The following is a 144,179-nucleotide window of genomic DNA, read 5'->3' on the forward strand; positions in this document are numbered from 1 at the left end:
CTAAGGAGGGGCCCTACCCCCTCCGCGCGCTAGGAGAAAAATGTGGCGGAAATGACGTGGTAGGTTCTCATTTTTTTGCTGCTTTTTTATTTTTTTTTTGCTGTATGGCCACGCCTTTTGGGCCACAATGGCGGCGTTGTTTGAGCGCTCACACGTGTTGCTCTGGTAGGTTTCGTGCCGTGGCAAAGGCGCTGTGTGGGCGGGTTTGCGTTAGTCACCGTGTCTTGTTGCGCTGTGTTACCTGCACCGTGCTCTGCCGGATGTTGCGCGAGCGCGAGCGCTCCGCGCGCGAAACCACGCGCAGCGCGGCGTGGTTTAGCGAAAGATGTAAACAAGAGAGGAGGGTGGCACAAAAGGCGGAGCATCGCCATGAGCAACGCCAACTTCCGGCTTCACTTTTGTTTCACAAAGAGTGACGTCAGGGCCTCTCCTTAGTTTCCTTCCTCCGTGGTTTGAGCAGCTGCTTGAGAAGCCTCTCTACTGCTCTCTACCCTCACATAGCCCTGGTTCTCAGATGGCGCATCGATCGGTAGATTTGTCGGGTGGGTGGGGAGGTGTTCAGAGCTTTTCGAATTGATAATGATAAATCTTAGCCCTGGACAAAGGAGTCACTGTCAACGATGAATACTACTACTGAAGTCAAAGTCTGCCTCCTTGGAGTAAGAGAACTGTATGACATGTGAAGTCAACTGCTTATGTCTGAAGCGGAACTGCGCGCCGAGTCAGCTGTTAGCGCGTAACCTGTTGCTATATGCCATGTGATAGTAATGATTTGTGCTGCAGGCCCGTACACTGCAGATGTAGCGCTCCTTCATCATGTCTGTATATTACTATGTTATGTCGCATTTAGATTGAGAACCTGCTGAAAGCTAACCGGGCAGGTCTATTTGCTTGCAGGACTCCGGTGTTGGGAAATCTAGCATCCTGCAGCGGTTTGTATACAATACGTTTAATTCCAGCGCGGAGAGCACTATAGGGTGGGTATACATTTATAACGTGAGTGGTCCTTATTTGCTTGGTGTCCGGTGCTCAAATACCACTATCTCTGAAGTGGCTCTTAGCACACGCTTCTATTAGCTGCTGAAAACTGGCTGTACATGTAGCGCGTCTATTTTGTGATTTCCTAAGGTTAGCATTTTGAGCATAACTTCATATCTTGTATTTGAGGAAACATCTACCCTGCAACATCACGCTCGGTTTGAGCAATGAGTGGGGGAAAAGAAAGGAATACCAAATTTTTTCTTTACATTTCGTGACTGTGGGCAAACAGAACTTGTGTACCCAATAAGTAAGGTGGTTGAAAAGTAAACTTATTTGCTAGTGAGTAACATGCCATATACGTTGTTATAACAGCACTGCAAAAACTGTGCAAGCATTCAAAAGGATACTTACGCCCCTGTCACGCAGGCAGTATCATGCACCTTTGTTGTTGAAGTCTGTGTGTGTCGAGCTTTTCCAGCATGACAGAAGTACGAGATATGACTGAGCACAGCAGATTCGAATGCAAGGATGCTTCAGAATTGCATGTAACAGGGCTCAGTCAGCGCCGAGTTTGAGCGTGCTCATGTGTTCCCGTGTGACATGAGCTGAGCGCTTAACGCGGAAACAATTTGTGCCTTGATAGAGATCGATATCTTGTGTTATAAATTTTCGCTGTGAGTCAGCCTTGAACTGACCCATGTGCGGTGCTGTTTGTGCATATGATGACAAACCTTTTTGCTCGTCAGTGTGCACTTGTGACTAAGTAGAGCTGTTCTTCAGCCATTTTATATATATATATGTGTGTAAATGCACTGTCGAGGGAAAATGGAAACAGTGGAATGCATGCCCGAAGCATAACTGAAGGTATAGTGGGTGCTGTCTGCTTGTCCTCCTTGTCGACATGGGTACACAAATGGTTTTCATGCTGAGTGTGGGGCTGCTTGTCTATTGTGATAATGTCGCCTATGCTATGTTGTTCGATGCTTGTTTTCCCACCTAATTCCCACTGCAGCACCATTCCCATCTTGTCAGTACCATTATAGTGGCTTGCACCGTTGTCGCTCGTGCAGCATGATATTGGTGGCACGTACTCAGTTTCCTGACCTACATTGCTTTGCTGCAACTGTCAAAGAGCTTCCAGAGTGTAATAATTGTGTGACTAAAGGCAGAAATTTATTGCACTACATGAGTGACAATGGTGCTAGCCACCATAACCATACTGGCAAGGTGAGAATGGCACTGCAGTGGGTCAGGTGAGGGAACAAAATCGTACAATACAGTACAGGCAGTGCTGGGCAGTATCGAAAATACATGTAGCTTAGATACTCTTTGGGTATCTTGTATCTGTGTCATGATAGGTCTGGCAAGACTTGTATCAGTATCTGTACTTTCTATATTTAAAAGAATGTATCATGTATCTCAAGATACAAGATACTGGCTATCACAACATAAATATAAACGTTGGCTGAACTCCACTTCTCAAGCTGATACTGCTGTCACTAAGACACCTGTTTAAAACTAAATTCAGCAGTATTACTTTATCTTTTGGCCAGCGCTGTTGCTGCTGTACACCTGTCCTGCAAGCCGATATTGCATTAATGGCGATACGTTTACAAACAAGGTAAAAGTCCACAGCAGTATTGGTGCCATTGTGCAGAGGCTTATTGACATTCTTGTAATTAGATGGCGACCTGCCATAGCTGGTGGGCAAGCAGAGCAGCGACTCCCATCAATTACAAAACTGACAAGCAAAAAGTGCTCACAGCGCAGAATGTAAAGAGCTTTCATGTTGAGCAGCAGAATGAAAATATTACAGTGTAAGCAAGAAAGACAAAAATAATGAGATACTAACAGACATCTTATTCAAATGCAACAAGGTTGGTTTCCAAGCAAACATTATTGTGCATACACATTTGCTGCAACATTATATAGATGTACAATAAAAAATTAGCAAATGTATTGAAGTATATTAAGATACAAATGGAAAGTATCATATCAGATACAACAATTGCGGTAGTATCTTGTATCTGTATTTAAAATACTTGTTGCCTGAGTATCTTATATCATATCGTGATACAGTTGCAAAGTATGTTTGCCCAGCCCCGACAGTACAGTACAGTACAGGCAGCATTATCGCAGTAGGGCAAGCAGCCCCGCACTCACTGTAAAAACCATATGCAACCCGCCGTGGTTGCTTAGTGGCTATGGTGTTGGGCAGCTAAGCACGAGTTCGCGGGATCTAATCCTGGCTACGATGGCCGCATCTCAATAGGGGCGAAATGCGAAAACACCTGTGTACGTAGATTTTGGTGCACATTAAAGATCCCCAAGTGGTCCAACTTTCAGGAGTCCCCCACTACGGCGTGCCTCATAGTCAGATAGTGGTTTTGGCACATAAAACCCCATAATTTAATTTAATTTTTTAAAAACCATGTGCATGCACGTGTGGGCAAAGAGAATTAGCTGATGGCGTGCACTGTACCATCAGTTATGCTTCGAGCATGCTGTTTACATTTAATTTGCCCATGATAGTACATCTGGGTCTTGTATATGTATGAATAATAAGCTGTATGTGTGTGGTAATTGGATACAAATGTTGCAGCATGCTCTCAAATCTTTCGAGTAATGAAGTGTTTCATTTGTGGGCTGCAGAAAGGGCATACTTGTGTTTAATTTCATGGTCTGGTTTTATTTTAGGGCATCATTTATGATGAAAAACCTGGTGTTGCATGACCGTACATTCAAATTTAATATTTGGGACACTGCTGGCCAAGAAAGGGTATGCAGTGTGTTTTATCTATTTCCTCTATTTATGACACTGTTCTTTCGATCTGCATAGTTAAGTTGGTTCTTGTTTCCTTATTATGCATTTCTTGGGCGTGTTAGGTATTGGGACTAAATTCTTGTACTGGGAGCCTCAGGGCTAGTAGCAGGGGTGGCATCAGGGTTTTTCTATTGGAGTTGCAGAGCATGATTCTCCGTTTTTGCTGAAGGCGCAGGGACACTCCATTACTTGGCACTTAATGCTGCTAGGAAGGGAGAAAATCATGGAGCTTTGGCCGCCGCCTCCCTTCGCCCCCTTTAGAGCTGCCTCTGGCTAGTAGACATGAAAGGTTGCTTCAAATAAGGGACACAAAAGGTTAGGAATACAATATTAAATTGTGTGGACAGCATTGTGTGCAGAATAATTTGCTTGTAAATTAATGTGTGGTAAAGCAGGTGGCACTCTACTGCGCAAACGTTACGTATATGTCCCAGAATGGGGCACAACATTTACAAGCTCAAGCTCTGTTCGTGCACCAGCTTCAATAATTGCATATTTGGCAGCTTCAGTTGTTTGTATTTTGTGTAAAACACGAGATATTTTGGGGGGGGGGGCACCTTAAACAAAACTTCATCAGGTGTCAATATTTATTCACAGCAGGGCTAGGAACATCGGGTGCTTGCTAGAAGCTGCCATCTGACATTTCATCAAATAAAAAACCCGGATAATAGAACTACTATGTGTTATCATGTTCATGAAGGGATGCACAGAGAACAGTTTCTGTTATAGCAGCCACAAAAGGTAGCATTTGTAATACGATCCTATCCAAGAAACAAGCATTTGTGATAGTGTTTGGGTAGCATCTATGACACTGGGTGTTACTCTACGTACATGTTGAATGTTTGCTTGGCAAGCTTTAAATGACAACTTTTGAGAGTAAATACATTTTGCAGAAGGATTGTGTGCAAAACACCGGGGATTTCAAAAAAAAAAATTTTTTTTTCATATAACTTGCCTTGTATGAACACTAACTGCATTTCTTATCAATAAATCCCTCTTAGCACTCAACCATGGGATTTTCATTTCTTCATACAATATTTGAAGAGTGATCTTCCCAGCACTTCGGTTTGTAAAGAACTTTGATGTGAATAAAAGTTGTGTTTTTATTAAACTTTCCAGCTATTTTTATATTTATTGTTCAGCTAACAAAACATTTAAAGAGAACATAAAAGTATTGTTTGTCCATAAAATATACATGTTGGTTTGCAGTATCGAGCTTTGGCTCCAATGTACTACCGAGGTGCTGGGGCTGCTGTCATTGTTTATGACATCACGTCTATGGTAACTATCTCACACTGTCTCAGATATATTGCCTCGCTGTCTTGTTGTTATAGAGATTTCTGGCTGCCACCTGCTTGTGCAGATTCCATCAGTCTTGTGTAGAGCACTCGAGCAGTTTACTGTAGCATAAAGAAACCCCTGAACATTGCTGCTACCTTTGAAAGACATGTTCTTGTGCCTCTGTGAAACCCTACAGACACAAGCGTGAATGAAGCATCTGCTGCCACATCTAGCTTTTAATGTTGCGCAGGGGACCATGCAAATAGTCTGGGCAGTATAATGGCACACACTGTATAGCAATCTGTTCTTGTGTTACTATTATTGTATACGACATACTTGATTGCTGAAATAGGCAAATAGCAGCTATTGCAAATCCCACCAAATGTTTCGGAAAAAGTGCATATGAGCTTATCAACTCATGCCGACTCACTCTCTCTCTATTATTTGCGTTTTAGTGCATATTTTGCATGTGAATATGGTGTTGCTGATATTTGCACATTTCAGGAGAGTTTCAATGCAGTGCAGAGTTGGGTGCGAGAGTTACAGCTTCATGGGGACCCAAACATTGCCCTGGGTATAGCAGGCAATAAGTGCGACTTGGAGGATCATCGAGAAGTGAGTTTGGCAAGTGAGTTATTACCTTTTTATTTCATTGTTATTGCTCATTTGTGTGAGTTTTCATAGCAACTAGTTTGTGTGATGATATAGCTACCTTGCAGTCATTCAACAATTTGGAGGGTTGAATGACCCCGAAGCACAATGTTTTAGCACAAGCTTTCCTTATCATCAGCTGTTTTGTGTTATGGAAAACATGAAATGTTTCTAAAAGAACGCGTTCGGGCAATTTTCACTCCTTCCAGGAACACCGCACAGGTGAAAATAACCGTCCTAGTGACATTTAAGATAAGATCCCTGGCTGCCACATTCTGATGCTACAGTCCCATGAGAAACTTGTTTTGCTGTATTGTTTAATCAATTTTCCAATTCATATTGGCAGCACTTGGTTTCCACTGATTTTTGCGAGTGCAAGCTTAAAGGCCAGCATTACAGTAACAGTGATAATAAAATAAATAAGGTTGTACTGCTATAATTCTGTATTGCTACTGTTAGTACTTTACAACAACCACAAGTGTTGAAACATCTAGACGACCTCCAAGCTGGTACAGAGCAACTATGGATGTCGTGCAAGGTAGGCAATATTGTCACGTGGCCTATAATGGATGTACAGATAAGTTGACAGCTGGAAGGGCCCATAACTCCCTCTGTCAAAAAAATCTGGCTACACTAACCAGCAAGGATGATTTCCTCTTGATACAGAAAGGAGCATAAAATTGTTTTGATAATGCCATTTATCATCTAGTGTCTTTGTTAGTAATTCATTTGCCTACCCCTGCAATGATTTGTGGAAAGTTCCTTAAGCTGCTGAAATCATGCTAGATAAGTACGAACATGATGTGCTTACTGTCATATAATGGGTTGCTCAAGTAAAGCAAGATGTTGTTCATGTATGAAGAAGTGCCAAATAAACCATGCCCATTGCAGACATTGCATACTTGAGATTATGATGCTCAATTCAAGGGATAGGGACTACACCTGTCTATGTGTGTCACCACAGCATCATGACAACTGTTTGTACAGATTCTTGGTTGTGTAGTGCTGCACGACAATACGCATTCATTGTAACTTAAGAAAGGGGGTACCAGCAAAACACAAAGGATGCGCACACAAGGAAAAGGTGTGAGACATCGACGGACGCTGTCATATTCAACTTCATCATGCACCAACTGGCCCAAGAGCTTGCGCTAATGCATTCATTGTATCGGTTCCCATTGTCGCAGGATGAAAGTAATTGTGTAATGGTATTTTGCCAACGCCGCAAGAAGCCTCCATTGTCTCCCGCTGGGCACCTTCAGCCTATAGATATCCCCAGTGAACCATTTTACTGCGTCGGCCTGGACCTCCTTGGCCCATTTCCAACTTCATCCTTGGGCAACAAGTGGGTGGCTCTTGCGACGGACTACCGTATTTATATGCATAATGATCGCACTCGTGTAATGATCACACCCCTGAATTTTGTCATAAAAATTTGTTTTTTTAAATTTCCCGTGTAATGATCGCACCCTAAACTTGCTGTAGCGATATGTTGTGTGCCAAGTCTAGCTAATGACCGCGCTTACCATCTGTCGAATGCTACGCGAACGACTCTTCAAGACAAACCAAGCGGTCTGCACGCACCAAACATTCTTAAGTAGATGCCTCACTTCATTAATTTCATCACTTTCCGCACTTCCATGACAAAAAGAGGTAGTACAAACAAGCTTGCCTTTATTGTGTGTAGGCTTTATAATGGTTGTGGTCAACAACAACAAAGAAAGCGCCTTTCGATTCTTCTCATCTGCACTCGTGGGCACGTAACAAATCGCGAGCGGCAGCGATAGTAGCCACATTTACACTGATACGTTAGGAGTGTACCCTATACATACGCCAACGCTTGTAACACAGCTAAGATATTTGCCCACCCTTAACAGAAACATGCCGTATTAGGATAGTAGTGAAGACAGTGAAGACAGATGCCGCAGTTTTCGCAACATGCCGGCCATGTGTTTCTATGCCACTGGCAGCTAAGCATGCCCATTTGTTTTTGTTTCCTCAAAGTGAACATGGCTACATGATTGCCACAAACTTGCCGATATTAACAATATTATTCATTACTGATACGGAAAAAAACTGTTTAAATGCCTGTAATGTACTCACAAGAAAAACAAGTCGTGTTCGGCGCGTTCGCCTTGCTCCGCTGGCCGCCATTTTTGTTTTGGTGTCCCGCATCAACGCAGGACACCTGCATCCCGCAGCAAACGTGGGATGAAAAAAATAGTTTTTTTCTTTTCGCAGAAAATTTAACCCGTGTAATGATTGCACCCCTGAATTTGCATCAATTTTTCTGACAGAAAAGTGCGATCATTATGCGAGTAAATACAGTATACCACGCATTATGCCATAATGCAGGCCCTCCCTATGAGCTGCGCAACTGATTCGGCTGATTTTCTTCTTCATGAAGTGATCCTACATCATGGTGCCCCACGTCAGCTACTCACTGATAGAGGCAGCTGTTTTCTTTCTAAGGTTGTCGACGACCTTTTTCGCTCTTGCTCCACGTTCCTCAAGTTCATGGCGGCTTACCACCCACAAACGAACGGACTTACCGAGCGTCTCAACCGTACACTCACGGACATGCTCTCGACGTACGTGTCCAATGATCATCGGGATTGGGACTGCACCTTACCCTTCGTGATGTTTGTGTACAATTCGTCACGTCACAATATCACTGGTTATTCTCCGTTCTATCTACTATATGGCCGGGACCCACTCCTGCCTCTTAACTCGCTGCTCCCTTCCGATGCCATCACTACCACGTTCTGTGATCACGACGCCATTTTTCGCGTGGTCACAGCACGTTGCATTGCCCTTGACCGTCTTCTGGCGTCTCAGACTAGCCAAAAACACTCTTACGACAGTCGTCATCGGGATGTCATTTCAGCCCTGGGTCACTTGTCCTGCTTTGGTTGCCCTCCCGTCACGTCGGCCTTTGCGAAAAACTGCTGCTGTGATACGTCGGGCCATACCGAGTTCTTCGTGAAGTCACCAGCTTCAAATATGAGATATCACCTGTGACTTCGACGTCTTCTACCCAACCAAGAACTGATATTGTGCATGTTTCGCGACTAAAGCCCTGTAACTCCCACGCTGATTTGACACCCTAGGAAGCATCGAGACGATGCTTCTGCTGCCGTAGGTTAATGTCACGCACGAATTTGTGCCGCTGTGGAGAAAAGGACGGTGTGACGTGAAGAGGAGGTTGAAGTGTCTCGACATTCGGTAGAGTGTGATACCCTGACTACTGAGCTACAACCTCGTAACTGTATAGTATATTGTAAATACATATATGTATTTTCTCCCCCCGTAACAATATTATACCACTTGAAAAGCATAGAAATGTTGCCATTTCACTGCGTTAGCTATGTTTGGGGTGTTCATTGACGTAAAGGCCAAGCATGATGCAATAGATGATGTACTGCAATATTGCATCATGCTTCATGACTGATTTTTAATGTTTTATAGCTCACCCCAGATTATATCCTATCTCATAATCCTTTGATGGCTGATGGTTGGCAATAGCTGAAGTGAAGAACAGCATCAATTATCATGCCATGGTAGATTTCTTGACTGAGGAGGGAGCAGCACTAGAATATATTCATGAGTGCACAAGGAATGCCTTCAAGTACTGCGCACCTTCATATGCAACTGTGAAAACTTGGCCAGGTTTGTTTAGGCACGCCAGGAAGACATCCTAAGCTGAGTCGCCGGCTGATCACCCAGTTAGTAACCACTAAAGAAATGAGGCAGAAATCGGAATTTTAATAAATGCAAAAGTTTTACATAGTTCGTGTTCTCCATTTATCACTTTCAGGGATACTTTTATTCTTACCTGACATGGCATCTGACGTGGCACCTGACTGGAGTGATGTGTTCTACACAGTGGCTTTGCAAGTCAGTTGTCACCTAAAAGTGATTGATCAGGAATACAGCACCAGACTGCTGTAGAGATGAGCACCAGTACTAGGTCTGATGAAGCTATCCTGCATGCACTTACGTTCACATCAAGTCAAAGGTCTGCTTGCACTGTGTGCTGATATGACGACTGGTCAAGGTGCGTCTTCACCGGAGGAATTGGGAGATGGCGATGAAGGCTGGCGTCATCATGGCGAAAATAAGAAGAAAATGTATTTACATGACATGTACTGGGTAGTGACTTTGTCAGTCTCGAGCGATACTGCTTAAAGGGACCCTCACCAGGTCTGGCCTTTTTGAGCTGTCAAGCGTAGAGCATACAATGCGCACTAACGATTGTGTTTGCAAAAAATTACATCGCTGTGCACCGCAGAAAGATAGAAAATTTCAAACCGAATGCCGTTTTTTCTTCTCCTTGTGGCCATCGCGCTCTAAGCTGGAGGATGACGTACTCCCGTCCCTGAGCCTACGTACTCGAGTCCGCAGTGCGACGTCGCTCGTGGTGACACGCAACTTCGAGAATTATTCAAGACATCTGTTATCTGTGCAATCTGTTGCTTGAATTGACGAATTGAAGTTCAGAGAAATAATAAAACACACAAACAGAATGTCTGCGTGTTTCTTGTTTTACTTCACACCGAAGCAAGAGAGATGTACTCCTGCTTCGTCTGCTTGTTCCCACGGTCGTGCGGTCATGTGCATAGGTAGCAAAACTATGCCATTTTCTATCGTGCTCCAGCGCGTGATCATGCTCTGCGATCCGCTTGTTCTGCCTCAGTATTCGTGTAGCACTGAATTATACTGCTAGTCATGTTTCCTTGTGCACAGCGTGGAAAATCGTGCGCTGCGTGAACGAGACAACAGCTGGCGCGCGGTGCCATCAGCGAAAGTGTGTAGTGCCAGAAAAAAACAAAGAAGCGAGGAGAAGAAAAGATGAAGGCATATGTGTCATGTGATCCTCAAGGTCTGGTATGGGACAATGCAGGGAAGGAATTTCGCTTGCGAAGGTTGCTAGGCGGGCTGAGTGGAGAGAGCGTCTTGCTTGGCAGTGGAGCCCACCTGCTGAAATCATGGGTGCGCAGCACTGAAAGATTTTTATCTCTGCTATTAATGAGCCGATTTGAAAAATTTTTCTGGCAGAACGCTCCTTGAGGACATGTAAAAACTTTCAGCGTATAATCAAAGTTTGCTATGGGGGTCAGGTGAGGGGCCCTTTAAAGGGACAGACAGCTGCTCAGAACATCAAAATAACCATGCTGATAGAATGATTCCCTATCGTGGTGGCTAAAACGAGCCATGTGTTTCTCATTAAACATAGATTTATATATTTAATTCATCACTAAGAGTAGCGGAAAATGATCTTTGGGGCCCCAGGCGGCACAAGCATGAACCTGCATAAGAGGTCTACCATGTGATCTACTAGTGTATGTGGTTTGTGGTATTTTTATTAGTATTTAAATGCAGTATACTTTTTATTATAAGTTTTTCCTGACCTACAATGTATAGGTAAGCCTTCGTTTGTAGTGAGCAGAAAAGTGGCGCTGCCTTTACCTTCGTTATCAATAAGTTGGCTTGGCTCATCTATCGACAGAATGATGACGACTGGGGCCAGCCAGCCATGATGTAGGCATGTCTGCAGTATTTGCAGAGGAGGGGCAGGGGAGCCCTAGCCCAAGTCCTTGCAGTATTTGCATTGTGGCCACTGCAGTGGATGAACTGGGCAAGTTCACTTGGGGTAACAGAGCATCGTATCTACCTAGAGATACGGTAGAAGACTGTTGATATGTTTTTAAAAGAGCCAAAAAGAAAAAAAAAATGACAGGCAGGAAAGCGTAACAGTGAGGAAGGCCCCAAATTGCCAGAGCAACTTCAGTAACAGATCCAAGTGGCTGCTAGTAGAGTTATTAGACGCTTCAGTGTGCTCCTACTGTGACCGGGGATGGTACGTACATGTGTGCATAATCAAGAGACACATGCAATGTTGCATGACAACGGCCCCTTCCCACTCTTGATATGCTTCATCATACCCGTAGTTGCTTTTGTGCCATAACACCCTATATAAACTTCGTTGCAATGTCTTGTGTAAGCTCAATGGCATGACACAGTTTTATTGCAGTGAAGCTTACTAAAGAGCACTTCAGTGCATACAGTAAGGCCCTTGCTGGCACCAATATAAATGTAGTCCTGTGCGTAGTGGATTTGGCCCACTGTGCGAGGATCCCTATATGTTTTAGCCGATGCCACTTTGGGTGGTTCGTTAACTTACCTGTGCACGTTTTCTTCCGATATGCTTGTCTGGCTTGTGCATCTTTGATTGCTTATTTCAAACTAAGGTTGCTTGTTGCAGTGTATTCATCGCTTGTTACAACACATTTATCATCTTTGTAGCAACGTGTGAGAGCAAATTTCTTTTCAAAATGCTAACTTTATGTGGCCGTCGCATTTAAATGCAACGTAAGATGTGGGAACATTTCAGAATGACAACAAATCAAATAGGAACATAGTATATGGGAGTCAGGGGGATTTAGGTTGGTACTGTGGAAACATGACGTAGCAGCCAGCAAAACACAACAGCAAGGGCCATATCAACGGGGTTCCATTCTATTTTTCTATATTCATTGGTGCTCTGTAGCCATATGATGTAATGAATTAAGTGTCATTCTATTGGTGTTTGTATGCCATATGCATATCTTCATTAGATGAAATCAAACACATTTTTTTCACATTAACGCAAATTAGGGGGGAAAAAGCACAATGAATGGCTTGAGAAATTCTCAACCTTCTTACAAGAGCTTTGACAACATGACAGAGCAGAAAGACATGAAAATTGTAAATATAGTATAATAGAAGCAGAATTATGAAAACATCTATGTACAGTTTAATTATAACTTCAACATCATATGTATCCCAAATCTGAGGTCTCAAACATCCACGAGAGGAAACAGAAGCACTGAAGTGTCATGAAAAGTAATATGTAGTGTTTAGTGGCTCAAGGGCCAGATATGGCACTCAAGCCACTAAAGCACTGTTGCAAGACATTAGAAAACAACTGCATCAGCTGAATCTGACCTACCTGCCTGAGTGATGTCCAGAACAGATCTGTCAGAATCGTTCAACGAATCGGGTAGGATATTTTCCAATAATTGGAGGTCATACATTAATGGCACGTTGGTACCTTGCAAAGCTCTCCTTTGTGTTGTATAGACTGATTTGTTACGCTTTAAAATTGCCATGTCATTTAACCAGAAGTTTTCATTTTATATTCAAAATATACTCCTTGGCTTATGTGTACCAGTAGATTTATTTGAAGAAATTAGGCACAAGGAGGGTTCAACAGACTGTTAGAAATCATTCATAAAATTATTTTTTCTAGCCTTCAGTTGTTTGAGAGCAGGATTGTTTGCATTCTGGTTCCACAGAACCAAGTGGCAATAATTTAAATAGTGGAAAAAGATTTGTAAATTTAAATGTTTGGCAGACTCAATTTAGGAAGAGGATGGTGCAATCTGTGGTGGATCGAGCCTTGCAAAGGCATGCCAGCAGTTGCTTCGCCTGAATGTCTCCTTTTACCATGCAGGGATAAACGTGCATATGAACATGTAGTTCATCGCAGCATGCAGTTCACTCCATATCCTGTGGGGCTATCAACTGCATTGCTCAATAGGTAGTTGATGTCTGCATGATGCGAAGCATTCATGATTTGTAGAGAACGGTTGTATGGATAATGGGTAGCTGTTGTGTAATGAACGTTTATGTAGAGATTATGTGCTGTGGTGTTTATATTTATAATAAGACAATGTTTCTGATCACAAGATAGAAGATAGAAAGCAAACTAAAACCCGTTGCCCCAGCGGTACATACCTTTAGACTACACTATCACTGGGATCAGATTACGAAAAACGGCGTGATGAGCTGCGTTATCACCTGAATCGGCCTATGAAAAATCGCGATATGAGCTGCACTATCTCAAGGATTAGCCTACCAAAACAGTGTATACCTGGCCTGGCTGTTTGCACAGGAGTGGCTGCACTTGGAGAAAAATGCTTCACATTAAAACTTGCCCGACTCTGGAAGTCCATAATGTTTCTATTCAACATGCCCACTATATGGCTAAAGTTTTGAAATACAACATTCATGTGGTCATCCCGTGTTAGTTTTTCAAAAAAATAAACTCCCCAATCTTTAAAAGATTTGACACTCATTTTTTGTAGAGATTAAGATAACTGCATGATCACGAATGATTCGCCTATTCTTTGCTCTAAAAATTACTGCCTTGGTTCTTGGGGTATTTATTTCAACTTTTGTGTCCATGGCTCGAAAGATTGTGTAACTTTGTTTACGTTTGTGATAGTCTCGGTATTGGTGGAGAAGCTACAAATATACTGATATCGGTGTAAACCACAAGCTTAGTCTGAAGAAGTTTGAGCTTTATTATTTAAATACGGTTTGAAGAGCAAGGGACGCTGAAGGCTTCCTTGAGAAACACTTGAAATTATTTTCATGTGACATTTTCACCTCTTATTGAAATGCACTGATACTTCTGGAAAAGATAGCTCATCAAAAATGTGAGTGCCTGTTCGTGTATACCATAATTTGGTTTCTGGAAAATAATATGATGGATGTAATTGAATGATTGAGGTGATAAAAGTTTCAAGTTTGATTTGAAATAAAAGCTAAAAGAAGTATGCTGAATTAAAACAAATAGATTTAGGTGCACGTTAAAGAACCCCAGGTAGTCGAAATTTCTGGAGTCCCTCACTACGGCGTGCCTCATAATTAGAAAGTGGTTTTGGCACGTAAAACCCCATAATTTAATTTCATTAAAAGAGAAAAAATAAACGCTAACCCTTGTCCATAATTTGACGTATTGTTGAGATGAAAAATCTTATTTCTCTTGAACAGTAGTTGCACCATGCTTTATCATGTTCTGGGATCGTCAAGTCTGGCTTACACTATCTTGCTGTAAAAACACGTCATGATCAATTTTGAATTCAAAAATTTAATGTTAGTGAAATCACTGATGTAGCTTCCTGTTTACTGCACTTTTAGGAAACATGAAACCAATTGTAAACATCACTTTGTGAGTGCGAGGATAAAAATATTCCATTGATTTTTAAAAAAATGAAGAAAACTAAGAAATGCAGCCATGGTGTGTACAAGTTTTATTGTACTTGTGGACATCCCCTTGCTTGCCCTCGTATACTTCTTTTCAATTACTGATTTTGTCAAGTACCAGCAAGCTCAAATTTCTTAATTTTATTTTCTTAGTTTCAGGCTACATGACGCTTTTGTAGAAGAAATTATAAAACAATGCAAGATGTATTTGGCCAAGGTTGTCCCCCGTTTCTTTTACACAATAACACTTATTTGTATGGTGGGACAAATATCACCCGAAAGTGTGTGTGCTACCTACAGTAAGAGCAAACAAATAACTCTGCATCAAGAAATTGTGCGACTAGCTTGTATTCCTTGTTCTTGACACGGATGCTCAGCTGGCTAATGTGCAGAAGCCCGAGCTTAGTCCTTCGTGATGTGTGGCAAAGTGGAAGTAATCAAGATTAATTTTGTTGTAGCACATGACTACACAACTTTGCTTTGCCCTCTGTTTTTGTTTTTTTTTCACTGTTATACAGTACTAGAGGTTCCAAACATTGCCGAAAACCTGTGGATGAGTGACCGGTGGTGTGCATTGAGCATACATTCACGGTGAAGCGGTCCACATTGGTGGGTTGCTTCGCTGCATATTGGTCGATTTTCTGGTACTGAAACCTTCTGATTGCAGTAAATTGATGATACGGTACTCTGCTAGATCATCACTTTTTATGTGAAAAGGGGAGAATATTCTGGTTGCAAGTAAAATAAGCACATCAGGCAAACTTGGCACTCGGCCACACATCCTCTGTTTTCACACTTCCTTTGTGCTTTATGGCTATATTCGTCTTGTATAATGCCCAGCCATTTATTATTACCAATCCATCTCATACTTAATGCCATGATGCTTTCCATGATGTCAAAATGCTGGACGGCAACGAAACTGAAATTTCCGTGGATGACGGAGTATGCGACCGAGCACACGAGGGGCACTGGACACAGGCCAACACAGTGCAGAGATAACAGCACAAGGCCCAATGCTGCAGTTCATTGGGAGAGGGTGTTCAAGCTACAGTTACACTTTGATATAACGAAGTCAGTAAAATTGGCAATTTTCTTTGTTATATCCAAATTTCTCTATTGAAATTCGACATTTTATGCAAACAAGTACAGTTGCCGATCGATTTTTCTTACACAGAAAGGGGTCGCAGAATTTTCCGAATTATCGGGCAATCGAAAAAAGCAAATCTGAATGAGAAAACAATTCTTTTTAATGAATTTGGGAGTAGGCGGCGAATAATAGTTTTATGCTGTAAGAGTTGGGGTCTGGCATGTCAAATGGGGTAGCTGGCCCATGCCGTCGTCCGACTGATCCACACTGAGGGCATTGTTGAAGGGTGGAGTGTGTTCTCATTGAGTACGAGGAGTACTGGGTTTTACAATACCTACATGTAAAGTGGAGAATATTACATCTCATCAGTCTAGCATGACTCTAGTGAAGCACTCCAAGGAGCCAAAAAAGTTCCCCCTCTGTCCTTCTAGATCCCTACGCCAGGGAGAACTGCCACCCCTCTTTGTCCATTCGGAGTGTCCAAAGTCGAAGGACCTGTGTTGAGGGCGAGGGTTCACACAATCACTCCCGCAGCTTTTTTCACCGAACACACAAAAAGGAGGGGAGCTTCGTAGACCGGGATTGCCATGCTCAACTCAAGCTGGCTCGTCTTGGTTCCTCATATGACCCTGCAGTTAGCTGGAGCGTCCATCATATGACCGTAGTGGTTACCAGAGTCCGTGGTGGAAAACCTTGGAACACTTTTTTTCCGAGGTTTTCTTGCTCCAATTGGTCCTTGAAGGCGACAGTGAACCAACAAACAGTTCTTGGTCCACCAAAGGTGTCTCGCCTTCCGGGCGCCGCAGGTCTGTCCGAGGGTGATGCATTGTTAGCTTCACGAAGCCATTCGTCGCAGTGGGGCAGGAGAGGCTAGGTCACTAACCCCGCTGGCCAATCTTAACAATGCTGTGTACGTCGACGGTATCTTCGACATTGGTGGTATGAATTAAGCGAAGCTAGCCATACCGGCCCCGCAACTGATAGCATCGCTCGCACTGGGACGATGCTATCAGGAAAAGTGCCGGCAGTGGGGAGTGAATGCTTCATCTGCCTCTCACTCCAACGGGTCGCCAAAACTTGAGATTACGCAACCTCCAATACTAAACGCATGGGAAGACAGCTTACATAGTGCCATGCCATTTCGGCTCGCCCACTTTTTGTACACGTGGCAGATTACCTCTAATGTTAGATTACCTCTAATATTAGATTACCTCTAAAGCAGGGTGAGCGGCTGCGTATGCGCTCAGCCATGCACAGCCACAGCGAGGCAAGTGCCATCTTACCCCCCACTTTGCCCCCCCCCCGCCCCCTCACACGCGCTTGATCGCATTACTGCGAGCTCGCTGCCCTTTCCCTTTGCTTGCGCGGGAAGGCATCACATGTGTAGCCACCATTTTTCTTGTCTCACCCTTGCACACTTTCACTCGTCCCTGAAGCACACAGTGCGTGGGCGCAATACGATTTTATCGCACTTAGACTTTATACAGAACATGATGTGGCTTGGCTCCACTTCGATGGTTGCTCTTGTCTTGTGGTGCGGGATTTAAGAGATGCGTTTGTAAACAGCCGCTTGTAATTCAATCATTTGACCATCTGTGTCCGCGGAAGTTTCCATTTATTGTCTCAGCATTCCTTTGTGATGGCAGTGAAATTTCATTATATTGAAATCGCATACAAACACACTTCACTATATTGAGGCTCTAAATGTACGGTGTTCTATGAACAAGAGGTTATGAAAAAGTAAATACTTTGTTATATCGAGAATTTCATCATATTGAAGTTTGTTAGCCTGCCCGCCTGCCTAACTGTATTAGGGCACTGCACTCACGGAACAAAGTTGTCACAGGTACACATGCTGTACATCACGTGCACTGATGGCTAGCAATTGATTTGAGGAGTTTTCCACACTGAGCCAGGTTCCAACAGCCCGCCACGTGGTGACTTTGCCGATTCTCATGGTGAATAGTGCATTTGAATATTTTGTACTTTGTAGTGCAAATTGCAGTCTCGCTTTAAAAACTCGAGCAGGGCAGGTTAAACCTGTGTAAAGTAGCCTCCGTGTAGCAAGGAAGTGCTCAGCGCAGCAGTGGAGTCTCCCAGCCAACGTCACACACAAGAGGCTTCCACTCAAACTTCTTGGGGTTAAAGGGAAGCTGAAAGGTTTTCCAGAAAAAATGAGTGAACATCTGTACATAATGGTTTTCAACCCTCCGAATTCGAATATCGTATCGAAATTGAGCGAAAGAAAGCGCAAATATATTTTATTTCGATGAAAAGTGCAGCAGCGAACACGCCCAGCTTGCGCGTCTCGTTTCCGCCTGTGATTGGTCGGTGCGCCTCGTGACGTCAACTCTAGTAACTGACCGCTGCCGCTACACATGAAGTGCCGTGCCAGGTAGTTTGGTGCTGTTTTTCTGAGACGGTAATGGAAAATTTAGAGAGACTGCGTTTTTCTGAGGAGTTCGGCGTTACTCCCTACATGTACGAGCCGATTGCGAAGAGCCGGCCTCTCGAAGAAGCAAACGATGCTGGTGCGAGCAGTGCTTTCGACGCGAACGAAAGCAAAGTCTTGGGATCTCCTCGTGTTGGAAATGCTCTTTGGTGAGTATGTCTTTTGCAAAGCGATCTAGTGATCTCGCCGATCTTTCGCGAATCTAGTGAGCTCGTTTCCGGTCAAACAACTGTAGTGTTGTGTTCCTGCATGCCTCCTCGTGGAACGTAAGCGGGGATGCGATCGTCGGCATTTGTGCGCTGTCCAAAGCTGTCGGCAATCTACAAAGACTGTTTAAACGCATGAAAAGCTTCCCGGTTCATGCAGTACGTGTAGTGGTATTCATCTGTTGACTACCACTCACGTTGATTACCACTCGCGTTGACTACCACGCACGTTGACTACCACTCTACATACACGCAGACGCACCAACAAAGGAATGCAGGGTCGATCGAAGCAGATTACGATGGCACGCACGCAGAAACAAGCGCGGTCAGGCACGGTCGCGGACGCTGCGAAGGAACGAAACACTAGAGTTGACGTCACAACACTGCGGTTTCCGGTCTCCGCTCTGCTCGCTCACTCGACGGGGGCCGGAGCTACAGCGCAATTTCAACCGACGATTACGTCGCTCCTAATTGAAAAAAAACCCCCAAATTTTACCTACATGGTTTATAAGGTTCCCGCAACCGTATATGAGCGTCTTATTGAATTCGAAAGACTCTTCAGCTTCTCTTTTATAGCAAGCAAGAGATCAAGACTTGGAAACACAAAAATTGTTTGCCCATAAAATTTAAATAGCTCTTTGCAGCAAATATCATGGCCATAAATAGTTGGGATTAGAATGGTGTTCTACTGATTGATTACCTACTACCCAAAACTTACAACAGTGGGTGCCTGTAATGCATTATTTGTGTAGAGCAATGAGAAAAAATGCAGAAAAACATTTTGCTCCTGCATAACAGTGCTCTGGCCCAAACATAGAAAAACATTCTGTACATAAACGTGAGTTTGAAGCAGGGCTGCCAACATGAAAAGTCAGAATTTCCCTCTCCGATGCATGAAATTTCTCTATTCCTGTCGAAATTTCCCTCGTTTGTCCAAATAATTACATAATGCTAAATATTTGTTGTTTTCTTCATCAAGTCCATTTTTACGATGAGAAATATTATTACATAGCCTTTACACCTCACATACATTTAACAAAAATTTGTGCTGCAGGCTAAAACCGTGGCCAAAGCAAATTGGCAAGGTGAAGTGTTACCAGGAGAGATCTAAACTGACAAATGAAATCCCATCTTTGGCTTATATGTAATGTGCCTCATCAGAACATGTACTGCTTTAATAACTTCTTTTTTGCTAATTTTTGCTGAAAAATATTGTTTGAGTGCTCTAGTGTTACGAGATAATCGCAGAACAAACCGCCAAACAGCTGGAGATGATAGCCCAAACATAGCCAAAGCCGCTGATATTCGAAGTTATCTCGGAAAAAAAATATATATTAGTTACCTTTAAAATTCCAGCTATATACGGAACCCAATGTTTCCCTCAAACTAGCAAGATTTTCCTTATTCCCACTTGGACATGAAAATTACCTTAATCTGAGGAAGTTTCTATCGAGTTCGCAGCCCCGGTTTGAAGTTTCAAAATTCCCTATCTATTCACTACCCGCCGTGGTTGTTCAGTGGCTATGGTGTTAGGCTGCTGAGCACGAGGTCGCGGGATCGAATCCTGGCCACGGCGGCCACATTTCAATGGGGGCGAAATGCGAAAACACCCGTGTACTTAGATTTAGGTGCACGTTAAAGAACCCCAGGTGGTCAAAATTCCCGGAGTCCTCCACTACGGCGTGCCTCATAATCACAAAGTGGTTTTGGCACGTAAAACCCCATAATTTAATTTTATCTATTCATTGTGCCTCATTCCAAGTGTCATCTGTTTGTTTTGATATTTGAAGAAGCGCTCTTGAGGATTGCAATTTCATGATTATGATGAACTCGTAGCGGCTGTTTAATACTGTTCACAAAAGTGCAACGAAAGTTTGGGAAAGTAATATTTAAGTAAAGTTTATTCATGGGTTGGGCTGGGTTAAAAAATGTTCTTATTTTGTTTAATTAAGGCACCAAATCAGGCTAGTTTGATAGGATTCTTTGAACAAACAAAACTCAGCGCTAAGACAAAAGACAATGATAGGAGTGCGCAATACAAGTGCTGTCTCACAGCCAAAATTTTATTCAGATTTACCTGGAATGCGCACACATACAGAAGAAAGCGTAAAAAAGCAAGACATACTGCAATGCAGCAAGAAGTCAGGTAATCGTGTTGTGGTACAGTAGACTTCCATTACAATTCAACTCTGGTTAATTCGGCTTTTCGGTTAACTTGATCTCGACTGAAGGTCCCGGCCAGCGCCCATCCATTTCTGTGTGAGCAAACTTTCATTATTTCAATTCTGAAATTGGCCTTTGCCTGATAATTCGAACCTGACCAGTCAGCATGCACATGCTTGACTCCTACTATATAGCTCCATTAGCAACCCCTTTTAATGGCCGGCGAAGCCTAGAGGCGATGAATACATTGAACATGCATCATCTCTCTTCAGAGGCGCCTATTTTCAGCAAGCCTATGAAGATTTTCAAGTAATAGGTGTAGCTCACAATGTCCGATTACCATTTGCCCGATTCTAACCTGTGCCATTTTTTTTACCACGACAATTGGGGCAGAAATTGCCTGCATGGCGCAATCGGATATGAAACCAAACAGTGTTCATAGCGTTTGTATGCTTTACTGCATAGCACGGCTGTATTAGCCCCGAGAACGAACTACAGGAGCGCTGCGAGCACCGCTTGTGTGATGTCAGGGCAAGTAGTCGCGCTTGTTGTCTGCTGCAATTCGGGGGGTGTCCGGGTGCCTTCTGCAGTGTTTTCGTTTGTACGCTCTCGTTCCTTCTGCTTGTATGCTTATGGCGGTCGTCTCAAATATATCTTTACAATGTCTTCGTTCGGGAAAATTTATTCAAAGAGCTTATTTCTTAGACGACAATTCAGTTCTAAAAGGCAACGCTACAGTGCCAGCTGAAGGAGCGCAGACCAGCCCAGTGCGGCTTTTTCATGTGCGGATCGACAACCGCAAAAACATAGCATATAAGAATCCAGTTATGGATACCATACCAGCAGCGGTGCAACAAATATATCACAAAAGCTGGCTATATATGACTTCTACAACATTTACCTTGATTTTAACCAGCTACAACAGGTTTGCTCACGACGAGTAGTTCATGGTATAACATCGAATTTTTGCATTTCTTCACAGAAACGCTCGGCAGTAACACTGGGACTTAGATAACACTGCAGTTTACATTATACCAGCCCCACTTGGCTTCTGCAACTACTTCTCAAAATTAGGTGGTTCTTCACGTGTTTAATGGCGGTAATTTTAAATAAAGCTAATTGAGGCTTACAGCTGTTTGCAGAATACGAAAAGGAATATACCAATATATACACCTTTTACTGTGCTACACATTCAACTTACTTGAGCAATTTACTGAAGTTTGTTGCTTGAGGAATATACATGACGAATCTGCTTGGCAATCTGACACAGGCCGCTTGGCCCAAATTTTTTAGTGAAATATGAATATTGGACTGCATGGCTGCAGCCAGAAAGAAGCCGAACCGCCATTCATTAGTAGTATGGGACACATTGAAGATATAATTCCCCGGTGGAGGGTCAAAAATCAAGTGAAATATGTAAGGCTTGTTGTGTCTTCCTTACGAAGGTTTGTGAGGTTCTCTTTTATGTACTGGCGAAGCGAATAGTTCTCCGGTTGTAGAGTTAAACAACGCTGGATCGAGACATGTTGAAGCAGAAGGTACTTGAATTTCCCTTTTCTAGGCAGCCTAAGCTGTGCGGCAGTACTCTAGTATAGTTTAGGCATTGCACCTGGCACTGTAAAAAACTGCTTAATGTTTTCAATTCGAGCTTGTACGGCACACAATGCATGCCTCGCCATAAGTACAGTCGGTTGCTAACGTTGTTTGAGGGTACGCCATATTGTTGATAAAGGCTACTGAGGGCCACCATGAAACATTTCATCCCTTGCTATTGTTTCGCTCTTGACCTTCACCACGAAACTTGTCTTTCAGGTGATTGCTACTATGGTATTTGTGAATAACTATGTAAATAATCTACATAACACGCCATTGGGTTAGCAGCCATGAGCGATTTGTTTTATGGGGGCTTGTTTCAGGGAGCGGTGAAAGTAGTAGCAAACTTTTTCATATGAAATGCGTGCCTAACTCTTTCTTTTACGCATTAATAAAGTGCCCATATTTGACTAGAACAACTCACCAGAGTAATAATAATCATGATGAGAGCTTCGCAGGGCAGTCTCTAACACGGACAACACGTTGACACCAAATACCAAGATTTTCCTTCCATGTAGAATGTCTCTCATAGCTAAGTACTAAGGGAATGTTACGTATTTAGCGAAGCATCGTACACAACTTCGCGTATTGAATTTGCAGACATTCTTTTTTTTACGCAAAATTTATGGACAGACACGGTGCACATATGCATTGCAAAACTAGTAGAGCCATTCAACGTTACATAGCTTGCGATATCCAAGCCGCAAACTTTCTTTGACTCACGCGCTTTTGAACAAGGAACAGTGGTTCAGGCATGGCAGCAGAAAGAAACCGACATACCCCTCAATAACTGTGGCTCGAGCCACCCATACCTCAAGCATACATGAAGGCAACGAGCGCGTGCGGCCGCCGAGCGAGCCGGAGCGAGCGTCATCCTGGCCGTGACATCACTTGCGAGAGGGCGCCACTCCACATTCTTGCCGCTAATTGCGGTGTAGTTTTCCTTTTGTATGTGTATGTATTCTGGGTAGGTATGAATAAAATTTTAGTTGTGAGATGGCACTTGTTACATGCACTCTTATCTTTGTTCTTCACGTTAGCACTGAGTTATTGTTTTGTTGGCAGAGTTCTTGTGCGTGTATCAAGCTTAGAATTACTTTAACTTTTGTAAACAATATCTATGCAAAAGGGTCAACTTTATGTGCATCCTGCTTGATGTACTGAATAATTATCTTATTTATCAATTCAGAATGAAGCTGTCTATATTTTACACAGCAGACATTATTAAGAAAAATGTACCATGATTTCCATTTGATTTTATTTGCCAACACGTAAAATTCAGTTATACACTTTGAAATGGTATTTGATCGAATTTGACAATTTTTTTTACATCATTATTGTATATTGGGACCTTAAGAAAAAAGCACGCTTTATGGCCAACTATGTATGCTATTTGAGGTGCTAGGGTGGTACCATAGGTGGGCCTGGGTGTTGTAATATCAGCAGTGTTTTGCAGTTTGGGCACTACTAAGTTAGATGTCATTATATATGAGGCAGAATAAATGGAACACATGAGTGCATATTGGTAAGAATGTGTGGCAACTGTCTGCACTGGTTGATCTGTGTGTTGCAGGCAGTCTGTGCTGGCATTGCAGCTTGAAATAATTTTCATCTGTTTTGTGACATGTATTGTGTCTGCTCTTTTTTGTGCATGTGCCCCCTTCAGCTGGAGAGTCATATGCCCACCAGCATGGTGCAGTTTTTGTTGAGACTAGTGCTCTTAAGGCCACTAATATCCAGGAACTTTTCATGGGAATTGGTGAGTAAAAAACATATTGTGTAAAAGTGAGCACAGACAGACTATTCCAGCCACAAAATATCGCCATACAGTCGAACCCGCTTATAACAGCCCCTGTTATACTTTTCTTTCTGAGCATGCACAATTTCTCAATAACCAATTCCTGGAAGAAAATTTTAAATTATTTTCCAGTTTGGTTAGAATGAACTGAACTGTAACACAGCTGTGCCACTGCCATTTGGCATGTAATGTGGGATACACATCAGAAGCTTCGCTAGCATGTATGCCTGGAAGTTGACGGGAGATGATGATCAATGCATAAGAGAGTGTTTGTGATGATCTTTGGAACTGTTTCAAATTTTAAGTTCCCTGCCTTATTACCTTGCACGCTGTACCATATGCACTGAGCACCAAGTGCCTCCTTAAAGGGCCCCTGAAACGGTTTGGACAAATTTTGTAGACGCGTAGGGTACAGCTTAAGTAGAACATTCGCACCACAATTTAAGTGAAGTGTTATGTATTAATGGACCTACAACCGATTACAAGTTACGCTCTTCCCTAGCCATGCTTTTCCTCCTCAACTCATTCATCGAGCAATCGGGGCTAAGCTCCGCCTTCACTGGTTCTGCGTCACGATGCGACGTCACATCGTCCGCTTCCGGTTGTTTTGGAGCCCGCCCTCACCCGTGCGAAACGTCTCCGCTAGCAGCTTGGCCATTAACCCCAAGCGAGAGCTATCGAAGCAGCGTGTGTTGCGAGCATTCTGTCGTAGCGCCAAACGGGCCTGGTATTCTGGTATTCACACACTAGCAGAACGTTTCGACGGAACGGTGAAGGCATAAACTCAAGCTGATGAAGTAACTTTAGCGTAGACGTACGTGAGCTGCCTGATCGGTCTCCACGGTCCAGCCACCCGTTGGCGCAGCGCTTAACCTACCAAAGAAGGAGCTAATATTGCTCTAACCAAATGTAAAACATTTTAAACATTACCAAAAACATGTTAACGATTACACTCCTGCAAAAAATTTACACCAGCAGCAAAGAATACATTTTGTTACTGCTACTGTGAGTGGTTGAGCTCTATGCCACCAGGTGGCTGCACCGTGCAGACCATTCGTATTTGCGCTTCTGTTCATCCCCTGAAACGACAGGCAATGGGACACGGCCAGGCCCTGTGCCCTTGCGCTTGCATTTACCCTAATACCGCACTCATGAAATGCTATTGCGTTAGTAATCTTCCGGTGTAAAGTGGCGGCTGCAATCACGCAAATCCTGGTGCCCATCGGATAGCAGCTGTCAAATGCGCTGCAACCAGTCCGCTCGTCTACTGGCTTGCAGAAGGACACGATATCGCAGCTTGACATATTGCCATTCGCTACGTTTGCAGTCCACAAGGCAACAAATTTGAATCATAGCGCTCGCGAAAAGACAGACCAACACTGTCTGCAGAGGTCTCGTCAAAGACGGAGCACATTGTAACATAAGCAGACAACACTTGCTGTGTGCCGGAAGTGCTTAAGTGTACTGAAATATTGTTCTTGTGCATTCTCTTTATGTTACTTTCTTTTTATAGAAACATATTAACATCCCAACTATTACGAACATCATTTGTTTACCATAAAGTTGCAAAAAATATTGTCCACGTGTCCTGGTCAGCCAATCGGATAGCTCGCCCCACTGACGTCATATGGGCGATTTCCGTCATATGGGTAGGGGCTGCTTAAAATTCCGCCGAGCAGTGTGCTGCGATCGGAAGGGATGTGCATATTTAAACCTTATAATAAATTACATGCTTTACGCGGAGCACTTAGATGTGTCAATTAATGATCAGAAGGACCTACTCTAATGACTCAGTACATTTGTAGAAAACCGTTTCAGGGTCCCTTTAAAGACTGTATGGCCATGTGCACAAGTTTAACATAATCTTCATTTTTTATTTCTTAATGGTTCTCGAAAAGCTTTAAGCACTTGCTTTATTTTTAATTTTTAATTATTTTTTTCCAGCTTGGTTTTTGAAGTGAGTGTCAGTTTATTGTAGCTACTCGCACTGATTGTGCCCGCCTTCATTTGCACCAGACTTAATGTGACAGAGGTAGTCAATGCAGTAGAAATCCAAAACAGAAGCATCAGCTTAGTGGACCAAACTTGTGATAGAGGTTACGTATAAGCTAAAGTGATAGCGTGCAGTACAACTGCGTGTTCTCCTTGCTAGGTTGCATTCCGTAAATGTGCAGTTAGCCTCACAAACCTGATGTATCATGAAGCCAACACTACTAAAGATCATAGTTAGCAATTTCTGGTAATGAATGTGATTTGTTGCATTCAAAAATTAATAGTCAATCTATCATCTTGTTGACTACGTTTTGAGTTTAAGACAAGTCAGCCTGTGGCAAGGTTCTCTTATAGTGATCACTTTTTGCCACATGAGGGAGCTCTAAGGAGGTTGAGCTGTGCAGTACAGTAGAACCTTCTTACTGTGAAACCACAAGTTGTGAATACACAGGTGTAATGAAGAGAAGCCGCTGCCCTAAGTAATCTTGTACAGACATCCATGTATTTTACTGCTGTAAGGAAGCCTATTTACTACATTTGTATGTTATTAAGACCATTGCAGGTTGCTTCCAAAAAGCAACAGACTTCTGTATTGATGTTTCTGCATCTGACCGCAAGAATGATTGTGCAGTCCATAGTGATATGCAAGGTCACAAATTACTATCAAGCTTCATGCATTTAGAGGACTCTTACATTCTTAAAATTTTGTGCAATATTATAAACGCCAACTACTGGTGTACTCATCAGACAATACTCAACTGAGTCTTTCACGCCTGTGCTGCCATCAAAAATCTGCTGGATGGTGATGACGAGGTTACCAAGGAAAAGTGAGGGGTAGTCAGATTACCCCAGCTCTTCACATAATCTGAGGTGTGAGCAATGAATGCAAAAAAGATGGGACAATTTCATCAGCCTGCTTGTGTAGCTTGAAGTATGTCTAAAAGGAATTGTAGAAATGGTGTTTAAAAAGACACTAAAGGCAAATATTAAGTCAAGCTAAAGTGATAGATTAGTGCTCGAGAATCTCTAAGGCATCAATATTATCGCGAACAGAGCCTTGATAATAGAGAAATTGAGGTAAATGAAGGACATAACTAGAGACTCCCCAGGGACATTTAAGTACTTGCCCGATGACGAAAGCACTCCTTAGTTAAATTCTGTCACTAGTACTCAACTGCTTGTTGCAAAAAACATCATTGTATTGTATTATAAGATGAAATGAAATGGTACTTGTCTGGTTCTATTTTATATTTAGAAAAAAGAACTCATTGAAATTACCCTTGGCATCGATGCAGGTGGTAGAAAGGTTTCGTTTTCGCTCGATTCCGTGCCGCCCACGCTTCAGTGTTTCAGTAATTCAGTGCATAGTGCTGCACTGGTTCTGCTGGCTCATGAAACTTGCACGAACTGCAAGTAGCAGAGAATTCAACTTCCATGTGATGTCGCGGGATGCCCGAATGGTTTATGCCACTTGACCAAAAAGCAGCTGCAGCTGTGAGTCAACCGCTCTGTCTTGGCACAGTATCGCCGTCTCTCGGGGGCGGTTTTACTTACCGACGGCTGCAAAGGGTGGTGATTCCATATGCAACGTCACCACTCGCTCAATTGGGTGGCGGGATATTTGAATTTCAAAAAAGGTATTCGGACCCTTCAGATTCAATTTTCTCGTAAACTAAGTCTCTTCTTGGCACGAAGCAAGCGTTGCGAGGTTTCTGGAATGGCATTTAAACAGTTCATGCCAACTTAGTATTTGCCTTTAGTGTCCCTTTAAAGGAAGGTAAATTGAGCTAGTTGGTAATGCTTCATTCTAAATCACAGCGTAAACTAAACAACCCCACAGAGAGGGCACATGAAAAAGGCATAATGCTTGTGGTGTTAGTTTTTTTGTGCGCCTTTGCTGTTTGGTTATTTGGTTTTCATTGTGATCAACAATGAATGAGAGAAATAGAATAAACCGACATTATTGCAGCATTTCAGGTAGAGTGATAAGTGCTTATTGGCCAAGTGCAAATTTACACTGCATTAAATGAGGATCAACTGTATCTGTCCAAACAATATTTCTTCCTGTATAAATGACTAAATTTGTGACTGCTATTATAGCGAGAATACTTAGGCAGTGACAGTTTTTTATGGCACTGATGAGACTTCATTATAAGGAGGTTCTACTGTATCCCCTAGATACAAGCACACCATGTTCATATGTTTTTATTTGATGCATCTTTACCATCTCATCTGCTAAAAAAGTACCCGTTTTATACAGGTAGTTGGGATGACAGGACCTGTTATTTTATGTATATGTGATAGCTTAGATATATGTTTGTGTTCCGAGAAGTTTTTCTATACATATATCATACATCATTTACTTAAAAATGAGTGTTACCGCTGTAAAAATAAGGGACATGGTCAATTATTTTAGCAAATCAACATGTAACTATATATTCATCTCCCCCTCTCCCTTTTCTTTCTGCTCTATATTTAATTCCTTTAGTCTTGTTTATGTAGTAATGTGTCATACTACTGCTCACAAGTGTGATGGTAATAAGTCCACCTAGCCGTACAACTGTGGTCAGAGTTCTACAGCTATTTCAAATCATTCTATTTGGAAAGAAGGAAACAATAATTTTAATGAGAACTGATGATGTAAGCCTGAAGACGGTACATAGCATGCTATCCCAGATGAGGAGTAGGAAAAGTTTCAGCTGGGGCTTATTGCTGGGATCCCCTAGTAGACTGCTTGCAGTTCTACCCAATGAATAAACTAGTAGGCCATTAAATGGCTGCATAAGGTTAAAATTGTTGATTCCTTGAAGTAGACACAATGTTTTAGTCTGTAGGGCTTTGGAGAAAGCACATTTAAAAAAAAAATCATTGTAGTTCATGAAAATGTTGAATTGGCTCAGAGCTGGAACCTGAAACCTTTGTTTGACTGGGGAAATTAGGGACACAAATGAACTCTCGTACATCTGTGGTGCTGTGCTGAAATAGTTGTTACTTGTAGTCACTTCTTTGGTGACCTGGGAGGAAGGGGAGGGGGGGGGGGGTTATTCTGTAAGAGTTGACCTAGTGAAATGTCCATTTTGGCCTCCATTGATTGGCTGGAGCTGTACGAGTGAGAAGGAGGCTGGCTGTGTGCATCGGTATCCTTCTCGCTCATACCCAAGACCAGCCAATTGGCTCTTCAGCAGCAGCAGAAATGGACAGTCTACTAAGTGGACACTTACGGAATACCCCCCCCCCCCCCCCCCAGTGCTGTCCCTACATTAAAATCAGCACTGTCACGCACACACACGTGCATGTGCACACACACATAGGCACACAAACACACATATGCACATGCATACAACTAAACACACACACGCACAAAAAAACGGCTTTTATATTTTAATGGAAACTGATTTTCAAAATATAAAATTTAACCAGTGTGGTGATCCCTCGCCATTTGTTCTTTCGTCACGCTGGAAACTAGGTGGTTGAGTCGCCTTCATAGTCCATTTACCAATTAACTAACATTGATTAATTAACTTTTGAATTACTGATTTTAATGCCAACATTGCAGTGGTAGCATTGGAGGAGGACACTGCAGGGGGCAAAAGCAATTTATGTGGTAACACCATCCATTGTTAAGATAGTTGGCGACAAAAACTCACCTTTTCTTGCCTTGATTGTAAAACAAGGTGCACGAAGTGTGCTGGAAGAACTTCCCACATGATGCTTCCTGCCTCATTTGGATTCTTTACATCAACAGGTTGACCATCTGTGTGTACCTCTTACCTTATCTCACCTAGCCCATGTCTTGGTGATCTACCATCTCTTGCTGTACAAACGTGCAATGCCAGATTGGACACCACAGCAGGTCATTGCAGCAAGCTGCTTTACGTCATGACAGTGTCGAGAATAATGTGGGCAGTGCTTCCAGTGCTGCTTGTACGCCCTGGTTTGGTATTGAAGCAACAAAACAGGAAGATTTCTTGACAACGCATACCTTAACAGGGGATGGTGTTTTTAAAATTATGTAAATTTCTTTTGCCTCTTGCAGCGTCCTCCTCCGACTATGGCAAAAACTAATTAACTGATCTTTGATGATTAACAAACACTGTTACTGGCTGCTTAACCATGTAGCACCCGACATTCTGAAAGAATGAATAGTGAAGAAAGCATTATTGTATTGGTTCAATGCTATTTTTAAAAAACCTGTTTCAGTTAAATTGGATCACCCGATATATTGACTACTACTTTTGCCACAAGTGTAATTTTCTTTCATGTGCCTAATACTCACTAAACTTGTCCTTCCCATTTGCTTTTTCTTGCTTTTCTTTTCCTGTAAATTTAAAGCCATGAAGGTGCCCCTACCCCAAGGAGTACGGCAACCAGAACTGAAGCTTAGCCTCAAAAAGAATGTGAGCAAGAAGTGCTGCTGAAGCTGAGGATTGAAGCCACGCATCTTGGTGCTGAGACATAAGGAACAAATGGGCCTTGGTTGCCGAATGGCCCATTGCCTTGTTCCTTGTGCTTGAAGCTTGCCACCTGCCTCGTGCATTCTGAGTCACGAGGCTGAACATGTCCACGCTGTTGGAAGTTTAACGCACATTTTGGCCATTGTGCTTGGTCATGTTCCATTTTTGTGCTGTGATGTGCTTTTTGTTTAGTGCTGCAACTGTACATCTTTAGTCTTTCACCTGAACCTTTTGTAAAATATGATACTTATAGTATCAAAAACAGCTAACACTTTGTTTACAGGACCTTTCTGTTACTCAGATCTGGAAAGGTGCTGTATCTGGTTTCGCACAGCCTTGTAAAGGATATGCACAAGGGGCCATATGTCGTAAGCACTGCCATGAGAAATTATTCACTTTGCTGTAATTAGCACCAGTCATAGGTCTGTTTTTCATAGACATGGAGGGCACACTGTATACTATCTTTGGGGACACTCCAGAGAAATAAAATACTTTAGAATGGAAACACCTGGAGGTCTTGCTTCTGGGTAGGCTACTTTCTCATAAGTTAAATATTTTAAAATTATTTTACACCTGTGGTAAGCAGTGCTTTCCCATGTCTGAAATTCAGTCACTGCAGTGAACTGGCAAGTACTCCTTATTGTTTGGTTCTGCTTCCATTTCAATGAGCTCAATTGCAAGCCACGTGATCTTTGATTGCTTCTAGAGCAGACCCATTACTACTGCCTCCACGACTTCGGCTTACATGTTGACTGTATACTGGTGTACAGCACTTCATTTTTTAGACGTATATTTGATATGTGTGAAAAGCAAAGTAAATATCAGTGAACACCGTTTCACTGTGTTGCAGTAGCATACTGCAGTTTGCTCACACCATTCTATGGTTTTGTTTTAGCTTAGACAATGCATTAGCTTTATTTTTATTTATAAATGTGTTTAATGCCTTTATTTAATGAAAATATTTTTATACAGTAAATCACTTTACTTGTAGACAGACTTTACTTGCTGTGTCTTTTGTGATGTGTGCGTATGGTATCCACTTGATTGTTCATGGCCACTTTCCCGCTACATGCAGAAGAATTTGCTTTTGTAAGTGCTCCGTGATTGACTGTCGCGGCACTATTTCACACAAATAGCTTGAAGGAAAATCTTGACTCGCTCATTAGTGAGGCTCTGAATGCTAGGCTAAACAAATTTTTCTTAGATTCTCTAATGAAAGTTCTTAGAAATGTGTAGTTCATAAGCTTGATAATTCATTTTGCAAACAACATTCTACCTTGACAGCAGCTCTTTCATGGCTTAATGTTTTAGAGAACATGCTATGTAAAACAAGATTTTTCATAGAAGGCAGTAAGCAGTAGGATGCACATATTTTTGGTACATTCTGATTCTACACACACATGTTATCAGGAAAACTGGCGTGTGAGCCAAGTCTCTGCATTTTTCTCTTAGGAACTCGTGACAGTCAGTCAAACCGAAATGTTACAAATGGTCTCGTGTGCATTGTTGCATGTAGTTGCAGCAAATGCCATCCACGGCAGTGGCTAAGTGCCTATGGCATTGTGCTGCTGAGCATGAGGCTGCTGCATTCCAGAGGGGTAGAGTGCCAAAATGTTTGTGTACTGCGCTTTGGATGCACATTAAGAAACCCATGGGGTCAAAATTAATTTGGAGCTCTTCACTACGCTGGCCTTCATAGTGTATTGTGCAGCTTTGGAACATTAAACCCCGCAGTTTATAACAAATGCCACAGCCATGAAAGAGCCCTGGGTCTTGTATGAACTTGTGTAAGGCATTAGTGATGTGATGACAATCCTTTTCCATCGATTTCCTTTTTAGTAAGCACCTTGCTAAATGTTTTGTTGTAACATATGACTATAGCAAGTGAAGGTAGTCTAATGTTTGTTATGAAATCTATTAATAGAAATTTTGTTGCATGATTCTGCAGATTTTTAGCTTTAAGATTGATTCATTCAAGTGAGTATTCCCCGTCAATGTCGGGAAAACTAAAGCATTCAATAGCATGGGAAATATAAATTGGTGAGATTTAAGGTCCCAAAGCAACAAAAAGGCTATGATAGACATCATAGTGGACGGCTCTGGATTAATTCTGACCACTTGACAATTATTGACACAGCAACTATCTCGGGAACATTTATTTGTTGCTCTGTAGATTGTTGCTTTTTTTGCACAACTGTGTATTTAAAATTCAAACAAGATTCATTTGTTTTTGTTTGTTTTGTTTTTTGTAAAAAAAATAACATTTGCTTGGATAGTTTGGAGTGCTTAGCTCATGTAATAGTATAACAGTCCCATTTGCTTGTCTGTACATTATTCTTACTACTGGGCACTAAGGGTGATAATGGCTAGGCATTCTCCTGTCTGAGCCAGTGGCAAATAGAAAAAAAAAAATTATGATTTTTTTCCAGGATAATTAGAAACTAATATTTTGTCCTTGGTCTCTATATCATTGTACAGATGCCATCAGAAAGGTTGAGAGACTCATTTACTGTTTAGTGTTGCATAGTGTGGTCTACTATTAGAGCCAATACAAGAACACTTAGTTCACACCTCAGGACTTGCCATCGGCAGCAGCAAGCAGAAAGGATGCCTATACTCTGTACAGTGCAGTCCACTGTTAAAGACAATTTAAGTTTATAACATGTCAAAATTTTTGCATCTGGCAAATGTACAATTGGATGGCTTTGCACCAGCCACAAGGTAAATTGTGGTTGGTGGCCCTGGTGCCCTGGTGCATAGCTTCAGCTAACATTTGCAGCTAGAGTGCCAACAACGTGAGAACCGCGCATTTGGGTGTTCCCTTTAACTGTGGACCACATTGTACCAGCATGCCAAGCAAAACCAGCACTGTTTGCATTAGATCATGTGCTGCAGAGCCATGTGCTTTCGAACTTGCCACTGTGGGAAATTCACTCATGCCACATGCTTGTGTGTTCACTCTACACTGCACTTCAGTCTCTGAATTTTCATCGCTGTCTTTTTTGCAAATCATCATGACAAACTGCTTGTTAAGATTCAAGTTTGTGTGTGTATGTGTAAGTTTTGGTACTGTGGTGACAAAATTATGGCAGTTCTTGTTCTTATAGTGGTGATTATTTTTGTCCCATGAAACTGGAAATTTACAGCCTTCTAGAATTATGAGAAATCGATATTAGAAAGTAATGTTTGATTGATTAAAAAAAAATGTTTTCTCTCTCTAAGTGCATGCTCAAAATATTCGTTTCTGGACCTGCCATGGTTGCTTAGTGAATTTGGCGTTGTGCTGCTATAAGCATGAGGTTGCGGGATCGAATCCTGACCATGGCGGCCGCATTTAGATTCGGGTGAAATGCAAAAACACCTGTGTACTGTGTATTGGATGCACGTTAAAAAACCCCAGGTGGTTAAAATTTGTCAGGAGCCCCCCACTATGGCATGCCTCATAATCAGATCAGTTTTGTCACGTGAAACCCCAGAATTGAAAAAAAGAAAAAGACGTTTTTGTTAGCCTTCCGACAATAGTGGTACTTGACAAAAATGTCACATTGTTCTTCGTTGGCCCTCCTGTGCAGAGGCACTTAACATTAGAGTACAAGTTGCTGTTAAATTTGCCTTATGTGCACAGCTGCATTCCTGCAGCCAGTGTTTATGCATACCTAAAAACCACCAGTCACTATGACTCAAGTATTGCCAGCACTTGGAAGATGCCCCATGCCGGCTGAAACCATGAACTTGGTCAGTACATTATTTATATTGAGAGTGCAGTGAGTTTGGATTGTAATAGCTGTAATGGCCAATGGACACTTCTGACAGCTAGGAAGTAAATATATGTATACAGCAGTTAGAATAGTGACAAATATTTTGAACTAGTGTTATCATGTGATAATCTATTTACAAAAGATTGCTAATGTGATGTGCTGGCAGAAAGGCAACATTTATAGAACTTTTGCTGTGGTTTGGTTGGTGTTTTTCTAGACCACCCACTGCCTTTTCTTTATTGAGATTTGGTATCACTGTAGTGCTTTGTTTTATGGTTTAAGTTTGTGTTATGATTTTTTCCTTTTTGCCTCTTACTGTTTGTCTTAATTTAACTGTTTTGTTTGACTTCATACACCAATCATATTTTTGAGGTTAGTTGCATATCTGTGTAAGCCTTTGTACAGGAAATATAGTATTATACTTTTATCAGTATGGCTGTTGCTGATGGTTTGTAGCATATGTTGTTAATTTCCTTGGGGTTGTGCATCTGTATGTTCCAGGCCCGAAATTTGCTGACATCTAAGCTTGCTAGAGTACTTGTTAATTATTTTATTAGTAGTGCAGAATCTGTTTGTTTTGGAATTGTACACTGAAGCACTGAAATCATTATTATGCAGCCGGAGCTAGAAACATACATACTTGAAAAACTTCAAGCTGTTTGTCGACTATGCGTCACATGCAGCAATCTTGTGGCCACAGCAGGAGCTTAGGTAAGGAATATAAGCATATGCTACTAATGGAAGCTTGGAATTGCAAATATATTAAGGTATTTTTGTCACTCGATATGCAACAGTGCCTTAGACATGTACATTAGTATTTATACTTTTGCAGTACAAACTGAACGGGGCTGTGCAAGATATTTAGAAGATATTGCAAATGTGTAAAGGAGGAGTATATTTTATTGATTACGTTATGTGGGAAAGTGCACTTTTGAGCACTGTTGTCTGTTTTGCAATGACAGGTTGAGTGCAGTTCCCTGGCTGGCCTATTTTAATGTGTGAATGTGCAATAAAATTGTGCTGTATACAAGCAGCCTTCATTGATGTGTTTACTGATTGATGGGAAAAAAAGAAAATATATACTTCGGAATACTTCCGGGAACCAATTATATCGTTTCCGCATGACAACAGGTACGTATAAAATGTTAACATACATGTATGCTGAAGAATACGGCTTGCTGAAAGCAAAAATTATTTCATGCATGTTTTCTCGATAATCTTCGTATACTGCAACAGCTAACTAACATCAAGAGCCTCTGCAATATTGCAGGCCCTTTTTTTTATTAATACGTTTGAAGGCTGTTCCTAATGTAAATGAGTATGCCAATAGAAGCCGGCCTCTGCAAATTCCGCAATCTAGTTAACATTCTAGTTAACAAAAATGCCTGCCTATAATCACTTTAAAACTGCCGCGGTGAAGACGCTGAATCGATTAATATGCAGCGCGACCATTGACTGGCAGTTTCTCAAGATAGCCGACAGGCAATTTGCCTCTCCTAAACAGGCTAATTAATGTAGTGCCGATGTGCGAAAGATCTAGTTTCAATTTAATCGTGATCGATCTTCGTGACCGTGAGCGGCTAGACATAGGGCTAGAGCCGTGCTCCATAGAATCGTGCTCTGCCTAAGTACGCATAGCCAGTCGTAGAGAAGCAAAAACTCCGGCAGGTGTCGCGAAGGTCGAAAATGTCAGCTGCTCTGGTTTGTACGAAGGTGTGCGCTTGGTGAAGTAAGGGTGGGGGTGTCGGTACCGTTGTAAACTTTCTTCTTAAGGCTGTTTGCTAGCGGCTTTAAATATATATTAATCACGATCATACCGGTATGTGATACTTCAATGAATAGTATGTTGCTAAACATCGCAATGTGCACCTAGCACCGAAGGCAAAGATTGCAGCACTCGGTACGTTTATTGTGAATATTTCCTTGTCTACTGAGCGTGTTGCTGCGCTAAAAATATATGAAAAATAAAGAAGTCGCTGAACATGCGTGAGAAAACTTCGAATTTCGCGATCATACTGGTTTCTGATCATTTCGCTTTTGTATAATAAGAGCTCGGACTGTGTTTCAAATGATGGGCTTCGTTGCCGTACAAACATCGCATTTCTCACTTCTTGCTAAGCTCTTCTCCGTGTACGTATGACCAGTCTTTAGTATGATAGGCTGTTATGTTTGTTAGTGTTATCATGGCGATTTCTGTCATGCGATAGCTTGCAGTCATTTTATTTACCGTGCGCTAATCGCATGTGAGGTCTTTTGCGCAGTCCGACTGTTCGAGTGTCATTTAACACACTACATTCATATTGTTTAGTGTTTACGGCTTGTTTTCCTCACTATATCTTCTCTGCATACATGTTTTGAGCTGGCAGACCGGATCGTGATTTACAAGAAAGTCTGGCGACTTGCTGCTATCATGTCTGTTGGAAACCGTTTACTCGGATTTCAGAAGTACTGATAAGCTGCTAATATTTTAGTGGTCATTTGGTTACATCGTGTCCAACGCCCATTTCCTTAACGTGGCTATTATAAGACTTGTGAATAAGGTTTTACCCTGGATTTAGTTGTTCCCAACATATGTACTACTTCTGACACATGGAATGCACTTTAAAGAATTATTTGATATTATTGTGAAAATGTTTGGAAAGCCGAATTTACCCATGTAGAACACCACCGAGTCCTCGCACATTTAGCAATCCCATCACCATGGCTATAACGGTGATACGGATGATCGTTTGTAGGCCCGCGCAGAACCAAACTTGCATTGGCGCTCTTTGACGTCAGGTGCGCCTGAGCCAGTAAACATTAAATTACCGCAGTTGCAATACATTACTGCCATTAATAACCACATCATCAAGTGGTACGGCGGTTTTTGTTTAACAATTTACGCAAAAGCCGCTTTTCTATGGGCAGTGTGTTTGTACAGAAATGTCACTTATAATGGGCTTATTGAATATGTATTTGGTAGTGCTTGAAGGTGTATGTATTTGCTTTGGCCGGGAAAAAAAATAAGCCAAGTGTACTGCAAGACCAATTTCACCTACAGTTTATTGGGATAGTTTTGTTAATATTCCGGTCTTTACATTTAGTTTGTCAATATCTTTCCTGGGCTCTTCCTCACCGTACATTTGGTGCAGGTTCAATGGAAGATGTTTTGTTCATGGGATTTACAAGCTGGGTGCATAACTTCAAATAAAATCCTAGACAGATCTCTGTAAAAGTCCAAAGAAAAGACAAGATCTAGTAGAGCAAGAATTTCTCGCATTTGCCTAATTAGGGAACAACTGTTGTACCTTTTGCCATTGAGGTATTATTCATCACAAAGTGTAGTTCAGCTTTCTCTCTAATATCCTCTGAAATTGAATGTGGAGGACATAATTCCTTTAATGTTGTATGCTCAGGCACCTTTACTGATGTCATTGCCTTCAGGACCTGTTTGTACAAACTCATAGATGTTTGATTTCAACATTATGCTTCATTTTTGCTTGCAGAGATGCAATGTGAATCCTGTTCTGCTGCCACATTTACTACATGCCAAATAACTTGTCCCGACTGCTAGCTCATCTGTGCACCTGTGAAGTGAACACACTGGTGGCTAGTCTTAGTCATGAGGAGTTTTGTTTTCTGCTGAATCATGTATATTCCCTTCCGGTGTATATTTAGTGCATTGTACGGGAAGATCACCTTTAAGTTTTTACAGAATTTTTAAAATTTGCCTGTGCTGGATAGCATAAGTCTTGTCTTTGAGCTGGATTATTTGCAGAATTGGACATTACTAGAACGAGAAATTCAAACACATATTTAATGAATTAACAGAAATTCACTAATTAACTCATTTAATACTGTATGGCACATATTGCATTTTATGAATTTTAGAGTTGAGGTTGAACAGCACAAATAAAACAAGGACACAAGGAAACAGATACCAGAGACAAGTGCTTGTCTGTGGTACTTGTTTCCTGGTGACCTTGTTTTATTCGCCCTGTTCAACCTCAGTTCTAAATATGAACCAACTAGCCCTCATCAAGATCTTAGCAATACGATTTTTAGTTGTTGAGGTTGCAAGACATATTCACTTGAGATTAATTTCCAGAAGGACTCCAGTTTCGAGATATATTATTTCTGAAAGTGTGGGACGAGATATATGGGCGTTCGATTTACTTTTCTGCTTCAATGCATAAAAGGGTGTTAAAAAAATTAAGCGGAACAGTGTATTTTTGTGGGGGGTTTGATGGTGCATATCTCCAAACTGGTGTCATTCTAGAAACTTATTCTAAGTGGACAGGCCTTGCAAACTCATCAGCTACAATTCATAAATTGCAATATGTGTTGTAAAGTAATTAAGTAGTTAATTAGTGATTTTTGTTAATTAGTTGAATATGTGTTTCCATTTTCCTTGCAAGTAATGTCCGCCTCTCTGAATAATCCAGCTCAAGCACTAGAATTGTGCTATCTGCAATACACAATTTTTTTTTAAATTCCGTAAAATTTCAAAATAGTCACCATGTATGTCAGTTGCTGCACCTGTCTAAATGTTGAGGATTCTCTAGGAAGTTCGTCACACTGTCCAATGACTGCTCTCTTTTGATACCAATATTTTTTTCCCCTCTCAGCAGCAGAAGCAAACGAGTACATAAAATATTTTTGGATTATGCTATTTATTATATGTCAAAGCAATGATTCTGTTGCAGGGCACTTCACAAGGTAAAAACAATTCAGTGCTTTAGAAATAGGCAAGCAAAATACCTGCTGTCGTGCTGTCGTATGGCCAAAGTGTAATGTTATTGACAACTGATAATAAGTGTACATGGTTGTTGTATACCTCAGAACTTGATCTCTGCAGCTTTTTGATAAGGCTTTCAGACTCTCTGCTGTCCGATAATAAGATAACGTGGCACTGCCATTGACAAGTTGTTGTCGTGACCTTTGTCATCGCCCAACACTAGGGAGGCTGTCACGGGCTTGGGGCTCTTGGTTCGTGTGTCCTCATAACTTTGTGGGAGTCGGAAGAGATCTGTCATTGTAGCCCTTTGTTTTTTCTGCTCTACCTGAACCCTTGTGTTGTAACTTCTCGCATTTCAAAGCACATATTGCAATGCTCATTGCTCATTATCGGTGAGGATGAATGTGAGTAGTTTGCTTTCATATTTTCTTTCATACTTCCTTTTTGGGACATTTATGATTTGATAGATGTCTAAAAGGCTTAATGGAAGTAGCTTATTGATAGATGGAGTGCTAAATCATAATTCTAGAAAACGTGTGTTACAAATGTAAGTAATTTCAGTTTCAAAGTAGCCTGAGAAGTACAATAAATTATCTCCATAGCTGCTATTGTATTGGCAATATGGATCACACTTTTTTTTTTGCTTTTTCCTTTTTGTGAATGATTCATGGGGATGCAGTCCTGTAACTTGTAAGCCATTTGTCGTACTGACAGAGCAAGAAACTATTGTTGGCTCATTTAATTTTTCTTTGCACTAACATGCATTGTGCATGCTTTACTGTTCCTTGGATGGAAAACATTTTATATAGAGGTGAGCAAATAAAAAATTTTTTAAATACATATTGAATGCATATAGTAGGTTTCAAATATCTAAACAAATATTGAATAGTCAAACATGGGACACATATATTTCCGGCAGGAAAATATATTTTGGTATAATTGGGTGCGATGCCTATATTGACCAGTGCAAAAAAGACTGCTAACAATCAGGTACAAAGGACCAGTTTTAAGCATAAGGTCACTAATTGTCATTAAAAAAACTGCACAAATAGCCTCTCAACATTTTCAGAGCCTGGCTACAAAGAAACTTTCCTATGATGAATGGCTTCTGTATGACTAGCTTTCCGAAAACACTAAATAAATGGTTACCCCCCCCCCCCCAAAAAAAAAAAACAGATTAGAAGTCGAAAAAGAAAAATTTGGCAGTTTTGCTTGAAGGGGCCTCAGAAAGCTGCCGTGATTAGGGTGCACTTCTAACAACATTTGCAGTTGCCGCATCTCAATCGTGCATGGGCTGAAACTGAAGGAAGCCATCGGTGTTGGTCAGCGCCCCAAAGAGAGGATTAGATAAATTTACCTTGACGTTTAGAGTTTGTTTCGCCCAGCGTAGTGTGTGCACCACAATGTGGTTTGCACACAGATGCTCGGCAGGAATGTTAATGTGTGTGAGCAAAGTGTGCATGCCAGCAGCAGAAGCCAGAACTATGCCCTTGCTCCTGCAGAGCCGATTGAGTGCAGTGTGACTTTGCATCCACTTGGTTTTGTTGTTTTTGCAACCAAACACACGGCGTGTCTCTAAAAACCATCTAACCCTCCACGTGCAGGCCGTGTAAATGCATTGATACGGCAACAGCAAGACAATGCTATATTCAATTTAGATTCAAAACTTCAAACATTTGCCCACCCCATTGTTATAATATTTTGGGGGATACTGTAACGTTTTCATTATCAACTTAAATAAAGATTGAGCAGACCAAAGCATTTCCTCTTCATACCATTATTTTTCTTTGTACTAATAACAATATTAAGATAATATTAGCAGAAGCTTCTTTCCCTGTATTTTTCTTTAGCAGCAGTTGCAGGGTGAACGTCTTCTAAAGCTAATTTTGCCTCCTAGTGTGCAAACCTCAGCATTACGTTTCGCTTGCACTTGGTGGCTGGAGAAACAATACATTATTCTTTAAAAAATTATGTGCAAGCTGTAGTATGATTGAAATGGTGATTCAGGTGTGTTCCTTTAATCAGTGTTTATTTTGGCCCAAGAGTAGGGTGGTGGTGTACAAATGAGAGCAAGCTATTATGGCAGTCATGCTCCGGAAAGCTTTGCTGTTTGAAGCACTCGTCCTATTTGGGATTCCTTCTTGGAAATATGCACTCAGTTCTTGAATCTCAAATTTCGCTTTGTTTTGCACACATAATAGTTTGAATTTTCCTTTGGAAGTGCAGTTTTTTGATACATAAACAACCATGACATTGACCATTCCTGTCCAGATCTGCTAAGCTTGCAGCACATCCATCCATTCTGCTAGTGTTCCTTGCGTTTAAAAATGGAACTATTTTCACAATCCTGAATGCAAATACAAGATTCGAATAGGAGCTTACAGTCTATTTCATGTCGTAACTTTGTTTAACGCCACCCGTGTTAAACTTGTGTCATTGTCTTACATCCTCCTATTCTCTTGCGTCTTTTGTTCTATGTGTGCGACTTGACCACTTCCCCACAATTTGTTTTTCTTTTCAATTCAAATTCTTTCACATTTGTTGTTTCGTTATTTGTTTTCTTTCTAATGGGATGTAGTGTGTCTTACGTTGTGGGCACATATGCTTTTATAGGCTCCTGCCCTACCACTGGATGCGTGATCTTGCCATCTGTGTCACATGAAATGATATTTATGTCATGTGAAATTATTGCCAGATGTGATTGATTGGGTCAAATATCCTTAGGACAACACTGAAGCAATACTGTAAACAACATAGGTAACTTTCATGGAGATTTAATTTATGCAGGTTTTATTAATATCTTGCATATTGTGATTAATTGTTGTCATGAAGAAACCATGTTGTATGTCACATTGTATTCCATATGGCACTATACATTCCTCTGTTTTGCCGAATTTAGTATCTGCAAATTACTATAGAATTGCAGATTGGGCTTAAAGGGCCCCTGAAACGGTTCGGACAAATTTTGTAGGCGCGTAGGGTACAGCTTAAGTAGAACATTCGCACCACAATTTAAGTGAAGCGTTACGTATTAATGGAGCTGCAAGCGATTAGAAGTTACCCTCCTCCCTAGCTATGCTTTTCCTCCTCAACTCGCTCGCCGAGCGAGCGGCGCTAAGCTCCGCCTTCACTGGTTCAGCGTCACGATGCGACGTCACATCATTCACTTCCGGTTGTTTAGGAGCACGCCCCCTCCCGCGCGAGACCTCTCCGCTAGCCGCTTGGCCGTCGACCGAGAGCTATCGAAGCAGCGTGCGTTGCGAGCATACTGTCGTAGCGCCGAACGTGTCCGGTACTCCGCTAAAAACAGGCAAGCTGGTCATTTCGGCAAATGACTGGAGGCATAAACTCAAGCTGATGAAGGAACTTTAGCGTAGACGTACGGGAGCAACCTGATCGGTCTGCACGGTCCAGACACTTGCTGGCGCAGCGCTTAACCAGTCAAACAAAGCGCTAATATTGCTCTAACCAAGTGCAAAGCATTTTAAACATCTATAAATCAACGTGTTGATGATTACACTCCTGCGAAAAATACACACCAGCAGCAAAGAATACACTTCGTTGCTGCTACTATGTATGGTTGAGCTCTGTGCCACCAGGTGGCTGCACCGTGCAGACCGTTCACATTTGCCCTTCTGCTCATCTCGTGGCTCATCCCGGCACAGTCAAGCGGCCAGACCTTGTCCCCTTCTGCTTGCGTTTGCCCTAATACTGGACCCGCGGTTTGCAGGTCGTTAGGTTTGCAGTCCACAAGGCAACAAAGTCGAATCATAGTGCTCGCGAAAAGACTGAGACCGACTCTGACCGCGGAGCTCTCGTGAAAATGGAGTACGTTGTAACACAAGCAGACGACACTTGCTGTGTGCCGGAAGTGCTGAAGTGTACTAAAAAACCATTCTTGTGTATTCTCTAAGTTATTTTCTTTTTACAAAAACAAAGTAACTAACATTCCAACTATTACGAGCATCATTTGTTCACCATAAAGTTGGAAAAATTATCGACCACGCGTCCTGGTCAGCCAATCAGATAGCTCGCCCATGTGACGTAATATGGGTTATTTGCATCATATGGGTAGGGGCGGCTTAAAATTCCGCTGAGCAGTGCGCTCCGATCGGCAGCGATGTGTATTTTTAAAACCTTGTAATAAATTGCACGCTTTACGCAGAGCACTTAGATGCATCAATTAATGATCAGAAGAGCCTACTCTAACGACTCAGTACGTTTGTAGAAAATCGCCAAAATCGTTTCAGGGTCCCTTTAACAGGGCTAAAAAATAATAAATTACAGTAATTTATGCCATTGAAATTCACTATAACACATGGCTGAACTTGCAGGCAGAGCAGACCGGCTTGGTCCTAAAGGGATTGACTGCCATCTTTATGCAGCCAAGATGCGGTAGAAGGAACACTGACGTGGGCAGCATTATGGGCCAGGCACACCCAACAGGAAGCACGAGGCGGCGGCGGTTCTCGTCGTTATGCAGGCCTTTCACCCCACACAGCCGCAACTTGAGTGCCACCTTCCATGTACTGGACACAGAGCTACGCTGGGAACTCCTGAACATCAACACTGCCACAGAAGAGGAGCTGATGACACTGCCAGGTGTCACAAGATGCATTGCACGCAACATTGTTGACTACCGTCAAGCCATCGGGGGATTTAAAAAGGTTGAAGATCTGGCACTGGTTTCTGGTGTTGGAGCCTCGCGTCTCCAAGTATGACTATTTTATTGCTTACTTCAACACTTCTGATTGACAAACCTAACTGTGTAGGCCAGGTGGAAATGCTTTGTTGCTTAGCTTCAGTGCTCAGTTGCTACCACCTAATTTTTTTCTCTTCTCCAACTAATGTTTTATATGCCCTGGCTCCAGTGTAAATCTGGACCATGGATATGAAATGAAAATGCTTCAGTGATGTTTAAAAAAGAAACCAGTGGCATCAGCTAGGATCGAAGCACTAATCTTGTGTTCAGTATCTGGTTGTCGTGCCCATTATGATATGTGTGCTTCTTGGAGGAGAAGAGTATTACTTTGTTGTGTTGATGTACAAGACAAATTAGTTCTACTGAGTTAATTTAAACTTAGCATAACTTTCTTCAGAATTGAAAATAAAACGAAATTAACTGCTAATTATACAATGTGCATCACATGCAGGAAAGCTGTTTATGCTGCAACACCCATCATTATATAATGCTGCCACCTGTGAAAACTTAAAAATAAAGAAAGGCAGAAAAAACATTGTGTTCGCAAGGAGGTCCACCAGCTACCACATAGGTGGCAGGGTGGGGCTTTCACACTTTTCGTGCTCAATGTGTAAGACAAACTAATGTGAGTCCAGGTGCGAGATTTTAACTGTGTTCTCATAATGAGAGGCGTCAGAAACTTAGTCACTGCTGCACAGCATGCTAATTTAAGAATCATGTTAGCGTCCCTTGCTTTGAAAAAGAAATTGACCTGTAGGTAATAATTATGGGCCAATGTCAACAAACTGCATTCATTTGCTGTGTTTGGTGTAAAGGTTGCATACACTGAGTAAATTTTTATGCTTGTTCTAATGCAACAATGAAAATGGTTCTTAGTTTGTGACTTTGATACTGTTGTGATGTTTTAGAAACTTATGGCTGTTTTCTAGTGGGCTCATTCTGAAATGCCCCCAGTAATGGATCATTCTGGGAGCTCCCAGAACAGGATCATTCAGAAATGCTCCCAACATGCTCTTGTTATGGCTCACAAGTCATGGCCTTCCAAGAGCACTTTTCGAGAATATTTGAGTGTAGCTGTTCACCCACTTAAAAGTACCATTAATGTAGGACATATTAAAATGGAGCAGAAGCCTTTTATGCCATTTGATGCATATTTTACTTCCAGTGTTCTGCATCTACAAAATTATTTTCTCTGCACTAAATGGAACAAGTGAGTGCATTGTTTGTGGAGGGGCTGGTGTTAACCTTGCTTAGAGATGTACCAAAACTCCTGCCCACTATGTGTGATGTAGAACTTGAGCAGCACAATTCTTGGGAGCATTAACTTTTAAACTTAAAATGTTGATTTCTTAATTGTTGGTGCAGTGAAGACTGCTTTCTTTTTTCTCAGGTTTTTCGATCTGAGATCACAGTGCGGCGTGGGCCTCCCTCCTCACGTTCCCCACGAGTTGGTGTTCCTCAACGTAGCCCCTTGCGAGATATGGAGTTGTATCGGCTGGTGGCACCCCTGAGCCAACGGCCGTTGGCTGCCCGCATTGAGACGGGCCCTGTGGGTTCCTTCTGGGTTGCTCTTTGGAACCTGGCTGGCCTCACGTGTGACAAGGCATCTAACCTAGGAGTGCTCGAAGTAGTCTGCCGCACTGCCCTGGAGAATGGGTTTGTGTGCATTCCTCTGAAGCTGCGGTATCTGTTACTCTAGCAAGTCCTACCAATTAAAGCATGAACGAATGAGTAATTCACTAGGCAACATAATGTGCCTCTAGCATTATCAATAAGCTTTTCTTGGAGAAGTTATTACAGAGAAACCGCAGAAGCCATGAGAAATTTGGCCATCCGGCTTTCCAAAATGCCTCTTGCAGGTATTCGTAGGAATTGTTTTCTTATTTGAGAACCTTAATCCTCAAATCATCATCATCATCATAATTTATTAACTCTTAAAGGTCCCCTCACCAGGCCCCATAGCAAATTTTGGTTGTACACTGGAAGTTGTTCCGTGTCGTCTATGGAGTGTTCTGCTGAAAAAATCTATGGAGTGTTCTGCCGAAAAAATGTTTCAAATCGGCTCATTAATAGCCGAGATACAAATATTTCAGTGCCGCGCACTCATGATTTCAGCACGCGGTCTCCACTGCCAAACAAGACGCTCTCTCCACTTGCCCCGTCTAGCAGCCTTTGCAAGCAAAATTCCTTCCCTGTGTCCTCCCGTAACAGACCTCGAGGATCGCATGACACATACGTCTTCATCTTTTTTTCTCCTCACTTTTTTTTTTTTTGGTGCTACGCACATTCACTGATGGCACCGCGCGCCAGCTGTTGTCTCGTTCGCGCTGTGCACGATTTTGCGCGCTGTGCACAAGGAAACATGACTAGCGGTATAATTCAGTGCTATACAAATACTGAGGCAGAACAAGCGGATCGCAGAGCGTGATCACACGCTGGAGCACGATAGAAAATTACATAACTGAGGTTTTTTAGTGCACGAAACCTCAGTTATGGAACACCAACACACCCTAACCTACGCTCTTTCAAAATTACATAGTTTCGGTATCTATGCACGTGACCCCACAACTGTGGGAACAAGCAGACGAAGCGGAAGTACATCTCTCTTGCTTCGGTGCAAAGTAAAACAAAATACATGCAGACATTCCGTTTGTGTGTTTTATTGTTTCTCTGAACTTCGATTTGTCAATTCAAACAACAACAGATCACACGGATAACAGATGTTGTCTTGAACAATTCTCGAAATCACATGTCACCACGAGCGACGTCACATTGCTTGCTTGACTACGTAGGCGTAGGGCCGCGACTGCGTCATTGTCTGGCTTGGAGCGCAGTCGCTGCGAGAGAAAGGGAAAACGGCGTTCGGATTGAAATTTCAGACCTTTCCACGGTGCGTAGCGTTGTAATTCTTTGCAGACCTGATCATTATCACTCAATATTTGCTCTGCGCTTGCCAGCTCAAAATTGCCAGATTTGGTGAGGGGCTCTTTAAAGGGGCACTAAAGGCAAATGCTAAGTCAACGTGAACTGTCTAAATGCCATTCCAGAAACCTCACAATGCTTGTTTCGTGCCAAGAAACGACTTTGTTTATAGCAAAATGACATCTGAAGGGTCTGAATACCTTTTTCGAAATTCAAATCTCCCGCCACCAAACCGGGGGAGTGGTGACATTGTATACGTCATCATCGCCCTGTGCTGCCACCAGTGAGTAAAACAGCACCTGACAGACGACAGTACCGAGCCAAGACCAAGTTGGATCCGCCGCTGCAGCTGTTGTTTGGTCAAATGGCGTTCGGGCATTCCGCATCATCACATGGAAGTTGAATTCTCTGCTACATGCAGTTTGTGCGAGTGTCATGAGCCAGCAAAACCAGTGCATCACTATGCGATAACGAAAGCGAAACGCAAAAGCATGGGCGACGTGGAATTGAGCGAAAATGAAACCTTTTGACCGCCCGCGTCGTTGTCAAGGGTAATTTCAATTTGTTATTTTTTCTGAAAATTAAATAGAACTGGACAAGAAGCATTTTATTTCATCTTTTAATACAATACAAGGATGTTTTATTCAAAGACTAGTTGAGTACTAGTCACAGAATTTAACTGACAAGTACTTTTGTCATCGGGCAAGTGCTTGAATGTCCTGGGTGAGTGTCTAATCATGTCCTGCATTTACCTCAATTTCTCAATTATTAAGGCTCTGTTGGCGATAATATTGACGCCCTAGAGATTCTCAGGCACTAATCTATCACTTTAGCTTGACGTAGTATTTGCCTTTAGTATCCCTTTAAATCCCCTGTTGGGGTATTACATAAAGGTGGGGGGGGGGGGGAATACAAAACCAGAAACATGGTCATGTGATGTCAATAAAAAAATACAATGCAACTGAATAAACCTATACAATGCAGTAAAATACAACCAATAAAAACAATGCAAGGAAAAGCTACAAAGTAAATAAATCAAAATATGTTAAGCAGCAAGACTGAAATTGTTTGTTAGTAACTGCCTAAGCTTGGATGGGTTACGTTCCAGTAATATGTGGGGAGGTAGTAAACTATTGTGGTCAGGTAAATGTTATCAGGTGTTTGATCAACAGTGCAATGGCCTTCCATTTGCCATACTGGCATTGTGGCTGTGGCACACTGCTGCTGGGTACAATGCTCTAGATTCGGTTCCTGGTCATGCCAGCTGTGTTCTGATGGGTGTGGAAGACAGAAACATTTGTGACTTTATTTAGGCACCACCTAAAGAATCTCAGGTGGTTACAGTTCATTTGGAAGTCTCTGCCAAAATCACTCACAGCCCAGGAGTAGTTTTGGGGCGTAAGACTCGCCTAGTGTTGTTAGCCAATGCAGTTTGTGGCATTAAAGTATACAGTGTATAAAAGCTGTAGTGTTCAGGAAGAAACAAAAGAAATGATTTCATTGACTGTGTATTTGCAAGGTTGTTGTTGTGCCAAACCAAACTGTACCACTAGCTGTTGTCAGGGCACTGCAATGCAAAGGACAGCTAGTTTTTTTTTTCTTTTTTTCGCTACTTGCTACTTTGCTGTTACAAAGCAAGGTGCCTTTGCTACTTAATACCATCTTTAGGGGTGCATACTCAACATTTCCTGCTACTCAGAGAATTTCACTGTCACATCTACGTTATTGTCGGAATACTGACGCTGCACTTGCCGCATGCGCTGCCTCTAGCATAGATAAGATAAGCCATCACAATTCGTTTTTAGAGTGTCTGATATGGGAACTCAAGTATCTGTTGCATTGTTCAGAGTTAGACACAATTCACTCTACAGCTCCCTCTTGCTTCAAATTCCAGCAAGGTGGTGCCTTATTATTGCTTTTCATTGAAATTATTTTAAGTTTGCCGCACATATTTATTCAAGTTCATGACTTTTCAATAGTAGCAGCCTAAAGGCACAATAAATGAGAATGTTCTGTTGAGCCAGACTGGTAGATTTCACTTCTGAAAAAGTGAATAGAAAGATGGCTGAGGTTAAAGGGGCACTAAAGAGAAAAATGATTTCTTCTGTAGCAGTAAACTACTCTTTTACAATATCAAAAACACCCGCCATGGTTGCTCAATGGCTATGGTGTTGGGCTGCTGAGCACGAGGTCGCGGGATCGAATCCCGGCCACGGCGGCCGCATTTCGATGGGGGCGAAATGCGAAAACACCCGTGTGCTTAGATCTAGGTGCACGTTAAAGAACCCCAGGTGGTCAAAATTTCCGGAGTCCTCCACTACGGCGTGCCTCATAATCAGAAAGTGGTTTTGGCACGTAAAACCCCAAATATTATATTATATATTATTATTACAATATCAAAAACGCCACTCTTACCGCAGTAAGACACTTGGTAAGCCAGAGAAAGCGCAGTAACAAAAGACGGGTGGCAATGCCTCCTAGAATTTCTTGCACCAGTTCGCTGTTATGTCATAGATTTTGGCAGTATTTTCTAAGGCCTAGTTAATCCTCTGGCAGTAAAGATAGACTACATTGTGTTATAAATGAGTCAAAGATTGAACATGGCAAGTTTTGTGAATTGAATTTTGCAGAGCCAATGTAGACTAAATAGGAAAAAATACTTTAACATCTGTCACGTCACAGTGACGTACTGGTGTTGGGGTTTCGACACGAAATTCATAAACTGAAACTTTGACCTTTATTTTCTCTTCTAATAATCAAGCAATTATTTCAAAATTAATGGTAACAGAGCTTTCAAAGAACGCTTTATTCGTTTAAACTGATTTAGTGTTTTGCTTTAGTCCCTTTGAGGGTGGTTCATGATGCCACCTTCAGATTCCAGCAGCTGTAGTAACATTGCAGTTTATAGAATAGCCTTGCCAAAACAAATTATTGGCTGGCAATTGATGAAAGGGAACTTTTGCAGAGCCGATGCAGCCTAAATGCAAAAAATATACTTTAAAATCTGTCACCTCACAGTGACATACTGGCGTTGGGGTTTCGGTGCGAATTTTATAAACTGAAACTTGGCCTTTATTTTCTCTTCGAATAATCAGGCTATTATTTCGAAATTAACGGCAACAGAGTTTCCAAAGAATGCTTTATCCATCTAAACTGATTTAGTGTTTTGCTTTAGTCCCTTTAGGGTGTGTTATGATGCCACCTTCGGATTCCGGCAGCTTTAGTAACATTGCATATTATGGAATAACCTTGGCAAAACAAATTATTTGTTGGCAGTTGATGAAAAAAATTGCATGCCATTCAGAAATAGGAAAAGAGTTTAACCTGACCACTTTTGTAGGCTTTTTTTCTGCAAACAGAAAGCCCAAATTGGCAAAAATACAGTAAAATATGCGACATTCCTGGGCATTCCTTTAGCAGTTTTAAAGCAAGAATAGTTGAGCAAAGAAGGTTTGGCCTTCGATTCTAGTTTTCTTTGGCTCAAGAGTTATTGGCAAACAAGTACTACATGGATGCAGAACAGTAATGTACCAGTGTGGCCTTTAGTGTCCCTGGAAGTGCAGCTCTTATTTGTTGTAGGTTTTTATTTTGCGCAAGTGCTCTTTTAGTATCCTGCAGTGAATGGTATCTGATAGGTCGCAGTGCATCTCAAAAAGACACAGAAATTCCAGTGCATTTCTTTGTCCCTTCTTGTCCGGTTGTGTGCTGTGATTTGTACATAGCACCATGAAACACTAACCAGCTTGGTTCCATACCCTGTTGCCGGTTTTAAAGTTTTTCTACCATTTTAATATATCCCACACCTGTACATTTGCATTCAAAACAAGTGTCAAGGCACATTGCAACCATCATTGTGGCCAATCTTTGTTTCAATACCCGTTCTTTATAAATTGCTCTTTTCATAGCATAAACTATACAACAGTTCATTTAGATCGCACTTTTTGTTGTCGTTCTATCCAGAATAGTTGTCTTAGCTGTTAGCTGAAAGAAAGTTCTTGTGCACATTGTTGCTGTTCCACTGTATGTTGCTAGTGACATACCTCTAATTGTACAACTCAGAATTAAATACAAATATAGCAATAATAGCAGTAATTGAATGCATGTAGATAGGCAGCTGTTCCTACCCACTTTCTGAATTTCTTTGTAGCGTAGGGTCCATTTCCTGTGGCATTGTTGTCCTTGTAGCATTATGGCATATGCAAAATCTTACTGAATATATTTGAGCTTTATGTCAAGTTAATGCTTTCCAGTGCAGGTTGTTATTTTACTGTATTTATTTGTGTAAGACTCGCATCTCCCACTTTCAAGGTAAAAAATTTGGTGAAGAGATTTTGACCTAGTTACCTGCCACAAACCATGCGTCTGCATAATGATCATCTTTGTGGGTTTAAGCCATATGGCACGAGAAATAGCAGAATCGTACAACATTGAGATTGGAGGGGGTGGGGGGAGCGCATGTATAAGTGAACCATCGATCACACACACATGCATGCATGCACGCACGTACATTTCTGCTGTTTACTGCAGTATTAAGTTGTAACTTTGTTTATACTTGATGATGTTCATTATGCATACAAGTGATTTATCCGTCCAGACGTTATCCTCACTTTAACGCAGGGTGTCTACCAGCCGGGAAAACTGGGAATTCTCAGGGATTTTGAGTAGTCTGGAAAAAGTCAGGGAAAACTCAGGGAATTTGGGCCTCTATCAGGGAAAATTAGCGGCAATTTTATTGGAAGGGTCGAAAGTCGCAGTAATGCAGGCTCGAGCAGCAGACAGGAATCGCAGTGAATCGTCTTTGACGCCCTGTCGTCGGCTGGATGAGTTGCCAGTGTGCAATCAACGACCGACTTTCCGGATTCCCGATAATTTGGATGGCTTCGCGGCACCGCCACGTACCCCATGAGTCAACTCATCAGAACGTGTGAAATTTCGGACGCAAGAACCCTTCGCCGTCCGATTTTCCGGACGTTTTGTCGTGACCGCAGGTCCGAAACGGCAATAATCAAAGGCACCACCGCTGCTGTTTCGATTACTTCGCCACCTCCAACCGGCACTCTCGCGTGCAGATCCGCTGGCAGCCGTTGCCACCACTGCGGCAACGCTAGGCCTAGCTGCTTCGACGTTCGCTATGAAGCTTCTTGCCGTTTGGTGCCGAGTTTTTTATTGAAAGAATTAGCTGCTGTCAGCAATGGCACGGACTCCGCTTTTGTGGTCCTCGCGATTGGCTTAGAAACTTAGAAAACATGGTGCGTTGCATAATGCCGGTTCCCGAAAGTCAGCTTCGCCTTTGTACAGAAATGTTACATGGTGAAGCATACGCAAAAGTATTGCAGTGAAGCATAACAAGCGTGGGAAGGGGCTATTGCCACGGAAAACAGTATGTATTCCTTAATTATACACACGTGCACCCGGTATTTTCTGTCACAGTACGAGCGCCGATATGCCTAATATGTGTACCGACAGGCCTTCAGAGCGTTTTCGAACGTACCTGTGGAGGTTTGAGCCCCTAGAGCAGTAAATGACACGCATTTATTTTTTTCCAACTGGCCGATTTTTCGAACGTTTTCGCGATCCCTAGGGAGTTCTAAAATCGGCCGTGGACTGTGCAACTGACCATGATGCTTCAAATGGTCCTTGGGGCAAACGAGTGGCAGAAGGAGGACAAGAACAGAAATGATGTACGCATTGAGGAATAAATGGGAAAGGAAGCTTGCTGCCGCCGTTATGAAGGAGCTTGAGCTCAAAAAACAGTTTTGGCTGATGCCGAGATGCAGGTGTCCTGCATCCAAATCAAAATAAACTCTTTAAAGCAGTGAAACACAACACTCAGGCGTCGTGCGCGGGCTGAGAGTATGTCGATACAGTTGAGGTTGACTTACGAGCGGTTAAGAGAGAATCTCAATTGTGACAGAGTTCGGACCTCATACCACTGAGCTTGCTATCAGTTGATAGAGATTGCTCATATATTCAAATATATTCGCTTCTATGTGCATCTCCTTTTTATTTGAATTTGTGAATGTCCGACTTATTTGCAATTTTTTTTTGAAGACACTTTATTTGCTGTGCATTTTACTAACCCCTGCCTTCTATTCTCTTTTTGAATAACATAAACACTACTCCTTAGTATTCAAATTGGATTAAGTCGCTTTTTAATTTTTTTCATGTGCTTACTCGAGAGTGACAGCATCAGGTGATATGGTTCCAGCCCGTCTTGACATAAAACATAGTTTTGCATCACTCAGGGAAATGGGCAAAGGCACTGAGGGAAAACCTGGAAAACTCGGGGAATTTGGAAATGTCAACTTGGTAGACACCCTGTAACGTGAAGCATTCCTGTAGGTTCCTGTCTCGCCTTATTTTGTGCCTCTTCAATTACAGAAATTATGTGTCCAATCGTGGGTCTGAACCAGGATCCCCCAGCAGAACAGTGCGATGCTCTCTCTACCCACTAGGCCAGAGATGCCTGCAAACAGCCTTTTTGCCAATGCCAACTAGTGATTTTGGATGATTGACACACACATTATACCCCAGAGCAACAGTGCGCTTTAAAAAGTGAGGGCATGTGCATGCAGGCCAGTTTCCATTAGCCCACAGGTGAAGGAATGGAACGTGTGAATAATTGTCAAACTTACCACTGTCCTTCCTGTGCATCACATCCCCCAGCAGCAAGCTGCTTACAAAAGTGACAGTGCGCCTGCTTCCCCCATGTTGTACTGCCTTCAGGGTTGGCACAAATCATATTGGAACAGGTAGTAACATTTCCTTTAATAGTAATGTTTCTTTTACTAAATCAGTGCTCATGCCATAAACGTTGTACCGTTGTCACCACTGTCATTGGCGCTTTGTTGCTGTTGTCACACACACACACAATTGCTCACCTTACACAAACATGTCCATACATCTGCTAATGATTTGCAGAACCCTAGATGATGCTGATAGCCAGCTAGCTGTGAAATGCTTCACGTGATATTAATCCCCGGAGTACTTAGGATCTGCATGTTTATGAATATTTCAATATCAGAAAGGAGTATTCTGCTTTACTAGGTAGGCTAACACTTTATAACAATAGTATCTGCACCATCTCTCCAGTGGAACATTCAAATTTATATGCATGCACATCAAATACATCTAACCGAGTACTAGTTAGAGGCCTATTTTGGCAGGTTGATTTCATGACTGAAGCATTTGCATTTATCCCAAGAGTTTACTTGTATTTCTAGACTAACCTTCATCACTCAAGATATCTTCAGATCTACTAGTTATTAATTCTGGGCAATTTTTATTTGTTAACACGGCTAAGGTGTTTGAAACCCTGCATTACAGGTTGTCAAAGAAAGCCAAAGTGCAGTATTGCACTTGCGTAAGTTTTACCAGATAAAGATTGGTGACTTTAAAATTGTGCTGATACCTCAACCTCACCTTATCTGAAACTTTTCTATGCTTTCTATTTTAGGACTGCCATCATTGCCTGCCAAGAAATTTGTTCAAGGGATGCTCTTGACCTGGTAGGCACATTCCTTTTGCCTGCTTGTTTGGTAATGACACTGAATTACACTAGATACAACCATTCATGAAAATCTTGCATGTTTTTAAGGTTATGTCATAAGGATTTGATAATTGCTGTTGCCAAATTACACCACAGATTTCTTAAAGCCCGAGCTGCAAGTTTCAACAGAGCCATTCCATCATTGTGATACAAGGCACTTGGTGCATGTCTTAGCCATGCAAATGTGTGTTAGGAGTAACAAGTGGTAGCTCGCGATTTTTAAAAAATTTGCATTATTGTATACCATGGCAGCAAAGAGAGAAAACAAAGACGGTCATGTAGCTTTTTTGAGACCACTGCTAAGCATGAAGTCCTAGGATCAAATCCTGGCCACCACAACTGCATTTCAATAGGAGGAAAATGCAAAAACACCCGTGTACCATGCATTGAGTGCATATGAAAGAACCCCATGTGACTCGCTGTGGTTGCTCAGTGGCTATGGTGTTGGGCTGCTGAGCACGAGGTTGCGGGATCGAATCCCGGCCGCGACGGCCGCATTTCGATGGAGGCGAAATGCGAAAACACCCGTGTACTTAGATTTAAGTGTACGTTAAAGAACCCCAGTTGGTCGAAATTTTCGGAGTCCTCCACTACGGCGTGCCTCATAATCAGAAAGTGGTTTTGGTACGTAAAACCCCATAATTTAATTTTTTTTTAGAACTCCATGTGGCCAAAATTAATGTGGAGTGCCCCACTACGGCATGCCTCATGATCAGATTGTGGTTTTGGCACATAAAAAGCCATAAGTTAATTATTTTCTTTGAGACAAGCTAATTGTCATCCTCGCCACATTTGAAAGCTGCGTTGTAGCTGAAGCTTGGGCTATAAAGTGGTTCGTATTTAAACTTGTTTTAAGAACTAAATCCTTTAGGAGCTGCGGCATTCCTTGCTCAAAATGGTCATGTGCTTGTAAGCTTTTCAGTGTTCTCAGCTTGAAAAATTTGCACAGTGTTTTACAATAATTTAGGAAGCAAGTTGTGTGCTAATCTTGGCGAGAATTTGTTTCTAAACACAGGCAAAATACCTTTCACGAATTGGTTGCATAGGGGCACATTAGTTGAACAGGAATTGCATGATTACCTGCTGCAGTGGCTCCTTAGCTACAGCAATTTGATGCTAACGCAAGGTCACAGGGTATGATTCCTGGCTTCAGCAGCTGCATCAATAAGGGAAATGTGAAAATGCCGCAATACATAGTTTAGGTGCATGTATAAGAACCTGATGCCCTACCACTGTGACATATCATAGACTGGGCATAATCTTGTGATTAAACCCTGGAAATTATTCATTATGCATTTGCAACTGCTTGCAAACAGTGCTTGCAAAGCACTGTTTGCAATGTCTCAGGGGGCATGTCTCCAACATCAACAACAATTACTGAATGTGTGTTGATAGGCTGTTTCTCTCTGCTTTCTGAATTTATGAAACTGTGAGTATTCTGAACTTGGGCCTCCAAGCTGGGAACACCACACTGTGTTGTGTGGTCTACTGTCCAGGTAGTGCAAGAGCTAAATGACCCTCAGCTGAGTGCAGTAGCCTCATGGGAGCCTCATGATCGCCAGTGGGATCAAGCAACGCCCCTACCTGCTTCTGGACCCGTTGGCCTGGTGAGTGAAGCATATTAGATTACAGATCCCAGCTGCTTCATTTGCTGAGAGGTATTCTAGAGCTGATAAAGATTTTTTGGTGCTACGCTTGCTTTCAGTTACAATGAAATGCAGCATCCTATATTTGATGACTAAACTTATGTGTAATTGTCCCACTTATAAATATCACAAATGATTGCAGATGGACAGAGAATTGATATCATAATTTGCTTATGAACAGTAGATCTATTTGTGAATGAACACGAAACTCACTTTTCACTCACCTCCAGTGCTGCGAACTTCTCATGGAAGTTTTTTCCCCAATTCCATTTTGGAATATCAACGGAAATCACTAGCTTTGTGGGGGCATGTTTCTTGTGGTTATTTGGCTAATTATTGCATTTCATCTGCGTAATATACAGTTGAAACTATATATATATAGTTGGTTAAATGAGCAATTCGCTTTGTTATACAGTCGACTTCCGTTAATTTGACCCTAATGGGACCGACAAAATTTATTGAATTATCCACTGGGTTGAATTAAACAATATGCAGAAAAAAAATGCCAAGACACAACACTGATTTCTTTGGCAGTATTTGTCCATTTTATGTGCACAAAGTAGAAAACAACATGGACATAATATTTAAGCTCCTAAAAAAAGCAGAAATCTAACATGCACCCAATATTTTAGCAAGAAAAATGGGCAAGGGTATAATATGTGTTGCACAATGGCCCCCAATTTCCTGAAGTCAGCTTCGCCGCACTTCATGCAGATTATGCAGTAAAGCACACAAACACTGAAGGTGGTTTTTGTTTTATATTCGACTGCACCGCGCAGGCAATTTTCGGCCCAATTTTCTAGCGAAACATGTACATACACTTAATATACTCCCTAATGCAAAATTTGAGCGAAGGCTGTATACATGTTTTCATTTCACTATATATTGAGGCAAAGATTTTGATATAAACATGTAACACAGTCAGCAATTGTCGAAAATCTGATCTGTGGGTCAAGTGCGTCAGCTTTTATACATGATTCGTCGAAGGTTCCAGTGTAATTGCTGGTGCCGCGTGGCTTCCAGAAAGTACTACACAATTCGTGTTGCGCATACAATGAGAGTACAAAACAATCGCAAACCATGACAATCGAAACAAGCGTGAATGAGACCAAACCAAGCAAACCAAACAAGCACGAGCGAGCGCTGACGTTGAGCAGACAATAGTACAAAACAAGGGGTCCGGCTGAGACCAGATACGAGTACTATGCATTGAGTGGTTGGGCAAGTCCGCGTGACACCAGTTTTCCCACAAGTACGTCACTGAAGGGGCCGCTCTCATTGGTCTCCACTTTTCGTGGCTCGCGTCTTTCATCTTTTGCTGTGCTCGTTCGCTCGGTTACACCGCCGATGTCAACGCTCACTGCAGGAATGGGCACCTAAGAGCTGCGCTCTAGAAAAAAGGTGCACGTTAGAATCAGGTAAATACTGTAATCAGACATAGTGAGCTACAGTTATTGCTTAAAATTCTTGCTAGGGCACGCTGAAAATAAGCGATTTTGAAGTGAGATGGCATGTGTTGAACATGTTCATTGTCCCCTAAGCTCCGCCAATACATGCTGCTACTAAAAGGGGTCACTATTAGAGCTACATAGGGGTTAGGTGCATGCATGCTGACTGGTCAGGTTCGAATTATCAGACAAAGGCCAATTTCAGAATCGAAATAATAACTTTAACGTTAACTTTAACATTAACTTGCCAGTAACCAGATTGCAGGTCTAATGACGAGAAGTACTCGGCACTTTGTAAGCTATCAAGTGCATTGTCAATTCAGGGTAAGGGTAGACATCTTTCCGTGTGACTTTGTTGAGATGGCGGTAATTGACACAGAATCAAATAGAACCATTCTTTTTATGCACTAGCACAACTGGATGAGACCACGGACTCTGGAATGGTTGAATGACGCCACGCTCGAGCATGTCATTCACTTTGTTGTTGATTACACGCCACTCCGCCGCTGAGACGTGATAAGGGTGTTGTCTGAAGGTAGGATGGGACTTGGCGTGGATGTGGTGGGAAACACTGTCCGTACGACCCAAGGCATGTTTCGTACAGTCGAAGGAAGAGCAGAAGCTATCCAGGAGAGGCATAAGTTGCTCGCGGTTTTCAAGGGAAAGGTTGGCATCAACGCATGAATCAAAGACATGGGTAGCCAATTGGGTGCTCATTGGAAATGGTGTCATGGCATCGAGTGAAGGTCCAGAAGAGGAGCCCGGTACATCCAAACACTCAGCTATGTCAATGGGCTTGACAGAGCCAAGGGACTTGTCGCAAAGGAGAGTGAGCTGGTAAGCAAACGGGTTGTGTACTAGCATAATTGTTGTGCCAGCAGCTACGTCAACAACGGCAGATAAAAGTGGTAGAGGTTTGTGGTGAAGAAAAGTAGATGAGGGCATGAACAGTACCTTGGCGTCGGGTGCAGATGGACGAAACAAAGGGACTGGTGTTGAGGTGCTTGGCAGTGGATCAGTATCGGCGACGATAGTAATCTTTACAGGGGTGGGAGAGGCGGCCAGCAGACTGTTAAGGACAGACAGAGCAATTTTGGCACGGGTGCAGTCAATGACGGTTCTGTGGTGCGAGAGAGAGTCCCATCCCAGGATGACATCACGAGAGTAATAAGGCAGCACAAGGCACTCAATCGTGTAAAGTACGTCCTGAATAATGATCCTAGCAGTGCATGTGGCTGAAGGTTCGACAGGCTCTGTGGTGGCAGTACGAAGTACAAGGCCAGAAAATGATGTGGTGACCTTCCTGATCTTAGCCTCATGTGTGATGGAAATGGCAACGCCCGTGTCGACGAGTGCGAATGTAGTGACCCCTTCAACTTGTATTTCTACAATGTTTTGCGGTGATAGCGAAGGTCTTGGGCATTTCGACAATTGTGCAGCTCTTGCCTCCGAAGCTGGAGCACATAGGTACCCTTGTTGGAAGGCGGGCGACAACGCATCGGTGATATCGAACGGTGACGATGAACGATGGCTGCTAAAGTTCTGGCGATTGGTCCAGAAGTTCGGCAATAGGTTTGAATCAGCATCCTGGTGGGCTGCGGGTACATTTCGATCAATGACGACATCCAGACGTGGCAGGCGGCGTCGTCAAAAGCATGCCACATGTCCCGCATGCACCATGGATCTTGCGGCGAGAAGTACAGAGGGGGCATTTGTGGCACATGGAAAAGTGCTGGGCATGGTGGCGGCATCAGGTAGGGAAGGATCGTTGGTCTAGGACACGACACGACTTCAGCGTACGTCAGCGGTGCGGCAACCGGAGTGTGCTGGTAGGCTGGTAGAAAAGCCTCTGCAACCTGCTCGCGGATGGCCTGCTGCACGGCCAAGGACAAAGGTTGGACAGGCTCCTGGATGAGAGGGAGCAGCGAGAGCTGACAGGTCACCTCTTCACGAATGAAAGCTTTGATTTGAGGTAGCAGAGACCCGTCATCATTCTGTCTGGGAGCAGTTGCCAAACTGGAAAGGGAGGCCATGTGAGAAACAGTTTGGTGAGCGAGCGCTTGTTGCCAGCGTAATTCGTTGAAGCTTTGGCAGTAGGTGACTACGGCTGCAATGGTAGTAGGATTCTTAGCCAGGAGCATTTAGAAAGCGTTGTCTTCAATGCCCGTGAGGATTTGTTTAATGTTCTGTTCTTCAGTCATCATGCAGCTTACTCGGTTGCAGAGATCAATGATGTCCTCGATATAACTAGTGAAATTCTTGCCCGGCTGTTGCGCTTGTTGGCGGAGGCATTGTTCGGCGCGAAGCTTTCTCACAGCCGGACGGCCAAATACCTCCATGAAAGCAGTTTTAAAGCCATTCCATGTCGCAATAGTGGCCTCATGGTTTCGGAACCAGAGGTTTGTGACATACATCCGCAAGATAAAAAATAATGTTGGTGAGTTTTGTCAGATTGTCCCATTTGTTGTGGTTACTAACCCGTTCGTATGACAAAAGCCAGTCGTCGATGTCAGTATCAGCGTTGCCACTGAATGCAGCTGGGTCTCGTTGATGAACGGCAACGCAGGTGACTGGTCCAGTTGAAGTGGGTCGCTTACCGGCGTCATCTGGCATGGTTTTGGTGGGAGTGGTGGGCAGAGTGCGGCTCCAGAGTTCCAGGGCGAGGCGTTCGGGTACCCCGCATTTCCACCAAATGCTACGAGGTTTATTGATGGTTAGTGGGTTACGGGTCCAGTGCAGATAGCAGCTGAGCAGTCCCAGCCAAACGACAGCGCGAGCCAAAGCAGCAACACCGACCCTTTGGTCTTTATCTCCATCACTTCAAGAGCCATACGGCCATAGTATCGTTTGTGCAATTTTCGTCATTACACATTATGATAAATTACGTGCTTTATGCCGAGCACTTAAATGGGTCACTTAATGATCAGAAGGACCTACTCTAACAGCTCAGTTTGTTTGTACAATTCCATCAAAATAATTTCAGGGTCCCTTTAAGTTTGCCAGCCAACAGAAGGTGTGGTGGTCGCTTTGCCAATTTGAAGTGCCTGCCATATGTGTAAGGCCGAAATTTCATCATAGCCCAAATGATTGCAAGGCACTGTTTTTCCATCAGAATAATGTGCTTCCCTTTATTGACAGTGACTATGCTATTATGCTTTCAACTCCGTTTTTTTCTTTGAAATGTGTCGCTTACCACTTTGAAGTGCCTGCCATATATGTAAGGCCAAAACTTCGCTGCAGCCTAAATGATTGCAAGGCATTATTTTTCCATCATAGAATTATTCGCTTCCACCTTCGACAGTGACGCTTCTGCTTTCGAAGTGGGTCCTCACGTCCGACAGCCAAGAGCACCGAAAGTGTTTGCTGGGTGAAGGTGCCCGCGTGCCTCAGATGCCGAAGGAGAGATGTGCCAAAGAGAGGGTGAGAGAGCCCCACTCCTCAGGCTCTGTTCATACGCGTGGCGCATGGTGCAGTTTGAGCTGTGCGCACAAGCAGCAGGCTTTGCATCTCTCCGGCAGCAGCAGCCGCAGGGAATCTACACTATCCAAAACAAGGCTGGAATGGCATATCCCTAGCGATCGCGCGAGCGAATGGCCTAAGTCGCATGTGAAATGGAGTAGGGGGTCTAGAGGAGTCCTTTCACACTGATCTCGGGTCCATGCGGAGGTTGGGAGAGATGGAGTCGAGAGATGCAGGCGAGCATAGCAAATCGACTTTACTAATAACAATCCCAAAATAAAACACACTCGAAAAGGAAAAGTCAAAACTCAATCGGCAAAAAATAAAAATTCACAAATTGCTTGGCCAAAACAGTGTCCTTATCTTTGCCTACGTGCGTCCTTAGCGCGTATCGTGCGAAAGTCCGGCAACCCTGGCCTATGGCTGCACACTAACGAAAAAGAACGGTCTTACCAGGTTCCGTTAGCATACACCACACCAAGTCTGATGTGTGTCGGCTCTTGGTCACCGTCAGTGCTCCCGCCGACTCCGCAAGTTTTGCTTCCTTGGTACCTCCGTCTCGGATGCCGGTGTCCCGAACTATGTCAGTGACGTGGCACTCAGGCCTGCCTGGCTAGGCTTAACGTCGGGCTCCGCCGCTGCCTCTCCGAGTGCTGGCGGGATGCCCCGGGGACTACCTACCGTCCGTGCTGGTCTGTTGAAGAAGGGGGATCCAATTCCTGGAGTGCCCGACACTGCCGTGAGAGGCTGCAGCAGGTCCAGGGAGCCACGCTCGAACATCGCCGAGGTCGACGGCCACACCCTGGGTTGCCAGCGTCACGGGCTTGTCCGAACCACCATGGGTCCCATCGCCAGTACGAAGCTGGCACTCCAACCTTCTTGGCCCAGAGCCACGTCGATAATCCCAGCTTGGCGCTGCTTCTCCTCCGATCACACCTCGGGTCACGCGCCTCGAGGGCTCGTGCCGTTCGGACCGGTCGGCGCACATCGTCCTCTTCTTTTCTTTTTGTGCCACATGCCTCTTACATATACAATTCCCCACAAAACACACTTTGTTATATTGAGGTTCTAAATACACAATGTTCTGTGGACAAGAAGTTATTAAAATTTAAATGTATTGACATTTGTTATATCGAGGTTTAACGGTACTTCAACTGTTGTCTGCCAGAATATGCATTCTTTCATTTTATTTTATGCAAAGCTTTTCTTGCCTACCTACCTGAGGTTTGGCTCTTGTCAAGTAGGCTCATTGGTAGTTTAACACAAGATGGCACTCAGTGAAAAAACAAACTGTGTGCACAATGAGTGCCACCATTGTTAACCATGGACCAAAAGCACATGCGTGAAAACATTTCATAGCAGTGTTTGTCACTGCTCACACACAATCTACAAGACATCTGGTGTCAATTTGGGAACGTGGATGAGAGAGATATAGATACATCATTACACACCCAAGTCGATACAGCAGTCAAAGAAGGGGCCTGAAGGAGACGAAGACCGTTTTGTTGGCCGGGAAGGTGGTGGCCATTGTTTTTGGGGATTCACAAGGCATAGTTTTCAGTGACTTTGCAGAAGGGTGAGACAGTCAACAGAGAATTTTATGCGACACTTCTCATTAGGTTTGATGATGAGCTGTGAAGTAAAAGGCCAAAACTGAGTCACAAAATGGTCCTCTTTCACCCAGACAAATCACTGGCTCACACTTCTGCAGTTGCATTTGATGGCTGAATTGCATGAATTAGTGTTCGAACTGCTGGCCCATCCTCCCTATTTTAAATTTGGCTTTGTGTAACAATTTTCTTTAGCTGTAACAATTTTCTTTAGCCAGACGTCAGAATCTGGCTTGGGGATAAGAAATTTTCATCAGATGAGGAAGTCATTGTCACTGTAGATGAGTATTTTCGTGGCCTCGTGACAAATTACTTTTCCGCCAGGATCAGAAAAATGGAACACCACTGGAGCAAGTGTGTAAAGCTCCAAGGGGACTTATGTTGAGAAATAAATAAATTTTGTTGAAGAAGGTCACTTATTGCTTTTTTTACATTAGTTATTGGACAACACTGGTACCAGAACTTCAACGCCAACCTTTGAAGGTGCAGAAGAGGTGAAACTGCAAGCCGTGCTATCTGGAGTGCGAAGTGTTACGGTTCGCTTTGTGCGGCAACGAAGGGAACAGATGCCAAATGCCTGGGACACGGTGTACCTAATCATCACGCTTGTCAACATCAAAAGACATGTCCATCAAGTGTGTGCGATGGGATTATGCACGGAATGTGCAAATCCTGCTCTCCTCTTTCCTGCGTTCAACCTATCTATGCCAAGGAGTGGTTCCCTTCCTTGTTCCTCTGTTTGGGTTGACCTGACATGATCTACGTTCACCCCCTCTACCCCAAGGAGTGGTTTCCCTTTGTGTCCGTCTTGTGTGGGTTGACCCGTGTCCTGACAAGGCCCTCTATCAGGGAGTAAGAGAGAATGAGCTTGCCCGGATGGTGGCAGGTATAAGAAGGCCAGCGAGCCACCACGTGGAGACACATCTTCTTTGCCGTTGTGTGCAGGTGGACACACGCTGAACAATTCTGATTTTTTTTTTTTTTGAGCGCACCGCCTACCTGTAGTGATGTATTAAGCTCATTATTTGTTTTTACATCACCTCATCTTCCTTGCTGAACCCTTTCCGACGATCAGCCTGCTTCGAGCTCTAAGCAAACACTATTGAAGATCTCAAAACCTCCTCCCTTTAACAAGTGGTGGCAGCGGTGGTATATGGATCTACGAGCCTCGTCCACCAAGTCGCAACTGAATGCAGCGTTTGCTATGGTTTAAGCCGGATTTTTGGCTGCAAGGTGGGGAGTGGGAGACTTTCTCTGCTGAGTTTTGCCAGGTTTAGTTGAAGGCTTAGAACAGAACAACTAATTCAAGCTATTGTCGCTTGGTTAGATTGCAGCAAGATAGTTGTGTACAGTAGAGAGAGCAGCACTGTAAACAGCCATGAATTTGAAGTCATTACGTAAATTGCAGTTGTTTGAGCTGGCAAAGGAGTTGCGCCTGGATGCCACTGATAAGAGCGTGAACAATGGGAATGTAAAGAACAGAAAGAATGTGAACATGAAGAACGGGAACATAAAGAAAAAGTGTGAGGAAAGCGAACACGCACTTGAATTGAAGCGACTTGAGCTTGAAATGGAACGAGCTCGAGCAGCAGGGCAGAGGAGTGAAGGAAACAGTGCAGGAGAGCATGTACCGTTAAGAATGACAGAGATAATGTGGCCTTTTAAGCTCAGAGAGAACATTGGTTTGTTTTTTGTCACCTTCGAGCAGACGTGCAAGAAGCAAAAGTTCTCCCACGAATCGTGGCCACAGCATCTGCTCACACTGTTACTTGGCAAGGCAATGGACGTACTCACTTGCTTAACCAAAGAGGAAGCTGGGGATTGTAAAGTAAAGTCCAGTTTGCTAAGGAAGTATAGGCTGTCAGTGGAAGCATTCCGGCGGACGTTTCGCTAAATGGAAAAAGCTATGAATGAGTCCTGTACAGAGTTTGCACATAAGCTAATGTCAAATATGGAGAAATGGCTCAAGGAACAAAAAGCCTATGATGATCACGCAAAGGTTCTTCAGTGCTTTGCACTGGAACAATTTTATAACCGGTTACCTGAGAACATGAGGTACTGGGTTCAAGATAGGCCAGAAGTTAGCATGTTAGCCAGAGCCGCTGAACTAGCCGAGGAATTTGTGATGTGTTGGGTTCGCGAAGTCAGCGACGGTCAAAAAGGCTATCCCAATTTCAGGCTCAGCAGGCTGAAGCCCAGGCCGAAAAAAAGAAAGCACAAGCCTATGATTGAGGGTACCTTGAAATGTAATACTTACTGGTAGGAAGGGATCCCTGAAGTTAAGGCAGTGCAGTGAAAGAAATTGGAAGCAAGGAAACCCTTGCTTTGCTACAACTGTCACAAACCAGGACTCATTGCTGCACATTGTAACAAGGCAACGGTTGTGTTTTTATCGGTCAATTGCAATGATGAGAACATGAAGCTGCTCGAACCGTACATTTGCAAGCTTTTGGTAAACAGGAAACCATGTCGCATACTGCGTGACTCTGCGGCTACTATGGACCCTATGGACGTGGTTCACAGCTATTATGTGGAACCTGAGATGTTCATGGGTGAATGCGCCTGGATTAAGCAAGCTGTAGAAGCTCGCAGTGAACGCCTTTGAGCAGACTTGAGACGAGAGCTGTCATATCGCCTACGCTTCCCCTGCAGTACCCTTACCTGTTCTCAATTAGGTCGGATCAGAATCTGCACGAGAAAGGGCTAATGTTCGGGGAGGCTGGTGTGATGGAACTAATGAGATCAAAAGCTCTTTAGTTAACTGTGAAAGCAGTCGCAGAAATGCCACTAACTGAGGTGGACGGCTGTTCGAAACCTCAGAAAGTGGAGATTGAGAATGCCACCGAGTTGGAACCGCAGGAGTTTGGATTTGCACAGGCAGAGGTCCTGGTAGTGGCAGCAGCCAAGTTATTCGAAGAGCAGTCACCAGGTTTGTTTGTAGCACCTAAATCGGAAGGCCTACAGTGGCTGTTAGAATGGGACAGTTCAGCTTTGACATCCGAGCAAAACCAGGACCCCAGCCTACAGAACATCTGAAGCAACCTAAATGAAGGTGTGGCACGAAAAAACTTGAATTTTTATGGAAGAGGCGGGCTACTGTACAGGAAGTATGTTGATTGTAGGGGTGTCACATTTGACCAGCTTATAGTGCCTCAGGTTTATCGACAAGATCTTTTGCACTTGTACCACTGAAGCTTTTGGGCTGACTTAGGTGTCAAGAAAACTAAGGATCGACTAATACAAGAGTATTATTGGTCAGGTTGTTTCCGCGATGCAGAGCAATTTGTAAGGACTTGCAGCACATGTGAGCACGTGGAGAAGCCGGGTGAAAAGGCAAGAGCGCTGATGAAACTAGTGCTGATCATCACTGAGCCCTTTCACCGGCTCGTAGTCGACACAGTAGGCCCACTTCCAGTAACAGCCTCGGGATACCTTAATATTTTGACCGCAATTTGCCCGGCTAAGTGATCTATCTCAGTCACGTAAGCGGACAGGGCCATCGCCGTCTCTCTGAGCTAAAGGTGGCTGCAATACGAGATTTCCCACAGCCTTGCACAGAGACCAATATCCAATCTTTCTTAGGGGTCGCCGAGTACTATCAGTGATACATCTTTAGGTATTCTGAACTAGCTAGCGCTCTAAGTGATGCTGTTCGAAAAACTTAGCCACAGAGTGTCCTCTGGGACAAAAAAAAAAAAGAAAGGAATCCGCTTTGAACACCCTGAAGAGTGCGCTGACGAGTCAGCCTCTGCCAAGATCGCCAGACTGCATGAGGGGATTTGTGGTTCAATGTGATGCGAGCGAGCGAGGCATGGGCGTTGTACTATTCCAAAAGAGCGAGAGTGAGGAGGAACACCCCATCCTTTACGCAAGTCAGAAACTCACTAGTCGAGAACAAGGTGTACAGCGCCACTCAGAAAGAGTGTGCATGTCTCGTATGGGCTGTTCAAAAATTGTCTTACTATCTTGCGGGCTTGAGATTCTTCATTGAAACAGATCATTGTCCTCTCAAATGGTTGCAGAGAATGTCTTCCAAGAACGGCTGTCTCCTGCGCTGAAGTCTCATTTTACAGCAACATTCTTTTGATATGTGCTAGAAAAAGGGGACTCCTAATAGCAGTGCCGACGGCTTGATTCGAAGCCCCCGTATCAAAAATCAGCCTCAAACGTTTCATGAAACTAGTTTTTTTTTTCTTTGTGACGTAGGGATGGGAAGGGTCCTATTTTGGTTCGCGCAGTTGGGTCGAGTCATGCCTTGTGAAGCATGTAAAAAATTCATGTGTGTATTTAGTGCTGCTGTAAGTTCTCAAAAACTGTCACTTTTGAGTGGGAAATAAACATGGCGGAGCTCAGTGAGAATTTGTCTTGTGCTTGTTGCCTGAGTGGCTGAGTCTCAATGTAGTACTGCAGACGCACTCTATGAACGGGAAACTGTTGCAGATTCTTCTGAGGCATTTAGACTCAGACTGAGATGTTGAGCGGCGTGGGAAAACGCCCACAGTGTTTCGTGCTCAAGGGAGCTGTGTGACAACAGACAATGACTACAAGCACCGACCTGCATCATCTCTCTGGCCAGCAGGTGTCATCCCTTGCCCTAACAGCAAGGCAGTCTGTTACGGTTCAGTTTGTGCGGCAATGAATGGAACAGATGCCTAACACCTGGGACATGGTGTGCCTCATCGTTACGCTCGTCAACATGAAAAGGCTTGTCTGTCGGGTGTGTGCGATGGGATTATGCGTGGAATGTGCAAATCCTACTCTCCTTTGTTCTACATTCATCCCCACTATGCCAAGGAGTGGTTTCCCTCCCATGACCCTCTAAGTGGGCTGACGGGATGTGTCCTGACAAGACCCTCAACCAGGAAGCAGCAGAGAATGAGGTTGCCCGGATGGTTGAGGGTATATGAAAGCCAGTGATCCGCCACGTGTGGACACATAATCTCTGCCCTTGCGTGCAGGTGCACGCATGCTGAACTTTACCGTATTTTTTAAACTTGTGTTATTTGTTTTTACTTCACCTCGTCTTCCCTGCCAAACCCTCTCCGATGGTCAACCTGGTTCGAGCTCCAAGCAAGAACTGTTGAACTGTGCAGAACTCCGTCCCCTTAACGCTAGTAAAACGAAAAATGAACACTTGCAGTCAGAAATATAGTCTAGATTTCCTAGGTATACTTTGTGGTGCAAAATACATTTCTTGAAAAGGGACAGAAGAAAGGGAGACAGTGAAGCGCCAAACTACCAACTGTTTAATGACAGCCTGAACAAACGTATAGAAGAAAATACAACTTCCGCTCATGCGCAGGGAGCCAAGGTGTGGCAGAATAACGTGGTCATGATAACATACTTTGGATGAAGCACATTTCTGCGGAATATAATACGATAGATGTATCGCTGACACAATCAGACCCTTTCTTTTTAATATAAAACGCTTCCAACAACTTCCTTGCAGTTTGGTCCCTACTTTTGCCAAGAATCAATACTTGTTCAAAGCATGGCCTACAACGACAGGCTGTCGAAAGACTATTGCTCAGTGGGGCATATAATGCATTCACATTAAACCTCTGTGTGCAGCGACTAGAAACTATGTTTTTCCATCACTGTCACGCAGCTTCCATGCATGCACGCTGCATGCTACCAAGCCTTAGTGTAATTTCTTTACTGTTATTGAGAGCCCGAAGAAAGCCTAACTGCGTCAACTTTGATATAGCTTTGTCCATTCACACGTTTCTACAAAAAGAATAGATGTTGGAAAGCTACTGCCATATAGTATCTGTGCAGTACGTAAATAAACACATTCTAACTTCCGACAGAGTACTTGGTTCAGGTATAATGGACTATGTGAAAAGCTTTGACCTGGTGCATGGGTGCCTTTGGTGTGTTTGCAGTTTTCAGGCTTCTTGTTCAGTGGTCGGCAGGGAATTCGACTCTCCGAATGCTATGCAGTTGACTTGGACTCCAGCAATGGTCTTACGGGGCCTTGCCCCTGTGTTGCTCGCTTCAAGGTAGGAGTGTCACTCATTTTTTTTCTGCATCATCTTGTATTCATAACTTCTCACTAGTTGTAATTAACTCTTCATTGCAGAATGTAGGCAAAAAAAACTTGAAGCAATTGATTTTATTAACTACAGGGAAAGTAGGCCATTTAAACACTTCTACCCAACTCAATTTCATTTTATTCTAGGAACATCTCACAGTCACATATCTTTTCATTAATGATGCAGTAACGTGAAAATATTTTATTGTTCTAGTGGCGTGCTGTCTTAACAAATTTGGTTTTGCGTAGTACAGTGAAACCTCGTTATAACGAACAGTTAAAAAGTTGGAAATTAGTTCGCTATATCCATAATTCGTAATATAAAATTTCGTAAAAAAATACATGCAAGAGGAGCAAAATTCAATCAGAGAAGGCACAGCAACTTGAACGATGCTTACTTGGGTCACGTTCATTTATTTAAGCACAAAGAACTGCGTTATCGCGGCCTGCTTCTTGGTGTTGATCGCATTCCGTATCACGCCCTGTTCCACAGTTTGCAAACACTCAACAAGGGCAAACCCACTGCCCTCAATAGCACTGCAGTGGCGGCGCAGTAAATCAAACGTAGCAAGTGCTTCTTGTGAAGTCGGAATGCTCTCATCGTCTACAGGGTCAGCCTGAGCTTCGTCTGCGGGATGTTCAGATACTTCCGCAGCGATTTCGGCGTCCGTCAGTACAGCCGTGGTCGCTGAGATGTCGTCGCCACCTACGAAGTCTGATGACAGCTTTGTTCTTCACAATGGTACTCAAAGTGCTCCTTGGGATGCCAAATAAGTCCGCAAGAATGCACTTCTTTTCGCCATTCTCGACACGTTGAATAATCTCGAGCTTGGTCTTTAACGTCAGTGCCACTCTTTTTTTCACATTCATCGCCATCACAGCACTACGCACACCTGCGCACCGCACTCGACACGACCACCGAAAGAGCCTCCACACAACGCTACGACGGCCACGCCACTGCTAACACTAAAACGCAAAAGCAACATTCGATCACGCCGCTGCTGCCGCTGCTGAAGTGGCGCTGTCAGCGGTTGTGAGATGCGGACGATTTCTTTGGCTGTCAACTCTCGATGACGACGTGGCATCTGTGGCGCTGTCAGCGCCTGCGAGGTAGTCCTGAACGTTTGCTGCGTCGCACAACACACTTGTAGTGCAACGAAGCCTGCCGCCTGCTAATAAAGTGAGGTAGGGCTTGGCGTCGCGAAGTTCGTTATATCCGTTTTATGCCAAACCGTGTTCGCTATAGGAAGTTAAAAATACATGTGTTTGACAAAAATATTTCGGAAGAGTTCGATATATTCAATAATTCGTTATATGCGTGTTCGTTATATCGAGGTTTGACTGTATTAAGTTGTGATTACCACTATAGCTTGCTGCTTTCACAACACAAATATATCTAGACATTTGGTATTTGTCATCTGATGTGAACTATTATGGACAGCGCTTACATGGTATTGTTGATGCTGCTTTGACAGGCACCTGGGCTGGAGTTTGTCGTTGTAAGCATTCTGCTGCGGTCGCTCAAGGCGCATGACATAAGCCTCCTGTTTCCCAGCTTTGTTGCAGTTATCAGCCAGAGACTCCGCGGTATGTTGTTGGTTTTCTCCTGGTTAGAAGTTACCCTACCGGAGCACTGGCACAAAATCTTTCTGTCATGATTAATGGTTTACTCTATATTTAGTCAGAGATCCAGCTCAGCTACAATTGCGTAAATTACAGTTACAACTGCAGTTTAAAAGTCACTTTCTTGCTGTTCTTGAAGAATGTCTCAGTAGTATTAGCAGTGATAAGTTGCGCTCTTGTGCATAGTACTTTACGTGGCATAAAACCTATACTCTAGATATATGTATGTTTCTAAATATAGCAGTTTTTTTTAAGCTTTCTGAAAAAAATTCACCTGGCATGTTCATCGTAACCTTTTTTGTTATCTGCTTAACTTTAGAAGCCCTTGTACACACTCACGCTTATTTTTTGTGTCTTTCAACACTGTCGTGAAATGATTTAATAAAAAATATACTAAAATAAATTGTGTTATTTATTCATGTAACTTATAAAGCTATATTCCTGGTCACCTTGATGACATACATTACACTAGTGCAAGTTCTCATTATAAAGCTTTTTTTTTAATGACAATTTGTAGGTGAGGACAACATTCTTCTGATGGGAGATTTGCCACCTACTGAAAATGGTGAGCTGTCAAAAAATTTTTTTTGCATTTGTTTTGTTTGTTAGGTGATTATACAAGAGATCAAAAAGAGTCCGAAAATTGATATTTTATATTACATTGAATATTTTATGTTTTCTGTGCATATCACTCTTAGCACAAAAGTAAACTTTGTTTCTTTAGTCACTGGATAATTTAGGCTGAAACAAATACCGCAATTCTTCAGTGTGGAGGTGTCATTTTCATGTACCAAGCATTCTCACAAATTCACAATGATATTACTTAAGAAATATATGGCCATAAAGAAAATTTTTTTTGTGTAAGATGTATATGTAAAGAGTAAGCTAGCATTGTTCAAGGTTGCTGGGCAAAATGAAGATATTTTTGAAAAATCTCTAAATATGCACTACTACTTTTTAAATGTTTCTACTTTTCTGAATTTTTATCTCCTAAGCCGATGCATGTAGCCTTTTGAAACTTGACGGGCTGTGAGAACTTACTTTATTCAACAATTGTGTTGGATATTGCTGCTGTAGCACAAATTGTCCCAAATTTTTCGTTTTGACGAAAACAAACCCTATTTAAAAAGCAAAGTAAAAAAAACTCTGCTTTAATTTTCGTCAAAAACTTGTAAACCGCTGTTCACAGACGTTGGAATAAGGACGTTAAAAAACCTGTTGCTTTATTTTGTTTGCAACGACAATATAAGTAGAAGTGAGGACTTTGCCAGGATGCAGCGTGGTGCTAATAAAAAGAGGCATTGAGAGAAAGAAAAAAGTGACTCTGACTTGTCTAAGCGGGACAATAATCGCAAGAGAAAGCAGTACAGTATTGGCCTTAAGAGGAGTATTTCACTATAAAAGCGCGTTTATGTACAATACTCATTCGCTTGCATGTGAATGAAGATATGTCAATAAATTGGGCTGCTCATTTTACTTAACAGCAAATGTGCGTAGCTTCCATTATAGATAGTTTGGTTTATCTGTTTATATTGATTTGTATTTGCTTGTTTGCTGCGGTCTTCAATGATCAGCTCACTGGGCATGTACACAACAGAAAATTTATGGCAGTTAAATGTCTTTAAAATTGTTGCACTGGCCATGGCTGAAACAAAAACATCATTATATAACCTAAGATGATGCAGTGTTAGCCTAGCAGACAGTGCCAGCAATTGCTCTGCCCTAGTGCCCCTTAAAAAAAAAAAAGGAAGCTGTTAGATTACTACATAGCAAAATGTTCACATTTTCTATGAATGATCACCACTTGTCTGAAACATCACTGTCTCTTAGAAAAGCTAGACAGAGGTGTCACTCTTCCTTTCTGAAAGACCTTGGTCCTTTGGGAAACACTACCTGTTCCATGCACTCATGAGGAAATTCTCTTCTTTGCAAAGTCCCAAGTGGAGCGTTTCTCTTTTCATAGAAGCATTGGTAGGACCAGATGAACTGCTTTGCATCGCCAATTTCATCACAGTAAGTGCAGAGCGGAGAAGCTTGTTCAACCTTGAAGGCCCAAACTGGGGTGTTCGCAGAGCCCGTTCTTGCTCAATGCAACAGTGTATACCTTCTGCATGTTAGAGCTTTGAACCAAAATGCCTCTTAAAGGGACACTAAGGCAAATATTAAGTCAAGTTAAAGCAATAGATTAATGCTTGAGAATGCTTAAAGCGTCAGTATTATTGTGAGAGATATTGAGGTAAACGCAGGACACGATGTGTGACTCACCCGGGAAATTAAAGTACTACTAGCCCGATGACGTAGGCACTTCTCATTATTAGAACACGACCTCTCGCAATAAAATTATAATTGCAATGCATTGTAAGATGGAAAAAAATGCTGCCTGTCCAGTTCTATTCAACATTGAAAAAATAAACTCATTGATGTTACCCTTGACAACGACATGGGCGGTCAAAAGGTTTCATTCTTGCTCAACTCAACTCTGCACCACCCACACTTTCACATTTCACTAGTTTTGTTATCGCGTAGTGCTGCACCGGTTATGCTGGCTCGTGAAACTCACACAAACTACAAGTAGCAGAGAATTCCACGTCCAGGTGATGTTGCAGGATGGCCAAACGGTCCACGGCACTTGACCAAAAGCAGCTGCGGCAGTGAATTCAATGCTCTGCCTTGGCTCGGCTTCTCCATGCCCACGTGTTTGCGTTTTGCACAAGAAGCCGTAGCGCTGTCAGTAAGTAAAATGGCGCATTTTACTTACCAACGGCAGTAAGTGCGATGATGGTGTATGTAAAGTCACTACTCCCTCGGTTGGGGACGGGCAATTTGAATTGCGCTAAAGGTACGCGGACCCTTCAGATGCGATTTTCTCTTAAACTAAGTGTTTATCTTGGCACGAAAGAAGGGATGCGAGGTTTCTGGAATGGTATTTTAACAGTTTACATTGACCTAATATTTGCCTTTAGTGCCCCTTTAAGGTAACATCCAAAGCAATCAGAAGTAGGTCATCTTTACATCATGGGTGATTAATTCTCACTCTTATTTTTGGGGCTCTTGACAGTGCTTCAATTGCAAGAGTATCTGCTGCTTCATTGCCTGCAAGTCTCAACATGCAACGGTACCCACTTAAACTTCAGACTGAAATGGCTATTGCTGATCTCCTTAACCAACATCAGTGACTGTAGGCAGCACTTGCCAGTAGACAGCACAAGAAATAGTTGTTGGAGCATTGCTTTAGAATTTGAAAGGATGACAGAACACGTACTCAGTTTATGAGCACTGCAGTAATGGCAGCACATTCTACAGTTTTCAATGGACGAGCTGTCCCAAATGGCCAGATCACGCAGCTACAATGCCAGGAATTCAAAATGCAGCGGCACAGCTGCCTGCCTGTTGACTCGCTGACCCATCAGTGTGTACTTCCATATAATCCTGACATACTGTATTCAAGTGCTTCAACATGAGGTTAGGGCATCAGAAAATTTAATAAGGTGCTTGAAGTGCAGCCGAGCGATGTGCTCAAAAAGTCTTGATATTGTAGCATCTACTTCTTTTCAGTGTGTCAGCTCAAAGGGAGAAGACGACGATGAAGTCACGTGCGCTTGGTGTACCACTTGTTCCCCGATTGCCACATGTTCGCCAGTGTGAGTGTTAATGTACAGGTTGTTTCATGTAACTTGAACCAAGGATTTTAAAAAGTGGTTAACCACAACTGAATGAAACCAACGACATATAGTTTTCCATGATGTACTACATGACGGCAGACATGACGGCAAAACCACGCTTTGTGCGAAAGAACGCTGCGCGTGGACCGTGGCAAAGTGAGCGGCCGCGACTCTAGGCATCGGCTTCACAGTGCGTCAGCATCTTTGACGGTGGCGCACGGAAAGGAAGCACCGTCGTCCCTGATAAGCAATAGGCTCTGCGCACGGTTGAGGGCGCTGCAATACGATAGTGCACGATCCGTAGGCGGAAAATTTAAATTTTTTCGGGAGGGGGGGGGGGGGGGGATTTCGTGTATGTTGTCCTTGGAGTCTTTGTTTGTTGGCTTCTCATTATATAATTAATAAAATCGGGCCCCTCGGTTAACCCCCTTTCTTCTCGTTCATATATATATATATATATATATATATATATATATATATATATATATATATATATATATATATATATATATATATATAGGAGACAGTTCAGTTTCACAGCTTGAGCCTTCTTGCACCACCAAGCATCTGGCGTCTCTCGGTAGTGTAATCTTCTTTCGTGGAATTGTCGTATACTTCGCTATCACTAATACTGCATGCCTTTCCAGAGAAACTGCAGCCTCTCTCTCTCTTTCTCTTTTTGACTTAATGTGAGTCAGAGTATAAGTGTTGCTGTGCATGACTGCGGTTGATTCTGATTTCGAGTGAATCGCACTTGGGATCATTTCGGTTACTGAGTGAATTGTACAGGGTGTCCCAACTATCATGCACCATGTCTTTAATAAAGAGAAATTGTGTTACTCGAAGAAAACCTGGTGCATATGGTTTCCAGTACAGTGGAGTAGCCGCCAGTAATATTTTGGTAATGAGATTTAAATAGGTAATTGTAATTGATTATCTAATTTAATAACTATTGTCCTAGTTATGAAAGTCTCAATCAGCCATTTGCAGGCACAGCCAAGGGACATCTAACTGCGGTATTTTCAGCGATGTACTAATTGCGTTCTAATTTTTTTCCAACTAGTAAAGAAACCTCACAAAATATTAAAAATACCACGTGACTGCACTCCCACCCACATCATAAAGCAGCGCCCTCAATTAAACTGATTGAAAGAACTGCTTTGCCTATCTCAAAACCGAAGAAAAAGACAGCACATCACCTTGATAATGATACAGAAGGAGCACCAACAGCAGGTTTTGAGGCTTCGCAGCTATTCCTTCCTCTCACTTGTACATCACCTTTATTATCTGTCTCTCAAGGCAGACTCATCACATTGATAACAAAAGGCCTTTGATAACATGGGTGAAACGCCGTTCTGACCACGAACAAAATGCGAAAAGCGATGGAATAGGCATAGAATGTTTCAAAATCCCGGTTCTTCTCGCACTGCATTGAAAGAGTGGGCGCTTAGCTATATTTCGCACCAGAAATTTGCTTCGGACCAAAGCCAAATTAAAGTGACAATTTTATTTTTCCTGACAGTGTATACGTGCTGCGAAAACAGGTTCGTGTCGGAAAAGAAAAGTGAAATAAACAGACCGGGAAGCAACCCTTACGTTGAGAAAAGACAAAACCAATGCATTCAAGAAACTAAATAACCACTTCTAAATGAGCCGAATTGCGTGAACCGAATGAGCCGAAATGCACTCCAATACTGTGCATTATGCAAATTTACCTGGGTGTTTCTGCAGAGATTGGCCTCATCTGTGCACATGATGTTGCTCAAAAAGTGCGGTGACTCATCCGCTTTTGTGAGAACCCAGTTCAAGAGATCTAGATGATTCTGTAGGTCCCTATCTTCCAAGCATTGATGCTGGTTAAGGTGGTACGAGTGAAAGGCTAAGTGATTTAGAATCCTTCAAACTGATGACTTGGAAATTGGTACCTGGGCGGCCACGTCCCACATGATAGTACATATATGAGGGTCTGAGGCCATAAACACTAGGACATTTATACATAGGCTGGGACTCAAAGATAGAGTCCTCCGCCGCTGTTTTTGGAAGGTGGAGGTTTATCTCAGGTTTTTGAAATTTCTGATGATAGTCGATGCGTTTGGTATACCGCCACATTCCATGACTAATATATATTTACGACCTTCTTGTGAAGCTCTTCATGTGCAGCTCCCAAGACAAAGATCATGTTTTCCTTCTGCTCATTAGAGAAAGACATGGTGACTGGGACAAAACAAAACGCACCTTTAAATCTTTGCACTCACATTATCGATTCGCTATCGTGGTGATAGTTTTCGTGGCAAAAAAAAATATAAAAAAATAAAAAGAACCATTTGTGCACTTTATCTACGCAAAGACAACAGCTATCACAGTTTGTTCCCAACTAACACCAAACACGACATGTTACTTCGGCCTGGACGTGGCAGATAAGGCACTAGCTCGATCACTATTGTTTTTTCTTTGTTTCCTTTATTTTGTTCTGGCTAACTCAGAGGGAGCCTGTTCGAGGGCACTGCTTTATGATGCGGGTGGGAGCGCAGTCATGTGGTATTTTTCATATTTCGCAGGGTTTATTTATCAGTCAGAAAAAATTAGTATGCAATTAATTAATACGTCACTGAAAATACCACAGTTAGATGTCCTTTGGCTGTGTCTACAGATGCCTCATCGTCACTTTGATAATTAGGACAATACCTCTCGTGTTAGATAATTCAATACAATTACCTAATTAAATCTCAGTAAAACAAAAACAAAAAAATACTGGCGGCTACTCCACTGTACTGGAAACAATATGCACTAGGCTTTCTTCAAGTAACGCATTGCTCTTTTTTTTAAATCTTGGTGCATTATAGTTAATTGGGACACCCTGTATATATTTATGACCTCTGCATGCAAGTGACGATGTTTCCATCCCTAATAAATGCTGTAACTTATGGGAAGAGTTTCTCCTCTTCTTTTATGAGTCGTTAGCATTGCTTACTGGAAAGACAGGCAATGCTGAAACACATATCATTCATGTGCATTTCACACGCCATCGATAAAAGACTGCTGAAGAGGTCACTGAAGTCTATAGGTTTTTTTTTCAGAGTCAAAAAAGCACGCAAAGCAATTTGAAGTGAGGTGAATATACAGCAACATATTAATTGTCTAGGAATATGCTATCTATACCTTTAGAAATAATTGTTAATTGGCTACCTCCTCCTGTTATAAAAATGTCATAAAATTTGTCCTGTGTATATATATTTATATATAGTGTATGTGCATTGTATTTAGTGTAAATTTGAAACAATGTTGAAGTGAGGAAATACGAATGAGGCAGCCACCACCAGTGCTTCTAATGTGCTTGTCCTCCTATTAGGATTTGCAAAAATAAAGCAAGACAATATATATATATATATATATATATATATATATATATATATATATATATATATATATATATATATATATATATATATATATATATATATATATATATACACACACACACACACACACATATATATAATCAATTAAAAGTTGTGCATGTCCGCACCAACAGTAATGCTGTAAGCTATTAGCCACAATGAAATTTTAAGTGAAAAGGCAGAGGCAAGTCAAAAGAAACATCAAATGATATGGGTGACAAAAATCTGGTAATGACACTTTAGGTGTGTGTCTGAGGGGGGTGGGGGGTATTAGGCTTCTGCATCGCCGGAAAGGGCAGGGAGGGGGGAGGGGGGGAGGGGGGGAGGGGGGGGAGGGCTCTGGAGCCCCCCCCCATAGTCGGCGCCTATGGCGCAAGCGCAGCCACGTGATTTTATTTCATATTTCGCCGGCTGAAAAAAATCACCACACAGCATGTGCATTGCCACAAAAAATTGGATCGGTCGTTTTGAAATTGGCTCTACAACGTAACGAAAGAGAATATTAAATTTTTGCATCATTGATCTTAGTTAATGAACTAATTAAGCGTAATATGAAAAATATCCTAAAAAGCGCCACGTGATGGCAAACCATATGTCGTTGGTTTCATTCAGTTGCGGTTAACAACTTTTTTAAAATCCTTTCTCAAGTTATGTGAAACACCTTGTATATATATTACTACATACAGTGACTGAATGCATCACTCCATTACTTACAACATTACCTACATTACTTGCTTGGCCTCCAGACTGCACTGAAGACCGACATGTAGTGTTCTATGGCAGAACTTGTTTTTGGCACAACACTCCGCGTGCCCGGAGAGTTTTTTGGTACACAGTCATCACCTGTACCCTTTGAAATCACCAACTACGTAAGCCAATTCCAAGCAATGATGAATACCATTGTTCCACTACCTGTTCGCCCCATTCATCAGAACACGTTTGTCAGCCCGCACCTCAGCGACTGCACACACGGCTTCATACGCCGAGACAGAGTCCTTGCTCTGCTACAACCACCATACGATGGCCCCTTCAAGGTACTCAACCGTATGCCCAAACACTTTACAGCGATGGTCAACCGGCACGAAGACACGGTATCCATTGACCGTCTTAAACCAGCTCATTTAGGCAATGAATCGATAAGCACACACACAACCACAAATGCCTTTGAACCTACATATCGCTGTCCTAGAGTGCTTTTTGCTACAGGTACAACCTTCATATCTTCCTTTCACACAGCTCAGCAGCCCCCTGAGTTCCTCACTAGGGGGAAGGCCCTGTAGCATCTACTTTTTGGTGTGTTGGCTCAAAGGGAGAAGAGGATGATGAAGTTGTCCACGCTTGGTTTGCCACTTGTTCCCTGATCGCCATATTTTCACCAGTGTGTGTTAATATATGTATTACTACGTAGCGTGACTGAATGTGTCACTCCATTACCTACAATATTTTCCATATGGCCTGCAGCATATTGAGACACTAACGAAACGCGATCAAAATTGGTGCCGTCAGGGCTGCTTAAAGGGATAGTAAAGAGAAAAATGATTTCTTCTGCAGCAGTAAACTATCTTCTACAATATACGATACGACATACAATATACGATAAGACACTTGGTAAGCCAGTAAAAGTGAAATAACAAAAGATAGGTGGCGATGCCTCTTTGAAATTCCTGCACTAGCTCGCTTTAACGTTATGAATTTTGACAGCGCCTTCTAGGGCCTAGTTAATTCTTTAGCAGTAATGATAGACTGCATTGTGTTCTAAAGGAGACAAAGATTGAACATGGCGAGTTTCAGCATCTTTTGCTGAGCCAGTGTGGCCCAAATATGAGAAAATACTTTGTAATTTGTGATGTCACAGTGGCATACCGGCATTGGGAATTTGGCACGAAATTCAAGAACTGAAACCCTGACCTTCATTTTCTCTTCTAATAACCAGGCTATTTCTAAATTAACGACAATGAAGTTTTCAAAGAACGCTTTATCTGTCTAAACTGATATAGTGTTTTGCTTTGGTATTCTTTTAACCAAAGAGGCGAAGACTGTATGCTTGGAACACGTGGCAAAGATTTACACTGATTCATTTTTTAACAGCGTGTGATTATAAGGCTCGAAGCTAGGGCCTGACGCCCGACGACTTCACTCCTGTGCCTTGGAGCACTGGCGAACTCCTTCCTCCACACAAGCTTGTTGTTCCATGTCTCCTTGGCCTCTTCTTGTTTCCTCTCTGCTCGCTTGTTGTTGCTGTTCGAATTATTTCTTCGGCGCGCTCGTGCAGCTGCTGCTGCGTATCGTCATTGTCTTCGCATGGCTGGCCCACTCCGATCACGGCACTTGCGCACTTGACATATCACTCAGCGAAAGTTCTCTACATCGTTTGCATCTGTTTAAAGCAATTTTACTTTTCTCAGCGTTGCAATCACCTGCGCCACCATTTTTCAATGACAACAGTGCTCGCTACTTTTAGGTTGTAGAGTGAGGCTTGGTGGTTCACTAAGCCACCAACACCATCGCAAGAGTTTTTGCCATGTCCTGTGGCTGAAAAAAGCCACTTTGTTGACATGTGGTTGTTCTGCAGGGTGTCTACCAACCGGGAAAACCGGGAAAACCGGGAATTCTCAGGGATTTTCAGTAGTCTGGAAAAAGTCAGGGAAAACTCAGGGAATTTGGGCCTCCATAAGGGAAAATTAGCGGCAATTTTACTGAAAGGGTCGAAAGTCGCAGTAATGCTGGCTCGAGTAACAGACAGGAATCGTAATGAATCGTCTTTGACGCCCTGCCGTAGGCTGGAGGAGTTGCTAGTGTACAGTCAAGGACTGACTTTCCGGATTCCCGATAATTTGGATGGCTTCGCGGCACCGCCACGTACCCCACAGAGTCAACGTATCAGAACGTGTGAAATTTCCGACGCAAGAACTCTTCGCCGTCCGATTTTCCGGACGTTTTGCCGTGACGGCAGGTCCGAAACGGCAATAATCAAAGGAACCACGGCTGCCGTTTTGATTGCTTCGCCACCTCGAACCGGCACTCTTGCACGCAGATCCGCTGGCAGCTGTTGCCACCACTGCGGCAACGCTAGGCCTAGCTGCTTCGACGTTCGCTATGAAACTTCTTGTCATTGGGTGCCGAGTTTTTATTGAAAGAATTAGCTGCTGCCAGCAATGGCATGGACTCCGCCTTTGTGATCCTCGCGATTGACATAGAAAATGCCGGTTCCTGAAAGTCAGCTTCGCCTCTGAAAGAAATGTTACTTGGTGAAGCATACACAAAAGTATTGCAGTGAAGCATAACAAGCATGGGAAGGGGCTATTGCCACGGAAAACAGTATGTATTCCTTAATTATACACGCGTGCACCCGGCATTTCCTGTCACATTACGAGCACCGATATGTCTAATATGTGTAGCGACAGGCCTTCAGAGCGTTTTCGAACGTGCCTGTGGTGGTTTGAGTCCCTAAGGGCAGTAAATGACACGCATTTATTTTTTTGCAACTGACCAAATTTTCGGACGTTTTCGCGGCCCCTAGGGAGTTCGAAAAATCGGTCGTGGACTGTGCAACTGACCAAGATGCTTCAAATGGTCCTTGGGGCGAACGAATGGCGGAAGGAGGACAAGAACAGAAATGAACTACGCATTGAGGAATAAACGGGAAATGAAGCTTGCTGCCGCCGTTTTGCAGGAGCTTGAGCTCAAAAAATAAAGTTTTGGCTGATGCCAAGATGCAGGTGTCCCTCATCCAAACCAAAATAAACTCTTTAAAGCAGTGAAACACAACACTCGGGCGTCGTGCGCGGGCTGAGAGTATTTCAGAACAGTCGAGGTTGACTTACGAGTGTTGAGAGAGAATCTCAATTGTGACAGAATTCGGGCCTCATACCACTGAGATTACAATCAGTTGATAGGAATAGCTCATATTCGAAAATATTTGCTTCTATATGCATCTCCTCTTTATTCGTATTTGAGAATGTCCGACTCCATTGCAATGTTTTTCGAAGACACTTTATTTGCTGTGCATTTTACTAACCACTGCCTTCTATTCTCTTCTTGAATAACACAAACACTACTTTTTAGTATTCAAATTGGATTAAGTCGCTTCTTTAATTTTTTTCATGTGCCTACTAGGGAGTGACAGCCTCAGGCGACATGTTTTCAGCCCGTCTTGACATAAAACATAGTTCTGCATCACTCAGGGAAATTTGCAATGGCACTCAGGGAAAACCTGGAAAACTCAGGGAATTTGGAAATGTCAACTTGGTAGACACCCTGTTCTGTGACAACTTGTAAAACTGGTACTTATTTTGAACTAACTACTGGCACCATCAGACGTGTGTAACATGTGTGTCGGGCTGAAGTTCTTCCTTTATTCACTCGCAAATTTTTCCTGTGCGAAGCAAGCGTGCGCAGCATCATGGCATGTGTTATCGCTGATGAAAGCCAGTTTTTGAGTAGAACATCTACTGATGGCAACACATGTGAATAGAGATACCTATTCCTTGTGCCTATGATAGGACTGTACCTTGTTTGGTACAATAGCTGTCCAATTCTTGGCAAGGCGAAAGTGGAAGACACAGGATCTGTGCTGTTGATTCTGTTTGGCATCATGTATTGATGATGCTCAAATGTGCCTTATTTAATCATGAGTGATCCACCGACAAGCCATACACTGAGCTCCTGCAGAAAGTCAAGTCGCCTGTGCTGTCTTTTTGACGAGTTCTCCATTTTTCCACACTGCATAGCTTACCTCTGTCAATTCAGAGATTCCCATTGTTATAGTATTCAGTCAGTCAGTAAACAGTCAGTTGTAGGCGAGGTGCAAAGACAGTTCTTTGAAGTGGTCATTCTTGTAGGCATCATCAGTGACATCATCTAGCATGGAAATGCATTGTGTGGCATTGGCACAATAAATGCAAAGGCACATTTCTTGTTGTGGAGCAAGAAGAATCATTTTCGGCCAGAGGGAATAGAACTTTTGAGAGCCCAATAGGTGCATCTGGATTGGCCTCTTTAAAGAGGCAATAGATCTCACATACCGAATGAGGTCATAAATCTCTTGGCACCATATCTTTTGTTCCCATCAGCCAAACAGATGCCGGCATATTTATTCAAATATAAGGCGATGTTTTTTTCCTAGAATCCTTAGCCTCAAAGTCACCCTCCGCCTTATTGCGAGGCTAATAGATTCAGTTACTGTTTTAACCCTTTCAGTGTCGAGTGTTTTTTAGAGGTGACATGCCTCCAGTGCTTTTTTTTTTTTTTTCTTGGATATTGTTACGTAGGACGACACCGACGAAAAGCTATTTACAAGTATATTTACAAGGCAATACGCCGCAGTTGACCAAGAGGCAACAGCCCGCGCTAGCTTCCAATCGTCGTCTTCGTCTTCTTCCTGCGCGGCTCTTCGTCAGTGGGAATACGACCCCGTAGCATTACCCCCGGCGGCAAAAGCGCCGTCCCGGAGCGACTAAAGGCTGGACTCGGAAGCAGTGTAGTAGCTCTTGAGCCTACTGACGTGCACGACATCACTGGATGCCAGAGTAGATGACGAGGTTGAGCTCACAGGAGCAATTTCATAAGTCACAGGCGTCACCTGGCGAAGCACGCGGTAGGGCCCTGGGTATCGCGAAAGGAGCTTTTCGGAAAGTCCAACGTGATGACAGGGCGACCACAGGAGCACGAGTGCACCAGGCGAAAACTGTACGTCACGGTGGCAGGCGTTGTACTGACGCTGCTGCGTGGTTTGCGAGTCCGTCAGTCGAGCACGGGCAAGCTGGCATGCATGATCGGCGAGGGCGATGGCGTCGCGCGCATACTCGGTTGTTGAGGTCGCAGCAGGAGGAAGTACCGTGTCAAGGGGCAAGGTCGGTTCGCGACCGTAGAGTAGATAAAATGGAGAAAATCCGGCGGTGTCGTGCCGGGAAGAATTGTAAGCAAAGGTGACGTAAGGAAGGGCAACGTCCCAGTCGTGGTGGTCCTTCGAAACGTACCTGGACAGCATGTCGGTAAGGGTACGGTTTAAGCGCTCTGTAAGGCCATTCGTCTGAGGATGGTATGAGGTAGTCAGCATGTGTTGAATAGAGCAGGAACGCACAATGTTGGCGATAACTTTCGAGAGGAAGTTACGACCGCGGTCAGTAAGCAGCTGTCGCGGGGCGCCATGCACTAAGATAATGTCACGCAAGAGAAAGTCCGCGACGTCAGTGGCGCAACTGGTAGGTAGAGCCCGCGTGATAGCGTATCGGGTGGCGTAATCAGTTGCGACGGCTACCCATTTGTTCACAGAGGATGACGTGGGAAAGGGACCGAGGAGGTCTAATCCAACACGAAAAAACGGTTCCACAGGGATGGCGATCGGCTGGAGATGACCGGAAGGTAGCACCTGAGGCGTTTTCCGACGCTGGCAGGGATCACAGGCATCAACATAGCGTCGGACGGAGCGAGCAAGACCAGGCCAATAGAAGCGGCGGCAGACGCGGTCGTACGTGCGGGTTACGCCAAGATGTCCTGCAGTGGGTGCGTCATGCATCTGAAAGAGCACAGTCTGTCGTAGATGTTGTGGCACGACAAGAAGAAGATCAGGGCCGTCAGGGAGGAAGCTCCTTCGGTACAGAATGCCGCCCTGGAGGACATATCGGCGAACGGATGCGTCGGTAGGTGCAGAGCGCAGACGCTCGATGAGTACTCGCAGCGATAGGTCTCGGTACTGCTCATCGGCGATGTTAGCGAAGGCAAACACAGAGAAAATGCCGTCGGCGGTACTACTGTCGGCGTCGTCAGGCTCGTCTACCGGGTAGCGAGACAGGCAGTCAGCGTCCTTGTGTAGTCGGCCAGATTTGTAGGTGACAGAGAACGAATATTCTTGGAGGCGTAAGGCCCAGCGACCAAGTCTTCCTGAAGGGTCTTTCAATGAGCATAACCAACACAGCGCGTGATGGTCTGTGATAACGGAAAAGGGTCGGCCATATAAGTATGGGCGGAACTTTGCAACCGCCCAAACTAGGGCCAGACACTCACGCTCAGTGATACAATAGTTGCGCTCCGCGGGCGAGAGGAGCCTGCTGGCGTAAGCGATAACACGGTCGTGGCCACGCTGGCGTTGTGCCAGTACTGCGCCAATTCCGTGACCGCTGGCATCAGTACGGACTTCGGTAGGCGCAGAAGGATCGAAGTGGGCCAGAACGGGGGGCGTTGTGAGAAGATCGATGAGAAGCGAGAAAGCAGAGGCCTCGTTATCGCCCCACTGGAAAGGGGCGTCTTTTTTCAAAAGCTCGGTTAGTGGTCGTGCTATGGCCGCGAAATTTTGGACGAAACGGCGGAAGTACGAGCAAAGGCCGATGAAGCTGCGCACATCCTTGACACACTTCGGAACAGGGAAGTGCGTAACAGCATGGATCTTGCCTGGGTCCGGTTGCACTCCGTTCGCGTCAACGAGATGTCCAAGGACAGTAACCTGGCGACGGCCGAATTGGCACTTCGATGCGTTGAGTTGCAGACCGGCTCGCCGAAAAACGTCCAGGACTGCTGAGAGGCGCTCGAGGTGCGTAGCGAATGTTGGGGAGAATACTATAACGTCGTCTAAGTAGCACAGGCACGTGGACCATTTGAAACCGTGAAGAAGGGAGTCCATCATGCGTTCAAAAGTGGCAGGAGCGTTACATAGGCCGAACGGCATCACCTTGAATTGATAAAGACCGTCGGGTGTTACAAAGGCAGTCTTCTCGCAGTCGAGATCGTCCACGGCAATCTGCCAATAGCCGGAGCGAAGGTCAATAGAGGAGAAATAGCGAGCACCGTGGAGGCAGTCAAGGGCGTCATCAATCCGAGGTAGGGGATACACGTCCTTTTTGGTAACCCTGTTAAGGTGCCGATAATCCACGCAAAAGCGCCATGAGCCATCCTTCTTTTTTACCAGCACAACCGGTGACGCACATGGACTAAATGACGGTTCAATAATGTTCTTGGCAAGCATTTTGCGAACTTCGGTGTGAATCACTTGACGCTCAGCCGGTGATACTCGATACGGGCGGCGATGAATAGGAGGGGCATCTCCGGTATTAATGCGATGTTTAACAGCTGTTGTTTGGGCCAAAGGACGATCGTTGAAGTCAAAAATATCTTGGTAGGAAATGAGAACGCGGTAGAGCGCACGAGCGTGCTCGGACGGCATGTCGGGTGCAATCATTTTCTGTAAGTTGGCGATGGTACAAGTCGCCGACTGCGATGGTAGAGGAGGATCGGTTGAATTGTCGTCTATTGAAATCGATGCTACAGAGTGATCCTCGAATGAGCAAAGTTGGGCCAGAGACATCCCGCGTGGCAGCACTTGTGTCGTCAAGGCAAAATTGACCACTGGCAGGCAGACGCAATTCGCCGTAATAGATAAAATAGTATGAGGTAGTGTGATCCCGTGTGTAAGGAGGACGTCTTGCATAGGAGCCGCGATGTAGTGACCGTCGGGCACTGGCGGGGATGACACGAAGTCAACGTAAGTCAGTGCCGAAGGTGGCAAGCGAACGAAGTCGACGGAACTGAGGCGAGGAAGGTGTTCTTCAGCGGGATCCAGAACAGGCAGGTCGAGGCGGAGAGTACTGGCGGAGCAATCGATGAGAGCAGAATGTGCGGAGAGGAAGTCGAGGCCGAGGATGATGTCGTGGGGACAGTGAGCGATGACTGTGAATAGCACGGTAGTGGAGCGATCGGCGAAGGAGACGCGGGCGGCACACATACCAATTACGGGGGCTGTTCCGCCATCGGCGACATGGACAACAGGCGTCGCGGCGGGCGTGATTATTTTCCTCAGCCGGTTACGAAGATCCGCGCTCATTACCGACAAATGCGCCCCAGTGTCTATGAGAGCTGATACAGGAATACCGTCGACTTGCACGTCAAGAAGGTTCAGATGGGTGGGCAACGTCAGGAGAGGATTTGGCGGCGTAGGGAGCAATGCAGCGTCACCTCGAGGCGCTGCATCGTCTAGTTTTCCGGCTGGGAGCGGCGTCCGAAGGGAGTCGGCGAATAGGAACGACGGGGCTGGGGAGAGCGAGATTGTCGTCGTTGGGGCGAAGGCGAACGAGAATAGGGTCGGTTCGGCGCAGGAGAATCGGTGGCGGCATTATCTGAGCGGGCAGCATAAGGATGAGAAAGGCCACCTGGGGGGCGAGAGTAGGCAGTATATGTAGACTGGTTCAGGGAACTCCAGCAACTGCGGCAGTGCCGAGAAATGTGCCCAATTCGATGGCAGTGAAAACAAATTGGCTTGTCGTCTGCAGTGCGCCATTCAGAGGGGTTGCGGAAACATGGAGGGTAAGAAGGTGCGGGACGGGGTGGAATCGAAGATGCCGGGTGGGGATCAGGGCGATGGGCCGAGCAGATGGTGTGAATACCCAAGTTGGCGAACTCCTGGCGGACAACTGCCTGGATCAGGGAAACAGTGACTGCAGGTGCATTGGAGGGGCTGGAGTCGAACGCAGCCGGATAGGCGGCCTCGATCTCACGCCGGACAATCCTGGTAACATCGCCAGTGTTGTTGGGACGAGGAGCGTCGGCACAGGAAGATGTCGCTGGGGTGTTGGGCAGACGGGCAAACTGTTGGTCGATACGTCGGCTTTTAGCGAATTCCAGGCGGCGGCACTCTTTTATAACTGCATCCACCGTCGCGACGTTGTTAAACACGAGCAAGTTGAAGGCGTCATCGGCAATGCCTTTGAGGATGTGGGAGACCTTGTCGGACTCAGTCATGTGTGCGTCAACTTTGCGGCATAGAGCCAGGACGTCCTGAATGTACGTGACGTAGGGCTCCGTTGACGTCTGCACACGACCGGAAAGTGCCTTCTGCGCGGCAAGTTGGTGACCGTAGGGGTTGCCGAACAAGTCTCGAAGCTTTTGCTTAAGCGAATCCCAACTGGTCAGCTCATCTTCGTGCGTCCGATACCAAACTCGAGGTGTGCCACCGAGGTAAAAGACGACGTTGGCGAGCATGATAGTTAAGTCCCACCGGTTATTGCGGCTGACGTGTTCGTAAAGGCTGATCCAGTCCTCGACGTCTTCCCCATCTTTTGCCGAGAATACGCCAGGATCACGGGGAGCGGAGAGGGTGATGCAGGTCGTCGAAGTGGCAGCAGGTGTCGGAGCCGGTGGAGTCGGGTTGGCGTCGCCGGGAGCCATGAAGGTAGGCTCGACAGACCATCCACTGCGAAGCTCCGTGACGAGGTACAGGGAACGTCCACCTCCACCAAATATGTTACGTAGGACGACACCGACGAAAAGCTATTTACAAGTATATTTACAAGGCAATACGCCGCAGTTGACCAAGAGGCAACAGCCCGCGCTAGCTTCCAATCGTCTTCTTCGTCTTCTTCCTGCGCGGCTCTTCGTCAGTGGGAATACGACCCCGTAGCAATATTATGAAACAAACTCAACGGTTTACTTTTAGTTGTGCAGAAAGGAAAATATTTGCATGGATGCATGTGGTCCTCACATTCATTCCTATTTGACGAAACGACTGTCAAAAGAAACGTGGCAGGACAGAAATGCAAAAACGTACCGGTACATCTATGAGGGTGAAAGGGTTGCAATATAGCTGCAGCAGTGCCACATCTCTGGCAATCCAGATTTTAAACACCAGTGCAAATTATACCAACTAATTTGTCATGTGATACAGTACCGTATTTTTGCCCATATAGCCTGCATTGAGAATTCGAAAAGTTTAACACTAAATGTGGAGTGCTGGTTCTACGCAAATTTTGCGTTGAGGTATGGCTTGACAGCATCATGGTGCATGCTGCCATAAAGCCACATCTCAAGGGAAAGTTGTCACCAATTGAGTTCCATTACGTATCTCCTAGGAAACCCCACCCTTTCCCCACTGCCATGTGTTGTTTCCTTCCCCTCTATTTCATGGTTACCATATTGTGTTTTGGCTGTGTTAGTAATTCAGTATTTTGGGCAATGCCCACTGAGTCTGAATCTGTCAAGAACATCCATGTTCATCTTTCATACAGTAATCCGCAGCAGTCTGGATGTTCGCTGGACTCAACCGTGTTCTTTCATGCGCATCTGGTGCTGACCATATTCAATGCTTCTTGCGGCAGTGTCGGGATTTGTATCTCACATAGGCTGACGAATTACGAAGAAGAGCTTGCATTCATTCGCTCTTGGTTGGAGGAGCATGCCTCATAGGCTAAAGTTGCCATAAAGTTGTCATTGAGTCCACACACCACCTTTTTTATCTGAAGGGTCCAAATGGGGGTTAGACACTTCGAAGTGCCATTTGGCCCTTGCAGTGCAACCGATTTCAGCGTGCTTCTGCTGTGGATGAAAGTTTCTACATTGCGAATGTGACTTCTGCAGTGCATGCAAGGCAAAGTTTCAGGTGGGTGCACATACTGCTTTTGGCCTCCAACTTCATCTTCTTCTGGTACAAATTCACGAGCTATTTCAGCAGGGGAAACATCGAAAAAAGACAGCATTTCTCTGATTCTGAAGCAATTTTGGCAGACCTGGTTGTCATCATGTGCATGGCAGGTACAGTCGCCGGATGATAATTTATACATGCTTGATTATTTCAACAGCTCCACGGCACCGCCACCAGCTTCATAAAATTAATATACAAGGATGACCGAAATTTTTGATGTCTTACAGCGCGCCGTGTGTGTAATTTGGCCACCGAGTCAAGCATAAATCAATATTTTTGTTTTGATACGTCACCAGCATAGTCATCGGCCATGTTGCCAGCGTCTCCTCAAAACCGAAACTATTGAAGCCTAGTCGATTTAGTAGTTACTGATAAGAATCCGATGCATGAATTGACTGTACTTTCATGTGCGCAGAGCAGAGGCCAAGACTAGAGTGTACTAGATTGACCCAAGGGGAAGTCCGCATCAGGTTGACACTATGCTTCACGCTCAGGCATTCCTTTTATGAAATTACAGGTTATGCTACCATTGCCTATACCTGAAACATTATTATCTAAAGCATTGCCTCCAAGATGGGATGTGCAGTGCCCAGTCTTGGAGTTGTCGAGTGGACAACAGAAGACAGTGCATCTGAAACAACTGGAGTTGGTGCAGCTTCTGGTTAAGGCAGCTACAGCACTGGCAAAATTTTCAACATTTTTTTCTTCACTTGCTCTGTCTGCGACATCCTCCTGTGGACCCCACTCCCCATTCTGGTACACTCTGCCAATATGTTGAAGAAAAATTACTTTTACAACAGCCTCATTTGAGAGTGCAAACAACACAGGGGCACGAACGATGGCCAAGGAGAGGACTAAGCACTTGAAATTGCAGCAGAAAGTTCGACATTGTAGAACGCCATGCTTGAAATCATAATTGTGTTTTCTTACATCCGGCTGCATCCTGGTAAAGTTCTCATTTCTACCACCTATATTGTCGTTGCAAACAAAATAAAGCAACATGTTTTTAATGTTGTTTTTCCAGTGTCTGTGAACAGCTGTTTGCGATATTCTGAGAAAAATTACACATTTTTAAAATTTTGTTTCTAAATAGGGTTCATTTTTTGTCAAAATGGGGAAATTTGAGGCGATTTGTAAAAGTATGTATTTGTGCTACAGCAGCAATATTCATCACAATTGTTGAACATATTAAGTTCTCCCAGTCCACCAGGATTCAAAAAGCTACATGCATTGACTTTAAAATTCTAAAAAAGTGGCAACCTTTAAAAAGTGTCTCCTATTTAGAAAAATTTATAAAATATTTGTTCTGCCCAGAAGCCTCAAGTAATGCTAGCTTACTCTTCTTTACATATATGCTTTACACAAAAAAATTACCGACGATTACGTTACTTCCTAATGCGAAATTTGAGCGCAGCAAAGGCAGCGGCAATTTCGGCTCGGGCGGTGCACATATACAGATCCGCCGCCACCGATCTGGCTCTCTGATTGCCACCGCACAGGGGTTGCATTGGAGGAGGAGCGAAGAAAGGAATTAAGTTCGAGCCGGCGCTTTGACAACCGGAGACTCGCAGGAAGAGGGGGGAGGGGGGCGGCATGTACACCCAGCGGCAAACGATGGGGGCAGAAGCGCGCGCAGCAAGCGGACAACACGATAAAGGGAGGAGGGAAGAGATAGCAGCGACTGACTGATGCCGCTGACGCCGATAGTGAGTCAACCCCAGCTGCGGAGTTGGTTTCAGGGACAACGCCGCCGATGCCGACACAAACAATATGATACCCTCGCTTCCGCAGCGCTAAGAACCAGGTCTAGCCGTGGGAAGGTGGTCACGTATTCGTCGACGTGCCGGGGCCTACGTGAAATAACCGGCGCGTCGGCAACTGAAGAGCACCCTATCCGCCACACAAGAACAGGGGGGGGGGGACCCTTTCCTCCTCTTTCTGCATGGCGGCGACGGTGTTCTATGCAGTCACGTTATCTTGACTCTCTAGCGGCGTCAGCGGCATCCAGCGGTATCAGTCGGTCGCTGCTAGCGCTGGGGGGATGAAAGGGGGGCGGAGCTGGTTACGAGGCCGACGACAACGCCGACGACGACGCGAAACCCAGGAACGGACGCCAAAGAGCTGCGCTCTAAAAGAACATATTCTTTGTAGCTGTAATATTTCATATTTGTTATCTTAATTTTGCAAGAGTGTCTTGGTGCACGAAAGTGGTGCCTCCACACTGAAGAACTTGGGTATTTTTTTCCTCCTAAATTATTCAGTTACTACTAGAGAAACGAAGTTCACTTTCATGCTACCAAGTGGTATGCTCATAAAATATGAAATATTCATTGGAATCTAAAATATCCATTTTTGGACCTGTTTTCATATCTTGTGGAATCGTCCAGTTGCCATTGCTATTTTACTTCAAAGTATGACTTACCATATATTTACCATACCAAATGACTGCCCATTGTCACTAAGGGCAGTCATCTAAGTCCGTTTAAGATTTCTCACTTCTGAAGTTAGCTTGCATGTAAAATTTATGGTGTCATGTCTCAGATCAGCTCAACTTGAGTTTTCAGACTTGCATACGTTTTCGGGAGCACTTGGGCTTGCAACATGTCACTTGCAATTATTTGCCTAGTGTATTGCTTTAATTACATGCTTTTAATTTTTTTTGTAAATTTTTTTTGTTAATTTCTTTCCAGCTGTACATTTACTTTTGCATTTTGAACTTCATGTATCAATTACAGTACCATGTTTCATAAATTCATTAAAATGAAATGGAGCATGAACATTTTATGACTGAATACTTCCGGTTGGAGATACTGCAGGTGACTAGGTCCTATCTTGTCGCCTGTCTCCATCATGTTGCCTTTGCCCTCATTTTCGTGGTAAGAGCACTAGTATTGGACACGTTGGATGCAGAGTTGTATATAACCTGCCATTAAATAAAGTAGTATTATGATTATGTGTTTATCTTGCATGTTCAGCTGTACGAATGCTTTCGGACATGGGGTTTCACCTGCTATGGCCGAGCAAGTTAAAGCCCCATGATACAACACAAATCTGGTGCTCCAGCAAGTTGCGCAAGTTTTGCACAGGTATGGCAGTGAATCTTCCTTGCCTTCAGCTACATCCTACCTTGCTGTCTCATTTTCCATACTTTACATTACTTAGGGTGCCTGGTTTTAGTAGAACCAGTTAAAATATGGTGCATGGTCTTGTTAGTAGCTATCTCATAGTATTGGCTGTTAACAAATTATACGTTTGAGATTATTCAGGAAACTCTGGTAACTTTAGGGAATGCATGTAAAATGTTTGTTAGAAATTTAAAGTTTGAGCATTAGAAATCAGACATTTTTGTAGTCTTATCCTAATATGAGCTCTGCAGCGCTCTTTGACCGTTGTAAATAAATCATACTAGATGAGAGAAAATGCGTCCGTGAACACCTGAGCCAAATATTACTCAATTCCATGCAGTGGGGAACGCACAATGCAGATGTAAAGATTGGTCATGCTTTTCTGCGGCTCTCTCAAACCCCTACCATCTAAAATGCACATGATGACACCATGGCACCCTCATATAACTATAGGCTAGACGGGTGAGAATGTTGCGAGCAATATTAACTTTATCAGTGGCAACGAAAGTGTTTTCAACATTAACAATGTTTATGATACTTGATGTCTTAAAATATCACGAAATACTGCTGCATTCAGTGTCTACACGAAATTCAGTTTTGTACTTCCCGTATTCAGCTGCCGTCGTCTGCTTGAGTTTTGCTGCCTCCACAATGCTGTGGCCAGTCGTGACGTTGCTGAAGTTTTGCCGACTACTATCACCATAGAGTTTCTCACTATATTACCTAGAGGGAAATCTGGCGCTGCTGCGCTGTGGTATGCATGGGAATGCTGGTATATTGTGACTTCGGATTGGCATTGTTCTCGGAGAGCCAGGCAAGCACCATTCTGTCCGTCACAATGACACATTTTCTACTAAAACAGCACATAAAAAGCTGTTTTAGCTTTATTATTACACAAAAACATGTTTTGTTTAACTATGAGAACTTGTTATTGCATGTACAATTACATGATACATAAAATGTATCAGCGGGCTGCTAAAGTTGAGGTACAGACGACAAGATTCACACTCGCTTTGAAACAGCTTGTCATATGTTCTTGCTTTTCTTCGCTTGGTCATGCATTGTAGGTGAGTAAAGATGTAATATGCGTGAATGGAAACATTTTATCAAGATTTTACTTTAAGAATGCGTTATTTGTGTTACCATATCCACGTTTTAGACAAAGCCTCTTACAACACCAGCCAGCACAAGCCTCACAGACACATATACTGTCATTCCCATGACTGCACAGTGCCGCTTAGGAAACTCCCGTAGACGGTGGCACCAGATTTCTCTCTAGGTGTTATAGTGAGAAACTCTATGACTATCACAGTGCGCATCTGCGCGGTGCAGTGTGTATTTCGCTTTTGTGTTGACCAGGACGTCTACCAAGCTGACATTTCCAAATTCCCCGAGTTTTCCAGGTTTTCCTTGAGTGCTTTTGCAAAATTCCCTGAGTGACACAGAACTCTGTTTTATGTCAAAACAGACTAACACCATGTTGCCCGATGCTGTCACTCTCTAGTAAGCATGTTAACAATTAAAAACGACTTAATCCAGTTTGAATAGTGAGGAGTAGTGTTTATATTATTCAAAAAGAAGACAAAAGGGAGGCGTTAGTAAAATGCACAGTGAATAAAATATTTTTGAAAAAAATGGTTAAGCCCATTGTAAATTGACTCAAACATTTTCAAATACGAATAAAAAGATGCATACAGAATCAAATATTTTTAATATTAGCTATATCTATCAACTGATAGCAAGTTCATTGGTTTCAGTCCAGAACTATATTGCAAGTGGGATTTTCTCTCAGCATCTGGAAAGTCAACCTCAACTGTCCTGACATACTCTCAGCCAGCGCACAACGCCTCAGTGTTGTGTTTCACTGCTTTAAAGAGTTTATTTTGGTAATGAGGTACACCTACATCTCGGCGTCAGCCAACACTTCATTTTTTGAGCTCAAGCCCCTTCAAAGAAGCGGCGGCACACTTCCTCTCCCGTTCATTCCTCAATGCATTGGTCCTTTCTGGTCTCGTCCTCCTCCGCCGCGCGTTCGCCCCATGGACCATTTGAAGCATCATCTTGGTCAGTTGTACAGTCAACGTCCAATTTACTGTAACAGGAGGCGGCGGGTGCACGCATGTATTAATACATACTGTGTTCCGTGACCATTACCCCTTCCCACGCTTAAGCTTCACCGAAATACTTGACATATGCTTCCCTGTGTAACAGTTCTGTGTTGAGGCGAAGCTGAATTTCGGGAACCGGCATTGTGCAACGCGCTGTACTTTCTGAGCTTCGAAGTCAATCGTGAGGATTACAAAGGCGGAGTCAGTGCCATTGCTGACAGCGGCAAATTCTTTGAAGGAAAAACACGGCATTGAATGGCAAAAAGCTTAATAGCGAACGTCGAAGCAGCTCGACCTAGCGTTCTTATCGGGCACGTACCCAGGATTTTTTGTTTCGGGAGGGGGGAGTATCCACGGTAAATTTTCTATGCAAATGAGGGGGCCAGGTACCTTTGCTAGTGCAAATGTGAATAATGCCCCCCATTCCCCATAAAGATGCGTAAACCCGCAAAAGGGAATTGAAATAAGGTGTATCTCACAGGTGTGCCTGTGAGATGCACCTCTCCTTTACTTGGCAAATAAAGAACCACATCAAATAAACTCATGCATGAAAGAAGCACAGGAAGAACACTGCCAAGGACAAGTAAACAAGCTATAGTGTAAAATAAACATTTCTAGTAGCATTTTTTTAGTTAGCTCTGGAAGAATTGTAGAGAAATATATATTTGCAGAACAATCACAGGTTCCTTTGGATCCCTCGTTTACTGTTAGCTAAGTGCCAAAACCGACTTGTGTTGTTATTTAAGAAGTTGCGTAATGATGCATAGTCACCAGTCCTGTATAACCGCGTAGAGCGCAAGACGCTGTGGTTCTGGATGTACTGAGCCTACCGCGGAAGATTAGATCAGGTGGCTCGACTGATAACTGTAGAAGCGTCATTCAAGACACACAGAATTATTTTCCACTTCCGGCGGCGTTTTCTCTACTTCCTTTTTAAATAAGAAGGTGTTGATCCATAATTATTTTCACAACGGTTAAATTTGTTAATTTTTGCTTTTCCTTCTTGTTTGACTGTTGCCTTGGCTCTCTCCCTTAGTAGATCGCTTAATTTCTCAACTCCTTGCAACTCTTGTTTCCAGTTGCCAATTTTGCACGAAAAGTGTTGTACAATTAGGGAAAAACCCGACGAGGTAACGGGTGACAGTCATATTGCTTATTGGTTTAATGGTTATTGCAGGGTCTGATGATAAATGCTGTTTCACATTGTTTTATTTTCCACCTTATCTAGCCTACATCACAGGTATATGGTTCCGAGGATCTGCCAGCGTCGTGACGAGCCGCCACTCTAGAAATAATGAAGCAAAAGGAAAAGTTAAACGCAACCGGTGTCTTCCCAGCCGCAACTCGTTCCACGAGCATGCAGACCAGCTGACTACGAACCAAATCCCTTTCCTGGTCCCTTGAACAGTCTAAACAAAGAAGGTTGAGATAACGAAGCAGCAGCGATGCATGTGATCATTGAATACATGGTGATAACTGAACTCATGTTGAGTTAATTGCACGGGCACCGAATCGATGAGAAAACTGACCTTCACACCCCAGGAGATGCCGATAACTACCGCCATCCAAAAGCAGCAAAAAAATTGACGATTCCACTCTGTGAAGATGGAATGGCAGCGAAAGCTGACGACAGTCAAAGCTCTCAAACAAAAAGCTAAGTGCTTCACCTCCGCTGCGGGTTGGCCCAAAGTACTGCAATATCAGGCTGACCTGCGGCAAAGGTGAAGCAGGCGTTAAGTACTCCCCATATGTGGGCAGATGCCGAAGATAGTGCAACACCAGGCCGACCCCCGGCGGAGGTGAAGCAGGCGTTAAGCACTCCTTGTACGTAGGCCGATCCCTACGGTAGTGTAATGCCGGGCCGATCTGCAGCGGAGGTGAAGCAAGCATTAAGCACTCCCCATACATGGGCCGATCCCGAAAGTAGTGGAATGCCGGGCTGAACCGGGGCGGAGGTGAAGCAGGCGTTAAGCACTCCCCATACGTGGGCCCACCCCGAAGATCCCGAAGGGCGCGTTACAGGTTCCCGAGCCCACAGGGGTATGTGCCATTGAGCTTGGACTCTTTCTGCACTATCACCAGGATCGGCCCACATGATGATTTTTTCTGTTGACGGATGCCGAAAAAACTACGGAAGGTTAGCGATTACAGCTTTCGCTGTTAAAGGCAGCAAAATGTTGATCGCCGAATAGATTGATTTGTCGGCGCTTAAGGAATAAGTGTGAAGAGTGGTGGCGTGGGCAGGGAGGGGAGAGGTATGGCACCTAATTTCACGGGTGGGGGCCTGGGTACATGCCTGGTTCTTAGACATTGACTCTATGGGGTACATGGTGGTGCTGTGAAGCCATCCAAATTATTGGGCATGTATCAAAAATCGGCTGTCCGGAAAATCCGTCATTGACTGTACACTGGCAACTCCTTCAGACAATGACGCAAAGTCAAAGGCGAATCGTTACAATTCCTCTCTGTTACTCGAGCCAGCATTAGCATGACTTTCATTCCCTTTCAATAAAATTATAGCTACCGTATTTATTCGAATCTAGGCCGATAGTTTTTTCAAATAATCATATTCCAACCTCTAGGGCCGGCTTAGATTCGAGGATTCTAATAAACACGCCAGTTTTTCATTGAAACTGCTAAATATGGTGCATAGATAGCGCCATCTAGAAAAGTCAGTATCGCAGCCACTACTAGCTATGCAAGTAGCCAACCGTACACAGGCGAGGTCGCCATTTTGACCTGTGTCGTGTCGGCCGTATCGGTGTGCGGCATGGTGTTATCGATGGCACCAAGCAGGAGATGCCACTACAGTGCCGCTTTCAAGCGAAAAGTCGTGATAGATAGCCACAGAGGCATCGTCGAATCTTCAAGCCAGGCGGAACTGCGGTGTTGACGAGAAAAACATCCGTCATTGGAGGGGACAACGACAGCAGCTTTTTGCGTGCGCTGCAACAAGGATGGCATTTAGCAGACCAAAGAAAGGCCATCAACATGAAGTGGAGACAGTTTTGGATGACTTTATTCGGACGCAGAGAGCAGCTGCTTTTCCAGTGACAACAGAAGTGCTCTAAGCGAAAGCTTGTGAACTTTCGAGGGAGCGAGGCCTAACGCCAAAGGATTTAAAAGACAGCTGGGGCTGGCTTCAGAAATTCATTAAGCGCTTCGGCTTCAGCCTCCGACGTCGCACTTCAATCACCCAGAAGCTGCCAAATGATTTCGAAGAAAAGCTGATAGCTTTTCAGTGCTACATGCTGTGAAAGAGAGAAGTGGCAAGCTACAACCTTGGGCAAATCGTCAACGCCGACCAGACGGCTGTGTATTTTGATATGCCAGTGGCGTGCACCATGAATGAAAAGGGTGCCAAGGAGGTGAAGGTGCGCTCTGCCGGCTAGGAGAAGCAGCGCACAACTGTGATGCTGTGCTGCACAGCTGAAGGCATAAACTCCCTCCTTATATGATATTTAAAAGGAAGACACTGCCTGCTCGAGAAACTTTCCCAAGAAATGTCATTGTGTGGGCAAATGAGAACGGGTGGATGACGGGTGCGATGGTGGAAGAGTGGGTTAAGATTGTGTGGCAATGGCGTCCAGGAGCCCTTTTGATAAAGAACTCGCTCCTTGTCATCGACTCTTACCGTGGGCACTTGACCGACAACATGAAGGCTGCGCTCGCCCAAGCGAACATGGGCCTCGCTGTGATACTGGGTGGCATGACAGGCCAGTTGCAGCCACTTGATGTCTGCATCAACAAACCTTTGAAGGATCGTCTGTGGAAATATTACACGGACTGGTTGACTGACGAAGAACACACGCTAACGGCAACGGGTCACATCAAATGTGCATCGCTATCGCAGCTGGTGGGGTGGGTAGCTGCAGCAGGGGATGACATCCCAGGTACTTTGATCGTGTGCGCCTTTAAAAAGTGCAGCATATCTAATGCGTTTGACGGTAAGGAAGATAGTGCACTGTTTGAAGGTGACAGTGACAAGGAACACAGCGACAACGACATTGAATGAGCTCTGCACGTTCAGATTCAATAAATGCTGTTTGCATTTTGTGAACGCTGTCCTCGCTTTTTTTGTTCGGCCTTCATTCGAGGTAACATATATATTTTTTTGTTGGCTTCGAACTTTAGGGGGTCAGCTTAGAATCGGGGTCGGCCTAGATTTGAGTAAATACGGTAATTTTCCCTGATATAAACACAAATTCCCTGAGTTTTCCGAATATTTCCAGACTGCGCGAAATCCCTGATAATTGCCAGTTTTCCCGGTTTTCCAGGTTGGTAGACACCCTGATTGACTCACTTGAACACAAGTAGTGCAGACATTGCTTGTCGCATTCCAGGCTGTGGAATTTGTGGGAGATGCACTTCACTGGCCTTTGTCAGGATTGGGGGCTCAATCCCATCGTCCGTGGTCCTTTGCCAAGATTGGAGTACGGCATGAATTCGAAGGTAGCTGGCCCATGCCGTCGTCCAACTTATTTACGCTGAGATCGTTGATGAAGTGAAGAACTGTTTCTCATCGAGAACGAGGAAAGGGTTTATTTACAGAAATTAAATCAGTCTAACATGACTGCTTGAGAAAAAGAGTATCAGTCCAACATGACTGCATGAGAGAAGTGAATCAGTCTAACATGACTGCTCAAGAGAAGTGTCTCAGTCTAACATGACTGCTCAAGAGAAGTGTCTCAGTCTAACATGACTGCTCAAGAGAAGTGTCCTCAGCATTCGCACAACCACAGTTTTTATACACTCGATCCGCCGGTCATACGACGCGGCGACTGTTCGTTTACTCATCACCAACTCGCCGCTGCTCTGCAGATCAGTTTACGTACACAAAGGCAACCGCGCTCTGATGCCCGACGACGGCGTTGGCGGGGTGCCGTTCCGGGAACTATCGGTGCCGATCGAGGGTCGCTCGTTGTTCCGTGCCACGCCGAAGCGTGAGAAGCACAAAAATACGTCGTTCCCGCGGCAGCTTGTCTATGCGTGTCAAATCAGCTCCGCGTTGGGGAACTCCGGAATCATTGTTCACGCACCGAACTAGTTCCGTCACAATGTTGAAGGGGCTGGAGGAAGGCGGCGGATTCCAGCGCAAAGGCCGCTTCTTCGAACGCCTCCCAGCTGCAGCGACGGAGAGGGAGAGGTGCGCGTCGTGTCGCCCTGTCGTAACTGTGTGGCAGTCTTGTTTCGCAGCTCGGCATTCTTAACACCTTTGAATAAAAATGAATGTGAAACACCTACTTCGGTGTGAAGTTGTGGGCTGCAAAGGTGGTGAGAGTGGTCAAAATGAACGGCACCGGTTAAGCAAGATGAGCGGCTTTGACAATCCTTGTTAAATGGCATTCTCCGAGTTTAACTTAGCGTGTTGTAGGCACCATAACCAGAAGTAGTGGTGTCTATGTGAGCATCTAAAACCCAATTTAAACTGCTTGCCACTGTGGGGTTTGGTGAGCAAAACGTTATGGGCACCGCCCTGCTCTGTTGTAGCCTCCGCAGTGCAAGCCCTTGAAGAAGGAGCACGAGCACTGCGGAGGGGATGTAGGGTGACGTTTGAATGCCGCTAACTCTGTGTCTACTAAACGCATTGAAATACTTTTTCATGCAAAATAGTTCTAAAATTCTGTCCTTTCATTTGAAATGCTTTGTATGGCTTGGATAAAAAGTGTTGAAGTGCCCCTTTAAAAAGATACCTGTAATGCCTTAGAGGCATCGTAGTCTCTGCTTATGCCTCAGTCACATGGTCGCTTTCAATAAACATAAAAAATCAGAGATCATTGAGATCTCCAAGCCTTATTAGATCCCTTCTGCATGCTCACACAAAGGAGCAAATCAGGCGTGCATATTCTTATGTTTCAACACGGCAAAGGAAATTCCTTACATGTTTCCCACGAGGCACTCCCCCCCTTTCTTCAGCACCCATCCTGACATTGATGCAGACCGTTCACGGGTCAACAAAGAAGCTTGCCTTAGGAAACAATAACCACCAGATTCTGTAGATGGGGTAACAACCGTGAAGGGTCACTGCAAGCTGACCGTCACTGAGAGTCTACTAATTGATAAAAGGGACCAATGTCAAGGAGTACTGTGGGAACTGCGTCCACCGTGGTTTCCCAGATTGCAAGGCGATTGCGACGTATGCGGGGGCGATGGTGCAGCATAGGAGACGGAGCCGGCAGAACGGCGCAATAGCATGGGAGGGAGCTTGCAACTAATTCGGTGATTATGATTGGCTGAGATACATTCATCAGATTCCCTAGTCTAGTCTCCTAGGGAAAAAAACTGTTCAAAAAGCGGAGACATTTGGTGAAGTGAGAGCATGCTAACATGTCCTGATGTGATTAAGACGTTTAATGTGCTCCTACATTGAGTGAGTTTCCATATCTGGAGCCGGTGTAAATGCAAAATAAACCTTTTTCCTTCACTCCTACTCCCGGATGTACTCATCCCTGTGCCTGGAGGAATCCTTGCCTAAACACTACCTCGAGCCACAACAATATTTCAATAGCCTTCAATTTCAATGGTCTTTAAAAGCAAGTGAGAGATTGTGGTATTAGCTACGTGCACATACACTTTTGGTGCTCACTTAAGTCAAGCTCACGTGCTGCAAAATGTACATCTCTCACAAATTTTCTTCATGGCTAGGCTTTCTGTTTTCCTGTGCTGATGTTAGGAAAAAAATTCTGCATACAAACACATGCATGTAGAAACATACACACACCCATTTCTGTCCTTTCACTGGGAAATACTATGGTGACCTTTAAGAGGGATTGAATAAAGAAAAAAAATATAAAAAAGTGGAATCAAATTAATTGGTGTTTACTGCTGTATCTCCATAATTCAGCTTTTGCAAGCCCTTGTTTTCTCAAAAAGGTACAGCAATAATTCTCTGTAGATTAAGTTCGGGCAGCAGTGCTGACCAGTGGAGTCGCAAGAGTGTAGAAAGGTTGAAGAGTAAATGGACCGTTGTGAGCAGAATACCAACTTAACTGTTGAGCTACTGCGACAAGCAGGACGAGCTTCAGAGGAAGGAATACATGACACTTGTGCGTAAGTAGAATCCCAAGGATGTCACACTTAGAAGGTGCAAAACAGCTAACACTTGATAGATGTGAGATAGAGCAATGTTTATCAAATGTACCTGCAGAAGTGTATAAAATGGTCCCGAACGAAATTATTTGCTCAAGAAATTATTTGTCCCACTCTACGTTGGTGTGGTTCACCTCATTTGTGTTTCTTCTTCTTATAATTTACTTATCTATTTTGAACACAGCACATATTGTAATGTGGCTTGCTTTATGGTGCATGCAGGTAGCATCCGTCGGGTGCAAGAGGGCCTCAGTCATCCATTGATCCCATGTGGCTGGCACTGGGGTGGATCTGTCAGTGATCTGCCCCCACTCCTGGTGCAGCTGCTGACTGACATTCCCAACGGCCAAGCATCAGTATGATGGCTTCTTGCCTGCCTCCAGAAACACACTCAGTAAGACGTTAATTTACACTGTTTTCCTTTGCCATGGACCTTTTGTAAAACCTTTCATATCAGTGATACTTCACAACAGTGGTGCAGTTCGTCCTTGGGGCAGAAATTGGGCAAATTAAGTACAGTAGAGCTTCTTTATACATTCCTGTTTTGTTACGTTTTCTTCGCTTATGCTCTGAAGTGCCAATCACGTTTAGTTTCTATATAGACATGGGTTTGTTAAGTTGTTTCTCCTGTTTGTTATGCTTCCTTTCCTGGTTGTTCCGTCCGAAAAACTGCACCAACACACCACCGACACTGTATAGCCTGTTGGCGGCACCTATGTTTCCCATCACGTGTCACCACTGAAAGTGGTTATTTTGCAGAACCTGCCATGCAGAACACAGTACGATAGCCATGTTCAGATCATCGCCAGTCACTGATCTGAACTATTCATGAAGTCAAAAGCCAAGAAGTGGATGTAGGCACAAGCAGTTGGCACAACACACACATTCATGGGTGCTGTCTCATGTCTCTCGATACCTTGCGCAGTTGCTTTGATATAGCATAAGGCTGCACAGAAACTGAAAAAGGGCTGTGAGTGCACGAAAAGAGGCTTTTGTTATTGAAGATTTACCCCAAGCACCAGGTGGAAATTACAAGCTTCAGTTAGTGTTGCTAGTTAGTTAGTCACTTCAAAAAAGATGTTTACCATTCAATGTAACTGCCAGGCAGTGGTAACAAGTTTTACTGAGTGGGTTTTCCATAGTTTGTTAGCTTCCTATTCAACTGCAAATAAGGTTTCTGTGTGTCTTATCAGCAATGCTGCTGCAAGCATTGTCAGATGTTGCATTTTTCTGGATCTTGCATTCTGTTTACATGGTTCCCTAAAACATATCAATGGGGTTTTACTGTACACTGCTGGCCAAGAAATGGTTACTGCGCACACCTGCCCTATGCTGGGAGACTTGCAATAAGTTCCTGCCATTTTTAAGTGATACCTGTCGCTATGGCTCAGTGGTTCTGCTGCTGACCACGAGTTTGAGGGTGTGACACCCAGTTGCGGTGGCCATATTCTGATGGCGGCAGAATTAAAAAAAAATGCTTGTTCTCTGTGCTTTGGGTTCACGGTACAAAAACATAGGTGCTCAAAATGAATCCAGAGCCGCCCACTACAGCATATCTCATATCCTGTGAGGTGCCTCAGGGCATTACCCACCATAATTTAATTTATCTTTAAGGCAGATGTTAAGGGCAGCTCTAGCAAGCCATTGCTTAGTAGGTGCATACGGCAACCATGTGAGTACCCGCCTCGCTCCTAAAACTCGCTGTGGTAGCATGGTCGCTATGCTGTTTTGCTGCTGATTACAAGGTCACAAAATAGAATCCCTCTTCCAGCAATCACATACTACAGGGGGGTGGAATGCAACAGCGCTTGTGTGCTTAGATTTAGGTGCATGTCAAAGAACCCCAGGTGGTCAAAATTTATCCGTATAAGCTTTAGGATTTTAAATCTCATCTGTCATGCCCCGTTGTTCAAGACACCCCAGTGCTGGACTTATGTTTTCTACGAATGCTGTGCTGTGCAGGGGTGGTAAAGCAGTTCAGCTGCTGAAGCTAGCTTCCATGTACAAGGGTGTTGTTTTTTCAGGAGTGGGCGATTTCATGATGTACTTAATGTAGTTGTAATACCTTGCAGGGAAAAAAGGGGGAGGGTAGATCTCTCATGAATGAGCAATGACTCAAAATGCAGTCGCCAACTGTTTTTTTCTAACTGGCTTGTTCATTCAGGCTTTCTCAGTGCACCATCACAATCTCCATAAAACCAGTGTATAATCTTGGTAAGTTTGTTCAGAGCGCAAAAGAACACACTTCCATGTACAGGTGCGGCCACTGCTAGTGGGAACACGGGAGCCCGTGGCATCACTCTGGGGTGTGCCCCACCACCGGCGTCTCATGAAGTATTGCTGCGCAGGCCAGTTTAATTAAATTAAAAGATGCCTGTGGCATCTTTTGATTTAGTTTGCAACAATGAAAGGTGTAGCAACATTTACATTACTTAAATGCATTTAAATAAACCTAGCATAACTGTTCTGACCTTGGCTATTTCGTGAAAATTATGGTTGTGACCAGCTTGTAATATTTTTTCAATCTGTATGATTTTTATGATTTTTTAACCTCCATGCAGTGTTCTTTTTTACAATGATTGTTCTTATCTGCAAGAAAAAAAGCTAAAGTTTGCTATTAACTTCCCTTGAATCATTATTAAATTGATTTGACATTAGGCTACTCAACTGCTGGGGGCCAGAGTGAGGCCAGTCTTTTGTTCTTTTTTAGCGAATAACATTATCCGAAAAAAAAAAGGAAACTTGAGAGGGATCTGTTTTTATGTGAACAAGCTTACCTGTGACAGCCAGTTTCTTTCTTGCAGGTGCCAGAAACAGAGCCACCGGACTTTTTGTCACTGCACCTGGCCAGCATAAGAGATCTGGGGCTGCTGCCTTTGTTGTTCATCCGAGAATTTGCATCAGCCGTAAATGTATGTCATTATGCAGTGCCATATAATTGAGACTGGGCCTTGAGATCTGGCTCTGTGACTCCCTCTTTTCCTGTGTTATAACTGTGTGAAGTTGACTGGTGGTTCTACATGGTGATCACTTGCCAGTGATGTCTTAGTAGGACGCCTGCTTTCAGATATTGCTGTGGAAAAACATTCAACAATGCTTCAGTGCCTCTACGTGAGTTCTGGAGTTTGTAGTAGGATAACTGCTGAGATGGCAAGAAGCATCTTCCCTGTCAGATATCCTCCTGATGCCTTATCGCTGGCAGTTGGTGTGTTTGGTGTACTGTAATGTTTTTAGGACCTTATCTGAAATGTGTTATACTGAATTAACTGTGGCTTGTTACACATATTTTAACCTTGCTGTTCTTAAATCATATATAGTATGTAGTAGTATATTTTAAATGTTCCCAGTGCCTTGGGCACTCTGCAGGAGGGAATACCTTACTTGAGTATAATTACCTAGTCGTGTAGCTTTGTTGGCTTATAAAACTGATGCTTGCTCACGTGCTTTGCATTAAGTTTATTATGAGGACTCTATAATCTAACCTGAGAAAGGTGCTTTGCATCTGACTCTGTGTTAGTGCATCAGAAGTACTGTCTTCTATGAGTTTTAGTTGATTGACATATGAAACTTGACACTAGTTGAACCGTGCCTAAGTCAGAGTATTTGCTTGTTTTCTCTGTGGTATTTTAACTGTAAATAATCAGAGCTTTCTACTACTTGTGGAGATGAGTCATGTAGTCCCAATTTATGCTGTAAATCTGTACATATATCGAAAGGCACACACAACTGCACCTATGCTGAACTTGCCCAGAGACTATGGTAAGCAGAATAACTGATCTTGCAGAGTCATGAAAACAGGCACATGCAAAAGGTTGTATGCAAAGTTTACCAGCATTTTAAGTTTTTAATGGTACTTATCCTATGCGGAATTTTGTGTATCCTCTGTGCAGCTTTAAGCATATTTTGTCTAATGAGGAGGTCCCAGTCGGTTCTTTTGAAAAAACTTTCAGCCTGTCTGCACACCTGAGCCCTGAAAGCAGTGCTTTGTAGAAGCATGCCTTGCTGGAGATGCAGTTTGTACCCTTGTCTGCCTTTAAGATGACAGTGCTTACATTTGTGCACCAAGTCAACTCTCCTATTTTGTTGCACCTGCGCAGCAGAAATGCTCAAATTCCAAGTGCTTTATTAAGTAATGAAATGGGTGAGAAAGAAAGGAAACATTATTGCTGCCTTGCAGTGGCTTGTCTAATCTTTTTTGTCTTTTTCCTATGATTAACAGCATTGAGCAATATTTCAGGCAAGAAATATTGCTCGATGTTTGGTGCTAATGTTCTAAAAGTTTAGTTTTTAGATAATTATTTTCAGTAGGTGATCGAGCACAGGGATATTTCTGTATTAAAAAAAAGAAAAAAGACCAAACAAACTTATTTTTATAGGGGGGTGACCTGACATAAGACCTATTTTCCTAAAGCTTGCCTTTACAGCCTGAACTGGTGTGATGTGATCCGAAGTGACACTAGAACAAGACATGGAGAGTTGGCAGCAAACGCCTCCCAAGGAGCACTGTGTTATTTGTTATCCATATTGATAGTACTGATGAGACTGGTGTGCTTTCATTGTTGTGTTGTTTTGGACATTGCTGATTTTCTCAATGCATGTATCGTGCAAAATGACCCAGCACAAATGCATAAACTTGTACAAGATTTGTCGTCGTATAGGTCCCATGTGTCCATTGTTAAGTCTTATGTGCATGGCATTTGTGTTTTCGTAACACTTTTGCTTTTAGATTACCTGCTTTGTGACGTGGTCACTCCTGGTATGTATGGCTGGACTACATTGGGACAGTTATTTAAATCCCTGGCGAGGAGCTGCTCTCACAGGTCAAATTGATGAAATGCAATCGAAGCACATCTTGGTATAGAAAAGCCAGGAAAAACTGCACCAATGCACCTAAGTCAGACATGCCATTAGTCCACTCATTTAACGAGATTCTTTTTCCAATATGTGACAACTAATATGCTTTGCTGCATTTTTGAAGTAATTAACAAGGTGAAGCTTTTGTTTCCTAGCTACAAGTATTCCTTAAATTGAATAGGTGTTGCTAATCCTGTATTGTGGGAATGCCCCAATTTCTAGTCCCAGCAGGCTATCTATGGCTTTGTTGATGTTTGTTTGATACTTGCATTAATGCTGCACCTGTCTACTGAATCACTGTAGCATCACCAGCATCTGCTATGTGTGCAGTTGAACTGATATTTCTGTGAGAAAAATACATTAATAACCTACTTATTAATATGCCTTGTTTTATCTTTTGTCATGGGTTAATACATAAAATAAGAATTGCCAGTCAGTCTCTGTCTTGGATCACCATATGCAAGAAGACTTGTTAAACGGTTGGTGATTCAGCATTTAAGAAAATCAGATTTTTTTTTTTCCTGGTGTCAGTCTTCACTAAGGTCGCATTACCTCTCTTATAAAAAATGCAGTGATATGTTGTTCAATTGTGAGCAGCTATTATGAGCAGCTGACACATTGTTGTACTTCTCTACTGGCTGTAGGCACAAAATATGCGGGAACTCAGTTTTTTTTTCATAGTAGCCTTTGCTTGAAAACTTTTGACGCTCATAGTACCTAGCATTTTGATTGAGCAGCCAGGTGGCACAACATGTTCTTTGGGCTTCCTTATGTAATTACTCCGGTGCTTGTGTACTGTCTTCTCTTTCTTCCTTTCTTTCTTTCTTTCTTTCTTTCTTTCTTTCTTTCTTTCTTTCTTGCTGCTCTCTACAGCTGTTCTTGTTACATGTAGCTTTAGCTACAGGTTTCTGGACATGTATACACTACATACTAAAAATGCACCTTTGAAACTTTTTTTTTTTTACCCAATAACTTTTTTTGCTTTCCTTCTCATGGAAAACAGGTACAAGCACATGCAAAAGTCTGTAGACCATGGGGGCTCTGAGAAAAAAACAACTAATTTTTGTGAGCCTAGATATGCTGCTTGAAATGAAGTGGCAAAAGACATGTACTATGCATTTCAACCAATGCAGTGCATGTCCATTTTGTTGGCTCTAGGGCTGTGCCAGAAAAAAAAAAATTATAGTTTTTTACATTGTCTCCATACTTTTGTTTGCAATGGTAGACTAAGGTGTCACTGGTGCAACTAATTTGTGTGAGTGTTTTATTGATATGAGGATTTCCAAATTGCAACCTTTCAGGGAACATTCAAAGTTAGTGTGCAAATTTTATGTGAATAACCTTTAGTGTAGCAGACTCCATTCAATTTGCTTTCTTTATAAAAAAAAAAAGAACAAAGCAGCACCAAGCATTTTGTGGCCATTTCACTTGAAGAAACTTAGCTCTGAACCTCCTCTAAGCTGAATAGTTTCTATTGTCATTATTCTATTAATGCATTTTGCAATAAAATATTTATAAGAGGTCACATCCTTACTACAGGCACATGTGACAAGCTGAATAAGCTGCAATTGGCATGGTGTACATCTAACATTACATAAAAAGTTAGTTGAAGTGAATTTAATGTTCTTAATAAGCTCCTGTGTACTTATTAGTGACATTTGTTTTGTACAGATAAGGTTAGTAAACTTTTAAAAATTATTAGTGGTTCTGTTTTGTGGTGTGTTTGCAAGTGTTTGTTGTTTTTCTGAGTAATGCTTTGCATGTAATCTTTAATTACATCACAGAAAATTTTGCATGTAGTTGTCTTGAAATGGATGTAGCTGTTAATTAAAAGAGAAAAATGTTCTTGCTCAGATACTTTCTGCAGGTTTTGGTTATATCCCATTTATTGATAATTTATGTTGAATATTTGGTAAGACTTGGCTCAGGATTGTTTTTACTTTGTTACATTGTTTGGGTTTTAACATTCCTTTTGCTAAAAAAAATGCTCTAGTATGTTTTATTATTGTACAGATTAGTAACTGTACTATCTGAGACACATACTCATTATTACCTGTAGCTTGCCAGCCTTGAGTTTATATGTAGGTCACTGTAGTGCACATGTTGAGCAGATGCTGCTGCACAGCTTACATTGCAACTTTTGAATGCTGCTGATTGTAAAAGCTGAACCTGTCCAGCTGATAACACAGTAAGTTTTCAGCCTCTGTGTTGTTAGTTTAACAGTGTTAGCAGTTGCAATTTTCAGTAGAATTATGGACTAGTCAAGATTAATTTTGGTAATAAATGTGAACATTTTTCTCACGCTTGTGACATTAGGAGAACACTTAATATACAGCAGTAAGGAAGGCATGAGCCATTAATTCTTTCACATTTTCTAGCATTGCTTCTTGTTTTGTAAACAATAGCTTGTACATTTGGCAGCCAGAGCAAGTGCTGGAGAACGTTTATTGGTTCATGATTGCATACCAAAAAAAAAAGAAAGTAAAAAACCCCAAGATCTACTACCTATGGGAACTCTGAACCATTGAAAGGCAGTACTGCAGGTGACTTGGCCACCTGTGTTATTTTTCATTAATGACTCAGTCTTAGGTCACTGTATGTCATATGCCGTAAATAGGTTGCTCTTTTTCAAACTCGGTGTTGGTAACTTTTTTTGGACAAAGTCGCCAGCTCGCAGCCCAAAACGCCTCATTTAAGTTGCAAAGTGATGATGATGACTTGTAATTGTTCTTTGTTCATAGATGTCTTCCTTATTATTTTTTAAACTATAGCTTTGAGTTAATGGCTGCATTGGTGAGCCAGCAGTTGAAATGCAAAAAGGCAAAGCAACTCCCAATTTTGCTAAAACTGTATCAGAAACTGTATCAGATCATTTAAGCAAGCAGCTTTGATGTGCCCAGATGGCTCACTAATCGCTTCGGTATGATTTTGTAAATAGTGACAAGTAGAGGTGCATATCCTCCATGAGATAAAATGGGAATGAGGCGTTGCACTTCATTAAACTTAATGAAGATTCCTTGAAGAATTTTTCTTGAATAGTTTATTGTCTATTTACATCACTGAAAAAACCACTAAGACTCCAGGAGGGCAAAGTTGTTAGTTGACTGAAAGCTCGCTAAATTTTGCAACTTCCTTCTGAAGTTACTAACATTAATAGTTGATACATCTTTAGGAGGTATTGTGACTCTGTCGCGCTCTCTCTCTCTCTTTGTGCTGCTGTTTAAGATTTTAAGATATTTTGTAATTTCTTAATATGTACGACTAGCAAATTGTCTTGGAACTTGTTTCAGAAAGCTTCAGAACAGGGGACCCTATCATTTTGGGTACGCAAAGAAGCAACCTTTCACTGCTGCGGAAGCGCAGTGCACAAACCACCCTTTAAAATTTCTGTTAGTGTTTGACCTACAAGAAGTTTAAAAATGGCACATCCATGCAAAGCTGACTTTGGTTAATGTTGTGGCACTGGTCACTGCAGGAGCCACTAGTTTACTGCTGTTTTGCTGCTGTGCACTGTGCCTTAAGTTCTGAAGAAGTGATTGGTGCATCAGCCTTTTGCTTTCCATCATCTTACCTTTGCCACAAAGATTGAGAATTAGAGCAATGCTGTTCAAGACTGCATTACAATAACTGTGTCTCTAAACTTGGTTGTATGTGCCCCCTATGGATTCACCACCATGGAAATGCAATGTCAGAAGAAGTGCAGTGTGTGTTAATCCTCTGGCACAGATCAGCAGAAACAAGCGATTATTATGTAAAGGGCTTCATCTCTTTATCTCAGTTTTAATTTCTAGAGCTTGAAGCAGGCAGACATAGTACAGATATTGTCTTTGCATCAAATTGCATGCAGGAAATGGATAACAGACACATCATTTGCTATTCTAAAGCCATCTCACTCTTGTAAAGCCAACTCTGGCCAGCCCAAGCTCTGTGTACTGCCAGTTCTTGGTTCCCTATTCTAAAACTACTGTTGTGCAAACCATGTCTAATAATGCTCTTGTATTTTATCGTGGCTACAGTATACTGGAAAGCCTTTTAGATTTTTGTACATTATTTGAAGGAAGGTCTAAAACAAATCGGCCTAGTGGACATTTAAAGTGCAATACTGTTAATGAAGACGATAGCACAAAGAGGGTAGCATGCCAATATCTGCATTAAAAACTGTCTTTGTCTACCTGTAGACAAACTGTTTGTTGCATTATCATCTTGGCAATTGTAGCATTACTTTTCTTAGAAAGTCAGTGCTGTGCAGTTCACTCTGCTTAAAAATGAAAAGTCATGCTGCATCTAAAGCATTGCTATCATTTGCTATCATTGGGATGTATGCATGTTCATTAGCTTGCTAAAAGCACATTCAGTAGTGCTGTTTGAAAGTGTATAAAATGAGGATGTTTACTCATAGCATCATTCAAATATGTCAAAAGGCACTTATTTGCAAGTTCAGGGCACTTCAGTCTTCCATGGTGTCCTTGACATTTTGGTTCTACCAATAAACGTGTGTGCAGCAAGCAATTTAACTTCCAATCTAACCACTGTGTAACTAAAGCATGGCCTGGCTTTGAAGGCAGTCTGCAGTAGTTGGTGCTTTGCTTGTGCAAATGACTGATGCCTTCATAAATAACAGCACAACAAGCACATATGTACTGTGTGTAGTATTGGTAGGGTTTTAGCATGCCTATGTTAAGGTGCTATTTCATGAAAAAGTAATTTTTCACTAGTTTTGTTCAGCCAATATTCTGCCCCCAGAACTACATTTTTCTGTTAACCGCCCTGTGCAGGTGCTCTCACAAGTTGCATGTGCACTGGCTTGAGATGGTATAGCTTCCAGAATATTGCTAGCTTCAAGTGAAGCTTTGATGCTAAGATTCTAACTGAAGGTTTCGTGTTTAAAAGGCACTGGCTGATGCATATTACAGTGATGGTTGTGTGATTGGTGCCATATACAAGATGTGACAAAAATGCCTTAATTTTTTAGTGTCGAAACACCATTGTTTTTATGCCCTTATTTGATCATTTAACAAGACATACACATTTTCTCACCTTCTGTGCAATACAGTGAAAACTGGGTTGCGTGAGCCATTCGAGAACGAGAAATAGGCAAAGGACTCACCCATTGTCCACTGCTATTTGTTCAATGCATAATGCCATTTGCAAGGATTGCAGTATGATCAGTGGCTCACTGTGAGCAGGCAGAGTTAAGTGGTCCCTGTTTGGCTGACGTAACCCATTGCTTTCACTTCTCTGCATGGAGTTCTTAGGATGGACATAACTTATAACAGTGTGGCGGTGCTGGTGCATGTGATAATTGTCATCCTAGAATGATATTTTAAACAGGCTTATTAATGTTCTCAGAAAGGTGCTTGCTCTTCCATTTGTCAAAATCTGCTAGAATTCACATGACACATTAACATGGGACTTTGAAAAATGGGAAATCTAGGCTCCTTAAAAAGAAGTTATCTCTGAGATACTGCATATATTTTTCACCTGGTTGTGTGTGTGTGTTATGTTGTTCTTATTATGCTCAATTTAAATATTAGGAGTACCATGCTTCTGTTGTAATGTGTTCTTCTCTTATGTCCAATTTGTGCTAATTATTAATTGTTGGCAACACCTATAAATGTGATTCTGTGTTGATTGATCATATACTGATTGAGATATGTACATGTTAAATAATACATCTTGTTATTGAACCCCAAGTGTTGTCTGGATGATTTTATTCTGCTTTGGCACAATACACACCGAGATTTCGACCAAGTTCCTGGGGTGGCTGTTGTAGGTAGCAATAATTCATAAATGAGGGCAGACGTAACTTCTTTTTCTTTTTTTCATTTTGACGTTAACCCATTGATTGTGGTATGAAGCCTAGATTCAACGAGAGCACAACAAATAGATAATTACATCACTTTTTAATGTGACCAGTTCAATATATATGCAAAGTGTATTACTTGGCTTTGTGAGGGAAGCAGGAGGTGGCTCATGTCACCAAAGCTCATGTGTTACCACAGACCATTGACACATGCATCCACACCACAATCCTGCCACTCAAGGCTAAGTAATTAGTTGAGGATAAGAGGAGGTAAGAGGGACTCCTTACATTCCCAGAGAAGTGACAGTAGAGGATGAGGCTTAACCAGTGTCGAATACAGAGAAGTGCAGACTAGGGGATCGAATGGGCAGATTTAGTGGGACATGGCCAGCTTTCAGGAACACGGTCATAGTGTGGCTTTAATCACTGCACCAGGCTGACTGGTGCACATGGGAGTGGTTGGCAATAGCTCATCATCACTACCTTCAATTTCAGTAGTGTTTAGTGCCTCCTACTTCATGTCTGCATTGAAAAAGACAAGCCCACTTGTCAAAACATTGGCTCCCACCTTCACCTTGTTCTCGTTTTCTCATCGTCTTGAATTTCCATCTCCCGTCTTCCCCCTGTTTTCCATGTCTGTATGTATGTTTTAAACTGATCTCATTAAAAGGTGATACAAACAAGTACTTGTTGTGCTTTTGAGGAATTGAGGCTTCACACCGTAATTGCAGTCTTGACCACTACCTGAAGCAGTTTCTACAATGTTTCTAACACAATAGCGTTAAGAGCCCCGAGTCAGAAAATCCGATGTTGGTGTTGGCGGAGTTGGCCGTGAGCGAAAATTGCCGTATATATTTAGGTATATGTATATGCCATGCATTGCTATATGACTTGCAGCATATGCGGGTCATATTGCCACACCATTCTATCACTAAAGTTGATCATACCATGTGTTACATTCTTGACAAAGTTGTCATTTCTCAGGATTTTGAGAATGACAGCCCACAAAGAAATGTCATGAAACAAGACACTGACAATGCATGGCTTTTATGTTAAATCTTCTCAGGCTTAAATATTAGAAGTGCAAAACAATAACAGAAACCTGAAAATGATGTAATTTCTTGGGCACAGCTGTGCACTAAATCTGGAATTAACCCACGCAAGGGGTCGCCTTTCTACCATAAAGCTCGCCTTTGTGCATAGCATTCGCCGCCAGCGTTTTCTGGCAAACATTACGGTGACATAAGCTGCAGTTGCTGGAAAGCATGAGAAGCAGTCGGGGATCTCTGAATGCTATCGCATTCCACTCTTGAAGGCGAAGCTTAAACGTCCTCCAGTTTTTTCTGTCAGTATTGTAGTTTTTGGTGACTGTGTTCCCAAGTGGTGTCTAGCACATCAAGAATTGTACCAAGAGTGTTGAAAAGGGTCCCTCCACTTTCAGCGATTCAACTAGTAAGTGCCCTTTCATTATTCTACGATGTGTGATGTGCCTTACTTAGACAATATTATGGGTGCATTTTTGTTCAAGATGCAGCAGATCATATAGGTGCTTAAAGTATAAGTGTGCTGCAAACAGATCATCGTATGTGTATGTGCTCTGTGCTTCCAAGTTAATAATTCAGCCTTGCCATACACTCTGTTAGCCTCCTGGTTAACTCATATAGTAGAGTGACTGCCCCAGAAAAGCACTGGTCTTGGATTCATCGCTGGGACCAGGGCACCCTTCTTTTTCTTGCCCCGCAAAGCTTTCTTACTGAGAAGCCCATATCGGTATCCTTTGTAACATTGTGCTACTGTCAGTTGGATGGATAATCTTTTTCTTTCATGAAACGCATTGCATAAAAACAATTTCACATTGCAAATGTATCTGGCAGGAATTAAGCCTCTGTGTTTATGCTAACAATTTCCAACTTTTCATATGCTGTTAACTACTGGAGGTACTGTATAAAGTATTTACAGTAAATAGATGTAATAAACAATAATAATAATAATATCATAGAAGACCTTGACACACCTGTCAGGCAGGTGTAAATATTGAACATATGATATTTTGAATTTAATATCAAATTGAATAAAAAAAAAGCCAGATATTGAATCAAAGACAATACCATGAAATTTAGCACAAACATGCTTACGAATTTTGTCCAATAAAATCAGATACTGCACAAGCTTGGCAGTTTACTGTTGTTACTTCATAATGTTGGCAGCTGTCAATAACTAATACCTGGGAAATGACATGTATAGCGTGGTCTGCTTATTAAAGGGAACACCAAATTAGTATGCCAGCACCAATTAGAAATCCGTTCTTATATGAAGTCCCAGAAAATTCATTGACAAAATGTCAGCCTAATACTTCAAATCAAACACCTTTCTACGTGTGGTGAGGTTGCCACACTAAATCTTATTTTATAGGAATGTCGGGATTAACAAACAAGTCGGGCAGTGCCGACCCCTTCGGCTCTTCCACCGCCAGCCTTCGGTCATGCTGGAAGACCGCACCGCTCAGCTCGAACCTGACAGCACAACTCTGGGCCGTCCAGCAAGCCAAGGAAGCTGCTTCGAGACAGGGTCTCGGAACCCACGTCCGCGGCGGGTGCCCAGACCCATTAAAAAGATGCCGGACTCAAATCTTGTTGATTTGAAAATAAAAGTTTACGCTCTCTCCTACTGTAGTTGAATAAATGTTGAAATCTTTGTCTATTAGGGACCTTAAGCCCAAAAAGGAAAGTCAGTTGTGCTGCATTAGTGTGCCGCATTAGTGAATTACCCTTATACACTACAAAAGAAACCTACTTGCTGTGAGAAAAGGCTTGGCAAGCCAGAAGAGACGAGCGAAATACTGGTGGTGACGCAAGTGACGTCACCTTGAAGGTCCCACACCAGCTTGTTGTGATGTCATGAATTTTGAATGCGTCTCCGATCTAGTTAATCTTTTATCAGTAAAGCACTACTATATATATAAGAGCTAAAGACTAAACTTGGCAAGTTTTAAGAACTAATAAGCCACAACGGCCCAAACACGAGAAGTTGCTTCGAGATACTTGTACTCATGTCGGGCACGTACCCACGACCCCCCCCCCCCCCCGAAATTAAGCGGCATACTCCCCCCCCCCCCCCTCACGCCACCATCCGCCCACGCCACCACTCCTCACACACATTCCTAAAGCGCCAGCAAATCAATCTACTAGGTGGTCAACATGTTGCCAATAGGTGTTCTGTGATGTTGCTGCCTTTCACAGTGAAAGCAGTGTATGACTAACTTCCGTAGTTTTTTTCGGTGTCCGGTAACAGAAAAAATCATGTAGGCCGATCCTGGTGATAGTGCAAAAAGGGTCCAAGATCAATGGCACATATCTTGGCACATATCTTTGATAATGGCACATATCGTCGGCACGGACCCACGTATGGAGAGAGCTTAAAGCCTGCTTCACCTCCGCCACGGGTCGGCCCGGTATTGCACCGCCTTCATAATGGAGCCACGTATGGGGGTGCATAACGCCTGCTTCACCTCCGCGAATGCTCGGCCCGGTATTGCACTATCTTCAGGATCTGCCCCCGTGTGGGGAGTTCTTAATGCCTGCGTCCCTTCCGCCGGGGGTCGGCCCGGTGTTGCACTATCTTCGGGATCGACCCCCGTATAGGGAGTGCTTAACGCCTGCTTCACCTCCACCGAGGGTCGGCCCGATGTTGCACTACTTTCGGGATCGACCCACGTACGGGGAGTTCTTAGTGTCTGCTTCACCTCCGCCGGGGGTCGGCCCGGTGTTGCACATCTTCAGGATCGGCCCACGTGGGGGGGGGGGGGGGGGGGGGGCAGGTTGCTTCACTTCCGCCGCTGGTCGGTCCGATATTGCACTATCTTCAGGCCAACTTGCAGCGGACGTGAAACACTTTGCTTTTCGTTTGCGAGCTTTGACTCTCGTCAGCTTTCGCTGCCGTTGCATCTTCACAAAGTGGAATGGTTGTCATGTTTTTCACTCCTTTTGGAGGGCGGTAGTTATCGGCATCTCCTAGGGTGTGGAGGCCAGTTTTCTCATCGATTCGGTGCCCGCGCGATTAACTCAAGATGAATTAAGTTGTCACCATCCATTGCAGCAGGCAGGGCGTGGTTTAGTTTTAATTACAATATTTTATTTTATTTATAATAGCCAACACAATTTCTATGTCACCATCTATTCAACGATAACGCGCATCGCTGTTGCTTCGTTAGTTCAACCTTCTTCGTATAGACTGACCCAGGGGCCAGGAAAGGGACTCGGTTAAGCTAGTCTGTATGCTCATGGAACGAGTTGCGGCCGGAGAAAACGCCAGTTACGTTTAACTTTTCCTTTTGCTTCATTATTTCCTTGAGTAACGGCTCGCCGCGACGCTGGCAGATCCTCAGAAGCATATATCCGTGGCATGGGTTAAATAAAATATTGCGAAACAGCGTCCATCATTAGACCCTGCTATACCCGTTCAACGCATAAGCAATATGACTGTCACCCCTTACCTCGTCTGGTTCATCCCTAATTGTACTGCACTTCTCGTGCAAAATTGGCAACTGGAAACAATAGTCGCAAGGAGATAAGAAATTAAGCGATCTACTAAGGGAGAAAGCCAAGGCCAAAGAGGGAGGAAAAGCGAAAATTGTTCGTGAAAATATTTATGGATCAACGGCTTTTTACTTGGAAAGGAAGTAGAGAAAACGGCGTCGTAAGTGGACAATAATTCCGTGTGTTTTGAATGACTATTCTACAGTTATCAATCAAGTCGCCTGACCTACCCACTTTCCTGCTGTGCTAATAGGGGTCTTTTTCTAACCTTCCGCGGTGGGCGCAGCACGTCTAGAACCGCAGCGTCTTGCGCTCTACGCGGTTGTACAGGACTGGTGACCACGCATCGTTACGCAACTTCCGAAATAACGCGAGTCGGTTTTGGCATTTGGTAGAGGAGCAAAGGAGGGATCCGAAAGAACTGCGGTTGTTCCGCAAATATACATTTCTCTATAATTCTTCCAGGTATAATTCAAAAAAAACGCTACTACAAATCTTTATTTTGCATTTTCTCTGGTTAACTTGTTCTTGGCAAGGTTCTCCTTGCGCATCTTTCATGCGTGAGTCCATTTGGTGTGGTTCTTTGCCAAGTAAAGAAGAGGTGTATCTCACAGGCGTATACCTGTGAGATAAAAGTTATTTCAATTCTCTTTTGCGGCTTTACGCATCTCTATTGCGAATGATGGGTATTATTCACATTTGTGCTAGTACAAGTACTTTCCCCCTCAGTTGCATAGAAAAGTTACCTGTGGTTGCCCCCCCACCCCCTCCGAAAAAACATCCTGCGTACGTGCCTGCTCCTCTGGGATCTGTACGTTTTGGCCTGTCTCAATGTACAACAAAGTACTTGCTGAGTGCCCCCAACTTATGAAGCTCCGAAATAGGGAGCTGCCCGTGAAACACAAGGTGACACATCATATCATCCCCACTTGTCCACCTGTTGCCGTCTGTCCACAAAGGCTTGCGGGAAAGTGGCTAGATGTCGCCCAATGCGAGTTCGAGCACGTGCTTCAGGTCGACATTATTTGTCCTTGCTCCAGCAATGGTCTTCGCCTTTGCATATATACCAAAGCAGGACAATGGCGACTAGCGACCTTGAGGTGATTACCGGGGCTTTGAATGCTGTCACTACTCTGGATCAGTATCCTCTTCCCCACATACAAGACTTCGGCAGTCGGCTCACAAAAACAAAAATCTACAGCAAAATCGATTTGATGATTGCCTACCATCAAATTCCTATTGAACCCAATGGCGCTCCGAAGATGGCACTTGCAACCTCATTTGGCCTATTTAGTTTGGCATGGCTTACGGCTTGAAGAATGCAGCACAAACTTGCCAAATGTTCAATGGATGAGGTCACGTATGAACAGCCACTTGTTTTTGTCTATCTTGATTACATTTTAGTTGCAAGCAGCACAGAAGAATAGCACAAAGAGCACCTTTGCCTTCGCTTCGAAAGACTTGACGAACATGGCCTGGTCCTAAAGCCTCGGAAGTGCATTTTGGGAGTTGAAGCCCTGGATTTTAATGGCCATCACATCAGAATCGAAGGCATCACACCCCAAGGCATCATGCCTCTGGAATCGCAGATGCGGGCAATCAAGGACTTCTCTGCAACTTCCTTTCGAAAGTTGCGCGAGTTTCTGGAGCTCATAAATTTTCACAGGTGCTTAATTCGTACCATCCTGTGCGTAAGTTCTTCAGCCATTTACCGACCTGCTGCTGTCGCGACTCCAAGAAACCATCCTATCTTCCACTGGTCCTCGGAGCACAAGCACTCCTTTTAGGAAACTGAAACGCGGTTGGCGAGTGCAACGCCGCTGATTCATCCATTACCCAACGTGCCAACTTGCATCATGGTAGACGTGTCGATCACAAGCAGTGGGTGCGGTACTGCAGCAACACCACGGCACAGATCGACTGGAGACCACTTGGCTTCTTCTCAAAGCGCCTGAAACCTACAGTGGCTCCCTGCAGCACCTTCGGGATAGAGATGTTGGCCATATATTGCGCTCTCAAACATTTCCGTTTCTTCCTTGAAGGCTGCACATTTTACGTTCTGACTGATCACAAGCCCTCAACCTTCGTCTTGTGGGGTCTGATGTGGGATTCTCACACCGTACTCTTGGGACAAAGGAACGACAACACAGTAGTGCAAACAATCACAAGGGCATTTATTGCACCTTTCATACATCAATGCCTGCTAGCCGAGTTGCTATCCACAGAACATGCCGATGGGCGCGCGACAAATCTAGAAGTCCGACTCACCGCGTCCTCGCGAGCGAATATGTTCGCTCCATGCTGGATCCCAACGCCTGGTCGTTCGTGTGTATAGTCACGCGAATCGTGGCGCGTTCGAAGGCGGCCACGCGAGGCGGTCTCGCAGAAGCATCGGTCGCCGCGCGCGCGGAATGTCCGCGCTGTTTGCCGACCCGCCGGGGAAGAGGGTCGCTGCACGTGCGGCACGGCACGTCCGTCCCGCTGGCTGTCTCGAACCCAAAGAGAGAGCGTCTTGTCTCTCCCGCACCCAAGTAACCCCGCAGCAGCGCAACACTAGCGCCATCTCTCGGACTGCGCTTCAACCACATCGACCGCGCTGACGTCACGCAGGCCACGCGGCGAAGCGGGATTACAGGAGACGCGCTATGCGGGAAAAACATCAGGGGAGGCGCGAGGGTCGCGCATCCCCACAGTCTTCAAGAACAACAGTTCATCCTACTCAGAAAGAGCCTTGACAACTTTCCTTTATTTCTGAATTTCCTACTGACATCTGCCAAATCTCTGGTATCGAAAATCAGGCAGCTGATGCACTCTCTCGGATCAATGCGCTGTCTGATAGTTTTTTCTTTTTTTTAAGCCCCAGCGCCCCAGCCGTCATATAGCAAAACTCGTCACTCATGCTCGCTGAACTGCCGGTTCCCTACACAATAACATTGGTGACGTGCGACACATCTTAGGCAGTCTCTCGCCCGTTATCGTGCCCCATCAGTTTCGGCGGCGAATATTTCATTTCCTGCGTGGACTAAGCCATCCCGGCATCGGATCGTCGCAGGCTTAGAGGCTTATCATGAGCCGCTTCGTTCAGTCAGACATTAACAAAGATACTCGGCACACGCGCACAGCGGTACAGCCACTCCAGCCACCAGAGAGACGTTTTACCATGTGCACTTGAATTGGTGGGACCTCTTCCTCTCTGCCAAGGATTCAGGTACTTCCTCACGTGTGTCGACCGGCACTACAGGTGGCCTGAGGCAACTCCGCTGCAAGACATCACGGCTCACGAGTACATTTCAAGCACGACAACAAGCACGACAACGAGCACACTCTAGCAGCCGACAATCGCTGCTTATATGCACTCTGCTCGACGTCATTGAAGATGACCCGCCCTTTTGGAGGAGGATGAGGGCTCTCGACTTGGAGGAGGATGAGGGCTTACATACACGTGCCGCACACACACACAGGTGTAATGGTCCGGAGCCGACGTCAGAGGGGCTTCGTAGAACTCTGAGCCGTCCCGGGTGGCGCGGCCGGGTAGCACACTGTCTGGTGTCTCGAAAAGCTCATGGCGAAGTTCCGCCAATGACCTCCCCTCGAGAACTCCTTTGAGCTGACCCCGTGCCACGTGGCTGCTGGTTATCCGCAGTTCTCTGAAGTGCGCCCCGTCCCGGTTTGATTGGAACACGTGCAGCGGGCTGTAATGGCTGCAGTCCGATCCTAACAGCTCCTCCATGGCCCGGAAAATCTCGCATGGCCAGTGCTGGTAACCGCTGGGCAGGAAGAGAATGGCTGGCGAGCAAGATGATGGCTTTGCCCTCTGCAACCCCTGTGCACTTGCAATGCCTTCAACCATCTCACAACGACTGGCACAGATGAGTCGACCCGGCAACACAATACCGCTCAGCGTTCAAACGCCCGGAATTAGCTGTTAACCCACCAGGCTTCCTATCACAATTTCCATGCAAGCCGCTCAACTGGGAATCTCAAATTTTGCCGCATTAAGCACCTCTATTACCATATACAAATCGACCTTCGTGTCGCGGTTCAACTGCATGTTTAACACAAGTCGGTCTATCACCCGCTTCCGGCATCCAGCCTTAAATGACATTATCACGCCTTGGTCAAGGTGGTGTATCACTGCCGTGCATTTCGGGGGCAAGAACCCAAGTTCGATGTTCGTCAGCGCAGCAGTGGTGTGGTGGGCAGCACAGTTGTCCAAGAAAAGACATATCTTGCGATTCTGCCTCTTCAACTTCTCGTCCCAGTCACGCAGCCGTCCAGCTAGAACTTCCCTTGTCCTCCAGGCTTTCCGGTTTGATAAGTACTGCGGTTGAAGTCGCCTCTTTCCTATAAAGCATAGTGACGACGTGCTTTTTCCCATCACCAAAGGGGGCATCTTCTCCGATCCGTCCATATTCGTATAAAGAAGCACAGTGACGCTGACCTTACTATGTTTCCCGCCGCGACAGAGCTAACCTTTTAATGATACGGTCATCTGTGGTAACATTTTGTTGAAGAGATCTGTTTCGTCAGCGTTGAACACATCCTTCTCTTCAAACTTTTCAAGGAGAGGACCAACGTTAGCTTTCATCCACGCCGTTGCGGTTTCACTGTCGACAGCCTGGGACTCGCCATGCAGTGACGACCCTGCAAACGATATCGCGGCGCTCCTTAAAACGCTGCAGCCAGCCATCGCTTGCAACGAAGCTGTCGCATCCCATGACGCAATCAGTCTTTCGCTTTTCCCTGGAGCAGTGCCCTACTCACGGGCAAATTAGCAGCCCCTGCATTCAAAAACCACTTGAGCAGCGCCTCTTCTACGGCTTCAAAGGCAGGAGACCGCAGCTTCTTCCGGCTACCTTTCACGCCACGTGCGACAGCGACAGCGATGACTTCTTTGCTGCTGAGGATTGTAAAGACGGTACTCGGCGCGATGCCGAACTCCTTGGCCACTTGAGTTTTATTCGTGCCTGACGCAACAGCCCTGATTAAGGCTGCCTTCTGATCCAAGGCGATAACTTTTCGTTTTAGCTTCAAGCTACTGCTGCTGCCATTCATTTCTCTGTCGTGAAACTAGCGACATGGCGGAAAAAGCACTGACGGACAGCATACGGAACAACACAAAGGCGCGCGGAACTCGACTGGCAGTGCGCACTGCACGCAACGGACGGAGTGGCTTGGTTTGGAGCGTTGCCGGATGATGAGGAGCCGCCGCGGGAGATTTGAACCGACGCATCGGAGGACTGCAACGCGTCGCGCAATTTAAGAAATCTATATGTTGTGTACAAAGTGGCTTGTTAGGTGTGATTTTGGAATTAAGATTTTTTGTTATATCCGTTGATCAATGAATCTTTTTTCCTTAAAGCGAAATTTTAAACACATGGATTTCTATGGAGACTTTCAAGGGGAAGTACAATTCTTTCGTTACATCCATTATTTCGTTATAAGCCGTTTCGCTATGACGAGATTTAAGTGTCTATGTTTGGGAGGGGTCTAAAAAGAAGGATAGAACACCACCCTAGCTCCTTCATTAACAACCTACTTTTTTAAGGCGAAAGCCTTTCTAAGCTCCTGGTGAAGTTTGTGTCAGCAGACCTGACCGCCAGAGTGTCTACCGAAGCGTCATCACACCATATAAAGACAGGTTAAAGAATGAAAAATGATTGATAGTGACAGTTAGTGAATGATAACGTTATAATAGAGAATGGCAGAGGTCAATAATGACTAGTAATGGCTAATAATAACTTGTATATAATAACTACTAACGACTACGAAATGACCAACATGTTTAACGACGGCTTGTAATGACCACAATTGGTTACAAATGACTAAGAATGCTTACTAGTGAGCAGTAATGACTAATAATTACTGAAATCACTTGTAATGACTACGAAATGACCAATATGTCTAACGACAGCTTGTAACGACTACAATTCATTATAAATGACAAAACGCTTACTAATGACCAGTAATGACTAATAATGACTGAACTGACATAATGACTACTACTTGCTACGATATGACCAACATGTCTAACGTCGGCATGTAATGACCACAACTGATTACAGATGACTAAAATGCTCAGTAGTGAGCAGTGATATGACTAAAAGAAAGAAGAGAAAGAGGCGAATGATAAGAGGAGGAAGAGTAGGCTTTCGCCGTTCGCTTCTTACGAAAGATCTTACGAAGCTTCTTACCGCTATAAATATGACAACGCATTGGAAAATATGCCGTTGCTAACCACGCTTTCTCATGCATAGCTGTGTGTATGTCTCTTTTATTCGTGTTGTTCTTTCCAGCCAGCACGTTCTCAAAATTAGCACGAACCAACTAGCCCCAGTGATTGTGCTGCTGGCTTGAAGGACTAACTGAACTCAACAAAGGCAATGATAAATTGCATGGCTGCGCACATCTGGCCTTTCTGAGATGTAGAGTTGTTGGATTATTGCGGGTTATTTCACTACGCCGAGACTGTCTCCACAATAAAGTTGTAATTGTCTTGGCGACTTACCAGGGGTGGTTCTTCCAGTCATAAAAGGCCCAGTTAGTACCAGCGTATTCGGCATTCTCATGGACCTTCCTGCCAATAAACTGTTGCCAACAGCTCTCCGTGTCTATACGTGCGTCGTTTTCAGCTGTGATTCGCCTCAAGAGATAGACAGAATTTATAGACAGGAAAGACAGAGAGGTCGACCTGAGCTAGTGCACTCTAGTCTGCTACTCTGTAGTGGGGAAGAGGGAAGGGGAGTGAAAGTAATGGGATAGGTCATGACGACAAGAGAGGCGGTGAGTGGTTATGTATGTTAGATAGTGGCCCTACTAGAGCCGCTCGTCTAGCTTGGTATTGCACGATTGGTATTGCACGCCACCTTTGCACGATTGCACAACGCGCTAAGAAGAAGAAAAAATGGCTGTGGCTTAGCTAAGGTTAAGCCCAGGATGCGAAGCATACTAGCCTTTATTTTAGTTGTTGAACCACTGTTTAGCCTGGTGAACTGCTGTTGCTTGGCTATATTTGGTTCGGCTAGACGAAGAAACAACTCGTGCGTTATTCTGCTTCGCCTTCAAGAGTGGAACGCGACAGCGTTCCCGTCGACCCGCCAAGGGGTGTAAGACAATGGGCTACGGCGCAGCGACTACGCGCCCCGCATTGGACGCGGTGAGCGTCGAGCAACGCAGCGTTCGGCGCGGCAACGAAATGTGCGCCTGAGCAAGCGACGCACGCCTGAGCCTTAGAAACAGCTTGTTTCTAAGGCAACACCGCATTCACTAGAGGCGCTTTTGTACCGCTTTGAAGCATCGTACTCGTGGCTCAGTGGTAGCGTCTCCGTCTCACACTCCGGAGACCCTGGTTCGATTCCCACCCAGCCCGTCTTGCAAGAGTTGAGCCAAAGCCACCTAGAAAATCAGTCTCTGTAGCACGCCGCAACCTTCGCTTCTAATTCCAACGAGCAGCTCTGTCTCCAGGAGGCATCTCACCTCGTGAGTGTCTAGCAGAGGCAAGCGCAGCTGCTTATATACCGCCGCGACGGCGCGAGTTGGAGCCCCGTTTCTCCTCTGTCGTGACGTCACGGTGTCACGTGGTCAGCCTTGAAGGCGACGCCGCGAGCGACGGCGCGAGTTGGAGCCCCGTTTCTCCTCTGTCGTGACGTCACGGTGTCACGTGGTATTGAAGGCGACACCGCCGCGCCTGAGGAGCTGGGTTGAGCTCTAGTAATATGCTTCACATAAAAAAAATTGTTCGGTTTCTGGGCGTCTTTCTTATGCTATCTTCGGCTGGTTGTTTCTGAGCACTCGGGAGCGCTCTCGCGAGCGGCGTTGTCTTCGGCTGGTTGAAAGAGGGTGCGCGCCCTGCGTTCGGCTGGTTCCTCTCCATCGCTCTCCTCTATCTTGGAGCGCTCTGAGGCGCTCCGAGCCCTGTCGTCGGAGCAGTCATCGAAATTGAAACGTCATCGCAGCGCCGCGTCGCTGCTGTTGGCGGCACGTCCGCCGGTTTTTCTGGCAGCGCCGGGAGCTTTGGATAGGCGAAACATCGTACGTTGGCAATAGTTACGTGGTTTCGCATCAGCAACTTCCTCCTCCGAGAGCGAGTCGCACGTTCGGCTTGCGCGCTTGTCCCCTACCTTTGAGCTCGGGAAACGACCCATCTACCCGACTCTGCTTCGGGGCATACAGGCGACCAGTCGAAGATACCATTAGTGTGTGTTTGATTTGCGTTACGATTGTGCGACAGACAGAGAAGGTTTTCCGTGAAACGTTTATATGACTGAGCTGCCTGCAAACTGATCTGTGCTGCTAAGTGTTTGCCACGTCACCCATTTATTGCTGCTCAGGAAAATTTGCCTTCCAGAGAAGCCCGCTATTTCGGTGAGATGACGAAGAGAGAAAAAAAAAAAGAGGGAGGGTGGGGACATGTGGCCACGTTGTTGTTGTGTCCAATTTCAGAACGAACGAAATCGAGAGACCCTCCCTGACAGCAGATCATCTTAGAGGCAACAGGAACAGCGTTTAGTGTCGATAACTACTATGAGAAAGTGAACAAATTCTTTCAGAGGTCCGTTCTAAAGAATTTATAAGTGCCGCGCAAAACAGCGTTAGCTTTACCAATGACGGCTTCAATAGGGAGTCTCCCTTAATCTACACAGGTCCTTCTATTTTTCAGTACATTATAGTGAATTTACCTTGTCGTTGCGATGACGATAGATTAAGGGCAATTCTTTGGCACAGCGCGTGGACGCACACCTCGAGAGCCTGTAGACAACCTACTGAACAGCCAGCGCTCTAGTGTAAACCGAAAGTAAGGCAAGGCCAGAATGCATCATAGAGCTAGTCGCCTCGATGGACCAGCTTTCATTATTCTCCTTTATTCGTGCGAACATGTGTTCGTGTATTAGGGACTATTATATACACAAAGTCTCGCGTTCGTTATCGATGTTCATATTGTCTTTTTTCTCTCTCTCTTTCTGTCTATTTTGTGTGTTATCGTTCTTGCGTACGATCGAAAGTGTCCTTTTTCTTTCGTTTATGTTTTGCCTACGTGGGAAATGGAGTAGTGAGGCGTACTGCATCTCCCCTTGGACCTTGCGTATACCTTCTCTCGCTCTGAAAGGGACGCACCAGAAAGAAGCGGCGATATAGTGTGACCGGGGACCACTGTGGTAGCATGCGGGTTCCATGCGAACTTCGCTTCCCTTGGACATTTTTTTTTCCCCAAACCGCTCGCACTGAACTCATCGCGCGTACACTGCATCGCAGTTCACACGCACCCGCACGAGGTCGCCAGTTCGATTAATAACCGCACATCGATGGGGTGAAAAACGAATAAACGCCGGTGCAGTTTTAGGTGCACGGCAAAGAGCCCCAAGGGGTCAAAATTAATTCGGAGGCCTCCACTGCGGCGTTTCTCATGCTATATTGTATAGTCCCCGTCATGTGCGCATCAATTGGGGAGTGGAATTTCATAAATCAATCAATCACGTCATCAGCATACGCACTTAAGAAACTGGATTGCGCGACAGGTCCTGATTATCTTTAAAAGTTCACCGTGTGTGCTCCGGCATTTCCTTTTTATCTTTTGAAATTTTCTGTTCGGCTGGCTCCATTCCTTTTCTTTTTAGTGCAGGGCAAGAAAAAGCACACACTTGAGATTTCAAAATCAGAATGCGTCAAGTGTCCAGCGCACGGCGTGTCAGTGCCCTAAATCGGTGAGAAGCGGCGAGATCGGTGACAGTATGCGCAAGGGCACAAAGTACCCGCCGGGGCTTACAGCAATATCCCGCTATGTAGTACCAGGAAGACACTCCCTGACCTGGTTGTTCGCGCATTCCTGCTTGCACAAATCCGGTGTGAGAATATGTGTGTAGATTAAGATGTTTTGTTTGCGATGCGCTTTGTATTTTTCCTTCATGTTACTCGAATGTGCGCATGCGGCATGAAATAGAAAAAGAAAGAAAGGAAATTTGTGATGACGTGCGAGGGATTTTCATAAAAAAAATTACGATTGCAAATACCTGTAGCTGGGTGGCCTGGCAACTTAAGGCGGTGCACGATGGGGCCTCGCGGGAAACAGATGCAAGGCGTGTGCACTCCTGAAGAGAATAGCGTGTTGCAGATGGCATTCAAATTGGAGGTTGTTACGTTTGTGCATATACTATCGCCGATCTCGCTGCTATGAGGCGCTAGCATGGCGTGTGGTTGACACTCGCGTGTTCTGTTCAAAAAATCGCAAGCGTATACGTTCCTTCTGGCTGAACCATGTATTGCTCCTCCTCCTCTTCCCCCCTCTCTCTATCTTGTGCGAATGCAGGGAAGTCGAGGTGTTTCGCCAATTCCACAAAAATTCCGACACACGGACTATCTTAATCGCGTGCGTTACTTGCATGGCAAATGACGATAACCTGGTAACTAATCAGATAGATTCACCAATTTGTTTGTTTATTATTGACTTTAGCGCACACGCTCCGATTGGCGAAATTAAAGCCGAGCAGCAGTGAAGTCGTGTCTGTTAAGCATAAATCCTAAGACAAGCGCCGCTTTCGGGACATCAGCCCTCGAATTCTGCTAAAAGTACACTGGTGTTGCAGCTAAGATAATGGTGAACGTAATTCAGGAGAGCACGTTGTTGGGCGAGTCGGTCGTACATTCTTAAAGAAGGGAATTGCGCTAAAAAAAGACACGGACGAGTAAGGCGCCCGTCCATGTCCTTACTCGTCCGTGTCTTTTTTTAGCGCAATTCCCTTCTTTAATAATGGTGAACGTCTTGACGCATGGTTTAAGGAAAATGTTAGCGCGAATGCCCATGGGGTTTCGTTGCATACCGGATATGTTGAAATATGTGCTAGTGTTACGATTCCTGGTAAGCGAACGGGTCTTCACTGTCGCTTGTCTATAATAACGCAATGGCAGCATGTGGCCTGAAGCAAATATTTAAAGGCTAATTAATGGACATTTCAATTAGCTACCTTGAATTCCAATTTATCCTGCAGGTAATTGCTGGCTATTTCATAAGTACACTTGAAAAGGTCAATTTTTCAAGATATGTGTTCGTGCTAAAGAATGAATCAACAAGGAAAGAAAAATGGATAGCCTAGCGAAATAATACAACTATACTTTCGATAATTAATTTCTGTCACTTTTCCAGGTGTAGTTAGTAAAATGACAGAATTTTTATCGGTTACCAAGCTACTGAGTTCTTCTCGCTGCCCAAAAAAGAGTTAAATTGGGCGCAATCAATGCAATATGTACTACATGCAATTATTTAGAAATGTATTTAGCCGTTAGCTAATGAAAAATGGTCGCGGCGATTGCATTTCGATAAAGGCGGAATTGAAAAAAAAAATGCGGATCGCAAGTGCTGTGCTCTTGTGCAAATCGAAGGCTTCAATAGGCGTTGAGCGTTGTCGTTGCGCATCAACCGCAACGGGCACTTGTCCTGGAGCCGTATTCCGAAACGATCCACTTGAGCGATACCATCGCTGAGGCCACACCTTTGCCATCTGCGCGCACTGATTGGCTGTTTTAGCAAAATCGGATGACCTACATCATTCGATTTTGTTCAACCAGCCAATCAGCGTGCCTAACGGTAAAAATATCGCCGAGGCGTTTGTATCACCCAAGTGGATCGTTTCAGAACACGGCCCCTGAGCACACTTGGGTTGAGCGCGATTGGGCTGCGCTCGGCAACGTTCGTTGGCGCCGTGTAGTGAAGTCAACTGGGTCGAGGCAATTTTCTTCTCAGTGAGCATTGCCTTATTCGCAGGCCATCGCGAGTCACGCTGCCCTCGGTGCAGCCGAACACAGCCACTAAATATCATACGAGAAGATAAGACACGCATCAAGTGAACGACAGCTTTCGAACACCGAATCTCGCTAGAAGCCAACGTTTCGACAAGCAGTCTAAATTGTCTTTGTTAGAGCAGCAAGTGCTGTCCTTTGCAGCGTTTATGTACGCGTAGCTCAACCTCTCATTGTCAGTGGAGGAGGGAAGGAGGACCATTAGCTTGTAAGTAGGGTGGAGGGAAATCGAAGTTTTCAAAATAAAATAAAGGAAGGGGAAAGAAACAAATGGGAAAATGGGGTGGTGGCGTTTAGTTGCTAAAGAGACGAAACAAGTAGGAGTACTGCCGCGGGTTATTCCATGAACTAGGGGTGATAAAAAATTGCTAGTTTCACCCGAAGGCGAAGCACTTAAAGCCTTTTGATCGACGCGCCTCCGGCAGCTTTATTCGGCGGAAAACGCCATGGGGGGACTTTAGAAGCACCCAAAGCGACAGCAATGTTTAGCGTTGTGCTCTAGCTCCTCACGCAGTGTTCTGACAGGACAGTGAGGCAACAATGGCGCGACGCAGCACGCGAGTCCACTGCCTTTGCGCAGCAGGAACATCGACTGGCAGATACCGGGTGTGTCAGAATGCTGGCGCGACGAGGAACACCGGTAGCAGTGGTTCGCACCTCGATGGGTGCACGCGGTGAGAGTGACGGAAAGCCGACGGCTCTTGTCGGCACCCAAGGGAAGGATTAGATGCGTCATTCAGCGTGATATCTTCTGCCGGTTGTGCTCATACCAGTATAGGCACCATGGTGTTGTAAGCACTCTTTTACTCAGTCCAAACACTAATGTGTGGGCGCACAATACTGCCGCTGGCAGCGAAACGCTGCCTCGGCTCCGGCAGAGCCGATTCAGCAGAGCATAATGGTGCGTCCACCCGGCTTCATCGTGTATGCAGCCAAACTCCCTCCGCGTCTCTGAAGACCTCACCCGCCCTTGCGTGGTCCACAAATGAAGATTAGTACCATGACTGCACGATAACGCCAACGTATAATTGCCGTTAAAACGGAAAATACCTTATTTCTAGGGAGAACCGATAGCAGTACCCCTACCTCTTCTATCTCTAATCACCAAACACCATCACCACCATTTCTCCCTTTCTTTCTTCTCCGCACCCCCCCCCCCCTTTTTTTTTTGAGCACTCCGACTTCTCTCAGCCCACACTGCGCACCTGTTTGTTCTCCTGCTCCCCTACTGAGGATGGGGGAAAGTGAACTACGCGTACATAAACGGTGCCAAGGGAATCAGTTGCATGGCTTGACTAAGACAACTTGCCTTGTCAAAATTCTGGCTACAGCCGACATTCTGTGTTCGATAACTGTTATTGACTTCAAGTCTCCATCTTCCTGTGAACTTCTGTCTTGCTTGGACGTCGTCGCTTCGCATCCTGGTGGCTGCCGACTCTTATAAATGTTTGTGTGTCAACATTTATCAAATTGGGTGTCCCTTCGACGTAAGAGCACGCGAACACGAGCTGAAAACATAGAACGAGTCATAGCGACACCTGTTAAACCATTGGAATAATGTGGCTGCTCACCACACTTTGAGGAAACGATATTCCTTAGGAGCTCAATAATGACGAAAACAGCACGAGAGATAGTCGAGGATATTCTTAATAGTCAATCAGGTGACGTCTGTGTGTGTTCTCTATATCCAAATATGAGTGAGAAATGCATTTTCACGATGGTTATGTGCAGGTGAATAGTTATCAGGCCTTCGTCGTTGCATTTGAGCAGTGAACACTTCCATAATAAGATTTTGCAAGTCAGTGCTTCTAATGTATCCTCTAAGTCAGTTTTTCGTGCTGGCACGTCTGTCAACGCATGCCCAGAGAAAGTGATCTCGAACCATCTACCTTAGGTGCACAAGTCGGCGCGTACCCTCTTTGCCTGTCTTCGTTGTAGTTGTGCTGTTTTAACCAAGCACTGAGCTCACCATTCCCAACCCACCGCGGTAGCCCCATGGCTATGTGGCGTCCTGCTGGTGAACTCGAGGTCGCGGTTTCTCTCCCGGCAGCCGCATTCCAATGGACACAAAATGCAAAAATACTCGCATACTCAGATTTAGGTGTACGTTAAAGAAACACAATTATTCAAAATTAATCGCGACTCCCCCGCTACGGCGTGCCTCACAATCATATCGTGGATTTGGCACGTAATACCTTAGTTTTTCTTAGTCATTCCCACGTTCTGTACAGACAAGCTACAGAAGTTCGAGATCTTGCAGTTAGCCATCGCTGATGCATATACAATTTTCGTGGTTTTATGGCCTCGTGCAGTACGTACGCCCCGCTGTTAAATGAAACGCCTGATTAATATTCAACACCATATTCAACACCTACAACTATGATAAGGCTAGTTGGTGCATAGCTTAAGAAGGATGTGCGGCACAAGGTGAAAATCAATGGAGGAGATAAGAGGATGGAGAGACAGACAGAGCGCTCTCTCTGTCTCCTCCTCCTCTTATTACTTCCTTTGATTTTAACCTTGCGCCACTCATCCCACCTATTCAAAAACAGCATAAGTTGAACGTATCGTCAGAAAAGAGCTTTATGCGCTAAGTAAACCTATATTGGCATAGGATTATTGCCGAAGCTCTTGTGTCAAAATATAGCTGTAATCAATTCAGAAATATTAATTTGGTGTTACATTTAATAGTAGCGAGAGCATGCTGTAAGTTATAATTGTTCCGACATGTCTTGGAGGTTTTGACGCGCATTATTTACGAGTTAACGATTATGCAATTTTTTTTAATAATATAATTAAGTAAGCTTGTTGGTGGGCTCCTCGGTTGACATGTAGTGCAGACAGCGCAAAATGAAACATTCACATCAAAATGAAACACAAAAAGCAGCTTTACACGAGGGCGACATCTACCCCTTGTGGTAGCTATATTACCGAAAAGGTAGGTGCGCTGCCCCTTGTGGTAGTAAGACAGGCACCCCGTGTGGTAGTAGGTTAGCTACCACAAGGGGTAGAGCTCATCATTGTGCTTCTTGTCTGTGACTGAGCTTGTGATATTACGTCTTATTGCAAAGCAATTCTATGGACATTCCAGGCGCATTTTGCCGTCGGGGTGGGCGTTACCGTGGGGTTCCGTACACATTCCAATGGCGATAAAATTGTCGCCGCGCGCCCTATCCTGCACGTGCGAGCGTGCGACGGCGATCGCGGCTCATTCTCTCGCACGCAACGAACGAAAGCGGGGAGGAAGCGCGCCGCCTTCCGTCGCGCACAGGGCTTCGGGGGAGGTTGGGGATGGGGGGTGCATTCTAGTCCGGGCGGATACAGTATCTACAGTATCTATACAGGGCCACTGTATCTTGAAAGCCATCTGCGACGGGTACAGAGTCCCCGCTGCGCTGTGTTTTCGTGCTGCTGCCGCGTTTCCTCACCGCATCGTTTTGACAGCGACTTTCCGCAGTCATTGAGTGAGATGTGTTCATGTTTGCATGTGCGCGCGTGACACTATGCTAGCTAATTTAGTTAGTATGCCCATGTTTACGACTTTATACGGCCGATGAAACTACTATCCTTAAGCTATCTGTCCCCAAATTTGCTGTCGCAGTCGATGCTTCACCTTTTTTGCGAAACTGCGACTTTTCCTTTTATGCCGACATTCGACAACAATGGTATTCGAAATGTAATGAGACGGAAACTTAGGAAGAGCAGAACGTAGTAGAGAATAGACAAACTCTTTGTACCTACACCTACGTCAAATACGCCTATTTGATGGCAAGCAGAAAGCCTACCCTGCCCTATCACTTTATAACACCTCGGAGTTGATGTAATGTTCCTCCAGCACACGCTTTGCGTCAGTAATATAGAGAGCATGTGTGTTGTGACGGAGAGACAAGAGAGGAAGGGAAGGAAGGAAAGGCAGACACATATACCATTTGCTACCCCACGCGGGGGAAATAATGTTAAGGATTGACAAGAAATAGAACTCTCAAACCAACGTGCGCATTACTGCCGGTCCTGAAGTCGACATACCTCAGTGACCAGCAGTAGTCTCAACGGTCAGTTTCGAATTAACTCCGCTAGTATAGTACCAGTATCAGAGATGTAAAGAGTACAGTGTCAGTCAAAGAGATGTTTGGATGCGAAGAACATTAGAATTTCTCTGTTTGAGAAGCGGCGCAAAATGAGTGATGTGGTGAAACTTCACAACGACCTGGCAGCAGGCTAGGGAAGCTTTATATTTTACTGCCGTTTCGTACGCTTATTCGTAAACACAAACACTAGTTTGAGGCTTGTTTGCTTACACAGGCACGAAAAATAAAAACACAAAACACACGTCCACCTCTCTACACGCAAGAGATGGATTTCGCTGTTTTAAGACTTCTCCTTCCAATGGTCCAGAGAAAACCAAGTTGTCTTTAAGCAAAGCCAAGTATAGGCGAAGTTTAAGCAGCGTCGAAATATATCTATGAATCTGTTTAACGATGTATTACAAGAAGTCAGGACTTATAATTTTATTGGTTTTCCCATGGAGCGGAAGCGGGAAAAGTTATGAGGACTCTAAATTTTCATGTTTTTTCACCATCATTCTTTAATGCTAGTCATCCCTTGCGTTAAACTCATCTCATCCATCACCCATCCCCATACATCCCATCACTTTTCGCTCAGTAACATTATAGGGTACCTTATTATTCACTGTGCACAGCTTGAAAATTACATCAGAATGTATTTCACAGACTGGTAGGTCAGAGCAGGTACTTTCTCCAAGCAAGGTATGCCTTTAGTTTTTTTTTTCGAACGAAAAGAGTGCAAATAACAACACAACAAAACAAAGACAGACACTGCAGTGCCTCCTTTTTTTTACCTATTATTTGCACTGTTTTCATTCTAAATAACGTGCATGCGCCAACAAGCTCAACAACAAAGTATCTTGAAGCCTTTCGTTTTCGCTTGTCCCTGGACATTTAGTTAGCATACTAATATAATTTTAGTCGCTTAGCAGTAGACAATTTTTTGTTGAAAACACGTACATCAGTAAACGCGTTAGTACTTCAAAAATAAACACCCGATACTCCACCTCGGAGACTGCTAGGACCTTGAATAAATAAAATTAATGTTATGCAGTGTTCACAAATGCCATATTTTGTCACAACGGTTTATTCATAGGGATCACTATGTAATGTACATTCAGTGCTCTTGCACTACGCGATTCTGCAAGAGAACCTCAGGAGGCATCACAAGCACGAAGGCCTGAACAGCAACAAGGGACGCCAACCCTTAAATATATGCCACGTGTCACGCGAGGAACCCTGTGGAAGGCAACGAGTGGCACCATGGGTATCCCAAGAACTAGAATTGCACTAGAGTCAGCGCTTCGTGTGTTCACTTCGTTCGTGTCCTTTGTCTTTCTGTCGTGCTGTAGTTGTATTAGATTTACAACACCTGCCGTCATCGCTGAAAGTACCGAAATCATATTGAGACAAGATTGTCGATGCGCTGTGATCGTCGTTACCCGCATCGACGTGTCTACTCGGATAGTTCCATTTGTGGTCGGATCAGGATAAGCAATGATTCCTCTACTGGTGAGCTGATGGAAGCGTTTTATATCTTCTCTGAGGGTAACGCATGCGTGGGCTATAAGGCAATTTCTTTATTTGGTAGTGAGGAGATGTTCTTGGGCGGTGTGTCGCAGTGACGCAATCATTTTGTACACATTTTGTACAGTTCCTCAGCAGTCAGGTGGTACACCTCGGTAAAAGCGGTACCTTTATTTCATCTCATGTGACAGCGCAAAAACATTCCTATGGAACCTAACAAGAGATACGGCAATGGTCATTAAGTGCACTTGTTTTACTGATCAAGGTAGAAACGTGTAGACAGGGCTTGTTTCTACCACGGAAATGAATTTGTTCATAGCCCAACAACATGTAACTGATGAAGCGTTCTGCTGGCCTGATCGGTTCGTTTCGAGGAGAAAAAAATAAACAGCAACAGTTACAGAGACAACCAATAGAAACTGCGACAAAGACAATTTGCTTGACCAGGATTGAAATAATGAGATGTACTCTTACTTTCCGAGTTTATACCGTGTGGAATATAGGCGCATTCCTTTTTACTTAATGGGACTCTAAAGAGAAATAACAAACATCTCTGCCGAAGTTAGACCTTGTTTTAAAGCTTTATATGTACAGTTAAGCCCGGTCCACATGGTGCGATTTCACGCTGCGTTTTTCGCAGCTACGATTTCCGCAAATGCGAAATTCGCATTGCCATTTCACATGCACCCACCCAGAGCGGCAGCTGCAATGTTTGGCATTCTCGAGCACCTAGCGGAGGACTGAATTATTCTTGGCGCCAGTTTGCTTCGGTAAGAACAAAGTAAAGCCATTTAGAAATTGTTTTTGTGAAAGTTCTTAGTGTTTGAGTGCGTTACTTTATCAAAACAAATATTAAGTAGGAAGGTCACAGTGACGTGTCTACGATCCTCGTTGTGATTGGTTCCCCGTCGTTGCCGCATGTGCGTTTTGGCAGAGAAGTTCAGCACCCCGAACATCGAAAAATCGCGCGCAAGAAGGGTCCGACCTCCTTAAAGAAGGGAATTGCGCTAAAAAAAGACACGGACGAGTAAGGACATGGACGGGCGCAAACTCGCGACTGATTTTATTCAGAACTGTGCCGATGTGCGATATTCAGATGTGCCACATCTGCGAATTCGCAAGTGCGAAAACGCAGTCAAATGCGCACCATATGAAACGGGCTTTACTTGGCGTAATGGGGTTTATTACTAGTGGGGAGAACGGACGGTCGAGGTTTACCGTTATGAACTTGGCACCCAAACTGCAGTGCCGGTAGATTAATGTGAAGTCACAGTTTTCATGTATATTTGCCTGTGTTGGTCGTCTCTGCGCAGGACTGTTTTCGAAACATGCCAATTTCAGTTCCATCAGAATGAAATTGCTCCTCGTCTGGCCACAACTTTTCTAAGCAGATGCTGTCTAAATTCATGACGTCGCGGTGAGCTAATGCAGAAACTTTCGAGTGCCGACGGCATCCTTCTTTCGTTTTTGCGCATTCTCTCACGTACTAAGCCTCCTCTCCCAAGCTACACTGGCCTTCTTGGTATTCCGGAACTGCAGTTTTCCAGTACAGCTTATCTTAATATCCCTTTGTAATGCGTTGTCAGATCTGCTTTTATCCTGTTCGAAATCAAAGTTACGAGTAGCAGTCTTTGTCCTGCCTCTGTTTCTTGTCATTGTTATAATTTGCGTTTCTTGCCAAAATTAATCCGCGTTGAGTGTCCAAAACTTGTCGTTAGTTCTGTGCTGAAAAGGCATCTTGAGTCCAATCTTCAACACTGGAAAGTGAGGTCGTTAGCATCGATTCAGTGAATAGGTAGTTTTCAATATCCTCTCGTTGCCTTTTACATGATTCCAGGCCTGAAATTCATTATAGGGGTTGAGAGATAGACAGACAGAGCGAGCAATATGAGACATGCAGAATTTTTTTACATTGAGTTTCTCGCCGTTCTCATAAAAAGGCTCCGACAGTGGCGGTCCAGTCACACATTTTCTTCACGCTTGCCTTCATCAGGGGTTGCACACAGGTACTACCTTTTGTTAAGTGTGAAAAAAAAAATGTTGGTAATTGTTAACGTAATAATTGCCAACACTTCATTTTCCTCATGCCCTTCAGTAACACAAGCAAAATATAGTTTAAGGTTTCCTGTAACATACGATCACCAAATGGCTCGCAGAAATTGTCAATATAATGATTAACTATCACTTGCACGTTCAGTGCATTTCTTTCTGCAGAAAATTGATGAAACGCGAATAAGCGCTGACGGTGAAGGACTTTGCAAAGGCTGTGGCTTCTTTAAGGATTTCACAAGCGCTAAGATTTTGGGTTGAGTGCCCTTAAACCTTATTCTTAGGCAGAAAGTGAACGCGGCAGAATAAAAAATAGGGGCACGTTATCTAATTGTTATCCTGATGTGTGAGAATTGCCAGACACACTGGCAAGCAATTGCTTGCCAGTTTGTCTGGCTAATAACACATCTCGATTTATGGATTGTTAAAATCATATTGGCTCTGACATAAAAAAAAGAAACAACGGTGAAACTTTTTTGGTCAGTAGCACTTCTCTTTGATGACATTCAGCTTTCATTAGCTGCCGAGAAATGCATCCATGCAGGTAGTCACCATGCCGAAACTGGTGCAATTCTTTGTTTTAATGCTGACTACATTCGTTATCATTGACAACACACAAGTGCACTATGATGTCAACGTTCGAGAATTCGGTGCCAAAGAAACTAACACTCATTTGGAATGAAGAAACAACAGGCTGGTCGAAGTGCTTCAGTTGAGGGCGAGTACTGATATTCATTTATTACTCTGTGGAGCATGATGAAAGGAAGTGAAGACTGCATGCCGAACGACATCCAACAGACCACATGCCACATACACTAGTTGCTTACGAGCAAAGCCGACAATAGACAGTTTTAGTTTAGCGTTTGCAACCGAACGTAAAAGCATTGCGTACGTAAAGAAATAGCGTTGTCGTCGTCAGTGCGCATGCTCGGAACGTTATTGGGTTTCTGTGGTTTACGTGCGCTATGATAACGTACGTTATTTGGCGAGTTTAACGTTCGTAATGTTTACGGACATGGCGGCACCCATGACTCCCGCTTCGGCGTGAATTCTCTTTATGGCTACGCTCTCACTCGCGTTGATCGCCAGTAATTATTGTAATTAGGTTTCGCTTTCTCTAAACTCACCTGAAAGTTTAGTTATGAGCGCATAGCGCGTCCATTTTCTGAGATCGTTCGGCGATTCTGGCGCCGGTAGGCCTAACGAGACGCGTCCACATAGCAACAGCAGGATGGTCGAATGGATTGTCTTGGATTGAATACGTTTGGTACGAAGCACCGGACGGCGCCCTATTTTATAACGTCTTTTTACGTTTGCGTTTCCGCAGGGTAAACTAAAATACTTCAAAGGACACGCACCGTAACGTCTCGCAAAGGTGCTTACGTTCAACGTACGTGAGGCGACAAACCCTATTCTAAAGCTGTTTAATATTTAATAGATGGAAGCGTAACGTTATTGTCCCGCTGCAAAATAATTCACACTTCAATTACCACGTGATTTATTGGACTTCAGGCAGTGGCGTAGCAACAGGGGGGGCCGGGGGGCCGTGGGCCCCGGGTGCAAGGGGCCAGAGGGGGATGGGGAGGGGTGGGGGGGGTGTCATATACGTCTGAAGACACGCGGAACTTGATATCTTAGCCTTCCTCGACTACAGCCGGGGGGGGGGGGGGGGGGGGTGACAGAAGACCTATGGGCCCCGGGTGCCAGACGACCTAGCTACGCCACTGACTTCAGGTTAGCCACTAACTGGATTCTGATATCAGGCGCATACCGTTAACATAATCGGTTTTCACGTAGAATGCACTGTGCACTCGTTACAAGGAAACCGCGACACAGAGAAGGGCAGCACGAAATTTGTGCTGTCTTCATCGCCAGTACACGTGAACGAAAAAAAGAGTGTAGCCTCCTTCATCATAAACTTAGATATTATTTGCATGGGCAAGGGCTGTTTACGAGAGAATACACTGGCTCTCCTATGCCAGACATCTGTATGGTAACTGACATATTTCAATGACGTAAACCTTGGTTCATTAGGCGTGGCATAGTTCAGGAATTTGTGGGACCAGCGCTTAGACATAGCAGAGCAATGTGTGCGTCTTATTCCTTGCGCCTAATTGAAGTGCTAGTCCTACAAATTTCTGAACCATAGTTCTCTATACCCTCCAGAGTCTTGCATACTTGAGCCTCGCCCACTCTCCGGTGTCAGCCGTGGTCATAAGCGCACAGGGGGCACCAGGAGACTTTTGACAAAGATTCTACATTATACGGCGCAGGAGAGGTAATAGACGATATGCAACAGTCCGCAAGTGTTCTTATAACACAAGCATGCAGACAGAAAACGAGAAGAGGCTTTGTGCCGAAAACAGTAATCTTAAAAAGGAACTTGAGCTCTGCCGCGAAGAAACCCGGCAGCTCAGGAAAAGAATAGACGACCTAATTCAGGAAATGCAAGAGATGAGAAAGGCAGGTTTCTCACCAGTTAAGGCGCCACCACCGCCGCAGCAACATATAGAGAGCACGCAAACTAGCGAGGGGAACACCTCAATTGAAGACTTCAAAGCTTTCATGCAGCAAATGCAGCAGCAAATGCAGCAGCTAAATCAAAAGATAGCGCTGCAAGACCAGAGCTTCCGCAACTACGTAAAGAATCAAACTACACAGAGAACAGTAAACGACGCCAGAGACCGCCTCTACAACGAGCGCAGGTTTGGATCAGAATCCCAGGGAACAAATAACAACACCAATACATCAACATGGCAGGACCAAACCAACTAGAGATTTGGCAGTGGAACTGCAGGAGCTACAAGCGCAAGCAAGGGCTCCTGCAACAGTTCATTAACACTAGAGGAAATCCACCAGATTTAATACTACTACAGGAAACAAATTGCATCCCAACCCTAAAAGGATATACGTGTCAGGAAAATGGACGAACAGCGACTTTAATAAGCAACAAAATAACAACCATAACACATAAGGAACTAGAAGACACACATCTAGAACATATAGTGACCGAAGTGATTCCAAAACGAAAAAAGAAAGCGAAGAGCACTTTCGTAATCAATCTATATAGCCCACCTAAAAACAGAGGAAACTTCATTAGGCTTTTTGCGGAAGCGAAGAAGCTTGCAGGGCAAAACACCCTTATAATAGCAGGAGACTTCAATGCGAAGAGTCCGCAGTGGGGCAGTAGAATCGAAGACAAGAAAGGGCGCAGTATCTGCACAGCTGCAGAAAACATAGGCTGCGAGCTACTCACAGATTAAAGCCAACCCACCAGACAGGGCAATAGCGTAAGCGTGGACACGTGTCCCGACCTAACCTTTGTCAGGGGCGCTAAGCAAGTCGAATGGGAGAACTTGCAAGAAAACCTCGGCAGCGACCACTACATCATCAGGGTCAGCACAGAGGCAGAAATCATCAGGAGGAAGATTGGCAAGGCAAGTCTAACAGACTGGGATGCCTTTCGAGTCCAATGTAAATAGCTAAAAGGGGACATAACCTCGGCAGAGGATTGGAGCCATCAACTCAGACAAATAAGAGATCTCTACACAAAAGAAGTGGAACGAACAGAACAAGCACCAGAAGTGGACAAACGACTCCTCGGTTATGGGAGGCACGACGAGGCCTAACCAAGCGGTGGAAGCGTCAGAAGCTAAATAGAAAGCTTAAGAAGAAAATTGCCGAAATAACTCAGCAAGCAGAGGAGTATGCAACGCAGCTGGCAAGGCAGGGGTGGCAGCAGTTTAGTACCTCACTGAATGGCACCCTAAGCACAGCCAGAACATGGCATATCCTCAGAACACTCATGGATCCGAGCAAGAGCAAGGAGGAAAGCAGCAAATCCATTCAGAGGTTAATCCACCAGTATGAAGGAACAGAAGAACAACTGCTCCAAGCAGTACGGGAAAAATGCTACGAAAAGATCTCGGTAGAAGGCTACCGAGGCGACTACCAGGGTGACGAAAACTCGACTACGGACCGACCCATCACAAGAGAAGAGGTCGTCGAGGCTGTAAGGGCTACAACAAAGAACACAGCAGCAGGGGCGGACCAAATCCGAAACTCGCTAATTCGAAACCTCAGCGACGAAGCAATTGATCAGCTCACCCTCTACCTCAACAAACTATGGGAGGATGGCAAAGTACCAGCGGAGTGGAAACACGCCGTAGTGGTGATGATTCCCAAACCTGGCAAAAAACTCCAAATTGAAAATCTCAGACCAATTTCGCTTACATCATGCCTAGGCAAGCTGTACGAAAGAATAGTGACCCGAAGAATCCAAACGCATCTTGAAGACGGAGGATGGTACCCCAACACCACGTTCGGCTTCAGGGCAAACTTGTCTACCCAAGATATCTTGCTACAGCTAAAGGAAGAGGTACTCGAGACAATGCCGAAACACGGGGAAAACGTGGTCATGGCCATCGACATCAAGGGAGCCTTTGACAACGTCTCCCACGCCGCCATTATAGAGGGGATTAACACCACTAATTGCGGGAAGAAAGTCCATGACTATATCAGAAGCTTCCTAACCGACAGAACAGCGACAGTAGGCCTAGGAGACCTACGGAGTGACGCCTTTCAAACGCCATGCAAGGGCACTCCGCAGGGCTCAGTAATCTCGCCAGTACTCTTCAACATATCCCTATTGCAAAAACCAGCGCCACTGGGACCCAGTGCGCCGGATTATGGGCCCAGTGCAGCGCGCTGGACGCTGGGGCGCTGGGAAGGCGCGGCACTGGCTACTCATGCGAAAAACAGCTCTAGCGCGTTAAATATGCGGTGCCTGGACACCGTATATATTTTTTTGAATACAGAAAGCAAGGAAGAGCGCTGTAGTGCAATAAAAAAAAGAAAAAAAACGTAAAAAATAAAATTGCTCCGACAAGGATTCGAACGACCGACCTACTGATCCTAAGTCCGTCACTTTACCACTACGCCACGCCACCACAGGGAAATTCGAGGATAATTTGCCATGTCAAAGCCGAGAAGCAGTTTGTTTCGCAGAGCTACGTCTCGTACAGACATGGTTGATGCGCTATCGCCCAGCAACTAAAACTCACGCCTGTACCAGAAAGAAAAGGTTGCTGTCCGTATTCAGCAGTATCATTGGAAGTGCCACACCATCGATTTTCACTTGCGATTGCAGTTTTAACTTCGAAAAAAAGTCCTAAATGAACCGCCGACCCGGGATGGTGTATGGCCTGTTACTGCCGATTTCGATAGCCATTTCTGGTTCTTCACGCAAAGGATATGCACCGTTTCCTTAGTACAGTGATGCCTTTCAGTCAAGACGCCTGGCTAGTCATAGATCTTCGTCATAGAAGCGCGGACTAGTGCTGGGAGCCTTCGGCGATAGCACACATACCTGTGTTTATGACGCGTCACATCTGCGGTCATCGCTTCTTATGCTGGCACTGTAGACATGAAAAAAATTTTATTTAAGAACATCGATGCGAAAGCTGACATATAGAGTGATTTATCCTTGTTAGATTCCTTGATTCCTGCGCCTAGATACTCCCAGAGGATGGACTCGGCGGATACGCTAGGCCTAAGCTTCGGTGGGGAGCGATCTCGGCGCGGGTAGTTAAAATAGCAATCGCAAGTGAAAATCGATGGTGTGGCACTTCCAAGCATGCTGCTGAATACGGACAGCAACCTTTTCTTTCTGGTACAGGCGTGAGTTTTAGTTGCTGGGCGATAGCGCATCAACCATGTCTGGACGAGACGTAGCTCTGCGAAACAAACTGCTTCTCGGCTTTGACATGGTAAATTATCCTCGAATTTCCCTGTGGTGGCGTGGCGTAGTGGTAAAGTGACGGACTTGGGATCAGTAGGTCGGTCGTTCGAATCCTTGTCGGAGCAATTTTATTTTTTACGTTTTTTTTCTTTTTTTTATTGCACTACAGCGCTCTTCCTTGCTTTCTGTATTCAAAAAAATATATACGGTGTCCAGGCACCGCATATTTAACGCGCTAGAGCTGTTTTTCGCACGAGTAGCCAGTGCCGCGCCTTCCCAGCGCCTTCCCAGCGCCCCAGCGTCCAGCGCGCTGCACTGGGCCCATAATCCGGCGCACTGGGTCCCAGTGGCGCTGGTTTTTGCAATAGGGATAGCGATGGTCAACCTTACCAAGAAACTTAGCAAGATCCAAGGAATCAGTCACGCAATGTACGCGGACGACATAACGATCTGGACTACTCAAGGCTCACTAGGGGATAAACAAGAGGCACTACAAGAAGCTGCCACCTGCATCGAAGAATACACAAAGCAAAGAGGCCTCAGATGCTCCACGGAGAAATCTGAACTCCTCGGGGTGGGCAGACACCCCACTGATGCCCCGCTCGAAGTAAGGCTAGAAGGACAGAACATCCCGGAACAAAAGATGATTAGAATCCTCGGCATGTGGTTGCAAGGAAGCGGGAAATGCAGCCACACAATCTGCCTGCTAAACAAAGCAGCAGGACAGGTGGGCCGAATGATTAGCAGAGTGGCACACAAGCGATATGGCATGAAAGAGGAGGACACACTCAGGTTGGTCAACAGCCTGATAGTCAGCCGGGTCACATACTCACTGCCGTACCATGCAATCACCAAAACCGAAAAAGAGCAAGTGGAGATCATCCTCCGGAAAGCGTATAAAACAGCTCTCCACCTCCCAAGGAACACATCCAACGACAAACTCATGCAACTTGGAATCAGCAACACTTTTGAAGAACTAAGGGAATGCCAGCTCAACGCACGAGTACGAAGACTCAGCAATACAACGACGGGAAGGGCGCTCCTGACAAAGCTAGGTCGGGAAGTAGAAAAACCACAAAGTAGCAGGGCCACAATACCAGACCCACTAAGAAAGAAACTACGCATACAACCTATCCCTCGCAACATGGACCCAAACCTCCATGCGAGTAGGAGACAGGCTAGAACAGAGTTTTACGAAAAGACGATGGGACATCGGGACAATACAGTCTATACCGATGCGTCCCTATACTCACACGCACACAAAAACAACGCCGCAGCGGTAGTAGTAAATAATCAAGGAGAATTAATCACAGGACTCACGGCCGAGGTGGCTAACATAACCGAGGCAGAGGAAATTGCTGTCGCACTGGCAGCGGAAGAAGGTTATAGAACAGGAATATCCCTCAATATTCTAACAGATTCACAAGAGGCGTGCCGGAGCTATGTAAGAGGCAGAATAAGTAACACGGCGCTCAAGATCCTCAGCAGAGTTCCAGTCGCTGAGGGACAACCCACACATAACATTACCTGGATACCAAGCCACGCAGGGATCAGGGGCAACGAAGGGGCGGACTGCCTAGCTCGAGGGATGACCAGCCGAGCAGGAACGTCAACCGCCCCAGAGGGGCCGCAGATCAACTGCGGGAACAGCTATTCAGAGCTATTAAACCTCTATAAGGGTCTAAGATATCAATATCCGCCACCACATAAAGCATTAACAAAGGAGGAGGCCGCAGGATGGCGAAGACTGCAAACGGGCACCTTTCCAAACTTACACATACTAAGTAGGATGTTCCCCACGCAGTATAGCGCAACCTGTCCGTGGTGTGGAGCTAAGCCAACATTATACCACATTACATGGGAGTGTACAAGAAACCAGGCATTCCACAAACACAAAACACCAAGTGCGGAGCAATGGGAGAGCTGGCTCACCAGCCGCGAGCTAGTGACTCAAAGAGCTCTAATAGCGCACGTGTGCGAGGCGGCCCGGATCAGTGGAGCCCTGGACTAGGGGCCCATCCATGGCTGAAGAGGACTCAAGCTTCAAAAATGAAGACTTCGGCCTCGACCCGCTAAAACCTTTAAAGAGGCAATAAAGTTTTCCATTCCATTCCATTCTCCACACGTCTAGCCTGATCTATACAAGATGGCCCACCTCGGACTATATCACGGTGATTAAGGCATCAGCGCGTGGCCTGGTGCCATTACCTCTTTCGCCTTCGACATCTAGCACCACACAACTTCGAGATGTACCTCTCAATTTCGAAGGCTATACAAGCGGGAGCTCGGCAAGTTAGGTGCATGGGAATGACTGCTTACGTTATATCGCACAGCGTCGAGGAATTGCCTGCACTCTCATTGTTGTTGAAAAGAAGAAGAAGCCGGAGGGAGCGGATGCACATCACGTCGGCTCCGTATTCCACGAATGTTTTTGTAGCGCAAATCACCGAAAAGCCACCCGCTATTGCACGCCAACGGACTCAGCTCGTTGCCAGGAACAAGTGGATGCCGAAAACCAAGTGGGATTCCCATTTTTCAAGCCTCTACGACAATATTTTGGCCGCACCTCGTGGCGGGAGAGCCGCGAGGCCACGCGCTGGAGCCGGCTTCCTCAACAATTGCCGATCATTTTCTCAGTGATGGAAGTCACCGCAGAGGGGCGCAGCATGTCGCAGGAAGAAATGGATATAAGCAAGGGATGGAAGGAGGTCAGACACAGAAGATCAGACCTGTGAAGCTCCCAACATCGTGAGAGCACCTTGTGGCCGACGCGGCTCGACAAGCGCAACAATAACCCATGGAAAGGCAGGGTAGAGCAAATACGCAAGGCAAGCAGAATGCCACATTTGCCAAGAGGAGATTACAAGATTGTGATCAGATCCCGTGGAGGACTCAAAATATCCGAGCACGGTACAGTTCACCTCACAGCTGCGGTACAAGATGCGGCAGGCATTCCTCGAGACGAAAGGGAGGAGGACATTGTCTGCCCCAACAATTATCAAAATATCCTCATCGTCAGAACATCGGATCAAGAGCGTGCAAACTGGA

The 144,179-nt window shown here is 44.2% G+C and overlaps 2 protein-coding genes across 13 annotated transcripts; both read left to right on the forward strand.

Moving 5' to 3' along the window:
- The first annotated feature begins 520 nt into the window (after positions 1 to 520).
- Positions 521 to 35,313, forward strand: LOC139053350 (ras-related protein Rab-31-like). Of its 7 annotated transcripts, none has more exons than XM_070530371.1 (7): positions 521 to 659; positions 898 to 977; positions 3,679 to 3,760; positions 5,015 to 5,086; positions 5,591 to 5,714; positions 23,938 to 24,030; positions 30,394 to 35,313. In XM_070530371.1, exons 1-7 carry the CDS (start codon positions 621 to 623, stop codon positions 30,477 to 30,479), a joined length of 576 nt encoding a protein of 191 aa, XP_070386472.1. In that variant the 5' UTR covers positions 521 to 620; the 3' UTR covers positions 30,480 to 35,313. The 7 variants fall into 7 exon arrangements, with proteins under 7 accessions (XP_070386472.1, XP_070386489.1, XP_070386482.1 ...); XM_070530388.1 differs by lacking the exon at positions 521 to 659 and adding an exon at positions 680 to 818 and having other exon boundaries at positions 5,591 to 5,710; positions 30,394 to 30,440; XM_070530378.1 differs by lacking the exon at positions 521 to 659 and adding an exon at positions 681 to 728.
- Positions 35,314 to 35,916: 603 nt separating this feature from the next.
- Positions 35,917 to 111,316, forward strand: LOC139053388 (endonuclease/exonuclease/phosphatase family domain-containing protein 1-like). Of its 6 annotated transcripts, XR_011510452.1 has the most exons (12): positions 35,919 to 36,173; positions 43,325 to 43,705; positions 45,083 to 45,348; positions 54,071 to 54,122; positions 55,660 to 55,770; positions 68,212 to 68,328; positions 69,836 to 69,947; positions 70,501 to 70,548; positions 91,423 to 91,533; positions 100,992 to 101,163; positions 103,027 to 103,180; positions 103,574 to 111,316. XR_011510452.1 is itself a non-coding variant. In XM_070530404.1 (11 exons), exons 2-10 carry the CDS (start codon positions 43,370 to 43,372, stop codon positions 101,129 to 101,131), a joined length of 1,293 nt encoding a protein of 430 aa, XP_070386505.1. In that variant the 5' UTR covers positions 35,920 to 36,173; positions 43,325 to 43,369; the 3' UTR covers positions 101,132 to 101,163; positions 103,574 to 111,316. The 6 variants fall into 6 exon arrangements, 5 of the variants coding, with proteins under 5 accessions (XP_070386529.1, XP_070386505.1, XP_070386526.1 ...); XM_070530404.1 differs by lacking the exon at positions 103,027 to 103,180 and having other exon boundaries at positions 35,920 to 36,173; XM_070530425.1 differs by lacking the exon at positions 103,027 to 103,180 and having other exon boundaries at positions 35,920 to 36,173; positions 43,376 to 43,705.
- Positions 111,317 to 144,179: the final 32,863 nt, after the last annotated feature.

The sequence above is a fragment of the Dermacentor albipictus genome, chromosome 1 (genome assembly GCF_038994185.2).
Source record: "Dermacentor albipictus isolate Rhodes 1998 colony chromosome 1, USDA_Dalb.pri_finalv2, whole genome shotgun sequence".
NCBI classification, from domain to species: Eukaryota; Metazoa; Arthropoda; class Arachnida; order Ixodida; family Ixodidae; genus Dermacentor; species Dermacentor albipictus.

What these genes read in the sequence shown, in the direction of transcription:
- LOC139053388 (XM_070530404.1), top strand. Translation starts at nt 43,370, where the DNA reads ATGCAGCCAAGATGCGGTAGAAGGAACACTGACGTGGGCAGCATTATG. An exon ending in CTTCTGGACCCGTTGGCCTG is followed by an intron (nt 55,771 to 68,211) that starts GTGAGTGAAGCA and finishes GTGTGTTTGCAG; the next exon opens with TTTTCAGGCTTCTTGTTCAG. An exon ending in TATCAGCCAGAGACTCCGCG is followed by an intron (nt 69,948 to 70,500) that starts GTATGTTGTTGG and finishes GACAATTTGTAG; the next exon opens with GTGAGGACAACATTCTTCTG.
- LOC139053350 (XM_070530367.1), top strand. Translation starts at nt 768, where the DNA reads ATGATTTGTGCTGCAGGCCCGTACACTGCAGATGTAGCGCTCCTTCAT. An exon ending in TTTATGACATCACGTCTATG is followed by an intron (nt 5,087 to 5,590) that starts GTAACTATCTCA and finishes TGCACATTTCAG; the next exon opens with GAGAGTTTCAATGCAGTGCA. An exon ending in GGAACTTTTCATGGGAATTG is followed by an intron (nt 24,031 to 30,393) that starts GTGAGTAAAAAA and finishes GTAAATTTAAAG; the next exon opens with CCATGAAGGTGCCCCTACCC.